The 124,632-nt window shown below is 43.5% G+C and overlaps 8 protein-coding genes across 14 annotated transcripts in view; all 8 read right to left on the reverse strand.

Annotated features, from left to right (window-relative positions):
* LOC116999281 (hexokinase HKDC1-like) overlaps nt 1-16,119 on the reverse strand; it is a 20,619-nt gene extending 4,500 nt beyond the window's left edge. The window contains exons 1-16 of one of the 3 annotated variants that reach the window (XM_033065783.2): nt 15,975-16,119; nt 15,564-15,763; nt 12,119-12,281; nt 8,724-8,872; nt 8,526-8,645; nt 7,647-7,742; nt 6,506-6,605; nt 5,723-5,906; nt 5,282-5,437; nt 4,355-4,588; nt 3,048-3,352; nt 2,637-2,785; nt 2,428-2,547; nt 819-914; nt 628-727; nt 1-60 (exon numbers count right to left, since the gene is read on the reverse strand). The exon at nt 1-60 is cut by the window's left edge and continues 124 nt beyond it. In XM_033065783.2, coding sequence (XP_032921674.1) covers nt 1-60; nt 628-727; nt 819-914; nt 2,428-2,547; nt 2,637-2,785; nt 3,048-3,352; nt 4,355-4,588; nt 5,282-5,437; nt 5,723-5,906; nt 6,506-6,605; nt 7,647-7,742; nt 8,526-8,645; nt 8,724-8,872; nt 12,119-12,281; nt 15,564-15,626 — 2,095 coding nt within the window. In that variant the 5' untranslated portion in view covers nt 15,627-15,763; nt 15,975-16,119. Of the gene's footprint in view, nt 61-627; nt 728-818; nt 915-1,296; nt 2,384-2,427; nt 2,548-2,636; nt 2,786-3,047; nt 3,353-4,354; nt 4,589-5,281; nt 5,438-5,722; nt 5,907-6,505; nt 6,606-7,646; nt 7,743-8,525; nt 8,646-8,723; nt 8,873-12,118; nt 12,282-15,563; nt 15,764-15,907 lie in introns of those variants that run through there. The other 2 variants (XM_033065784.2, XM_033065785.2) reach the window with 2 other exon arrangements.
* Nucleotides 16,120-20,606: 4,487 nt separating this feature from the next.
* SUPV3L1 (Suv3 like RNA helicase) lies at nt 20,607-38,565 on the reverse strand. 3 transcript variants are annotated; one of them, XM_033065786.2, is made up of 15 exons: nt 38,292-38,565; nt 33,793-33,870; nt 33,421-33,528; nt 31,519-31,633; nt 30,798-30,966; nt 29,273-29,384; nt 28,910-28,987; nt 27,794-27,885; nt 27,004-27,184; nt 26,482-26,575; nt 25,618-25,837; nt 25,160-25,240; nt 23,481-23,657; nt 21,766-21,914; nt 20,607-21,404 (listed from the first exon to the last, which is right to left on the reverse strand). In XM_033065786.2, exons 1-15 carry the CDS (start codon nt 38,563-38,565, stop codon nt 20,909-20,911), a joined length of 2,424 nt encoding a protein of 807 aa, XP_032921677.2. In that variant the 3' UTR covers nt 20,607-20,908. The 3 variants fall into 3 exon arrangements, with proteins under 3 accessions (XP_032921677.2, XP_032921678.1, XP_032921679.1); XM_033065787.1 differs by lacking the exon at nt 38,292-38,565 and having other exon boundaries at nt 33,470-33,528; nt 33,793-33,810; XM_033065788.1 differs by lacking the exons at nt 31,519-31,633; nt 33,421-33,528; nt 33,793-33,870; nt 38,292-38,565 and having other exon boundaries at nt 30,794-30,857.
* A 152-nt stretch (nt 38,566-38,717) lies between these two features.
* Nucleotides 38,718-50,928, reverse strand: VPS26A (VPS26, retromer complex component A). Its single transcript, XM_033066390.1, has 9 exons — nt 50,852-50,928; nt 47,641-47,790; nt 45,914-45,986; nt 43,687-43,843; nt 43,065-43,229; nt 42,522-42,628; nt 41,967-42,035; nt 41,279-41,421; nt 38,718-40,456 (listed from the first exon to the last, which is right to left on the reverse strand). The coding sequence occupies exons 1-9, from the start codon at nt 50,852-50,854 to the stop codon at nt 40,343-40,345; spliced, it is 981 nt and encodes a 326-aa protein (XP_032922281.1). The 5' UTR covers nt 50,855-50,928; the 3' UTR covers nt 38,718-40,342.
* Nucleotides 50,929-51,326: 398 nt separating this feature from the next.
* Nucleotides 51,327-54,015, reverse strand: SRGN (serglycin). Its single transcript, XM_033066381.1, has 3 exons — nt 53,684-54,015; nt 51,801-51,948; nt 51,327-51,653 (listed from the first exon to the last, which is right to left on the reverse strand). The coding sequence occupies exons 1-3, from the start codon at nt 53,772-53,774 to the stop codon at nt 51,440-51,442; spliced, it is 453 nt and encodes a 150-aa protein (XP_032922272.1). The 5' UTR covers nt 53,775-54,015; the 3' UTR covers nt 51,327-51,439.
* Nucleotides 54,016-63,923: 9,908 nt separating this feature from the next.
* On the reverse strand, nt 63,924-77,450 carry LOC116999312 (kinesin family binding protein). Of its 2 annotated transcripts, XM_033065868.2 has the most exons (8): nt 77,071-77,450; nt 74,260-74,358; nt 70,328-70,407; nt 70,034-70,217; nt 69,650-69,679; nt 68,859-68,943; nt 66,054-66,166; nt 63,924-65,346 (listed from the first exon to the last, which is right to left on the reverse strand). In XM_033065868.2, exons 1-8 carry the CDS (start codon nt 77,422-77,424, stop codon nt 64,468-64,470), a joined length of 1,824 nt encoding a protein of 607 aa, XP_032921759.1. In that variant the 5' UTR covers nt 77,425-77,450; the 3' UTR covers nt 63,924-64,467. The 2 variants fall into 2 exon arrangements, with proteins under 2 accessions (XP_032921759.1, XP_032921760.1); XM_033065869.2 differs by lacking the exon at nt 69,650-69,679.
* Nucleotides 77,451-77,741: 291 nt separating this feature from the next.
* On the reverse strand, nt 77,742-90,385 carry LOC116999774 (nucleolar RNA helicase 2-like). Its single transcript, XM_033066747.2, has 15 exons — nt 89,600-90,385; nt 89,193-89,465; nt 88,114-88,189; nt 86,095-86,273; nt 84,874-84,991; nt 84,025-84,210; nt 83,217-83,362; nt 82,815-82,964; nt 81,800-81,961; nt 81,113-81,232; nt 80,561-80,634; nt 79,688-79,847; nt 78,966-79,100; nt 78,538-78,582; nt 77,742-78,058 (listed from the first exon to the last, which is right to left on the reverse strand). The coding sequence occupies exons 1-15, from the start codon at nt 90,383-90,385 to the stop codon at nt 77,894-77,896; spliced, it is 2,775 nt and encodes a 924-aa protein (XP_032922638.1). The 3' UTR covers nt 77,742-77,893.
* Nucleotides 90,386-90,946: 561 nt separating this feature from the next.
* Nucleotides 90,947-102,560, reverse strand: LOC116999704 (nucleolar RNA helicase 2-like). Its single transcript, XM_033066645.1, has 15 exons — nt 102,411-102,560; nt 101,654-101,923; nt 100,897-100,972; nt 100,037-100,215; nt 98,553-98,670; nt 97,624-97,809; nt 96,981-97,126; nt 95,541-95,690; nt 94,895-95,056; nt 94,068-94,187; nt 93,255-93,328; nt 92,903-93,062; nt 92,465-92,599; nt 92,035-92,079; nt 90,947-91,521 (listed from the first exon to the last, which is right to left on the reverse strand). The coding sequence occupies exons 1-15, from the start codon at nt 102,513-102,515 to the stop codon at nt 91,318-91,320; spliced, it is 2,130 nt and encodes a 709-aa protein (XP_032922536.1). The 5' UTR covers nt 102,516-102,560; the 3' UTR covers nt 90,947-91,317.
* Nucleotides 102,561-103,269: 709 nt separating this feature from the next.
* On the reverse strand, nt 103,270-121,208 carry STOX1 (storkhead box 1). 2 transcript variants are annotated; one of them, XM_033065494.1, is made up of 4 exons: nt 120,689-121,208; nt 108,562-108,714; nt 104,846-107,087; nt 103,270-103,848 (listed from the first exon to the last, which is right to left on the reverse strand). In XM_033065494.1, exons 1-4 carry the CDS (start codon nt 120,702-120,704, stop codon nt 103,809-103,811), a joined length of 2,451 nt encoding a protein of 816 aa, XP_032921385.1. In that variant the 5' UTR covers nt 120,705-121,208; the 3' UTR covers nt 103,270-103,808. The 2 variants fall into 2 exon arrangements, with proteins under 2 accessions (XP_032921385.1, XP_032921386.1); XM_033065495.1 differs by lacking the exon at nt 120,689-121,208 and adding an exon at nt 109,595-109,923.
* Between the last annotated feature and the right edge of the window lie 3,424 nt (nt 121,209-124,632).

The following is a 124,632-nucleotide window of genomic DNA, read 5'->3' on the forward strand; positions in this document are numbered from 1 at the left end:
TCCCTTCCACTATTTCTATGTTTTTCATATCCTCCATGTAGCAGACATTGCTGCCTGTTCCTAGAAGGAAAGAAATGACAAGACTTCAGCTGGAAAAGTGAAGTAGCACCAGAAACTTACGGAAGATGATTGCAGTGCTCATCTTAAAGTTCTCTTTGCCGTATCTCCAATTTCAACGTCCCTTCTAACACAGGCCATTCTATGATTCTGTGTTTACATATATTTCTAGATCAGAATTTGGGGGAACCATCTAAAAAGCCCAAGAATAATTCATTCATATATTAAAAAATATTTGCTTGTTCCATGATCTATGACCTGGCTACACAGTAACTATGAATGCACTTGTCAAAACAAGAATTCATGCTCTCTCTGCTTGTATTCTTTTACCCTGCCCACACTTGTTAGGCACCATCAGAGATATGATCAAAAGTCCAACAGGTTCAGGACTTAGGTGCTACAGATATTGTTAAGTTTCCTGCTGAATACCACACAAATCTGCCAAGAACCCCAAGAAACTAACAACACCATATATCAAACTCAAATAAAAAGGTGCTGCTTTACAGATCCCAAAGCCCAGCTCTGCATAGGTGCTTCCTTCTCATAGTGGTCACTTGACCATCACTGTACCTGCAATAAGGCCAATCTCACAGTTTGGATCCTCATATCCACAAGTCATCATGGTCCCAACAGTGTCATTCACCACTGCTACAATGTCCAGGTCAAACTCCTAAAACACGAGCCACAGTCAGTAGTGGAATGCCTGAGGAAGAGGGAGGGTGCATTAAATACACCAAAATGAGCAGAAAAAAACAGCTCACATTTCTTCTTCTGATGGCCTCTCTCAGCATATCAACAACATCTTCCCCCTCACAGTCTGTTGCCTTGAATCCTTTTGTCCATCCCACAAGTGTTCCCTGAAACAGAAGAGAAAGGAAGTCCTAAGTGAAGACAAAGAGCAGACTGTACATTGCAAACATCAGCTTTTTCTTGCCTCCCACCCCAATGCTTTTTTCCTTTTTTTTTCCCCAAATAGCATGTTTCCCTGGACAGGTTACTGTGGGTGTCCAGGGCAGGCTGTGCATGTGTATCTCTGTTACTCAGCTGCTGATGGTAGTGGCTCCAAGGTGACTCAGCTATTTATTAAGGCACTGCACTCAGTGCCTTCTAAATTTCATTTGGAAAACTTCATCTTACCTCTTGTGCACACAGCCATTGTACTACCTGTGAGGAAAAGACTGCAAAAAATACTTTTGCCAGAAATCATTGAACACCCATGAAACATTAATGAACACCTACTGTTAATTTTTGGGTCTTTTACTGAAGGACATTTGTATGATCCCACAACTCCAGGAAACACTAATTTGCTTCTTTTCAGACAACAACCTGGCATGACAGGAGTTGATTTCCAGGTTACATGAAGTAATTAGCTTTATACTTCCTAAGTGGCTCTGGACTGTCTGCCCAAATAAGCAAAAAAAAAAAGAAAAAAAAAATAGAAGACGATTGGGAGAAAAAGCTGCTATTAAGAAACACCCTCAAGTTCTTGCAACAGTAAAAGACCAAACACACAGACCAATATATTAAACATATTATGGGACCCTGACACAGATGTGTCTCACTCACTTTGCCTCCAACACTGTGGAATTTACTTCCTAATAATTTGTCAAGACCTAAATGCTCTGCTGTGGGTTTAGAAGGTATATGAATTCATGTCTCCACAAAAGGCCAAGGCCTGTTGCTATACTCTCAACTGTGAGCTGAAAACTGAGACAGAGCAGATTAGCTGCCAGGCTTAGAAGCTATTGTAAACCCCACCAGGACACAAAAACATTCAATAAAATAGCAGACTCTCATTTCTCCAATATCCTACGTATTTGACTAGAAGTAAGCAGCACAACATCCCCTGCCCCTCTTGGAAATTCATAAAAATAATCTTTTCTTACATAAGATCTGAAAAGATAAAAGATATCTGCCAAAAAGCCAACTCTTCCAAGCTGAACAATTGAGTTCAGGTCTGCCCAGTGACACTCAACAGAAAGAAGCTAATGTAGTGCAGAAGTTGCACAGTCAGAGCTGTGCAGCACAGCTTGGAAAACAATCTGGGATTATAGCTGAGCAAGTAGAAGGAGCCATTTGTTGTCTCTCGCCACTGAAGAGTTAAGGCAGCATAAAGTATTCTTGGGTTATTAAAAATATGGGGGCTTAATCGTTATAGGACAAAAGCAAGTCATGCCCACCACTTAGCAGAAACAAGAAGTGAAAGTTGTGCTTCCCACAGGCAGATGGTTAACACGGGATGATAACTTTCTCATGAAACACAACCAATTTGCAAAGCAAAGCAATAAATTCTCCAAACCAACAAAATGATGTCATGTACCAAGCAGATGCAGAGCTGCCATCTGACCCATTCTGTGCTGCAGTTCTCACCTTGTCAATGCTGGCTTGCCTGCAAGGGAAGGAGAAGGTGAAGCCCAGAGGAAGGCAAGCACCTTTAATCCCCATATACTCCAGAAACTCGGCTATGCACTGGACAATATGGTCAAAGAGCTAGAAGGGAAGAAGAAGAATATAAACCTCACAAGTAATCCCATGCAATGGGCCTTGGCTGGATCATTTAAACAGTCATTTGAGATTACCTCTTCTCCTGTCCCTTGCATGATCTCCAAAGGAATGGCAAAAATTTTGTTATACATTTGCACTGATCTTTTTCTCCCGCTTTTGATTTTGACCAGCAGAACCCTGAAATTTGTGCCACCAAGGTCGAGGGCGAGGAACTTTCCTTTCTCTGAAGGAGAAGAAAGGTATTTCACTTGGTACTGCTAGTTTGCCAGTCAGAATGACATACCAATAGCACATTTGATAGGGATTTGACAGGGATAAATCAGCATGGGGCTGAAGATAACAGATAACATGGCAGGAAGCACCGGTTTGACAACATAAATCCCCCTGGCATGTGCAAGATTAATTAGCACATTCCTGCCTCCCCCCCAAAAAACAGAGAAGCAACTTTGCTGAACCGCCTGCAGGTGATCAGGAACCAACTTCACCTGTTCCATCCGGCGTCCCGCAGACGTACGTGGGCAGCATCTTCACGGTGGCCTTGCCTTGCGCCTCCCTCTTGAGCCCGTACTCCAGCTCAGCCCTCATTTTGTCCCTCACCTCTCTGAGGGTGTCTGGGGCCAGCAGGAAGGGGGCGAGGGCGGCGTCGAGGCGGCGGCGCTGGGCTGCCAGCCTGCGCGCCACGGCCGTGACCACGGCGGCCCCCCGGCCGCTGCCGCCCTCCGACAGCAGGAACCGCACGTCGCACGTGGGCACCAACCTCCTCACCACCTTGTGCAGCCGCTGGGCAAACCTGCCGGGGACACAGAGGCTTCTTTAGGCTCCCACTGGCCTTTCGTCATCTCTGCCTGTGATCAGAGCTCTGACCAGTTTGGGAAAGAGTTGCAGAAATGCTGGATCCCAGAAACTTCGAGCTTTCTGTGTTTTCCAGCACTGACCCCTTGAGGGCCTTGGAGAAGGCTTCCAAATATGAGTGATGAAGTTAAAATCACAGGTGTATAGCGAAATAGAAGTGTACTTTCACATGTTCAAGGGTTTTGAATTTGAGGTTTTTATAGTTATGGGACAAGATGGAGGATTTTGGGCATTGTCTCAGTGTTCATCTTCCTTCTTCTTCATGGGTTTCACGTAGTAGTTTGTGGTTAGTCAGTCAGTGTCACACTAAAGGTCATGGGAATCTAGTTATTGGATCAAAAGGATAAATAATATAGGTATTATTTCTCTATTGGACTGTTTGGCTTTAGGAGACCTTGTAGCAGCTGCATCTTTCACCATTTTTCCTCGCTTCTAGCAGGTGGCTAGAAGTGCTGCTGAACTTTCTGTACTTTCTGATAAGATTTAATGAACAACCAAGCCTGAACACAAGAAAATCCATTTCCATCATGTATTGGTTAATCCTGGCTCTGAGCGAAGGCAGAAGAGACTGAGACAAACCACTAATTTTGTGGTGCAAAACTCCTGCACCGCTGTAACAGAGAAAGTTGTCAGTTTGGGAAAGCACTGGTTCAAAAACAGGGAAGGGGAAAGAAAGAAAAGAAAAAGCCCACAGTGAACTGCAGTGTCCTAGAGACCCAGGAATCACTTGAGAAATCAACTGCATTTCCTCCAACATCATTATTCCACAGGTTATGTTTTTCCCACTCAGAATTCTGAAACTCCCAGGACAGCTTTGCAGTAACTAAGCCAGTCAGACCTCACCCCAAAACTGAAGCAAAACCAGCAGTTCTCTGAACACACATGCAGATGGAAGCTCTTAGCAACAGCAACAATTATCAAATCCTCTTTAGTTACTCACTTGGGGTGGGTTTTGTAGAGTCCTCCATCAATCCCAACAGTGGTTCTCATCCTCAGCAGCTTTTTGTTCTCCCTGAGCCGGGTCAGGATGGCTGCCAAGGCGGCGGCACAGAGGTTGGCTGAGCGGAAGGAAACGATGGTGCAGACGTGCTGGACAGCAACACAGTCCTCCTCAGAAGGAAACAGGTTCAGCTCCATAAGGATCTCTTTTGTGTTGCTCAGACCTTCCTTGTACCTAACCCCAAAACAAAAGAATATACCACCAAATGCAAAAAAAAAAGAAATGAGAGGACACCATGACACAACCTATCAGACAGCATCATAGATGGTTCCCATAAGCCACTAATGTGTTTCCTACAGCATTCCCAAAAGTACCCAGGGGAGAGAGGCTGCTTCCTGGGATTCAACATTTGGTGAGTCCAATCAGCTAGTCAAAAAGAGAATGGGATAAAAGAGTCCAAAAGAAGAAGAGCATAAGAAAGGATATAGAGCTTCACTCAATACAATAAAGAAAATGATTCCTTGAGTGACAGTGAGGACCAGGATCCAAGTTTTCCATGCAGTCATCCATTAGCTGATCTGTAATCTGTATTACATCTCCAGCCCCAGTATTCCCACATCAGAGAGGGTGAGAACTGCAGCAATCATCCCACACACTCAGGCCTCCAGAGGGGTTATTTAAACAACCTCATCTGGGATGTTACCAGTACACTTCTTGCTACCGTGGGACTTTGCTAAAACTATCTTACAGCAATTCCTGCTTACAGAAAGGTCAACGTCTCTCCTAGGCAAAAGCAAAATCGAGCTGAACAGTTCAGGATTGTTCCCATCATCCACAGATTTTAACTACACTTTCATTATCACTGTTGTGCTAATGACAAACTAACTTTGAGAGTGGCTACCTTCAAAGAATGTTACAAGTTCTTACTTTTCCATTGCAGAAACGTGTTTCATTTCAATCTTGCCCTTAGTAAGCAGAGCTGTTGAAACTTCCCCATTGAAAAGCAGACCTTCCTTTGCCATTTTTAGGAGAATGAGTCTTACAAGTTCCCCCAAGTACAGGCTGCTGATCATCTTCTCAAACCTGGAAGGGAGCACAGGAAGGATTTCAGGTGTCCACCAGCTCCTCTCTTTAGCCCTCCACAGCATCATACCAGAGCAACCACCTGGATTTAACAGCACATGAGCAACCCTTGGTCTGGAGCAGGGGGGTGAGGAAGGTGCTCAACCTTTCCAGAAAGGAAAGATCTGCATTAGACAGAACCAGCATCAAGCCATCTCAGGTTCACTAAAGACAATTCCTGTTCCAAAGGGACTCTTGGCAAACACTGGAAAAGCACTCTGAGAATCCAGTCAGGGATTCACTTACAATTGTTTTCCAGGATTGAGAGATCCCAGATCCAGCTCCCGATCGAACTCTGTGCGGAGGTCATCCAAAGCACCATCATCTCCAAAGGCCCCCCACTCCGTGTTAATGCACATCCTGCCTTCATCCCCTTCCACCAGGCTGATGTGCCTCATCTCCTCCATGTAGCAGGCATTGGTGCCAGTCCCTGTGGGTATTGGATAAACTACTGTCTGTTCCACATCTCTAGAAATAAGTCAGTATATTGTCTTTGGAAGAAAATGCAAACACATAACCCTGTGGCAAAGGATGCTAATATAGGCCACCTGCACCTGTGAAATCACCATTTCACAGTGAGTAATAAAAACCTGAAATTATTCTAAGGCTTGACTTGTTTAAAAACATTTTTTTCTTTTTCAAATGTTCTTCTGAGTGCCTAATAAAAGGTATCATGGTGCATGAAATGGAGAAACTGTGGAAAGCATAGCTGGTACTAACTACCAGACATGAGGGGAATTCAGCTTTCTCTGGACAGACACAGTAATTTTCTATACAGTCAGCAGAAAAGTTTAGTATGCTGGTCACAACTGAGCCCAGACAAAATGGGGACTGTGGTATTTGATGGCAATGTGATCAGCATAAAAACAGCTGCTTTACAGAAGGCAGCCAGGCTTGAAAATCCAACCATTGTTTTTTCCATTTTCTTTCTGCTCTTTCCTTTATTGTGAAACTCCCTCCTACTTCAGATTTGTAGTAATTCAACAAATGAGAGGGGAAAAACCCTTCATGGTACACAGGAAAAATTACCAATAATGAGTCCAACTTCACAGCGCTGGTCATCGTATCCACAAGTCATCATGGTTCCCACCGTGTCATTGACCAGTGCCAAAACATCAACATCTATGTCCTAGTAGCATAAAGATGAGTGATTAGCAGGGAAAAAAGCTAAGAAAGTCTCCTGTGTGATAAAGCAGAGCATGCAGGCACTTTGAAGGCCTCATTCAGAAAAATTCCGTGTTTGAAAGACACTACTTCTTCTTGCATCACTCTTCCCACAACCCTGCAAGGTTACAAATATTTCTGAATTCTCAAGTGTCTCACCAGCCTCTTTGCTTGAAGGATTTGTTTTCCACCAGCCCCACCTCATTTGCCAGAAAAGTGGCATGATATTGGTGTGAATGTTTTGGTGCTGTGCTTACAGGCTGTGTGGAAGGATAACATCCTTCCTATCTACCACCTGAGCAGAGGCCACCAAATGGGGCAGAAAACACACAGAAATGCAGCTACAGCTGTGCAGCAATACCACACTCAAGTAGAAAGTTCTTCCATCAAGGCTGTGCAGTTTCCTCCTTACTGTGAAGTCATCAAGATATGGAAAGATGCCTTGTATTTCCTAGCTGGTGTTACCAATAGCACCAAACATGAACAGCAAGGCTTTCCAAAGTATTAAAACACAGTGTTATCCAAAGGCTAGATGCTAGTTCAAAGGCAGATTTCATCATGTCTTACTGCTGACCTTAAAAATTGCAATCAGTGGCTCCATACTGACTGCAGTGGACAGGCAACCCCTGGAAGAGCTAAGTGTGCCAATTGGAGATTTCAGTTCCCCCCTACCAACCTTCATCCCACAAGCCAGGCTGTGAAACACAGCGTGTGAAACACTGAGTGTTTTGTATCTCCCTGTTGTTGTGTAGCTTCACAAGAGATTCCCTTGGGGTGAGGCAGTGGGGCCATGCTGGTGAGCTGTCCCAGCCAGGCTGAGTTATCAGTGTGCAGATGATACTGGGGCAGCCTGAGTTACAGGTGTCAGAGACATTCAGACCTACCATGGGTACATGCTACTGACCATCCCTGCAGAATGTCTAACAACTCTCAGAAGAGCCCCCAGACCAAGAGCTGATTTCCCAGGAGGATGCTCGGGTTCAGCCCCTGCAGGTACAGAACTTGCCTGGTGCTTCTGGAGGGCCTTGCGCAGAGAGCTGACCACGTCTGTGTCCTGAACTCCCCGGACCCTGAAGTGCTTTGTCCACCCTAGAAGAACCCCCTGAAAAGTAACAGGGCAGTGACCCAAAAGTACACAAAGTTTAGCACACAAACCACAAAGCCAGTCGAGACTAAAGTGTGTGGGGAAGTCCACTATGTCTCTCCACACATTAAAACTGAGCAAAAATAAGTCAGAGCAGAACACCTTACCTTGGGGTGCCTGTCAGTACCAACACAACCAAAAAGGTACGGTCATAAAGTCCCAATTCTGTAAATGTCTCTCCCTGTGCTTCATTGAAAGCACATGTGGCTTTCTACGCTGACCACAATCTAATAGCATTAAGCAAAAAGCATTTGCAGAACTGGAACCCAAAGCACAGACTCCTAGAAAAAAGAGAGGCTAGAATGAGAGAACACAAAATAATTGCCACCAGCCCTTCGTTTCCCCAAGAGGTGTCTCAAGCAGCTCAGCTACAGGTATTTCCTATTCAGAATCAACTGTAAATAAAAGAAACTGAGAGTGATTAAAAAAATAAAGATGCTTCAAAACACAAAAGTCTATTTCTAACAGTGTTAATCCAGGGGCACGTGGTTCCTGTGGAATTGGGTACTGATAAAGCAATAGAGTAGCTTTAGCTTAGAGATCATGCTGTCTTGAGATGAGAAATGACTGGTTGAAGGGTAATCAAGTCTAGTTAAATGCTAAAAGTCACCCATGTCTCCTTCAGAGAGCTATGTAAACATGACTCCACATAAAATGCACAAGGTAAGACCCACATTCAACAGCTTCCCCAGATTCTGCAAGGAGCTCAGCTTGACAAGAGTATTTCTTTATGCATCTTACCTCTTCCAATTTGGTCTGTTTGCACGGAAAAGAAAACGTAAAGCCAAGAGGTAACTTCTTATGCTTCAGGTTTTTGGTCTCCATGAAGTCTGACAGGCAGTCAGCAATGTAATCAAAGAGCTGCCCAAAAAGAGAGGATGGTGGGCTGTGTCCTGCAAGCAGGAGCTCCAGCACAGCAGCAGCACAGCAGTGCCCTACCTCAGCTCCGCTCCCCTGCGTGACCTCCTTGGGTGTGGGGTAAAACTTGCTCTCCAGCTGGCTGCTCTGCCTCCCATCATCAAACACCTTCACCTGGTGGGCACGGAACTGGGAGCCACCCAGGTCCACGGCAAGGAAGTCCCCCTTCTCTGCAACACAAGCGGGCAACCATCACTGGGGATGGCCACAAGGTGTGGCTCTGGTGCCAGGCTGATGGCCACAGCCCAGGGCCCTCCCTAAGCCACAGCCTCTCCTGCCCCATCCTGGCATATCCTTATCCCATGGGCCTGGGAGCATCAGAAAGACTGAGAGCTGGAAACCCTAAGTGAGGCTATCAGGTCTCCCCTTTTAGCCTGCTATGGCATAGCTAATTCAATTTTTAGTCGGCAAGTTGGGTTTGTCTGCCCTGCTCTTTCCACAACAGCATATTTTTCAAGCTGCAGAAGGATGAGCTTTTCAGCAAGAAAGGCCCAAATAAATGCAAAGCCAACCAGAGCACACAGAGGCTGCAAAACTGTCACCTGAAATGTGGGACAAATAGAATGTGAGACCATTACCTGTATCCAGGAGAGGATGCAGGATTTGCAGGCATATGTTAAGACTCAACTCTAGTGCAGAAGTCAAATTCCAAGGGGGGCAAAGCTAACTGGCTGCCCAAAGTCAACCAACACAATGCTCTTCAAATGTCCTTTGGTGTTTCTGCAAAAGTACCATGTTGTTTCACAGGCTTGCTCAGATACATACAACTCCAGCAGCAAACCTCAGATGGAAGGACAGTTTGGCCTCACTGCCACAATAAAACAATTGTTTATCCCACACACAGGAAAATGCCCTTCCCAAAAGGAAAACACAGTGGTATGTGCCTAGCCTTGCATGATCTTTGTTCCACAGTCCAAACATCTGATTAAATTTTATTAAATCTGGTCCTGAAAGGGAAGGAAGCAGGAAATTCTACCTGTAATAAATACCATGGTCAGCTATCAAAGGTGAGGAGGCAGACTGGGTTACTCAGTAAACCGTGGCATTAGTCAGATCATTAATCCCTAAACAATGAAAAACTGAAGATGCTCTATATGAGTCATTTCAGGCAGCAACACTGAGGGCACCAAAAAAAACTAAAAAATTTCAAAGTTAATTGCTATTGCAAATGGGGAATAACCATCCAAGTTCAAGCTGTTTAAACCTGCTGGAAGTTTTAACCTGTACGGAAGCAAAACAACCAACAAGGATTTTTTCAAGAGAGCCCAAACAGAAAAATCAATGTGATACTCAGAGCAGGCAGTGTGTCAATAAGATATAGCCCAGCTCAATGTTGCAGCATGTCCTTGACACATTGGAAAGACCACGCAGCCCAGGAGAGCATTGTCCAAACTTGGCCACGAGGAACATCAACTCTTGAAGCACTGATGAGACTACATGCAATTTTCCAAGTCCCTTGGCCTCAGGGACTCCCTGCTGTTCCAGGACAGTATCAGAGACCCATGAGACCTAAGGACCAGTGACTGTCACTGGGATTGCAAGGGTTAAAGTAATTTCACGATTATAAGCTGCACCTGATTATAAGCCGCACATTACAATACAGAGTCTGAAAAAAGGTATCTGTTCTATCACCATCTGTTGAGGGTGCGGGCAGTGATCCTTATATCTCCTTGGGAGATATTCTGCTAATGGGTCATCCATTGAAACCATGCAGGGCATTGTTCTTTATCTTTTCACAACCCATCCTTCCTCCAGCAAGTCATTTTCTGCTAATGGCCATTGAGTCCCACTGTGTGACTGATAAAATTACTGCATCCCATTGGAAGTTGCTCCAGCCAGGGGGAAGAGCCCAACATTTCTTACCAAGATAAAAACAGAGGTTTTGGGACACTAAGGGAGCCCCTTTCTGCATTGGACTCCAGAGGAAAACCGGATTTCTCCACATCACCACTGGACCTCCAGAGGGAAACTGCACCTTCTGCAGGAGCACTGCTTCAACTGAACCACATCTGTCACTGCAAGAGGATGCAGCCACCATTTAATGGGACTGCTACCAACACCCTGCCTGATGGGGTGTCAGGTTGTACTCTGACTGTGTCAGGGTTTGGAGTTTGTTTCTTTGTAGTACTGTATTTCTATTTTAATTTCCCTAGTAAAGAACTGTTATTTCTAATTCCCATATCTTTGCCTGAAAGCCCCTTGATTTCAAAATTACAATAATTTGGAGGGAGGGGGTTTTCAAAGAGAAGCTCCTGCCTTTCTCAGCAGACACCTGTCCTCCTAAAACAGCAACTTTTCGTTCTTTGTCCATATATAAGCCGCACCTGATTATAAGCCGCACTTTGGGTTCGGACCAAAATTTTAGTCAAAATGGTGTGGTTTATAATCGTGAAATTACTGTACTTCTTTCTCTTTGAAGAAGCTAGCAGCAAAGGAATAGCACCCCCATCCGTCCAGTCAGCTTGTGTATGATTTCTCTCAGACATTTCAAGGGACTTGCCTTCAAATATCTTCTTTATGCCATTAAAGCTGTTATTGATCATTTAACTGCAGAGAAATTACCACCAGAAGGAATAAAGTCACATGGAAATAAGGTACAAAGCTAACATTTCAGTTTTCTGCACAGCTAGTTTACACAGAGTCCTGACCTAGGCCAGACAGAGTCCTGCACAAATTAACTTGGTTAACCCCGGGAAAAATGTAATTTTCTGTCAGGCTGCACTGCCAGGAGCCAGCTGAGGATTTATTTTGGATGTGCATATTTCTCCAAACAAGATGAGCTTTTAGTTCCTATCTCATGTCACATCCTCCCAGAGGACACTACTGCACTTTCTCCCTCTCTGTTCAAGCCTCAGCTGAAGAAGCAGAGCAGACAATTTCCTGGTAGACCCCCATGCAGAAGCAGATTTTCCCAAGGGCGAAGGCAAGGAAGGGCAGAAGGGATCACTTCTTGGGGAATTAGAAAAAGCAGTGCAGAGTTTGGGGGTCACAGCTCTAAGGATGCTGTCACTTGGCAATTTGAGGGGTTTCACTGCAGCATCCTGCCCTCCCTGTAGCTCTGAAAAGGGCAGACCACACCATGCTGCACTGCAAGCTCTGAGCTGTAGAGGCTGCCCTTGCCATGTCCAGCCACAGCTCCTACAGCAAGGCCTACACTCAGAACAGATGGGAGAGACTGTTCCTGAGCACTTATTAGGTCCTTTCCTCAAACAAGCAGCATTAGGTCAAAATCCACCCGGCGCAAGGAAAAAAAAAATGCTCTGCCAGCACTCCCCCAGGCTCAATATACACAGGTGCTTTCTCAATGAGACAGGCAGTAACCCAGAGCCACTGGCTGCCCTGTGTCTCTGCTGTGAGTACTGGCAGCAGCTCACTTTGCTAAAGCAGCAGTGCTGAGCTGGAGCAGGGGGACTCACCTGAGCCATCGGGCAGCGAGCGCACGAACGACGGCAGCATTTTCACTGTTGCCGTGGGGTTCGTGTCTCTGCCCAGGCCCTTCACCATCTCGGCCTGGAATCGAGCCATCACATCCAGCAGGACATCATCAGAGAGCCGCAGGTGGTACAGGTACCTGTCAACCTGCAGAGATGGGAGCTGTTATCAGAGGCAGCTGCTGATTGCTCCTTTAATTTCTGACCTCAGCACCTAAGTTATCCTGACTGTCAGTGCAAGCAAGCTCCAGGTCATCATCAGGACATTCACTCTTCCAAAACAACTTTGTTTTGAAAATGTTTAATGCAGCCTTGGTGAATTACTGCCCAAAAGTTGGCCATCTTTTCTGGATGGCTCGGAAACTTGACAATCTATGTAAGCCCTTGAGATTTGCTTGAGACCCTGACAAGCTGTTTTCACACCATCCTCTCCTGCTATAGATGTAATGAACTAGAGCTGCAAAGTGTCTCAATCTGGTGAGAATTTGACCTCTCTGAGGCAGGTCCAGAAAATGCCATCAGTACCCAAGCATGTCAGCCACAGCCTAAAACCATCTATTCAGCTACTGTTTTACTCCACAGGCAATTAACTTTGTTGGCATGTCAGGCTGGAACTCAAAGCCTTTTTCTCACTCCAGCTCTGCTCTCCATTCTCTTGTGATTCTAGGATTACATCTAAAACACACTTTTGGGTGCAATCAATACCCTTTGTTAAAGGTTCCTAACTCATAGAATACATCAAAATAGAAGCCAGTTGAATATAAAGAATTCAAAAGTATCTATGAAGCAGCTCATTCAGATAAACCGGCAGAGAAGCTAATCATTGTTTATGAACAGCTTCATCAGGGCAAAGTGAAAAGTTTTCTCTTTAAGGACCACATGCTGCTGGCACTGACACATACCTGCAGGGCTGTAAGTAGTGTGGTCTAAAAAATACATAGCTAGATACAACATAGGATTAACACATGAAAAAAACAGTTTTTTCTTTTTTTTGTAGTAGCTTTGCTACTACAGACACTCAGCTCTTGCACATGGGCTATGTTGCTAGGGTGCTTTATCTGTTCAGAGTATTTCATCATAGGGAGGTGTAGAGGGTTGGAAGGACATAAACCAAGTCCCACCAGAGCTATGGCAGGATTTAAAAGGTTGCATTGTTTAAACAGAAGGCAATGCAGGTTGTAGATAAATTGGTCTCTGCTGCAATTTGGACTGGCCACTTGTTTTAATGAGGCACAAACTCATTACCTATTCACAGTGCCATTTTAAACTGATGGTCAGAAATCACCCACCTGAAAGAGCCAGGATCCTGAAAGTCACTTCACCATTTACTTAACACAGAGGAGAAAGTATTAAACTCCAACATACAATTGTCCTAGAGCAGCAGCTGCCTTTGGATACAGCTGTGCCTTGAAAAGGCCATTATTCAGATTTGTCTTTGTAGCCCTTGTCTGTGCAAGCATTTGATTTCCTCCAAGGGTTTTGCGAGGCCCCACCGCTGTGTAGGATCCATCACCTTAGCCTATGCACCCATACTGATTTTTTTGAGAAAATACAGTGACTGGAGATATACAGTACTCATGCCCTCTGATGCAGGCCCAAACAGCCTTGTGACAAATCCCTGTAGGGGCAAAAAATCCTCAAGAGTAATAAAAATTGCCATGTCTGTTTGCAGAGAACATGCACACAGGCATTGCTTTCCCCGCCCTGTTTACCTACAACCATTGGAGCAGACAGTCCTCTCCAAGGAACTAGATAAGGCAGAGCCCAGGAGAGCCTGCTGGCTCTTCCAGCTTGATCTACAACCAGAGCAAGGCCCTGCTCTTATAACCATTTACTTGAAAACACAGGAATGGCCAGGCTGTGCTAAACCAAACTGGTTGCCCCCCTCCCATGGCACAGGAACAGTGCCTTGCCTCATTTATGGAAATAGCACTGTTTTCATGGCAGGCAGGCTCTTGGTTTTGCCACCAGAGAGTAGATAAGCCTGGGGAGGGAGAGGTGGGAAGACATTTCTTCCTTCTAATAAGGGAGAAATCAGTTCTGTTCTGTACAGCCTACCCTAGACTACTTAACATAGAAGTCTGAGGAGCATGTGGTTTCTTGCCTTCAGGAAGGGCTGGTTTGCACCTTGCAGAAAGACTATGATTTTTTTAAATGGGTTTGCCAGAATTCCTCTGCTCCCTCATCTCCACTGTCCTGACTCAACTACAAGCTGGATGTTTCTCTGCAAAGCCCACTGCACCCAAGGAATGCTCCACAAGGTCTCTTTCCTAGTAAAATCAAAGAAATAGTATTGTCTAGATAAGAGATCAGCTCCTCACAGAGGGGAGGGGCAGCAAGGCCTTTTTCTGATCACATTAAAACCTAGGGATAAAAGGGCTATCAATGACTGAGCCAGAGATGTCTGATTGTTGAGATACCAGTATCTCTCTTGGAATGCCTCTCTCCAAAACAGAATTAGTGGAAGAAGTCCTCCTTGGAACAAGCCACTCTACGTTTTGAGCACAGGCAGGAGAACCCAGAGTTGCTCACTTTGCTGATGAGCTCAGTGATGCAAGAGGATCTGTGTTCCAGGACCCTGGATCTCCCACCATGCAGACAGCCCCTTCCTCCCACCTTTCCAGACCCTGGATGGAAAACCAGAAGATGGAGCCTGGCAGCAATGGCCATCTGACAGCACTCAATGAAGACACCAGGAATACAGAGGGGCCTGCAGGGGACATGTCCAAAAACCAGAGGACCTCTGACCCATGAAGCTTACAGGTCTCACATGGTCTTACAATGGACATAAGCCCAAAAACCTATTTCAGCATGGCCATGAAAGTAGATCAGGAAAGAGCAACCATTAGGCAGCTCACTTTCAGTACTGGTAACTTCAGATCTGAGCCATCTCCAGATTTTCCAGCTGCAATTAAAAGTCACACCTATAAACATAAGAGCGATTAGCCAGTTTTGAATAACCACAGATGAGGCACAGGAACCCCAATACCAGCTGGAAATCCCTCCCAAACCTCAGCAGACCCAGACCAAAGACCACAGGAGTTTTCCCTATCCCTGCTACGTGACTGACTCCTGATTCCAACTCAGACTGAGAAATCCCATCATTCATGCTACACTTGCAAAGAGACTCAGCAAGAGTCATCCTTTCTGTCCTCTGGGCTCTACCACACCATGCCAGGTAAAGCTTAAGTACTTTCCCCTACTGAAGAGAATTTGCTCTGTTACTGGGAGAGCAATTATAACTGTGCAGGGAAAACCAGACCTACTCTCACACTTATCAGGTGGTTTAAGGCTAATTACCTCCTACCCCATTTGGCTGAATGGTCTTAGTGGATAATGCCATTATATGGTCTGCATTACGTACTGCAGACCCTTCTGTATCTGGGTAACACGGTTTTTAAAATAGCAATCAGCTAACTCTGCATCTTACCTTTTTTATTTGATCCTCTTTTAGCTTTGTGAAATGGAAAGCTAGCAAGTGGACAGCAAACATTTTCTTGAAGCAGATGGATGAATCAGTAGTGACAGAGCTGCTGTGAGTAACTCCAAAGCGACAGATCTTTATTCACGAAGCTGGAGCTAGAGAAACTTCAGCAGAAGCATTTTCCCCAGTGTGCAGTAGTGGAGTTCCTGGGAAATTGAGTCCAGAAATAAATCCATCCAGTGTGATCAGGTCAGTGATTAAACTTCTGCCTCTTTGTATCATACCCCCCCCACATCAACCCAAAGTCCCTCCCTCCCCAGCTACACACTTCATTGTGCCAGAGCAGGCACCTGGAGAGCTGCCAAGCTGAAGGGGAGAAAAATCGATTTTGTTACTGCCCCACTTGGGAATTGTTACCACTTCTCAATGCAGTTGCTACGCAGCCTTCATTCCAGGGGCTGACAGGCTCCCACCAGTGCTGCGTGCAGCGCAGGGCTGCCGGCAATCTGCGAAGTTAAAGGGTTTTGAGGAGCCTCCTTCCCTCTGCTCAGCGCTCCCACTTGTGAGACAAGCTGTTCTGCATGAATTAACTTCACTCCAGCTCTGCACAGCGCACCCTTATCTGCAGCTTTGTACCAATTAAGCTTCAGCTGTGGAAAAGAGCAGGCACACCGACCCCTGCCCCCAGCTGGAATGCCTCTTGCACAATTCCCAGCTGAGAGGTTTTGGACTGATTCTTCTCCCTTCACTCAAAGCTTCAGACCAGTGAAGATCTTGTAAAACCTGGGGAGAGGACAGGTTTATCTGGCAGGCAGCAGTGTGGGTATCAGGCTGCTCCACTGGAAGGATGCCTTCAACTGGCAGCACAAAGCAAGAGCAGCTTCCTTACACCATCAGATTTTGGCACAGCTTTTAACCATCACTCTCAAATTCATTCTGAATACACAAGTGTTTCCAGGATTTTGTCACTGTATCAAGTGATATGGACTATGGAAACATCATCAGCAGAAAACCAGGTGAAATGCTGACACAAAGGAGAGAGGGAAAAAAAAACAAAAACCAGGCATTCTCATGGGGAAATTAGAGGCTCACCCTCAAATTACACCTACACACAATGTGTTTCCCCCCAGTTACTGCTCAGCTGAACTGAGCACAGTTACTGCAAACAATTGTCACCCCAAATTTTGCAGAATAAAGGTAACAATTTGAAATTATTTTGATAGATTAGAAAAACAGCAAGGGGAGAAGAGAAAAGGGGGAGGGGAGTGCCAAGTAATGTGAGGAAACACAAAGAACTACTGAGGTAGGAAATTGTCTCGAGATCCAGAGAAGGGCAGAGGCAGCCAGCAGTAGAAAGGATGTCTGGCTACATCAATTCATAGCCTAGAGTGGGCCCAACAATCTCATGCTATTGTAAAAAGAAAAACTACAGCTGATCATAGTGGGCTGATCAGCAGTATAGTCCACAGGCACACAAACCAACACTCAGCTCCATACTCAGCACCAGTCTTTGAAAGAGGATTCTGCCCAGTCCTGTCAGCTATGGCACATCAAGAAGGCAGGGATCAGAAGGAGTTAGCTCTGCTGAACATCAGCAGTAGTCACAGGTCACATTTTTCAACTTCTGATCACGAGGAACGATTGAAAGAGCTGAGGGAGGGGAACTCCCTCTGCACAGACAAATCACACAGAACCTCTGCTAGGAAAAGTCTTTTTTTCTCCTCCTGCCTTGCACCAGGGATGAGCTCTGGACACTGTGAAATCCTGCCAGCTCTATTTATTTTCCATTATTCTAGAACAAGAGTAAAGCAGACAGAGTGGCTGAGCAGTCCATAAATAGGGCTTGTTCTAAAATTAGGCCTTTGATCTTTGAGAGAGAAAAGAAAGAAAAGAAATAAGAAAATAAGCCACACTAGCAGCCAGAAAGCACGGTTCACTTCTCCTCTATTCATCTTTTAATAACTGCTGGCTCGTTAAGTCAGACACTGACTCCCAAAGGGACTGTCTCTCTCCTCATTGTTTACCCATGCCATCCGAGTCACAACCCCTCTGGCCAGCAAAATTGAAAACATCACCTTTCAAGCTCCATCCCACTTTGATCCAGAGCTCATTGTGTCTGTAATACAGTAGATTTATTTTTCATTCTCTCTTTTCTTTCTTTCTCTGACAGACGCCGCTGGAAAAGGGTCTCAAAGATCTAAATGTTCCTAAACTTGGCAGCAGGCTCTGTGAAATACCTGACATGTCAGAATCACTGTGGAACTTGTTCACTCAGCCCTGGTGCATCCCAGCTTCCGGCTGCTGTGCAAGAAAAGACAAGACATGATCTCATTTCCACACAGACAGCAGTTCAGTGCACCAAGGGCCCAACACCCAAAAGTGTCACAGCCATTTTGTACATATCCTGGCCAGGACAGGGGAACCAATCCAGGCCCAGGTGAACAGATCAGCTCCAACTGCATGCAGCTTGGAAGCTTGTAGCGATGCTGTTTTTCCCTTTTGTTAGAGCTGCACCCAATATAAGTTATTCACAAACCTTCCTTCCCTGCTTTGCAAGGGCCAACAAGATTTTAAAACTGTAATGCCTCCCTCTCTACTTTCTTTTCCTCCAGTTCTGCCTCCAAAACCCATCTCACGGCACAATGGAGAATCCTGAAGAGTCTGATGTTCATCTGCCTCCCACAGCCTTGCAGTCAAAGGCCTGCAGAGAAAAGAAGCTCATAGCCACACTGGGGAAGCTCACAAAAAAGTCTCAAGTACCTCAGCTAAACGCGCCCTTGTTATCTCCAGGAAGAAGTACTGTATCAATCAGCATTTTATTGCAAGATAAACTCATCTATCTTTGGTGAGGTATCAAAGGCAATAGCAATGCTGGCTACTAAATGTGGCATCCAGGTTAACAAGGAGACAGTGGACAAGGCCACTAGCAAGTCATCAGGGGAAATCCTATGTTATAGTTCACGATTTCAAGACCAACCCCTAGAACACATTCCCCTTTCCCTGCAGTAGCAACAGTTTCATTCCCCATTATATCCCCATAAGTTCATCAAAGTTCAGGAAAGAAAGGGGTCCCCACATTCATTCTTCCTGCATATGCCACTCCTAGTGCAACATTAGGATATAAAGGCAGAACACCCGAGGGGACTGACTGATGAGAAAAATCAAAAGAGGTGGAAACAGCAGACAGAACAGAGCTTAAAAGACAGAAGGATTTTACCTAGCAGTGCTGTTACAATCAGCACTTTACATTTGAAGGACAGCAAATAAACAATTAATGAATAAGCTTCCAAACATTTCCAATTTCAATGTCTGAAACTCATCTGGAAATCTGAAACAGTTTTGCAAACCTGATTTCCAGATCACCTGCTCTTGTTGCTTAAAAATAAAGCTTCAGCACAGCCCCAGAAGGCAGATTAAAAATGGGTAGTTGGGATAAGTCTGCACCACATCAGTCCAGATTGTACCACATGGGACCAATTTGGCAGCCATTCTAATGGGAGTCAATGACAGCTACACCATTAGCTCAGAAGAAAAGAAAAGTTTCATAAAGTCAGCCTGGAAACGCCTGAATAAACTTCAGAGCTTCTAAAATAGTTACTATGGAGTCACTATGGAAACAAGCAGTGAGTTAAGCAAAGTGCTAATCTCAGCAAAATACAAAAAAGAATGCTTATAGTCATTTAGCTTCTTTATTGCAAGGCTTGGTGCTGAAACACAAGGCTGGCTTACACCCTAAAGTCCTAGACACTCTTTCCTTGCTCAAAAATATACACGGTTTATTGTATGATTAAAGAATAAATTCAACCTAACAGAAGCAAAGCACAGTATCATGTGGGTCTCCTGCAAGCCAACCTCACACACACTGGGCAGAGAAAACAAGAGTTGTCCGTGGTGGACAGCAGCCAAGGTGGTTTCAAACAGTGGTTTGCAGATCCACCCTGGATCTGGGGGAAGTGCAGTCCCAGGAGTAAGTGGGACAATGCACGTGGTCAAAACCTGCAGGATTTGGCAACTACCACTTCTCTTCCAGTGAGTGGCAAGAACAAGGAGCCAACTGATACCAGTCCATCACACAATCCCCATCACACAAGCTGCAAATGCCACACATTTGTAAGGGTTAATGCAAGCCTGCACTCTGTGCAAGTGGTGCTGCTGTTCAGCAGGACTCTGGGAAAGCAAAGCTGAACTACTCATCTGCAAAGCAGAAAATCCACAACACTCACACGGCCATTGCCACACACATAGCTTTTCTTAGGGGAGGAAAAAAAGATGCGGCTTTGCCTTTCTCTTCCCACCAGTACTGTACTGAAACCAGCAGATCATGGGGACTAGAAACATTCACCCACTGCTTGCTTTTTAGTAAACAATGAGGCAAGAATACATGAACTACACTGAAAACAGCTGCAAAAACATTTTTCAAACTGCTGCAGATTTCTTTCTGAACAGCAGCATAAAGGATCAATCTCTACCAAGAGAAAGAAAAGAGGATTCAGAACAAGCTTTCAGCCTGCAGAGAAACACAGCTGATCAGAAAGTCAGGTATTTGATAGTGAAACTCAACCTGAATTTTAAAGGTTTGCCTGTTAATATTAACACAAGCAGGACCTGTGCACTTGTACACAGCCAACCCCAGATATATGGCCAGTGTAGCATCATTCACCTCAGGCAGCCCAGCAACATGTACAAAGTGCTGAAACCCATTTCTGTAAATACACAGCAGTTTCAGCATCTGATTCTTTCCACTCTCCAGTATCCATAGTGGGAGCTCAAAACTGCTCACACAAAAACCAAATCACACAGCATCATAATTACCCCTCAGATTACATAACTGAAATTCACTCCAAAATTCTTGTGGTCAGAATTCCATCACTCCTGACATATTACCACAAATGCTTTTCACCTCCTTCCACATTTTCACAGGACACAATGGTTAGAGGCACATGACTCCTATCACCATTCTAAGCCTATTTTGTTCCAGGCTGTTCATTACTTGTTTGTGGTCTGTTAAACTCTGCCCTTTGGGAAGGGGTGGAATGAGCAGCTAATTCATTACTAGTGAAATATCTGACATTTATTGATGATAAGAGGATATCTTGCAAGAAGACACCAAGTTTGAATTTTCACAGAGCAGCAGATCATACACTCATTGCTGAACACCATGATTCAAAGAGCGCACGAACTTATGGCCTCTGAGCTTTAGGAGTCCATTTCTCTCAGTGCTTCACATTACTGGTCATGGGAGAAGGAAAAACATCAGGGAGCTGCAGCAGTGTAAACATGAAATGCCAAAGAGGTTATTAAAATAGTATTTTATTTTATGAATAAAAACTAAACAGAATTAGGACATGGTTCTACTTTCTCTTTTTCCTTGTTTCCTTTGAACTATGCTGATCATCTCTTTTTGAACCAAAGCCATATCTACCATTCCTGTGCTGATCCTGCCACTCACTCTCCAGCTGTCTCAGCATTTCCTGTGTCAGAAGTCCCTCCCGCAGCAATCTATTGGCAAGAGATCCACGTCCATAGCTTTTCACATCCTCCTGCCTGCTGCCAAGCCGAGAGGGTCTCGAGTTCTTCGCTCTTCTCAGTCCTGCAGCCTCCACTGCAACAGACAGTGCCTCTGTGGAGGCTGCACCGTGACGCTCTGAAACCACCCTGGCATCCTTCTGAGTCCTTGAGAGAGGAAAGTCTTCTGACACAGCTTCAGCTGTGCCAGGAGCAGCTGCAGACTGGGATGCTCGGATCAGCTTTGTGATGTTGCAGACACCAATTTGGATAATGTCATCCAGTTTTTTCTGAATGTCCCTTACAAGGACAGCGTCAGGGAACATATCCATGAAGCGGTAACTGAGCAGAGGCAAAAGAACACACAATTAAACCTCCTCACTGGGACAAAGATGGGATATATACTAAGTAAAAAGAACATTTATTACATGTTGCGTGGGGAGGTCGCCATATTTTAATTGGCACTTCAGCTGTTCCAGTCCAGGATCACCTTGTTTCTACCTTTCTCTTTCTGTCAATCACAAACTGCTCCCTGCAGAACTCACTCCCTCAACAGTGCATTTGTCAAGATCCTCTAAAAGGCCAAAGGAGCCCATCCTGCACCACGTACATATGGGTTTGAAAACACTGCACTTCTAGGACTGTAGGTCATAAATTGAAAAAATAAAAATAAAAAACCCGTTTTCAAGCACAAAGACAATACCTTAACCACAGATAGAGGTCAAAAACATCATGCACAGCTTCAAGGTGTACAAGTTCCTTGATGTTTTTTGGAACAGCTAAGGGCCACTTGGTGTGCCGGCAGAGCCAGTCGAACGTCAGGGGCTCATTTCTACTGAACTGTCGTGCAAACTGAAAAACAAGCAGATTCAGACAAGCCCTCAGTCAAGAAAGAAGAAATCTCCAAAGAGTTAAATTCCCCTGAGTCTGTATACATAGAATACTCCATAAAATACCTGCTTTGTTTTACACAACCCAAATGCCACACATTCTTTTACTTAATTACCCAACACAGGAGTCACCTCTCCTTTCCAGGGCCTCATTAACACAATTTGTCCATGGGCCATGCACAGAGTTCAGCAACAAAAGCACAGAGCTATCCAGAAAAGCATAACACTGAAGGCATTTGATTTCATCTAGCAAAGCAGATGGACTTCATGTCTTTTTTAATCCTCCTTCTCCTACTTGGTTAATTATCTTGTTTCAGGGTTGCCAGGGTTTAGAATATTAAATGTCTTCCCTGATTTAGGAAACACACTACCCACAAACCAGATTAATCTGCACTAGAAATCTGCTCTTCTGAAACCCAGACATCTCAGCTCTTCAACTAACAGAAAAACAAGTCAAGTAAGATTTAAATCTACAATTTTCAAGAGTACTGTGACTTGGAATGACTGCTTCCTATCTGGCTGATACTAAAGTGGATTTTCCTGGCCAAGGAATAGGGCTTAAATTCACACAAGCATTTACAACAGCCTACCTCCCTCTAACACCACATTATGCCCCTCTGCACCTTCACTACTTGGAATTCAAAAGCTCAGCACTTTCCTAACGAGGCACTTTTTTAAACTCTTTAATCAATCACTCATTTTTAAAAGATTATTAGCCATTTTTGAAAAGCAGGGCTCTAATATTTCTGACATGAGGGCACCACATCAGTTTCATTTTTATACTAATTCATTTTTATACTAATTAATTTTAAAAGTTCAATGCAATCTTTAAAAGGGGAACAATGGCAATAATGTCTAACAAAGCAACAGTCCCAAGTGACATTATTATTAAACCAGAAAAATCAGCTGACTATAAATTCCTCAAAATAATCACTCTGGGGGCACAGCAAAAAACAATTCATCCAGGCCTGAAAAGCAAAGTGACATAATTCTGAGAGCAACTTACAGTTCTGTGTTTTCTGAGGGTTAAATTCTATGTAACTGTATCATAGTATCAGCAATCACCCTGAATGCCACATTCTCTTATTTTGTTGACAAACTAACAGCTCAAAGGAGCAGTAACTTGGTTTTTAATAACTGCTTTTAGGAACACTGTAGTGCAAAGCTTAACAGTGCACAAGTGACTGAGGAACACAAAGCTCATCTCTCCTATTCAGAGCTGACCTACAAGGACAAGCAGTAGGATTTTCAGAGGCAAACAGCAGAGAGGCTGTCCAAACTTTAACTTACTTTATGAGAACCAGTTTTTAGAAGTTAAAAGCTTTGGTACATAAAAATAGTGAAGAATTCAGTACATGTCCAGCTATTTTATATCTCTTATACTACCTGTGAGCACTTTAAGAATGCTCTCAAATGATCTGATAGCAAAGCCCACAACAAATACAGCAGCTAGATACAGTCCCAGTGCACCAAAACCCTCTTGGTCCAACACAAAAAACACATTTTTTGAGGGAAAAAAATAGCTGACCTTCAACAAAGTGGTACACACAAAAGGCTCTTTTCTGTTCAAGGGTGCGGTGCAGAAGACGTATCGTGATCGCAGATTCAGTGGAATGTGCTGAATCATATCTGCTAGAAATTTAAAGTCATCAATATTGCAGACAAAGTACATCCCATCCACTTGTGAGAGGCTCACAAAAATATCCTGTGAAAATAAAACCAAAGTTAGAATGTTATTACAGGAGAGGGCTGTTAAACTTTGCCTTACCAAACCAAAAAACTATTTAGCATTCAAAAGACTAGTTTTACTGAAAGAACAATTAAAAACCATCAAATCTGACCACAGGAATAAAAAAGCAGGCAGAGTAATTTCCCCTGCTCTTTTAGCAGAATTTGCATTAAATTCTCCCACACTGGACCAGGGGAGAAGACATAACATGCTACACTTTATTTAAATGCTTTCAGTCTCCTAATTAACAAAGTTCTGGAAGGGTACACACTTTAGGTACAAAGAACAGCATCACAGGAACCAGTTGCCACTATGTTTAGAAATTTCTCCAGGTTCACCACTTAGCATGACCCAAAAAGCTAACTTTACAGCATACAATTCAATAATTGAGGCATTTTTAGTTCCATGTCACGATCAGATCTATTTTAGAAAGAAGGAAAACACAAGCTAAATACAGTATTCCAATAGAGGAGTTCAAAGAAAACATGAGACATACTCAAGGTTTGGAGAAATGGAAGATGCAGAGTATCCTGCAGGGGGAATTTCATGGGCCTCCAAAATTATTTCTCTAATGTAAATCTTTGAAAGGTTTTTTTTTAAAAAATCTTTAAAGAAACGCTGAGTTTCTTAATTAAATATGTGATTGAACATTTAAGAGATCAAAAACAACACAAGGTTTTTATCTTAATACTACTATGCTAGCTCAGAAACTGCTAATTTAAAAATTTTAAAGATGTGTTGCTACCCTACTAGGCTAAGTCCTCCAGGAGGTCTCCAGGTATAATCTTTCATTTCAAGGTTAGAAATACATATTTTGCTACATAACAGCAGATTAGCAGGAACAATAGTGCACATTTAAAACCATGAAAGCTGCCAAGGATTTCTCAATTTACTAAAAGCTGTGATAACATTTTTTCAATACAGAATTGGAATCTTAATTTCTGCTTTATAATGTTTAGGCACATCCAAAAGAACTAGTATCTATCTAAGGAGAAGATCAAACTGATCCCACAAAATCAGTTTCCTGAAAGTTACAAAGACACTTTTACCACAAAATCCACAGAAACGGGGGAAAAAAATCAGGTAGCTTTCAGATATGAGGAAATCTGACATGACCAGTTTCCCAGGAATTTTCAAATAATTTATCTATATTTAGATCTCTAATATCTTTAGCCTCCGACTGAAATGTCTACATTTAAAATTCAGAAAAGCTGGAATGAAAAAGTTGCTGCACAGTTTCAAACACTGTGTAAAAATGACTGACACATTTCAACAGCTTTCAAGTTTATTGCAGCACAGAAAAGTTGAACACCCTAAACCTATTTGCAGTCACTTGTGTGGCAGAGAGAAGAATTCAATCAATAAAAAATACACACGAGGCTGTCAGTCAGGTCTCCCAAGGGCAGGTTTGCACAAAGCAGTGACTATTAGTGATACCTCATTTTGAAAGCACAAGGTAATATTTTGATCATTCTTACAATTAAGTTGGATAGAGTGGCATCAGGAAGATGATAAGCAAACATTTCTATCTGCTCAGGAGTAGGGTGTAGGCCAGCTGCCTAAATGGAAAATAAAGAAAAAACTTTCCATTAATTCTCAGTATTGTTTTAAAGTTAAGGCACCAGAAACAACATATTGTAAGACAAAATGTAAGAAACCAGAGCACTCTGCAGACTCCAGTTTATTTAGCATACTTAGCTGGAACTTAAGAACTTTTGTGGTTGAGTTTTTAATTCTTAAAAGAACAAACTCAATATAAAAGCAACACTGCAAGTCTCCAACCGGAGAAAACATAAAATATATCCAAAGCCACTCTGGTATGACACAACCCATTTTTATTATTAAATTGCAAACAAAGGAAAAAATAATTTGGGCTCAGAATATGATAACTCAGCCCCAGAGCACCCCTGTACAAACTGGGCACTGAGGCTCTCACCTTGACAGGGGGCACAGCATCGCTCAGGATTTCCTTCAGCTGCGCGAGGTCATCGCGATGCATTGTGGTGACTTCTCCCTGCTTGAAGGAGGAGCCGAAGCGTCCAGCCCTGCCTGCGATCTGCAGAGCCTGGGAGGTGGTGATGGAGTCTATTTCCTTCTCTCCCTTCTCATTGACAGTTGGCTTTACTATGGAGTTAAAAATTATCCTTCTTATACACCTGAAATTTTGAAACAAAACCAAAGACAAATCATTTTTTGCAAATTACTTCCAATGTGAAGAATTAAAGCTCTTGCTTTTTTATAAGGTTCTTCTCCTCTATAAATTAGGATATCACAGGTACTATTTATGAACACAGCACATTCTAAAGAGCAGCAGAAGGCTATTAGGTAGTTGAAGGAGAATGATCATCTCTGCACACATCAATCACATCCTAATCATCTCCCAATCCGTCCAGCACCACCTGCCTCAGCGGTTTGCAGTGATGTGAATGCACATCCTTCACCAATTAAATACATCTGAAACTGAGCTGAACTTGCTCTGCATTTCAGAAATGCAAGAGAGTTATAATTCTGACAACCTGGCACATGTCACTCCAGTTGATCCACTGAGCCCTGTCATCCACAGCCAACTATCACCTTAATTAGGCCAAGGAAGCCATTTAGTTCTTGAAATCAGTTTTAAAATTAGTTCTGCCTAAACAAATTGATCGCTACTTCAAAACTGAAACATGTACTGCGTTGTCTAGACACAGTAGATATTTAGATGAATTAATCAGACTAGGGAGATAAAAAGTAAGGAAATTCATGTGGCCATCACACTCGAAGGAAAATAAAAGTACCATGACCTGCTGCAAGTACTTACAAATTGAGTCCCATTCCAATTGCATCTGTAGCAACTAAAATTTTGCACGGATCATCAGGATCATTGAATTTCTTTGCCTGTTCAAGCTTTGTTCCTAAAACAGAATGACAGAACACTCCACATAGCAAACTTCATACAAAATAAAGACAATGCATCACTAAGTCCAATATCATTATAACAGGCTGAGGAAAAAAAGGAATAAATTGGTATTTGATTGGTATTTGGCCCCAGATGGGGGGAGGGGGCAGGAGGGATTTACATCATTCCCAGAGCTGTGGATAGACCTCATTTAATTACATCTATCTGAAGATCCAAATTAAGTATATAATAAAGGTCTAATCCTCAGATTAAAACACCAGTCAATGAAAGCTGATTACTTTCTCTAGCTATACAGGGAAGCAAAGCTAGGAAACTTGCACTGCTATGTTTTAAAATGAGGAAAGCAGTACAAGGAGGTTTTCTCCTAAGAAAAGCAGCAAGAAACAGAACATTCCCTTAACAATAAAAGCACGAGTGCTTTACCTGGTGGCAGACTGCCGTATATGACAGCACATTCTAATCCTCTGGCTTCAATCTGTCGGCTCACAGAGTAAATGTCATTCTTACTGAAGCAGACAATGCAGTCCCCAGGCCGAAGGTTATCCAAGGACTCCAAGGCATAATCCAGCACAGTCAGAGGAGTCAGTCTCTCGTAGTTTCGGACCTAGAATTAAAGTTGTCAAAGACAGTGTCTTTTTAAACTCAAATTCCATCATACCGAGACTAACTATCAACACATCCTGTTAAGTCAGCAAACTCGAGAGCACCGTGCCCTCCTGGAAGATCAGAACTGTAAAAAAAGTCCATAAACAGCTGTAGCAGCTGCAGCATCCCCTGAAAGGTACTCATCAAACCACTTCTTTTGGAAGGAAGCAAAGAAGGAAGCAAAGAAGGAAGCAAAGAAGGAAGCAAAGAAGGAAGCAAAGAAGGAAGCAAAGAAGGAAGCAAAGAAGGAAGCAAAGAAGGAAGCAAAGAAGGAAGCAAAGAAGGAAGCAAAGAAGGAAGCAAAGAAGGAAGCAAAGAAGGAAGCAAAGAAGGAAGCAAAGAAGGAAGCAAAGAAGGAAGCAAAGGAAGCAAAGAAGGAAGCAAAGAAGGAAGCAAAGAAGGAAAGAACTTCGCAACAGCTTTGCTTTACAGAAATTGAGACACATTTAACAAGACCTCCTGCACAACAACTTTGACCAGTGATACCCCCAAAAAGGACCCTACATTTTTTCCTGTTTTACAGCAAAGAGAAACTGATGTTCTGTCACAGCTTCCCAGAATTACTTACTTCAACTTCCTCCCCTGTAGTGTACATGAGCTCTGTCACCAAGTCAATAGCAGCAGGTTCTCCACAAACGTGGATTTCTTCTGCACAGAGGCCTGAACAAGGTCCAGTGAAATAAAAAACAAAATGTTACTTGTTTATATAAAACAGTAGCTTTAGCTGGCTCTTGAGGTATCCAAAACTTGCATTTTGGTTACTAAACACAATGAAGATTATATTTCACCTCCTTAAAGGACCCAAACCTGCACCTAAAGCCTCTCCCACAACACACTATTTCCCTAGAGCTGCTTTTGATCTCTTACCAGCAGGTGATATTGACAATTTATTAGTGTGATAATCAGAGCAGCCAATACCTCACTGCACCCTCTTGGCCTCTAGCCTCAGCCACTGAAAAAACAGAGCAAAGCTTTGAGTATGTTTTATTTACTACCCATGCTTTACTAACTCCCAAACCACAGCAGGACTGAGGAGTTTTTGTTTTCTGCATGAATTCACCTTTAATTCAGTCAGAACAGAAAAGGAAAAACAGGAAGTAAAGGAAGTGTGACAAATCTGCTGAACTTAAAAGCAACAAAAGGAAGGGTCAAGAGGGAATCAGATACCAAATTTCTGAAAAATGTTTCAAAAATTCCTCTAGAAAAAATCTAAAATTATCAAAATAAGCATTCTTCTATAAACATAATAGATTGATGCAGCTCTGTAATTAACACTATAAAATAATTAAAGTTACCATTATTTAGCAGAATTCTCTACAAAGGTAATCTACTGAAAACTGGTGTTGTTTTAATTGAATGGAAAAGTATACTTCTTGGAAATAGTCAATGTAAAAGGACAGTACAATGGAGTAAAGACTCCCTGTTATCCAAGGAAGGAAAAAAAAAAAGGCATCTGAACAAAATTTTGAAAACCTATTAGTTAAATAAAACACAACAGGCAGCTTCCTGTCATGCACACAAATCCTTTGAAGCAGAGTATCTCTCCAACTTGCTGTGAGAAGACATGAAGAAGAAATACTTTTATTTTGCACCACATATTATAACCACTAATGACTATATTGACTGCTAAGCTTGAATTTCATGTGCCATTAAGCTAATTCATTGCCAACACAAACAAGCTTACCTAGAAGAGCTCTTGTCCAAGCCCAGCCTCTGGCAGGATCTCTGATCATCTGAATTTCATCTATCACAGCAACTTCATCTTAAAACAAAAAAAGAAAAACATGATGCACCAAGGAAGAGCATCTAGAACAGCAGTACAAGACACAAAGGAACTGAAGGAACTCACAGGTTTCTTAAAAAAGACTGCTCAAACAAAGCTAACTTTCTATCACCAAAAAGCTATTCTGAGATGATCCAGGTTTCTTGAACTGCTCTACCATAGTTCATATAAGAGTGAAAAAGAAGAGCTCAGCTGCTTTTGAGTCCAAGCAATATCACACAGAAGGATATCACAGATAGGACAGGAACAAGGATGTGCACTTACAAGGTGTATTAGTGCTGCACATTTCAATGGTACAAGCAACATGAGGAGCCTGCCTGCCGTCTTCGTTGGCAAACACGCGCTCTTCTCCTGTCACCAGGTCACACGGCACATTCTAAAGGCATTCAGAAATCTCTGGTCAAGTTTCTTCAACATAAAGCAATCAATCCCCTTTCCAAAGAGGACAAAAACAGTTTCTTACAGTAGTTTCTAAGACAGTGTAATAGAAACTATCCAGGAAATAACTACTCAGCCTTGAGAGACATGTGCCTTGTATTTAAGTCCTATCAGAGTGGAGGTTTAATAAAGAGGGGCTATCTGTAATTAGATGCCTTCTCTTACTCCTGCAGGAGGTTACATCTTCCCTTAAGTATTTCAGAGCTGTCACATCTGCCACAAAAGAACTGTTAGAAGAGCACAAGGGACTCACAGAGCAAGGCCCAGTAGTGAAGGAGCCTTGCAAGCTCCAGGATGGTCCAGCTCCTTCGCCAATTGCCCTGCTGCCTTGTATTCACACAGCAAGAGCTCATGAGGATCAGCTGTGAGAGACAGCTGAGGCCACCACCCTGCCAGCCCTACACTCCTAGCTGCTGTTGGCTGCTCCATTCATAGCTGCAGAGCCCTGCTGGAAGCCTGTTAACACCCCAAGAGCCTAAACATGATCCAGCAACCAACAACTGGAAAGACATGGGAGAAAAGTTCCACTTTTCTCTAGCAACAAACACCACTGTATGGTACCCACAGCCACTCTGAATAAATGTGGTACATTACAGCCATCTCCTAGGAAAAGCCAATCTTTCTAATGTGTTGCTCAGACAGACTGATAATAGGAGTTACAGCTTCTACATCAAAAAAAGAGAAAGCACAACATCAGCACTGCACACACACACTGTGATGTGTTAACATGTGGTATGTGGTTGTAGTGCTTCAGAACTGGTCTGGTTCTCTGCAGCTGCAAACACACTGGGGAGGAGCCTCCAAAACTATGCCAGAAGTAATACAAAACACTAACCAGAACTTCCTCTAGGGACCTGATATACAACACTGATCTTCAATTCAACACATCTGCATCTGCACAATTTTTTGAGGATGGTGAAGTGAAATAAAATTATACATTGAAGCAGAAGGTTGAGGGGAGTTAAGCAAGAGTAATTTTTTGTGTACAAGCTACAATAAAGGTAATGTGTAAAAGAAGGCATGGTGCCTTTGCTGAAAAACCTAAGAGTAGAACCTGGCTAACCCAGGGAGCAACAAATTCCAGAAGACCAGAGGCAGGTTACAGGGATGACTGCAGAGCACATGCTCTGGGGACAGCACTGTTCCACTTGAAAAAAGTGATGTTCCATTCTGCTCCTGAAGCAGAAATGCACAACTCATTTCACATGAGCTCACACCACTGCAAAGCAAAGGCACCCGCTCAAGCACAGGGCTCCAGGACCCACCTGGGGCCACTACAGGGCTTTACAAACATGCATTCATGAGACTGTTCCAGTACTAAGGATGTTGGTAAGTAATATGACATACTGACAGCATCATTACTCTTTTGGAAGATCTCATGAGCCAGAAGTTTTAGTGGACCGCAGTATATTCCAGATTTGGCTGACAAAAATCTCTGGATAGCATGGTAAGTTTTGCCACTGTTTGTAGGACCAGCATGGAATATTATCTTTCTCTGAATAGCCCTGGCATCTGGATACCTAAAACAAAGACAAAAAAAAAAGCAGATCTGTTGAACATTTATCTGGATACTGATTCAGGAGAAACTGCAAATTAACTTAAGCATTTATTTATTAATAATTTTAATGAGTGTTGAAAGCAGAAATATCAAGTTCTTAGAAAGAGGATAAAGAGGTTACTCTATCTTCCACATTGATCTTCTAAGTCATAAAATGCTTTCAGAGATTCAGAGTGAAATTCACACATTGCATTCAAAATAATTCTCATTATTCCACAATTCTCTCCTTGAGCTTATCAATATTTTAATGTTTTGATGTGCTACCTCCCAAACATATTGTCAGAAAACATCTTCCTGAAGAAGCCCCACCAATTCAGTGACTTTCATAGCTGATATAATCTTTTCTTTTTAATTCATTGCGATGTATCTTGTTAAAAATCCAAGATTTCCTGACACCAATTATTGTAAAAACAGAGAAAAGAACTGAAAATGTAGCATAATTACACAGAAGTGCACAGACTATGAAATGCTATGACACTAAGGAAGGAAAGCAGTGCAGGTACTTCACACTGACCAGTTGGGCGGCAGCCTCAGGTCGCTGATCTTGCGCAGATCATCCATGCAGTCCAGCATCGGAAAGATCTGCTTTGCGTGCCTCAGGAAAAATGGAAACAGATCATCCACATGACCTAGAAGAACAAATCCTTTTCAGAAAGTCTGTGTGCTTGTCTGAGTGTCTACTTTCAGAAAAAACTTTGAAAAAAAAAATTTCTACTACTTCCACCCCATGCTTATGAAATCCTTTCAACTTCTGGCTCTCTGCAAAGTTCAATAATTATCTCAGTGGCAGAAAAGGAAACTAACACAAGTACATGGACTCATTCAGCAATGGAATACAAACACAATAATATGCAAAAATACATCTCATTTCAGTATATTCACTCTGCTCAGCCTACTCGCCTACAGAACTTCTAAGTAAAAATGAGAAACTGTGGAAAAGTTGGATGAGAAATAGCTTTTCTGTCCTAAGAAGATTTTAGCCCCTTCTTCCTAAATTCATATGTTGCCTTGGGAAAAAAAAAAAAAGGAGGGAAGGAGGAGGGAAGGAGGAGGGAAGGAGGAGGGAAGGAGGAGGGAAGCAGGAGGGAAGCAGGAGGGAAGCAGGAGGGAAGCAGGAGGGAAGCAGGAGGGAAGCAGGAGGGAAGCAGGAGGGAAGCAGGAGGGAAGCAGGAGGGAAGCAGGAGGGAAGCAGGAGGGAAGCAGGAGGGAAGCAGGAGGGAAGCAGGAGGGAAGCAGGAGGGAAGCAGGAATCTTTTTAAGTGCTTTTATGAATAGAGAAACACAGATTTTCAGCTTCTCTAAGCTACCAAGACTAAGGATGCTGGTTCCAAATTTTAAGTTTCCAATCTCTAGGAGAGAAAATAATAACACTAAAATCAACTCAGAAGAGAAATCCAAATTCATTCTTCTGAATGTTTGCAGAGTAGACATGTGGGCCTTAAAGGTCTTGTTTCAGGTCACACTCCTACTGTCCAGCTCTCACAGAATTTCAAAGAACTATCTTGATCTAAAAAACTGTTATTTTCAAACATACACACACAAAAAGCAGTGGTTTGGGGTTTGTTGGAGTGTTTTTATTTTTTTGGGAGGGATGTTCTATTTTGGAGGAGGTTAAATTGAGAATTATTATTCAAGGAATAAAAATTATTGTGGATTTTTTTAAAAATGTGAAATATTTAATTATCATCTTTGGACAAGCAAAAATCAAATTTAAAACTTTCAGTATTTATGTGTATGAGTTATAAGGCATAATGCTCATATATAAGCAAATAAGGAGTGGAAATGAGAAAATCCTGTGGAACATTTTATGCACAAAAAATACAATGAGACAATTTCCTAAGATGGCCAACATTTAAAATCCACACATATACATTTCAAGGCAAAACTGAGAGCCACTGCAACCTTTAAAATCCCATCATTAAAACACACAGTGTACAGCTTGAGCCCTGGAGAAAGCTGATTCTGCTGCTCCCAGCTGGCAGCACCTCCCAGTTAAGTGCTGTTAAATACAGCACAGGATGCACTAAGCAGGAAAACACACCTCTGTGAGTGCCACAGGGAATCACAGCACTGTCACAAAGCTGCCCCTAAAGCCACCAGCTGGGAGAAAGCTCTCCAAGTGCCCCCTAGTGACTACTGGATCTTAAAGAGAGGAATAAACAGCACAGCAGTGTTTCCATTTTAGCCCTCAACAGATGCTGTACAACAACAGGCTGATTCTCTTGCTAACACCTCCACATCTTTCATTTCCACTTCAGAAGATTAAAGAACTGAACATTCCCTAGGATAGGCACAAATGCTTCTGACAGGGAAGCAGGGATTTTTAATCTCTCTGTCCACATGTAGGTAGGGAAGTATACAGGGCAAAAACAAGTAAAAATGCACATTTTATTTTACAAGCATTCCAGATACTTGCCTGCACCACAGCATATATCATTGAGAATAATATGCAAATCAGCACTCACAGAACTGGACTCCATGATATACTTCCTAAAGCTTATGAACGCTTGGTGAAAGAGGCGAGCTGCAAAAAACAAAAAAGGAACAAAATGAATGCAGCTAGGATCAGAAAAGTCTATTTGTAAACACCCAATAAGACACTGAAGCAGTTAATTAAAAACTTATACCTTAATATAAGCTATTAAAAGTAAATATAAAGGCTATTTGAATTAAGTGGCAGAGACAATGTACACAAGCAGTGTTGTGATAAAAAGATCACATCTAATACCATATTTGAATTAAAACAGATTTCACATTAAAATATTATAAACTTAAAACATCTTCTTACCATCTAGTCCATTTTCTGCTCCTAGTCTTTGAATTTCTTTTCTTTTGTAGAACTTATTTAAGTTTTTTAGGACTTCACCTGTAGAAAAAGAACAACTTTTTTTTTCCAGTTTTCTCAAAATTAAATCACATTCTCTTAGCCCAAAGATCCTGGGAAGGATGAAAGGAACTTGACAGGAAACCATAAAGAAGGGAACACGCAGCTAACAAGTCATGGAACAAACTAATTAATGTTTTGGGGTGGGATTTCGTTTGCTTTTTATCAGCACCTATCAGGAGGTTTTAATATAAAAAGCAAATCTGCTTGAACTACTTGGTGACAGCGTTTAATCAACATCCTGAGGTATGTTCTTCCCTCCACCCTGCTTCCAAGTCAGAGTCTTCAGAAAGGTCAGGTAAACCAGACACAGTATTCTTTCTTTGCTCAGGTTAAACAAAAGGAAGAAAAAAACCAGAGTTTATTCACATGTATCACAAATTACTCACCTTTCTTTGAATAAAATCCCTTATAAACTTACTGATGAACTCTTTCCCTTCCCTAATAGGCAAGTTCAGTGTTGCATCAAAATTGTATTTACTCAAGTACACGCTGATTTTAGTTCATTAAATGTTAGTTAAATGACAGTGCAAAAAGATGTGTCCCCTTTCCATCTATTGCAGATCAGAAATTCACAAAAAATCTAGCAAATGTCATGAGTTTACATCATTAAAATGCAAGTCTGTGAGTTTGACAGCGTTATAAAATGCTAGGAGTGATAAATGTAGCTCACCCCTGGTGCCAGCACAAGTCACTGGACACAACCCTGTCAAGTCCTGCTCTCTGCAACTCACTCTGACTGTGTCTGACACAACATGGAAAGCTTCCCATTAGATCAACCCTAAATTATTGGTAGACTGCCTCTAAAAAGCTGTAACAGAGACAGTCCACAATATAAATCACCAGCTGATAAGAATATGGCAAATCTAAATGCACATCCCATACCCCGTGCACAGCTTACAGGAGTCTCTTCATGGATTAACTCATGTTCTGGAATGTTCCCAAAGGCAACAAGAAGCAAGGGCGCAGACAGGATTACACTTCCTAGGAAGGCATCCACACACATTTAAGGGCTCCAAAATCAAAGACAGACTGGAAAACTGTGCAGTATAAGCAAGCACAGGGCTGAATGCTCTTCAGAGCATTTCTAGCAATTACACATTCAGCCACACAGCTAAATTCACAACCCATTGGCCCTACTACAAGATTAAAAGGTCAGTGCCAAAACATGTTTCTATCCAAGGCAACATGACATTGGGACCATGCTGCCCCACCACAAGCAAGGTCATGATCCTTCCTAAGCACAAACAATAAGGTAAACTTAAACAAAACAAAGCCAGCATTGCAGCCCATGGAAGCTTATCCAACTGCACACACACACTCAGGACATCTGTGTCCTGCCTCAATCATCACCCTTTTTATCACTCACCCCTGTTTTGAGATTTCCCTTTGTTTCTCTCATTCTATAACTGTGTTTTAGCTCTTGCTCCTCAATTACTCTGACTTCTCAGCAGCATTTTTAAGGTTCTCTGCACAAAGCCCAACCGCAGTCAAGTTCAAAAACCATGCAGTTAGACTCCAATGCATCAGATCCATTTAGATGTTTCAATCCTGTTTGCAGGAAGACTTAGGAGTCATTTCCCTCTATCTCTGATGACAACCCACTGCAGTCAGGCTGTGTGCTACCACTGGGGCAGGTGGACTGCTTTATTTTAGAATTCCTCCCCAAATATTAGACTCCCATTGTCCAGTCCAAACAACCTTGTGCACCTAAAGCCCCCTGTTCAGGCATCTCCTGCTCCTGCCACGTGAACTGCTGCCAATACCTGATCCCTCCTGACTTGCACTTCCCACAAGTAGAGCACAGCCCCATGGTCTGACAACTGAAGCCACAGAGCTGACATTCTGTGACAACTGATACAGAAGATACACAACCCAAAACTGAAAGCATTCATCAGCACTCACAGGGGTACATGCCCTATCAAGTCGTGGAAAACAGTGAATTAATTCCAGGTCTGTCATGAAGTTTTTACAAAACTGGTTTTACAAAAGTAAGCTTCTAAAAAGACCTTTATTCTTCCTAACAGTGTTTGACTAGTGTGAAAATTATAATCATTCTTACTTGAGCAAGTAATGAGCTAACAAGATAATTCACACTGGAATTACTGCTCACTAACAAAATTCCTTCACAAGCTGTAACCAGAAAGTTCATAAATACACATCTTTCTTTATTGAATCTACTTCAGTGCTTGGCAGCAGAATCTCACAAAGTAACTTCATTCAAAATATGAAAAAATCAGATGCATAATATTGTGTGTGGTCAGAACCTAAAGGGGGAAGCAGAGGAAAACTACTTATTTAATTTTTTTAAAAAATAGCGACACGTTAACGAAGGTCTTGTCCAATCTTCTCTAACATTACTGGGTTTCAAAACACCAATACTTTTCAAATACATTGTTGTTTTTTTAAAACATTGTTGACAGCAACAAAGAAAGCACTAGAGGCCAACAAGCCAGATGAGCACCACACAGATCCCCTGGCTGCTGTTCCTTGCCAGTCTCACATGGAAGAACATCAGGCTGTCTGAAACAGTTAATTTTCACCTGTAAAAGCACACATAATTTTAGCCAATCTGTTCTCTCTCAACAACTTAGCAAAGACTAAACAAAATCTATACTTATTTTCGCAGAGCATTTTACTTGTAGTTTTGAACATATCCAACATAGCTGCTCCTCCAATAAATGAGGTAACAGGTAATGTACAAGAAGCCATCATTAATCTTTACTGGCACCTGAGGAATGCACTATTCATATAAAAGACAAGTCTGACAACACAAATTTTTGCATTATAGCTATTCAGGATTCTTCATCCTAGGATTTTTTTTAGCTTTCAAGGCCAGATATTCTTTTCTCCACAGTTCTGAACACCTAAAATCATTTGCCTATGCTCCTATAATATAGAGTTAAGATAAATAATATGTCATCAGAACACTTAATTAGGAGAATAAAAGAAAAATATTTCCCTTTGCACCCTTAATGCATTTGGATCAGCAAAGATCAAAAGAATTAAGAACTTGTCTCCTATTTACTATATCTTTAAAGATCATGGAGTCATAAGATGACAGAACTGTCTGGGTTGGAAGGGACCTTAAAGACCATCTTGCTCCAGTCCCCTACCAGGGGCAGGGACACCTTCCACTACCTCAGGCTGCTCCAAATCCCATCCAACCTGGCCTTGGACACTTCCAGGGATGAGGCAGCCCAGTTTCTATGGGCAACCTGTGGCATTGCCTCACCAACCTCACAGGGAAGAACTTTTCCCTAATACCCAATCTAAAGAACCCTCTGTCCATTTGAAGCCATTCCCCCTTGAACTATCACGTCACCCACTTTTCATCTAGGCACTTTTACACACAGACAATCTCTTCGGTCTGGATCACCAACATTTGAGGAAACTATGCCTTTTAAGTTCAGATACGATTCTGGAATGCACAGGATTGCCATTTGGCTACGGGACCCGCCCCAAGCCAAGCACGTTTACCCCGACCGCGCCAAAACAGAGAATAATGGAGGGAGCAGGCCAGCAGAGTTTCCTCCACACAGGGCACGCCTACTGGCCCTAGTGAATCACACAGTATTCTGAGCTAGAAGGCACCCACACGGATCATGCCCTGCACAGCACACCCCCACGAATCCCCCACCACATTCAGGTGCCATCTCACCCAACAGCCTTTATCCCACTTCACCTTCTCGAGCACAATTAGCTACACTGGTCAGACACTCTGCAGGGAAGGACTCCCTGCTCTTAAGGGGAAGGTCTTTGTGACCCCAAGAAAGGACGCGAGAGCAGCAGGGGCCCGTTCCCTCAGCCCTCAGGAGGGTCACAGAATCACATAATCAGTTAAGCTGGAAAATACCTCCATGATCATCGAGTCCAACCTGTGACCGAACACCACCCTGTGCACCAGAGCAGAGCACTGAGTGCCACAGCCCGTCTGTCCTTAAACACCTCGAGATGGTGACTACATTACCTCGCTGGGCAGCCCCTTCCAATGCTTAATCACTTCTCCTGTGAAGAAATTCCTCCCACTGCCCAACCTAAACCTCCCCTGGCACAGCTTGAGGCCGCTGCTCTCTATGAGCGGAGCCCGACCCCGTCTGGCTGCAGCCTCCTGTCAGGGAGCTGTAGAGAACGAGGTGTTCCTCGAGCCTCCACTCCTGCCGGCCGAGCCCCATCAGCTCCCCCAGCGGCTCCCCATCCGATTTTCTTCTCCAGCTCCGTTACCCTTCTCTGGCCTAGCCCGAGCTGCTCAACGTCCTTCCCCGAGCCGAGCGGTCCAGGGCACGACACAGCACTCGAGGTGCGGCCTCACCGCCCGCCTCCAGCGCTGGCGGGCAGAGGGCGGCCGAGGCCTCACGGTCGGTGCCCGAGGACCGTCCCCTCACGGTCCCGCCCGCACTCACCCTTGTCGAGGGGCCGCGTGAGCTCGGCGCCCACATCTTCTTCGGCCGCGCCGCCGAGGCCGGGCTTCAGCGGCACGGGCACGAAGAGCGAGGTGTCGGGGGCGCGGGAGGCGCCGCCGTTCCCGGAGGAGGCGGACGATGAGGACGACGCCGAGGAGGAGGCGGCGGTGGCGGGGCGCGCGCGGGAGGGAGCGGCAGCGCCGCCGCCATGCCGGAGCGCGAGCCCCGCGCGCGCCGGGAGCCGCCGCAGCAGCGGCCACGCGCAGCGACTCATCCGCGGACAAGGGCGGCGGCGCGCGGGCAAACGCGTCATCGCCCCGCGCCCGCCCCACCCCCCGCGCGTGCGCAGCACCCCTGCTCCGCCTGCCCCCCACCGCCCCAGAGCCCTCAGGGAGCGCAGCGCCCCTCACACACAGACAAGGCGGGTTTAGTGAGAATACAGCTGGTTTAATAATTCAAATAGCAGCTTAGGATGTTTCCCCCCGCGCTCGTTATACATGTTTGCACAATCTGAGGCTGGTTAAGTACAATCAAGTTTTTGTAAATCATCGTTCCCAGGTTTATGACATGCAAGTGACCATGAAAATATTTGGCTTTTTTTTAAACTTTATTCTTTTAAGTTTCTGAACAGGCACTTACATGAGGGAGTTGGATTTGCTCTCAGCCGAAGATATCCGCGTTAGGAGTATCCTAGCATAAAGTACACAGAGTCTTTGCTTTATCAAAGTGCCGCAGTAATAAAACAGTTCTTACAGAAATGTAATTTGATTATTTACTTACTCATAAAGTAAGGTTACCAATGACACTTGCACCGGAGTTGAGAAGCCCTGGTTGAGAGGCCAAGTGAACTCCAAGTGCAAGCTGCCCTCCTCACAGCAGGCTTCGATTTGTGCCCAAGCCACAGGCCTGAAAACAGACCCCTCGCTCTGTGGTGAACAGATGAACACTAACTCCTCTAAGCTACTTCTTCAAACACTAAATGCCTACGAGATGATGATAAAGACAAACAATCTGCTCTGCCAGACAAGCTTCTAAGTTTTAAGGCTTGCCTTAAAAGATACCTTTGCAGAAGACCCACAAAAAGCTTGTTTGCCCTCTGACGCACCCCAAAGAATGTCCTTGAGGGACATTTCACCTCTCCCCTCAGGACAGTTACAGACACTGACTGTGAAGACAGTGGAATCATGAAGCCAGGAGGAAACACAGTTTCACATATTTGCAAAATAACCAATGTTACCAGCGTTGACTTTGTCAATAAGATAACTATGTTCCAATACTTTACCCGCTCACCACCTGAAGGTGAACTTATAACTACCCTACAGTCGCTAATTACTGGGTAACGAGCCCCCAAAAGTTAGGAGCAGCTCATGTGAAAGGCTTAGAGAAGTTTGACAGAGAACTGGGGAAGAGAGGGCAAGAGATGCTTCCCAATATTCTTTGTTACTGACAGATGCAAAGCCTCTTAGAACCGCTGGTGAGGTGTCTGAAGGCTCCAATCATAGTGCATGTACGTGCAGCTTCAGTTATACCCTGTCTAACGTAGTAATTAGGAGATTTTAGGAGAAACGCACCATAAACCTTGATTTTTAGTGTGATTTAGTCAATTGTGTCTTAATGCAGTTTCAGAACAAAACACAGCAAATAAGCAACATTGGAAACGAACATGCAATAAACAACATGAGAGATGGGAAATGCTTTAGTCTACACTGTAGAGGTGAGCAGCAAAAAATCAAATATACCAGCCTACCATGCATGGAAATCACTACATTTAAGCTTTTGCATACCCAAGTGCATATAACATTATCAAATAAAAGTAAATGTGCAGTATAAAATAGTAGCTTAAGAAAGTTCCAGTGTTTGAGAAAGCACTTTATTTTAAATGTATATACATACTTGAATGTTTAACTGAAGAACGCTTTAGTAGTATGGTAAACGCAGCACTGCAAGATGAAGGAAGACAGTTGTAATGGGAATTCTGGCCTTCTTTCCTTACAGGCTGCTGCCATCTTTAACCTGCTGAAGCACTGCAAAGTTTTTCACCTTAGACCAGTTCACATTTCGGGTTGCTCAGCAGATGCTTGTGACTCTGGAGATTCAAATCGCTGGTGGAAGTTTGTCCGTTGTTTCCTCAGCTTCTCAGGAGCTTTTCTCCATAAAATTATTTCCTATTTGAGGAAGAAAACACTCTTGAAGCCAACAGTTACCATTAGAGCAACAGCATCAATTACCTGAAGTTCCTGATGAACTAAAAATTTCAGGAAAATAAAAAAGATAACCAAACACAACAGCCCACCAAAAAATGCATCCACACTACTTATCAGTGCAGTTCATACAAAAGTAACAGAAAAACACCACCATTAAGTTTACATATTTAAATATTGCTTGAATACTTGCACTCTTGAGCAGTCACCCCTTCCTTAATTATCCTACCCTCAATTTTAATAGAATTAAAGAGTTGAAGAAATTTTTCTTACTCCTTTTCTCAAAATCCAAAGCCTACCATAGCCACTGTATGCTCCAACCACCTCTTGTTTTCCATGTTTAATTATACTTTGTCTACTTTGTAGTAGGAAGATTCTGATCTAATCCACAGAGCTTCTTCCATGATCCTTTTGGCTACACATTTCCTCAGCATCACCTCATCTTATTTCACATTTTCAGTCAAACACCTTAGTCTTTATTAAGGCTTTGCAGTTTTGAACTTGGGCTAATGCAAGAGGGGAGATTTCTCTGCAGAAGCTTAAGGAAACAAACAAATGCACCAGTGGCTCATTTGACCCACCCAGTGTTTTGTCTGGGTACTCCCAATGCAAATTCTATGGTACAGAGCACCGTGTCCTTGCTGGAATAACATCCAGCACCCCCTGTGGCTCCTTTTCTGCAAGATAACATCAGCTACCAGCAGAAATGCTTGCACCACACATGAAGCACCTGCTGAATGTTCAAAGCAGCATGCAATTCTGCAACAGGACTACTATAGACCATACCTGCTGTTTGAAGTATCGTCTGTCCTCTTCATCCACAAGCACCAGATTTAAGAAGTACCTCACTGAAAATTTTTTGTTCACATCCCTCATTGTTGGAGTTGGGTCGTAGCCTGCTAAGAACAGTCTTATAGGAATCGATTCACCTGCAAAAAACCAAAAAGCTTCAATTAGTCCCTTACAACTGGAATAATTAATACAGTTTCAGAAGACATACAAAATAAAAGCAGTTTCCCAAGCGCTGTCTGTGCCTGCTCCTTGGTTAAAAAAAAAGTGCACAAGACAAAAAAACACCCACCAAAAAATCAGAAACATAACACCGAGCACAGAAGCAAGTATTAAATGAAAAGTGAGAAGCCTTTCTCAGTGCAAGCATGGGAGCCAGGAAAGGCAGAAGAATCAGTATTTTGAACTCTCTAGAGCTGGTCTACATCATGGAGTCAGGTTTGATGGAAGAATCAGTCATAGAATTCCCAATGGCAAATAAGGGTAAAAGTTCCTAGGATCCCAAGAAAATGCCCAAAGTCCATAAAAATGTCTTCTCCAAATAGAAAATGCATCAGCAATCTAAGGAGAAGTGTGGTTTCTCCAGTTAAAAAAAACTTGTGTAAGTCCTCTCTTCTGCCTCAGATCTTTTAAATAGGAATTTAACACTAAATGCTCACCCATTAAAACAATCACAGTTATTTACCTTTAACTGGTGCACCATCCATTATTTCATATTTTGCAATGGTTTCAGTCTCTGTTGTGGTACTGGGTCCTGGTGAAACAAGTTTTCACTGTGAGAATGTTTCTGCTTCAAAGCCGATTGATATTTCTGTCACATCGAGTTTTTAGGATGACAGAAAATGATACATTTCTAGAACAGGACTCATTCATGTTCATGTTTACCAAACCCCCTCAACCAGTTAGTCCCTGTAGAGGCAAGGGGATCTTCAGGATGCATTTTACACCTCTTCCTTTATTTATTATCCGTTAAGGCTGATTAGGCTACTGTGTATTTATGCCCCAGTTCCATTTACAACAGTTCACATTTGTGAAGAGTCACAACCCCAGAACAATTAAACAGACTGACAGTGTTGACTACAAAGTATTATTGCCAAAGCACAAAATGCAAATGGTAGCCAAACACCAGTGAGAAAGAAGCTGGTGGAGCACTGGCTTAGCCAGAGCTACAACTACTGACTTCACCCTCCAGGTCTGGCCAACACAAACTGCCATTTCATTTGGACTTTGTTCCTCTTACCAATTCCAGTAATCTCCTTTTTGATCAGCTGCAACTCCATGTGCTGAATTTTTATTCTCACTAAGAGGAAATAAATTTTTCCAACAATCACATCCTTTAAGTGATACCTTTAAAAGAACAAAATGGGGGGGTTTGTGAAAGAATAAACAAAATTACAAGTTTTACATCTTCTTGAACACGAGTCACATAAGCAGTTATGTTATCTGCCTGGAAACTACTTGGAACTTACTTCCCCACTGAACTAAACACCTCAGCCAGACCACAGCAACTACATCATCTGCATCACTCCATCAGTATCAGTAAAGGAAGTGCTATTAGCCATACTGAAAAGGTGTAAATGCAAAAATTTAATCTTAAATATTTGCTAGCAACCTTCCTGTTAGTACTGAAGACAGAACAACCAACTGTATCTTAAAAAGGCCTTTGTGTAATTAGTACTTTACATTTTGAGTCTCCAGAAGGTCAAGTTGGTCACCATATATTGCATACTGTACCCTTTTATACCAAGTTATTTACTTGAATGCATTTTGCTCTGACACTTACTTGGACTTATTGTATTCAAACTCTATATGGAGACAGTCTTCAATGCCTACTTCCATCTTGATGGAGTTGTTCACATCTGGGTACGTAGCGAGCTGGTGAACAATCAGATCATATTCCTTCACCAAGTCTGACAGCCGTCGCACGATTGTCACTTTTAGAAAATACCTAGCAAGAAAGCCACTGAATTAGCCAGAATTACTCAGCTTTAACAAGCATGAGCCCTCATGTTCTGAAGTACAGATATCCTTTGAAAGACCAGGGAACAATCTCATAAGACTAAGTAGAAAAGAGTAAGACACCAAAACACAAGACAAAACACTCACATGTGGGAACGTTTTCTTCAGTTATGGAGTTGGTTTTTTTTAAAGGAGACACATGGACTATCTTCACTAAGTTGAACTGAAGGAATTTTATTTATTACAAACAGCACTGAGCAATTCCAAATTAAGTAGAAAAGACCATATTATGTTACAATCTCCAACTTCAACCAAGGCACATTAGCTACTGGATTTCACATCTTCTATTTAATAACTAAAAGGAGGAGGAGGGGGCAGCATAATTGCTAAATTATTAATTTTCTGTAGGGGAGGAGAGGAGAAAGAAAGGTTTAACAGTTACAAACCTCAGTCTGACATTGGAACCAATGTAGGATTCATATGGCTTTTCAACCTGCATGAATTCAAAGTCATAGTTTCTGCTTTGGGTCAGTTCTCCAGGTAAGGCCAGCTCTTTCACTAAGTTTACAAATTCATGGGTATTGCTTTTGTCATTGAAGAGTTCTAAAGTTAGAAAGTTAAAGGAAAATAAGTTTCAGTGTTTATTTTTAGCAAACAAAATTCTCTCTAATTTGGCAAGAGCAGGTGGGAGAGTATAACAGAAGCAATTAACTTAAAATGCACATATTTCACGAAATGTTTTATTCAGGTTCTCAAATTACTTTTAGTTCTAGCATCCCTAAAGAACTAACTGGAATGAAGAGAACACATTGAGAGCTCCACTAGCATGGCATTGTTTTTTAATGACAGTTTAGCTAGCTTTAATAAGTACTTCTTGCTTTGCATGCTCTGTAATTAGCATTGCCTGGTTTTGGCTTCCAGCATTTATTGCTGCAGGAACAGAATGTAAGCAACATTAGGACTGCCTTATTTAGGACAGGCCAGTGATCTTAATCTGGTCTGCAGATTAACAACATCTAGCAAATAATTCATTATTACTACTAGTCTACAGTCAAATGGCTCATTATGACCCCTAGTCTAAGTCAGTCATTTGGAAACAAAGGCAGTTTCACAGCCACAGCATCTCCTGCCCCCAGAGCAGTGTCAGTTATTCATTCCTGGATCTGTGTCATGCAATTCTCACCACAAATTACCCTAAAAATCAAAACCTAAACACTTCAGCATCTAAAAGTAAGCTTCTTTACCATTCAAAACTAACATCAGCATTTGTAGTTGGTGTTACACAGACTGAAGTTTTTCAGAAAAGAAGAAGTGAACATAAAAGACCAACTCCACAGTTTATAACTGCCAATAGGGTAGAAACTGACACTAACTAGTAACTCCTATTTTCTAGTAAGATCACAAATTATCTAAAAATTTACTTAGTTTGCTGGGACAAGCCTTTATCTAATACATGTTTTATCTAATGCTGCATATCAAATATTTTTGTGCCAATCAATAAGAAAAGCTGAAGAGTTGGTTTAAAATACATCTTTGATATGGAGTTAGTCTGCAACTCCATATTAGTTAGTTAGTGCAGAGAGATCACACTGCTGGAATGCTTTCTGCATTTCCATACCAAAACTTGGAAGGATGCAAGAAAACACGGACAAGTACAAAAAGCAGTCATTTAAACCACTTCTGCATAATTCTGTAGACTTTTAAATGTCGCATAACAGAAAGTCCCAGAAATGCATGAATTTCAAGAAGCACTACATCAAATTAAATTTATCTACAGAATAAAATGCATAAATCAAGAGTAGATGAAAAACAATCTGTACAGCTATTAGAAGACAACAGACTAAATGAAGCTAACATGCCTGAGCTCTTTGTTCCCTCTGTCTATATGCCTCACTTCTATCACAGTGCTGTTTATTCTCAAAGTTTAATTTTACAGCCCTACTGATCAAAACCTCAAAGCATAAAGCAGCAAGTGCCTGTCTCAGTCACATCTGCTACACAATACTTCAGACACAGACTACTGGAGCCTACTGACTGATGAGAAATAGGGAACTTGTGAAATCCCATTTAAAGTCAATTGTAGGAGGCTGAAACTTGAGTAATTGCTTCCAAGGGAGACAAAAATGCAAAGAGCTTCCTGAAAGGCAAGGAATTTTAGCATCAGCCTAAAGGTGCAGAGAGATTACCTGGACTGGTAAGAAGTTGGATATAATAAAGATTCCTCATAGTTCTAAGCAGGCTTTGGTAGTTATAAGAAATTTACATTTCTAATAGGTTTCATAAAACCAACTGCCATAGAATTTTTTCAAGTATTTTGCTATACACTGCCTCTTAATTTCTTTTCTATGCCTCTTCTCTTTCAGAGAAGATGACAAGTTTAGTTTTTCTATACCTCTAGTGGTTATTAACAGAACTTTTAGGTAGTCTGAGACAGACTGAATACTCACCAACCTGGTTCTCCCTCACACATACATATCTTTCTCCCAAAGACTTTCTGAGTAGCACAAATTAGTACATCACTTGCTTTAAAGTAAGGAAACACAACTTTCCTCTGGCCCTTATCATCCACTGATCTGAACAGGTTGCATTGTTTGATCTGAACTGCTCATAATCACAAGTGCCAAGTTCCATAAATCACAAGCACCTAAAAGCCCCTTTATAACTTAAACTCACCAATTTGTCCTACAAATTCAATTCTAATTCCTTGGTGCTCTAGTCTCTTCCCATGTTTAAGGGAGACGTTCACCTACCAAGGTAAAAAAGAAAAACAACAACAAAACAAACACAAGTTAATTTTTTTCAACATTTTCACTCTAGCATGATCTCAGTAAAAAGGAAAATATATTAGTATATGCCTATGAAAAGCAAGATCTCTTCTTGACAGCCTTACCTGAGCTTGAAGGTAGCCAAATCAAACAGCTGACCATGAAATTAAGCATTTCCAAGGCACCATAAAAACATTCGAGAAAAATCTAATCACCCACGAGACTGAATTTTACAACTAAAATTGCAACTTTCAAGTCCCAAAATTAAGTATCCAAGCCAGAGCTCAGGCAGAGCCAGTCATGATGCTTCAAAGCATCTTCTGACAGTCACATCTGGAAGTTCAAAAACAAACTGCCATGAGACTGATTCCTTTCAAGCCAAGTGAGCTTCAGTCCCTTCGCTGGCAGACACCTAAACACTAGTGTTGGCTAAGTCAATGAAGAATAAAGATAATGAAACCTACTATGAAGACTTTCATTTGTGCCTCTGATTCTCAAAAACAGACAAGAAAGGATTCCACAAGGTTACTATCTATTGAAACATGTAAATATTAAGCATTCAGAATGTTTTGTTCTAAGGCAGCGATGACCAGAGAAATTCTGTACTTCAAAATCCAGCACACTGACAATTGTCTGAGCAGGAAGTAAACCACTGGAACAATCCATCTTTGTGGTGAAAAGAAGGACAGGGTGGAGGGAAGCTGTCCAAAAAAATTCTGGTCTCCCAGACCCCCTCATGCCACTGTGCTTGTGTTAACCAAAACTCATCAGGCACCTCTCAGGCGTCGCAGACACAAGCCAGCAGTGCTCCAGCCAGCGATCATAAGCTTCTCCCTCAGCTTCCTGGGTTTGAGGCTCATCCTGTGGCCCTTCACACCCCTGGAGGGATCTTTCTAGAGAAGCAGGATCTTTGTATGGAAAGGTATCACCAGAGCAGGAAGATATAGTGATACAGGTCAGTCAAGATCAAAGCAGGCATTCCAAAGTCAATCTCGGAACCCAACAACACTCAAGTCTTTTGAAGGAAAAGTGAATCATTACAGAAATACTCAGAGAGTGAGAACAGCTCCAGTAAAACAGAGTGATGGCAAGGAGTTCCTTGGTGCAATAGTGAATGAAGAGAAATCCCTCCAGCAATCTCAATTCCACTGTCTTTTTTTCCAGTAAGAAAAACTCTTGTTGACTCAGCAGTCAGCTGAACTTCATATGTTGCTCCTCTGTTGCAATCCAGAAACCACTTCAGGGCATGGAACGAAAGGCTTATCTTCAGGGTGATGCAAATTTTTAACTGCACCAGCCAAAAATTACTGTTACCTGCATTGGATTGTGGATTTTAGAGTCCACAGGGAAGGGGAAGGAATCAGTTTTCTCATCAGAAGCAACAGTGGGATTGCAGATCATTGCACAAAAAGCTTATTCATAAATATGAGGTGACTTTTCAAAAACCTTGAGTTCCATCAGCTGCCTGAATGACTGTGGTTAAAAAAGTCATACATAGCAAGCCAGTTTCCTCTTTGAATAAAAACACAAGCTGAAAATTCAGCTCTTATAGAAGTTTTTCATTTACCTTCAAATATGCAATTGTATGCCAGAATCAGAACAGTAATTAACAGTCACTTTTAAATAAAAATTTACCTTTCCTGAAACAGATTCTCCATCGTAGAAGAGAAAATGCTTTTCTACTTTACCATCTTCTGTTTTAATTTCTGCTGGTTTTCGTGTTTCAGCATCATTAAGTACAACATCAATCTCACAAACAGGAACGAAAAGGTTTCCTAGAAAACTCTGGAATAACAAGAATTGGAAAAATTACTACACAATGGACACTCCATTTTAAATGTGGTGTTTACTTGCAGCTGTACACTATACACTTGGGAGGAAAGCATTTGTGCTTCCAGGAAGTTACGAAGCCATTATGTACCAGAGACCCAAGAAATAGTGATGCCAAAGGACAGCTGCTCATCTAGCAAATAACTGAAATCAGATCAGTAACAAGCAGTGACAGCTCTTCCAAAATATCATGTTTTTAAAAAGCACACAGTGCAATTACCATTACTACTAATAAAAATGGAAAAAAAAAGCCACCCAAACACTAGAGCAAAGTAGAATGGAAAGAAACAATAACAGGGGATATGATGCAAAGCCCAAAGCATCCCTCTGGCTGGGGAAGGGGAATAGGGATTTCATTTGCTGCCTCTGCCTACACAGCACAGCTGTCTCAGCAGACAGCACCAGCAGCTTTGAGAGTCTGCAGTTCTTCACACAGCCCACCTCAGCTGCACAAGGCTGCCACCAGAGTGGGTGTCACAGGTTTACCTGTAACCCTGCTTCAGGCACAGTGTTTGTCTTCACCCTTCCTCAGCATTCTCTATGCTCGAACTTTTGACCAGCACCAAACACAAGAACCCAAGAGACCATCCTTTGATCTCACACAAACACTTCTTACAAGAAGCTGCAAAACAAGTTAGTGGCTCCATGGGAAACTCAACAAGATTAGTACAAAAGCCAACATTTTCCTCCAAAGATTTAGGCACTAATCTGCTTTGATGTACTAAAGCAGGCGACACTTCACTAATTCAGTGTGATTTTTGTGTTTTTTTGAGAAATTAAACCATGTTCTCCATGAGAAGATCTGCTTCAACCAGATGAATTTCATACACATGAAACAGTCTGTCCTGGTTTCGGCTGGAGTTAATGTCTAGATGTAAGTTCTTCTAGAGTTCATTTCTTCTCAGTAGCTGATACAGCGCTGTTGTTTGGACTCAGTCTGAGAATAACATTGATAACACACTGATGTTTTAGTTGTTGCTGAGCTGGGTTCATTCTAAGTCAAGGACTTGTTTTGTGCTTCGCGCTGTGCCAGCAAGGAGGCACACCAAAAAGCTGGGAGAGAGCATGGCCAGGACAGGTGACCCAAAGCAGCCAAAGGGATATTCCACACCTTGGAATGTCCTGCCCAGCGTATAAACTGGGAGAGTTACCCAGAAGGGGCTGACATCAGTCAGGAGCTGGTGAGCGACTAGATTGTGCATCCCTTATTTATGTTACTTTTCTATTATTGTTGTTGCTATTTATCATCATTATTACATTTTACTTTGCTTCAATTATTAAACTTATCTCAACCTGCAAGTTTTACTTTTGCTTCTCCTCCTCCCCATCCCACCAGGTTGGGGAGATAAGCGAGCAGCTGTGGGGTTAAACAACACAATCATTGCCGCTTCACCAATTTAACATTAAAAAAAAAGAGTAAGAACTCTTTCTAAGACATTCTGGGGTCCTGAAGTTTGAAATGAAGCATAAAAAACAAAGAGCCTAGGGGAAGATTTGATCTGAATGCTACTGCTTAGCAGTAGGAACACGAAGAGAGGACACTGGAGCTCTAGAAAAGTGATGTACACAAGAATAAACTGACTTTATATGTGCTCAGCAATCAGCCCCTCTTCAATCCACAAAGATGTACATGAGTCTAACTCAAATCCTGTTTCAGCTACTACACATTCTGAGGGGAAAGCAGCAGAAGATGACCAACAAGGCCATCAGATACAAATGTCTTCCAAGTCTCTGCAAGCACAGAGTTGTATGGACTGCTGAAAAAATATTTTTGCACATTAGAACCATTACTGATTCTTGGTTTCTGGGAAAGGGCAAAAGAAAAAGAAGAATGTTTCAAAAAAAAATCCAGAATTGTAGACTATTTTAAACACAAGATACTTCTGAGCATGGTCACATTTTTTTCCTTAAAACTGTACTTGTTTTCCAGATTAGTCTTATACTCCCCTCTAACTAAACAAGGAAACACATTACCTTTAAGCAAACTATACAGGATGCTGTCACAGTACCTTCTGAATTACAAGCTGACCACTTAAATGGTCAACTAGACCAAACACTGTTAACACATCACTTCTCAGGAGACTGCATGTAAATATTTCAACTGCACTCCTTCCAGATTAGTTGTGATCTCCTCCAGAGAGAACAAGAGCACGTGAAATAAAGAAGTCAACAGCTGGCATCTCCTCCAGCTGCTATCGAAGACACTGCTGCAGGGAAACTACGCAAAACAAGAAGTATTTTAGATAGCTATCACAGAGCTTATTATCGTGTTACAGTTTAAGAGAATGCAGACAGAGAACTGGGGTTTCCAGAAACTGGCCAAATGCCAGGCTACGCTCTTGGTTTTGTACTAAAGACAGACGCTGGAGATTCTGCTACATCAGGACCAAAATCAAGCTGTGATCAGCCCTGAAGCTGCACTGAAGGACTTGTGAAAATGCCAGCGGCTGGCAGAGGGTACAGAAACCCCAGCTGCACACGGAGCCCTGAGCAGCTCCTGCACGCGCAACAGAGTTAAGGAACCCGAACACCCCAGAACCACAAAGCCATCGATCCAGAGTGACTCTTTTCTTTTTTAACCTCTTCATCAGAGCACGCCGAGCACTCTGCCCAGCCCGCCCGGGCACAGGGCGGCCGCCGTTTCCTGGAGGGTGTGCTCCTCAGGGATCGCAGCCCCAGCTGCCAGCGCTGCCTCACGGCACTGCCGGAAGATCCAGCCATAACCCCCAGGCCGTGCGCGGGGCACACGGAACCCGAGTTGCACGACCAAACCCCGCCCTACCGAGGCATGCGGGCACTTTTAATCCGCAAATAAAATTAATAACTCCTAAATCCTTGGGTTTGGAAAAAGGAGGGAGAGAGGCGGCACCGCCCTGCCCAGGCCGCCGCCGCCTCAGGCGATGGCGGATCAGCGCTGCCCCCCCCGCCCCGCACTCACCGTGGTACGCGCCCCTCCGCGCCCCCCTGCACACCCCTCACAGCCACCACCACCCCGCCCCTCCCACCCCGCACTCACCATGGTACGCGCCCCCTCCGCGGCCCGACACCGGCCCCGCGCGCACCAGCACCAGCCGCCCCCGGCCGCGCGCCCCTGGTCATGTGACCTCACGGGGGGCCCAGGCCACGCCCACCCCGCGCCGGGACCACGCCCCCTCGCACGTGACCGGCCCCTCGTGCCCACCGCGGGATGGCGCCACCTGGCGGCCGGGAGGCGGCAGTGCTGTGGGGTCCCCTCAGGAAATAAGCGCAGTAATAAACCTGGGCTTTTGGCAGGACTTAGTGCTCTTTTTCGGTGTACGCTGGAAAAGTGCAGGTGGCTTCCAGCGCACAAAGGGTTGAAATTTGTCCCCTCAGAGCACGATGACTTTCCCACAGAGCTGGCTGCGCACCCAACACTGTTGCTCCCCCCATTGGGACGGCTGCTGCACGCACACACACATAAAAAGGCAGTTCAGACTGAGCAACAGCGCTTTTAGTGAGCGAAAGCAGGAAAGATCTTAAGGCAAAGTTTTTATTGATGCTGGCTTAGAACCGCTTCATGGCTGTCGGGTCAGGCTCTGGGGAAGAGGCGAGGGAGCGGCACATGAGGACGGCATCTCCAGCCCTAGAGCAGCAGATCCTCCTCCGACAGCTTTTCCTTCAGCTCGGTGCCTCGCAGGCTCTCCAGGAAGACAGGCAGCTTCGCCTCGGAGAAGCTGTCATTGTCACCAAGCCCCGAGCCAGAGGCTGGCTCTGCTTCCACTACGGCATTGGAGCCAGAGCCGGGATCCTCATCCGAGAGAGGGAATATGTCACCCAGCTCCTGGTATCTCTTCATCCTGAAATGTGGAGCGGCAATTTTCTCTCTTAGACCAGCACATCAAAGCCTCACGTTACCGTGGGCGAGCCACGCTGTGACAGGACTGTCAAGGCAGGAATAACACAATTTGGGGTGCTGGCATTAATGGCAAGCCAAACGAACTTACAGGGACGGGTCTGCCATGGGAGGAAGGATCCTGTTGGCCCCACCGGTGGGCATGTAAAACCAGGGCCCCTTCTCCTCGATGCAGTTGGCGGACCAGGCGTCGGGCCGGCACCTCACCCTCTTGTACCTCGCCCTCTGCATCGGAGCACCTGGGGGAATCAGCCACACATTGTCCACCAGAACATTATTCACCGGGTCCTGGGGACTTCATGAGCACCTAATAAGGCTTAAAGGAGCGGATCAAAGCAATTCGTCTGGCCCTGATTGCTCAACCTCCGGAAAAGTAAAGTTACCCTGAGGACTTTTTTTAAAATGGCTGCTGACATCCTAAGTGACGTTTTGGTGATTAGAGACATCAAGCACGACTCACACACAGCACCAGGAAGTCCATGGAAAATCCCAGGGAATCCCCTCACACACAGCACCAGGAAGTCCATGGAAAACCACTGCAGTCATAGCAAGGCTCATCCCCAGCTCACAGTATGGCACCTTGAGGGTGGAGCTATGTGAAAATAATGTGAAAACCTCTGGGGACGAGGCACCCAGAGAGATCAGGCTCGTGTGCTCTCCTTCCTCTGCTGGCTCCAGCTCTGCCCCTTCAAGTTCAATGAGCTGGGTGTTGGTGGGGAGGTGAGAAACTCGAGGTGTGCCACAAGAGCAGGTGTGGGGTTTATGGAGGCTCTGGGAGCACTTGCCAGAGGAGAGGACAGTTCAGGTGTCTCCTAGACACAACAAGGTTTTGTAAACTCAGATTTTCAGTTCTGGTGCTCCCCAGGTGCCTGATTGAGCCTGTCACTGAAAACGTGGGTCTTCAAAAAATACCAAAACAACATAAAAAGGATCACATAATAAAGGTAAGAGCACTGACATTTCATCCTTCCTCTTGGTCTCACATAATTAATTCGTTCTGAAACCTCCTGGTGCATTCTCAACCTGTTGGCATTTTATCTATTTTTTTCCTCAGTTTCTTGGGAATATCTTCCTGTAATTACACTTCTCTATTGCCCTATATATTTCCATAATGTACTAGATGACTTTCAGCTACCTCCTACACTCTTCTGTAAAAGACAAAAGATCTCACGGGTGTAATTTCCTGCTGCTTCTACAGTATATTCCTTTTTCATACTTATTTTCTTCTCCTCGCCTATTATTAAGAAGGTTTTTAATAATAACAGTGGCAACAAAATAAACAGCTGCAGCTGAAAAATTTGCAAATAGGCAACACAGAACAAGCAGGCCATCATCCCTCAAAGATCAGCCTCAGAGTGGTAATGCATAATGAGAGCCTGTCACTATCACAGCTTTGGTTTGTGGACAAATTACACTCTACGGGCTTGAAGAGCAGTTTTTCTCTCACAAGAAACAAATCCACAGGGCACAGCATCATGAATCAACATTTCCCTTTTGTCATTTTAGCGGCACGTGTTGCAATATTTTACAGAATAAACCGTTTAGTTTCCTCATACTTACAACTAGTTTCCTTTCCTGCTGCCCCCAGAAAGTAGACCGTAGGAGTTGTGACATGAGAACTGTTACATACAATATCTGTAACTCTATAACTGAGTAACAGCAGTAACCAGACCACTATGAACGCGACATTTAGAAAAATGCATATTGAGATATGTAGACTGAAAACATTCACACATGCAACAACATATTTTATGAAAAATTAAAATTATCAATAATTAAAATGTTCCAATTGCAAAAAACACATTTTCTTGCCATTCCCTCTCCAGAAAAGGAAATGTTATCACAACAGACTTTCTGAGTAGAGCTCCTTACCCCCAAAAGAAAGCCAGTTTGTAAAATTCGGAGGCTGCTTGCTTGGCCTCCACTGCCTAGCCCAGAAAGAGGATTACTGAGAGAACAACCACCCTGATTTACCTTGTGCTGTGTATCCCACAAAGAGGATTAAACAAATAGCCAGGAAAATCCTCCCATTGCATCTGATAAGGAGCTGCATTTTGGCTGGCATCCCTCTGCTCGCAGCCGGCCTTCACCACAGCTTCACTCTTCAGAAATAAGACGGGGCGAGGAGATCGACTTTTAGAAAAAGTTTCCAAAACCTCAAACCCAACCCATAACCTGCGTCACCACTTCCTGATTGACGGGAGTGAGACATGAACAGAAAAGCCCAGCACTGTGGCTTTCCTGCCTTCATCAATCCAAATTAAAAGTTTCTCTGCCTTCATCTCCCGTTTTGCCTGAGGAGGAAAGCAAAGCCAGGACCCACGAGCTGGACTGAAGGTGGTGCTGCAGGCAGCTTGTGGTCAAGGCAGGCATCCCACCCAGCCTCTGCCCAGTGCTGAGAGGCCTCCAGGGTGAACAAGCAGTGCTTAATGTTCCCTGACTGTCAGTCAACTGCATTTTTGCATTGGCACTGGCACTACTTTTCCCTGCCTCAAGCCCACATCAGCCCACCATGGGTTAGAAGCCAGCTACTCACAGTCACTACATGTTTCACTGACTAGGGAATAATCTTTTTCCACAGAAGTAATTATCTCTGGAATCTCATGCCAGGCTTGAGTGGTTTTTTGATTTGGTTTTGGGTTTTTTTTTTTTTGAAAGCAGAATCATAGATATTCGCAGTAGAAGTGAAAAAAAATTTACTGAGTTAGATAATATATCCTGGTAGAACATATCAAGTCCTTTCTGGAAGGGCATAGGCAATTTGCTTGGCCAGATCATCGTTGTGCAGTGCAAATGCCCCAGGGAATGTGGCTAAGGGTTTGGATCACATGTGGCCCCACAAGGAATACATCCGAAAAGCCATGAAAGCTCTTATATAGACAGATAAATAGAAGCTGCCTTTCAGCTGGCTCATACCTTTGGCTGTGATTAAACCAGGCTTGAGTTCACTTAGGAAGAAATGACAAACAACAAGGTTATCAAAGCAGTGGAGGAGGTTTTTCTCAGTTGTATGAAGTGCTGCTGGATTTACTGAGGTACTGACGTGCTGCAGCACCTTGGTCTGGTCCTGGGGGCTGATAGAGTGCAAGTTGTCTGTGGTAAATCTATTTTTATGTGGTGGAAAGTCCATAGAGGCCCCCAGTGGGGATCTGGACTGAGCAGTGACTTTCCCCACGGCATGGTGTTTCACCAAAACCCCATGAAGCAGCAGAAGAGACTCCAGCAGCTCCCTCCCCTCTCCAGGCTGGGATTTAGCACTGAGGGATTGAGTTTCCTGTTCAAGCTTTATGAGCCTCTGCAGATGGGGTTTTTTCTCTGGCGTGGGAAAAATAGGAGACTCAAACAAAGCAGGTGTGAAGTGGTTATTCTTTACCACCCTCATTTCCACTTTGTATTTTTAGCATCAACGCTTTTTTCTTTTCTTTTGTTTGAGGCAGTGCTCAGCATCAATAGGAACCTGGGCAAACGTGTGAGGGAGATGATCAGCCTGCACTTGCTGAAGGCTATGGAAACTGTCCCTGCAACAGCACCTCTCACTTTCCACCGATCACAGGTACACTCTGACCCGTTCCACACCCCTCCACTGTGCACAAACAACCCCTGTGGGAGAAAACAAAACTCCAGTGGCTATTTTTGCCCTTCCCATCAGCCCATTTTCCACCATGGCACTGGAAATGGGATGCAGCAGAGCAATGCCCACGGTCATGGGCAGCTGGGGATTCTGCAGGAACCAACAGACCTACTGTGGGTAGGGGAGCTGCAAATTCCTTCTATCTGGCAAAGGATCTCACAGAGCTGAGTATCTGTCTTGTACCATCAGTGATGAGAGAACTTGTAGCACTGGCAGTTTTACCACACAGCTTTGTTATTTTTTTTCTGTGTCTGCAGCACACCCCAGGAAATGAGATCTTTTACAATTGGTAATGTGGGAAGTCCAAGCAAATATTGCACCCCTATCTCAGGAACATCTGTGTAACAGGGCCCTGAAGGCTGCAGGGAGGGTCAGCCTGTGCCCATCTCCTGCCCTGCTGCGCTCTGCCAGTGCCCACACCCCTCTGCGCTTGGCAAGTAAAGAGTTTTCCACCTTCCTACAAACGTGGAAGTGATTGGAGGCCTGCACATGAAAGAGTCAGGGGTGTGCAGGTGTTAAAAATAAAGCATGCCCTTTATGGAGTGTCATGGGATGCCCAAGGAACTGTGTGAAGACCACTCAAGACATACAGTGAAAATAATCAGCTCTAATTTTAAAAAAATCTCGTATTGGGCTAGAGGCCACAAACTGCTGAAAGTTACAAACCTTTTTTTAAACAGAGGACAGCACATGAGCTGAACTGTATTGGAATACTAACCTTGAAATGTGCCGTGGCATGACTATCAGAGTTTAAGAGAAACAGGATTTTAAGTTAAATATTTTAAATCCGCAGAGGAGAGCGCAGACATCGTACCAAGGTCAGCTACCTCAAATTTGCCTTCCATAAACTGTGAGGAAAATTCACAGGATAATGTTCTTCCTGCATAGATCCTGTGTATGTAAACTGAAAGATTAAATATTCCAACAGAACAGGCCTACAAAAAGAGGCAAATAAATGAGGAGCAGGTATTTGAGAACAATTTGCTCCTGTAGCCTTGCTTACAACTCCTACACTGAAGTGCTGCCATTATTTTCAAATCACGTGCAAAGGAGATTTCTTAACCTGTAAAGCTCTTGCTTTGCATTTTTGTAAGGCATTAATTTTGGGAGCAGGTGGAGGGAGAAGGCTGCCTTGACACTATGCACCCAGACCCTTGAGCAGACACCCAGAACCTTCCATTATGTGCCTGAAAAATCTGGGAGTAGTCTTTAACTGCAATAAACACTTCAAAATCTGAAGTGTTGAACTGCTCCTAGTTGTAAACTTTCAGGACTGTTGTATCTCCCAGCTGCCCTCAGGAGTAATCACTGATTTAGTAACATCAGAAGATGGGGACCACACTGCAGGAGTGCCTGGCACGAGGACAGAATGTAGGGCTAAAGAAAAACCCAGCAGTAACCCAGAGGGGCATCACAGGCGTGTTTCAGCCAACTCTTTGGACATCAGCCCCTTCTCTGCTCCAGCCAGGTAAATGCTGATGGGAGCAGATTGGTCAGAGGAGTGGTCTGGCACAGCAGTGTCAGGTCACTCCCTCTGCTGCTTTTCCTCAGCAGGCAGCACAGGTTTATTTTGCAGTCTGTATTCCTGACAGGCAGCCAGATGGACAGAGGGACTCCCATGGGTGCAGGGGCACCCACAGTCCCTGTGCTTATCAGTGAGGCTCACAGGCAAGGCACTATCTGTCCAGGCAGGGTCCTGATAAAGAAACTTCCCATTGACAGCTGCTCAGAAATCAGATAAACCCTAACTGCCATGGGGGTTGCTCTGCTCTCAGGATCAGTTTTTCCCCTGCCTTAGGTGATGGGAGCTCAGCCCTGGCTTCCATGGGAATCCAAGCTGACCCCTGCAGCCCTCAAACACTCATCCCCATGGAGCAGCAAAGCCAGCAGCCAGCTGGAGGGGTCCTGAAGCGCTGGGCCCTGCCTGTGATGCTCAGCTCTTTATTTGCTCTGCTGAGAAGGTAAAGTACATATTTTGAACAGGTCACTGCTCTGGGGAGCAGCCCATACAGAAAAAGCTACATCTGTTACAAGCAGAGCTAGAAACAAGAGTGAAGAGAGAATGGTGGCAACAGGAAAAAAATAGGGGACAAACAGAGCACAGGGGAGAGTGAATGGCAGCTGGGTTCAACACAAGGAACATTTGTTTTGCCCATCCTGCCCTTTGGGAAGGCAGAGCAATTTTCTTCCCTGACACTCACTGCTGAAATGGGATGAGATTTATGAGACCTGGACATCCAACGGGCCCTGAGCGCATTGGTCCATCTCAGGGAGTACCTGTGAGCTGCCCTGTTAAATGCCCAAAATCACCTTTAATGCCCTTCAGAGGTGAGCTCCCCTCCAGGTAGGCAGTCTAGCTAAATTTAAGGATGCCTTTTGCCACCAGCTCATCTTCAACCAACCAGCCTTTGGGAACTGAAAGCAAAAATCCCTCCCGCTTCAAAACAGCAAAGAGCTGGCAACCCAGAGAGAGAGGTTTGGGCCCAGCTGGGGAGATTTCTAAATACAGCCCTGAGTAAGAATAAATTCTTAACTCTGGGTCACATCTGAGCTCAGCACTTGGCCCGTGTGCACCCCTGCACCCAGGGCATCACAGCCCAGGCATCACATGGCATCTCAGCCTCTCGTGCCACCACCTCTCCCTTCTGAGGGCAGTATCAGGGCCTGGTCCATGCAGATAAGATTTGGATCTTGTAAGGAAGCACCTGACATTTATCATAGAAATCAGGCACTCAATGACATCTAGATCTCACAGAAGAACAACCCCTCCTTTCTTCCCATGGTGAAGGGGAACAAGTGCAGGGGGAGATCTTTGCTGGAAAGCCACAGCTGCGTCAAGATCGGGCACAACTGCTGACAGACAGGAAGCTGCCAACGACCTTTCCCCATCAGCAGTCTCCCCTCTCTCCCAGAAACCTTAACCAAGCAACAGGCCTGTCCTTCAGGTGGAAAAAGCAGCTTTCCTTGCTGCTGGGAGTGCTGCTTCCACATGCTGAAGCAGAGTTTTTGGAGCAGGAGGTTTTGGCTGGAAATTTCAGGACTAGGGTTTAAAAGCTTGTGAAGACATTACACAGCAGCCAGTCTCTGGTTACTGATTAGGGAGGCAATTTTAGCATCTGACTGTCTTTTAAAACTCCATCCAGAGCAGCACCAGCCCTGCAGTGCAAGCAGGACCTGCACCAGGATCTGGAGCAGGGGGTAATGCAGGATTTGTTGGGAAAATGCTCCTAAACCCAGAAGGAATTAACAAGGGAGAGAAGGACGGTGGGACAAAGATGTTTTCAAAGCAAAGCCTGGTGCCATGTTCCTCCAGTGCTTCTCAGGGAACCAATTTTCATTGTGAGCCAGTTGGTATTGCTGCATATGTTAGTGGCTCAAGCTCAGCTACCCAGGAGTTAGACACAGCTATTTTCCCATCAGATGGTTTCTCCAGCACAGGACAACCTCCCACAACTGAGCTACTCACAGCAGCTTTTAGATGCTTTTTGTCAGCCCTGGGCTTTTACCCATAGATCCACCCCAAGCAGCTCACCTTGCCTCCACTCCCTGGACAAGTACAAATTTACTTCTATGTACAAGCACTATTGGTGACATGGACAAACTTCACCCCATGTGTGGGGAGAAAGGACATCAGTAAATTTGGGAAGATGAAGAGGAACAGGAAGCAGTGATTCTCCTGTGGAAGTCTCCCCATGAATCAGGCCTGCTTCTCCCATCCTGTGTGTAAAGTGGAGCAGAGCTGGTGTTTGGGCTCCAGTTAACCAGCCTGGAGTTCTAGTTTTGTGATCTTCATTGAATTGTTTGGGAAAGAGGTGAATTAAAAGAAAACAGGATTTTCTTTTTTTTTTTTTTTCTATCAACTAAAGGAGCTGGGCATTTCTTAGCTAGTTCTAAGCACATTTGATTTAGTAGAAGCATCCTTTTGTTTCAAAATGTGACAGAAAAGTGAGGAAAAGCAGGAAAATCAGACCTGCCACAGGAGCTTCTCCCCAGCAGGACTGGCACTCCCCAGGCCTCCAAGCTCTTTTTGAAGGATCTGCTCCATGCTGTATGTGTGGATGCTGCTGCAGCATGAAGCAACAGACTCCAAACCGCTGTTCCTTAGGTTCAGAAACTGCAGTGCTGACAAAGCTACTCTGCCCCCTTTCAAGATGAGCACATCCCTTTTGAAAACATAATTTACATTAACTAGGAAAAAAGACTTTTTGTCTTTTCTTACTTCAAGGACTCAGGGGTCAGTCAGCAGGGAAAGCTGAAGCCTGGGGCAAGATTCACCTCATCCAACATTTCCAGCAAAGGGCACAGCTGGGAGGCCAGGCTGGCCAGGGAGGTGAGAGTCTCGAGACCCTTGCACTTGCAATATCTTGTGCCTTTGCAGAGAGAAGCAAAATATGGATTTTCTATGAACCATATGTAACTTGGCAGCTCAGTACCATAAGAAAACATAAGGCAAAGTACATGGAAGCATTAAAAAAATATTTGACACCTATTTGCTAGAAGTTCCAGAACTGGACAGGCAAGGTGGACAGCAGTGTCTGATACTTATCAGGTGTCATGCACAAGCCATTAGCAAGTATTTGATTTCAAAATAAAGTTTGCTAGCAGGGGATTATGTTGGTTTTTTGTCCCCTCCTTGTCTGCAGACCATGTGCTGGAAATCAGATATGCAGTATCTCAATTTCTGTCTCCTTGTCTGCACTAGAAATCACTCCTAGGGCATCACTGCCTCTATTGTTTTAAAAGTCCTGGCATTCTGGTGGGAAGAGGCTCTGGGCCCACCTGACTGCATTCTCTCATGGTCTGCTGTGAAACTTCTCTGGTGTTAGCTGAAGCCACTGATGATCCAGAGAGTGGTTTGAAACCCTGCCTGGGAACTTCTTGCTATTGCTTCATTCCAAGATACTTAAGTATGCAGAAAATCATTTTATTCATTCCCGTTTTTGTTTACCCCATGCATTTCACCCACTGATCTCAGAGTAACTCTCTGACATAAGCACTTTGTACTCGTCTTACAGAATTCAGACTAACACCAGCGCATGCATCGCATGCCTATCCCAGTCTTTCACTGATCACTCATCCATTTCCTCTTTGCTTCTGCAGAAAATTGCATTAAAAAACTCAGAGAAATCCTTGTATCCTGGTCCAATGCCAACTAGTAAACCTCTTTCACAGCAACAACGAGCATGTAAAAAAGACTGCTGTATTTGATGCACAGCAGATGCCAAAAATTCAAGCACTAGCTGTTTAAAACATTGCTGCAAACACCCAAATTATTAAAACCTTTGATGTTAAGGCACCACTTTATCAGTCACTTCTCCCTAAACAAAGAGTCAGTGTCACAGACATTTTCTGTTCTGAATGGAAGCAACACGTTTTCCAAAGGTGCTGTTTCATATCCCAACTGACTGCCTGCCTCTTCAGCTGCAAAGGCACAGCCAAACAAAGGTTTTGGAAAAAAGGCAGCCAGGCAAACGGTCCTCATCAGGAAACTGCTGGTTTTGCACCTACCTGCGACAAGAAAGAGTTAGAAACAACCAAACTGCAAAATGAAAAAGCTCTAGGAGACACTTTGGACAGAGTTCCTGGGAACTACATAAAAGCACTTTTCAAACTAAAAATTAATCATTTGTAGCAAGCTCTAAAATAGCCATAGATGTTGCAATACAAGAGGAAAGACAGTTGACAAATGCTTCTCACCACAACTTTACACACTTGACTTTATCGTAACAGTTCTCTAATTTCAGGACTACAGAAGGGTTTGCTGCCAGACTAGCTACGTCCTCCTTTGCAGGACTACATCCAGGCATCTTAGAATGAAAAGTTCCACAGAAAACATCCAGGTAACACCAACTATCTCAGTCTTTTTATAGAAACACACAAGTAAAGGTCATCTGTGCTCTCCCAGTGCTGAGCAAGAAGGGAACCCCAAACAAAAGTGAGATGGGTAAAGCCACGTGTTAACAAGATCACTGGTGTTTCTCATTGTCTGCTGACAAGGCTAATCAGGCTCCCACAGCATTCCTGGATGTGGAAGCACAGCAGTAATCACACCCAGCACGAGCACTGCACCATTACACTGACACATTTCCATGTGCACACATTTTGGAGTACCAAAACTCCCCACCTAGGAGCTTTCAGGAGCACAGATGAAGCGAAACAGCCCCGAGAGCTTTTGCCACACCCCTTGCAACACAGGGGACCTGCTTTCCTGCTGCTGAGGGGAAGTGAGGGCTTGTTTCTGCTCGTGCCCCGGTACTCCAGATGGCTTAAGAGTAATAGAGGTCACAGCATCACCACCTGCTGCTCTCCTCCAGTCCAGGCCCCTCGAGAAACAAAAAGCAAAGAGCCTGCTCTGACAGCCTTGTAGGGAAAGTTTCTTTCTCTCACAAAATACTGAAGCACAGCACAACCATGCCCATCACTCCATTTCATAATACCCACCATATCTCCAGCCAGCATAAGAAATAAGCACTTCAGTTAAACCAAAACTGGTTTTAATCAAACCAAATCACTTCTCCTGAGCGTTGCACACTGTTTGAAGAAGTACACTGAGGTTATAGCTCTGATCTCATTCTTGACAGGAATTCTGTACAAAATTAGACTTCTTGTAAATCTCTCTGCTTTATGCTGGCTAAGAAGAAAGAGCTAGTAGAAAAACCAAAAGGAAGTTTCAGTTGTGAGACTTTTTTGCTGTACTGAAAGGAACAGAAATGCAGGTTAAACAGAGTTCACAGGAACTTAATCTTCAATTAATCTTTGAGATAAATGGCTGACCTCACACATACTTTACAGTTAAAACTCAACATTCCTGAAGGGAGCTTTGCTGCCTAATCCAGCAAGCTCCCCCCGCCCCCTTTTTTTTTAAACTAAATACACAATCTTACATAAGTTCATTCTCTCAAATCATTGAACAAACAAGAATTATTCAAAGGGTTTCCTTAAAAAGACATACCTTAAAAGAAGCACAGCATAGTACTTTCTGCTGAGCATCTGGCATGATGCAGTCTCCAGTAATAAAATATAATTAGCTGGCAGAAGCCTTGAACATTTAGTCTAGGAGATGAACTGGCATAATTGGTTTCTCTAACTCCATATGCATTTATATGAATATATTTTTTAAAAGGCTGGAAAGCCAAAGTGTTCTGGTTATCTTCAGAGGAGAGAGCTCTCCAAGCCACAGTGCCAATCACACTAATTTACTGAAAAAATTCTGATCCTTCTTATATCAGGCCTTCTTAACTATGGACCTACTCCTACCTGTCTGCTGAGCTCTCTCTGTGGTTTCTGTGGATTCAGGGTGTTTCTCTGCACACCTGATGATGCTTAAAATGGATACATAAAATTATTAAAAGGGATACATCACCCTGCACTTCAATGAGATTTGCAGTTAGCAGCAGGTAACTTTTCACACTTAATTCAGACCAGTATTTGAAGGGGAAAAAATTTTGTGCTAAGTGGATAGCCCACAAACTATCCTCCAAATTACAAGAAAACTAATGATGAGGCAGGCAATCCATGCCCTACAAAATTTGCTCAAAGGCAAAAGTATAGAAGGAAAAAACACCAAAGAACTACTCCAAACACGTATTGCTGCCTTCTACTTGAATATGAAACTAAAAGCTGGTAAAAAACAAAGTTCACCTTTCAGTTCTGGTGAAAGTGCACACTAGCTTCAACTGAAATCAGACAAAAACAATGTGCAGTACAGCCTACTGAGAAATGCTTCACTAAGAAACTAGGGCTGTCTTACTTTCAGGCCACAGGAAAATCTGAATCAAAGATCTGATTGCAGAAAGGAAACTCCTGGAGGCTGACTAGACAATTATTTAGTAAAACAACACACACAAGCACGTGCACTCACTCTCTCCCTGATGCTACAGGCACACAAAGAGCTGGTCTAGTTTTGAGTTTTGCTGCTGCTCATTTCTAGCATGCATTTGTTGGCCTATTTGTTTGTGGTTAGCAGCCTAGCTCACAGAATCCTCTGCAGAAGAGATTTTTACCACACATTTCAGATGTACGTGCTTTCCCCTCACACCGTTTAAGCAAACATGACGTTTCCTCCCCCTCAATTTCCAGAAGAATCCAGTTGTTTTGACTAGTCTCCTTCAATGCCCTCTAGCGTTGTGAACACCCTCCCACCCTGTCACCACGTCAGTGATAAGACTGGCAGTGCACTGCTGCTCAAAGTCACATTGTCCCTTCACTTGCCCCATGGCCATCATCTCTTACCATGCAACTGGACCATGTGCTCTGCCTGTATTTCATCTCAACTCCAGAGAGGTCTCAATTGCAGCTTCTCTTCCATGGCATCAAGCAGTATGAGGCAAATGTCTGGAGCGCTAGAGCGCGGGACCTGTAACCTGGGAATACTCTGCAGTCTATATAAAGACCAAGCTATCTCCTCCCACCACAAAAAGTTTGCTGCTTTCTTGCTCTGGTTTCTGGCACTACAACTGCTCAGGTGTTTTCACTAAAGACACTCATATGGAAACACTTTCACAACTATTTATTTTGACCAAAATTAAAACGTGTATTGCATCTTAGTAAAACACAGGAAACAGAATTCCAAGGACTCTGAAGAAACATTTAGCCAAGCTAGTCCATTTATTGAGCCTCTATCAACTGGGTTTTGATTAACAAGGGAAAAGAACAACAAGCAACATACAAAATAAATACTGAAAACAAGTTCCCTTCACATTGATAAAGTTTTCTGGGGAGAAACATTAGAAGAGATAAAATGCATTCTAGTTGGAAGAACGTGCCTCAGGTTTATTACAAAAATTTTCTCAGAGAAGATTCTCTTAAAATAAACTATTTTCATACAGCACTACACTGAAAAACTGAATCATACACCAAAGAAAAAGCTGTGAGGGAGAAAAGGTTTGTATTTACATATAGGACACACAGTACAAAGCATTAGCTGGACTTATACTTTACATTTAGCGTTTATACCATTAGTGTGGGTGAGCTATGGACCAGGAGAGCTCGGAGTTTTTCACAAGGTTACACTAGTGCAGGCTCTAGGTGGATGTCCCTGCAGACACCTTACTATCAATCAGTATAGAAGCTGTGCCACAGCACTGGCTTGGACAGGTAACTGTTCTCATAGAGCCTCCTGAAGTATTTATGCAAGTGAAGACATCTTTGCTCTTAGCCTCTCCATGCTTGCTGGAAGAAGATTTACCATCTCCTTACTGAGTTCTAGTTCAGTTTCAATGGCAGGGACAGCATCTGGATACTTCTCACAATAGTCTACCAGAAATGTGTAATATTCCAATGATGTCTGCATATTTTCCAGTTGCTTTTTGCTATCTGAAGTAATAAGCTTACCATAGAGTCGTGCAATATGAAATTTAGCCACCATTGCAGGGCGAAGAACATCTTCCTCGAGTTTTTCAGGAAACACCTTGTCAGGGTTCCTCAAAGAATCCAAGAAGAGTTCGTAATATTTGATTGCGAACTGAGCCAGAGAATTAATTTTTTTAACCGTGTGCGAGTCTAGCTTCTCTAACCTGTTCCCAATAGCTACCTTTAAATCCATCATCTCATAATAGGTGTCAGCTAGCTCACACTGAAGCTGCCTACGGATCAGCAGGTAGTACTGGGGGTTCAGGTCTGTATAGATTGGCTCCAGCATGTCTATCCTACGCTTGTGCATTTTGCAGCGCCTCTCATAGTCTTCTTCAAAAAAAGCAAGCACCTTAAACAAAGCACTGTGATCCTGAACAATTTCAATATGGTCAGTAACATAACCATCAACCTGAAAGAACTCTTTTGCTTCCTGAACATAGTTCTGACCAACCAGGAAGATTTCTCTGGCTTCTTGAAAATCTAAAGGATATACGCTGCTCACTTTCTCCTCCATGGCTAAGACAGAGTCACATATATCACTTGTCCCAAAAAGAACAGCTTTTTTCCTGCCCTTCTCTTTTTCATCCTCTTCCTTTTTCCTTTGGGCTTTAAGTTCCAATTGCCTGTCTGGATCCAGCTCTCCTATGTTATCCTGAAATGAGAAAGCATGCCAATTAAAAACAAATCTGGCTTACAAAGAGAGACTTCCTTCGAAGTATAAATTAGTGAGCAACAAGACAAAAGAGAAATCATTGATATACGAAGACCTATATAAGACAAAAGAATCATGTAAATTACATTATCAATTCTGAAAAGACATAAAATTAAGTCTCCCTACCCTGCGTGACAAAATAGCCAAAGGAATAAATGTTAAGCCCAAAGGCTCTGCTTCACAAAGCATTTCAGCAAATGCTGGTTTAGACATCTGAAGAAATATTTAACTGAATTAAGTGAACTGAATCAAATCTGAATTAATCAAATGCTTGAATGAATGAGAACATCAGCACAGAGAACTGTTGCATATTAAGACAATGTTCTTACCAGCAGTTAAATAAGAAAGAATCTGTCAAATGAAGCTGCAAGAAAATGCAGCAGAGAGGAGGAAAATTTGTGCAGTTGCTGTAAAAGCAATGCACTGATCACTCTACAGAGCTGATCCCCTATCTGCACTTACTCTTAAGTGCAGCATTTAAGTCAAAGCATACCATGAAACACTTGCTACACTGCAAGCACTTGTTTTGTTCACTGGGAAATTGCTTATTCCTTGTTGTCAACTGCAAATTGATTCCTCTTGAAAACACCAAAGCAGACTTAGTTTGCTGTTACACAGTGACAGGCACAGAACAGATTTTCTGTTACCTCAAGCAATTTCCGAGCACTTTGCAGAAGATTCAGGCAATACTTGATCCAACACCTTGCAATTTCAGCTTTCCTCTCGGGAAGGTCCTGTTGGTCTGGCTCTGTTTCATCTCCTGAATGGACATAAACATATAAAAATGTTAACAGAAGTCCAGCACTCCAGCAAGACCCTCAAATGTTACATGCAGAGAATATACTTGTATTTAATTTTCCTCATGGCTGACAGAAACACATTATCCATGTTAGTTTACGTAATAATTCTGTAAACTCATTTCTGGTAGAAACCCATATAGACTAACATGGATTTGCCATGTATGAATTCAGAAAATAAACAGATCATAATGTGTCTTTAAAAAGACCTTTCATCTTCAAGGTGTTTTACCGGAAAAGGTTTCCAGGTCTCTTTGTAGTAAGAGAAAGAAATCAGGATAATAAATTTTCAGAGATTCGGCTGTCTGCCCACTACAGTAATTTCACGACTATAAGGTGCACCCTTTTGACTAAAATTTTCCCCTGAACCCGGAAGTGCGCCTTATAGTCCGGTGCGCCTTATCTTATGTAAAAAGTTGCAAAATTCGCAAACCCGGAAGTGCGAGCCGCAATGGGGGGGCGGTGCCGCGGGAGCGCTGAGTTGCGAAGGGGGTGGGAGCAGGCGGCCACAGCCGGCAGGAGCCGCAGGGGGAGGGAGGGAGCTGCCCCTGGCCCCGGCTGTGACACGGGAGGGCACCTGGGGTTGCGTTTAAAGGCTGCACCACTCTGTGAAAAATGTCTGCAAACTGCCAGTGCTTCGTTACTTTGTTACACGCGGCTCAGCTCCTCGCTGCAAAAAAAAAAAAAAGGGCGAGCCTCTGCCAGTAATTCATTACTTTGTTGCATGCAGCTCAGCTCCTCGCTGCAAAAAAAAAAGTGCGAGACGTGAGTCCAGCCACGAGCGGGGAGCAGGAACGGCCAGCGCCCAGCCCCCAGCGGCTGCACAGGCTGAGAGAGACTGCCCAGCCCCCGGCCAGCGGCAGCCACACAGGGACAGAGGGGGTGGGCAGCGCTGCGCCGCCCCGAGCCGCGGATGTTCCCGAGCCGCCCTGAACTGCAGCAACCCTGAGGTGTGAGCTGTGGCCGCCCTGAACAGTGGTAGCCGCGAGCTCTGCCTCGCCAGCCGGGGGCGGGCGGGAGTGCCGGGCCCCGCCCACAGGGAGGGCACTTGGGGCTGCGTTTAAAGGTTACACCAATCTGTTAAAATGTTTCCAATTTGAGCACATGCCAGTAAACTCCATGATCCTGGGCAAAAGAAAAAAAGTGCGCCTTATAGTCTGGTGCGCCTTATATGATCTACAAAGTTGCGAAATTTGCCAACTCCCGGGGGGGTGCGCCTTATGGTCATGAAATTACTGTAATTGTTTCTGAGGAGGCCATGGGCATTTGTATTGCAATGGGCTCCAGACTTGCTACCAAAAAAGGGAACAAAACAGGGGAAACTGCCTTCAGTTAAGCTACCTGGTACAAACATAAAATGTATTAGCCCTACAACTTCTGTATTTTTCTCCCCAAAGTCTCCCCACTACCATGAATAGCAGCATTGCTGATGTCTCAGCATAACATTTTCATAAACCAAATAGATTTCAACAAAAACTCATTTCCCAGTCTCTATGCAGAAGGCAGTGAGTTGGCTGAACAATGAGAGGACATTCCTAAAGGACAGCAGCACTTCTGTTCACCAAATAAAAAGCCAGCTTCAGACTCAGACCCACTGCACTCATTAGCTTTCATTAGAGCAAATAATTTTCTTATTAAAGAATTAAGAATTGTTGCTAATCTAAGAAAAGGCACATTTATTGATTATGTCTGTATTAGTTTATATTCCAAATAACATGATAAAATGAATGTGCTTGAGAATGGCCAATGCTGTCTATGTACTGGTTTTTCTCTAAGTTAGAACCTTCAGCAAGTCCACAGCCCAGCTCTCTGTACCATGAAAAGGAAGGGAAGGTAGAAGATAAGCATTACTCACCAAAACAAACAGGATTATCACTACTCGTATGTAAAGAAGTGAACTTAATTGACTCATGTGCTCCCTCTGCACAAATTAAAGCTCTACCAACTGGAAGCTTCCACTTGCCCAAGACACACATAAAAGGGTGTGCTGTAGATAAGCAAAACACTAAGCCTGAAACAGAGCACTGACACTCATGGAACCACAGTCCTTAAAACTAGGGTTAGCTCTCTAAAAGTTCCTTCTATTGGTACTCACACTGGACTGCCAAGCTGTTCCTTTGCATCAATGCCCAAACAACAAGGAGGGCAGCTACAACTCCAAAAACAGTGACCGATGAGGCTGCAGCATCCAGCAACAAAGACAATACAAGTACTTTCTGGATTTGGGGTTTTAAAAGCTGCAGTTTTGCTTCCTCTTTTAAAGCTATTCCCAGGAAGCATCTGATTTGGCTCACTGAATGACTGCCCTCTGAACACCAAGGCAAACTGCATTTTTAGCACTTGTACAAAGCCAAATGGATGAACAGAGACATTGCCACTGTTGAAGTGTATATTTTTTTAAATTTCACTTTTATTCTGGTATGCTTTCTGGAACACCAGAAACAAGCACTTGACTTTTTCTTACAGAGTCTACACATAGCCAATCTTGAGCTGTAACAGCAGTTGCTTTTCAGAAACATTCAAATTTATTGAAAAATATTTTAGAAAATTAAGACCAGGTTAAGTTTTGCACATCTTAAACTTCAGTTTTAAACATCAACACACAATGATGCTTAATTGACAATAATTTTATTCGAAACTTTTTTATAAACTTACCATCTTCAGCAGAGGGCACCTGTCCAGCTTGGCTGAAGATGACACTAGCTGCTGCTAGACAGTGTCGAGCCTCCATAAAGCATTCCTGAGAGAAGCAGAAACAGAGCAGCATTTAGCACTGGTGTGAGCAGCTCAAGCACTGCTGTCACTTGGCCAAACCCCTCACCTCAGAGAGTGAGCAGACATGACCACAAGGGAAATGACAGAACTGACAGGCTCTAGAGCATATTCCCCAGGCACTGGAGGAAAACACAATTTTTCCACACCTATTATTGAATACAATATTTTCTAACTGGTTTTTTTCTGTACTACAGCCACAACACCAAGCCTTGTCTTTAATATTGGCTATGCACACTGAACATTCTGACTGCTCTGCTGCTCTGAGGTGAAGGAAGTGATGCCTTGTGGCAAACACTGTCATGGGGTGTTGGTGGGAACAAGCCAGACAAATAAGTCAACACCCTGAGTCAGTGCACTGTTAAATAATTAGTGCTATCAATGCATTGAAAAGATATGGAAATTAGGAGTTACTATTGAAATTAGCATTAATTGGTTTAAGTAGGGCAAGAATCTTTCTAAGCATCAGAAAAGAGCACGTAAATAGCCTGGAATGTAGGAATTCCTAAATAAAGCTGAAGCACTTGCTAACAGTAGATTGTCTAGAATCAGCACGTGGCAAACAGCTACCAACTCACATATTCACTTTAATGTTCGACATTAAATGTTCAACAACTCTTGAGCCCATGCTAAGGTACAAAGGACAATAATTTATAGTAAACAATAAGCCATACCTTGGCCCTCAGATGCTTTTTGTTTTCAAACTTTAGTGTAAGAGAACAATAGAAGAAAGAATTTTAAATTAAAATATTATAACCCCAAAGTTTACTTAGGAACATGACATCACATCATTTCTAATATTTCATTAACCATAGAGCTTTTCTCAAATTACACCCCTGCTTATCTTCCCCACTGCTATCACAACCACAGGAAAGCCATCATGTCCTCTTCAGAAAAAAACTGACAGATGCTTTTTGTCAGAAGACAACTTGTGGTTTTATAGGTGCACATTTTCAATTCATCTTGGAGCCCTGTCTCAAAGAGCTGTTCAAACAACTGCTTTAGTTGGCAGTTACATTAAAGGTATAAGTACAGCAGAAAAGCACTGGGTATGTTACCTTGGAGAGATAGTACTGTGACAAAGTGGCAGCATTGCGTGCCCATTCCACTGGGTAGTAGCCACAGTACTCGAGCTGTCGTTTCAGAGTAGTGTGGCAATACTGAGCAGCCTTCTCAATCATGTCCAGGTGCTGGTACACTTGTGCCAGGTAATATAGAGTATGTGTGTAGGCTTTTTCAAATCTGGAAAAAAAACAACAGTCCCTTTAGATTTTTTTTTTCCCTCCCTAAACACACCCTCATCTTTTTTTTTTAAAGTAATGATAATGTAAGTATGCTGCTCAACAACCCACCTTTTGGATCTTTCTTGGTCTGTGAGTTTTTCTTCTTCTGCCATGAAATGTTCACTGGGATCCAGGGGAGGATTTCCATCCTGCAAGGGTACATGATACATTCAGCAAACGACATTTCTTCCTCTATGGCACAGTGCTCCCTCTCCTGGCTGCACATCGTTTACCATTTGCCAATCCCAAATTCAACAAAGCTTCGTGTATCCCACCTCAGTGCCACTTCCCTGGAGCAATTCAACAATCAAGCGATTTAGAGGACAAAAGTCAATTCCACACGGAATGACAAGATTCACAGCTTGCAGGAGACTTCTGATTATGTACTTTAAAGCAATGCATGCTGCCTGCACCACAGACACTCAGCCTGGATTCTACAGGACTCTACTGGGCATCTTTATTTTGTACAATAACACACTGGGGTTTGAGGCATCAATTTAATACCAAGCACGCCTTCAAGTGTGAAATATTCGTTTGCCCAGCTGCACACATCAGCAGCAAGAAAACATCCTGCAGGAAGTACTGCAGACAACATGAAGTGCAGAGTGCTCAGCAGAGCTGCTGTGAAGGGACTCCCAGTATCCATGAGCTGGCAAGATCATTTACTCAGACAGACAAATGAGACAATACACAAAGTCTTTGGAGGATGAAGCTGCTAAACCTTCCTATCAGGCATAACCTACATTCAAGTTATTAAACATGGTAGTTCCCATCATTGGAAGCACATTTTTGTTCTTTAAACCACAAGTTGTGTCAGAATCCTTACACAGACAACTGTACACTTTTTGGCATTGCTGTATCCAAATCTGCCTTAAGACAATTATCAATATAAAACCAGACAGCTCTCAGACAACCCTGACAGATTAACATTGCTTATGGCACAGCTTTATTAGCCTGTGCTTATCCCATTTCCTTTGCAATTGTGAGTCACTTCAGGTGCCAATTCTAAAACACTTCAAATGAAACCATCTTCCAAAGAGAGCTTTTCTCCCATTACACAGTGCATCCTGGAGGGTATGCAGCTTGTCTAGCCCTTTCGTAACCCCACTTCTTTTTTAGCCCAAGAGAAAGTAAGGTAACAAATAAAAATCAGTTTCAATAAATATTTTTCATAAGTTAATACAGACTTCGGCAGGAACAGGAATAAGGGCAGAGAATACACTCACTTTACAGGGAAGAATATATGCTATGTTTGTAGTGCTTTTCATTAAAAATCCCTGAATGGACTTGTTTACTTGCTTTTAATAGAAGTGTTTTACCCATCTTAAAAAAATGAATAAATGCACCTGAAACAGCTAATGACAAATAAACTAAAGCATGTTTACCCTTTCAGAGGCATGTAAATTTTTGTATATGATCTTTTAATCTGTAGGTTTTTGTTTACACCTCATTAGTTTTTAAGAGGTGTATTTATACAACTCTTCCTCTTGTTTCCTTTAGATATAAAGGTTCTAACAAGATTTGGAGTACAGTAATTTCACGAATACAAGCCGCAGCAATTTGACAAAAATTTTGGTGGAAACCCGGAAGTACGGCTAATAGTCGGGGGCGGCTAATATGTGAATAATTTTCTGAGATTTACAACCCCAGACGTGCCAGCCAGGGCGCCGAACCAAGCACCTGCCAGTAAAAGCCGGCATTTTGCGATTGTTACAAATTGTTACTCTGTTGCCCTGGCTCCCTGCAGGCAGCACAGGGGGCGGGGAGAGAGGCGGGAGAGCTCTCTTCTTCCCTCCTCTGCCGCAGCCGGGGGGAGAGACGGGGGGACCCCATGCTGCCATTGCCGCGGCCCGGGGAGCCGGCGGGGGCCCCCATGCCGCCATTGCCGCGGCTTGGGGGGGGGGGGGGGGCCCGCGCCGCCATTGCCGCGGCTCGGGGAGGAGGGGGGGAGGGCTCTGCCCCCGCCCTCCGCTGCCGCGGCGTGAGCGGGGCACGCTCTCTGTGCCCGGCCGGCGCCGCGGCGTGAGCGGGGCCGGGGCGAGCGAACCCAGAGGCGGCGGCCAGCCCTGAGCGGCACCACCGAGCTGGACCACCTGGCCCCGTCAGCAGCTCCTAGCGGGCCGAGCCTGCACAGCCTTAGTTGAGCCAGTAAACCCCCCGCCATGCCGTGGTTCTGTTAGTATTTGGCAACTTTGTTGCACGTGGGTCCTCGCTGCGAACGACAGAGCGGCTTATATTCAGGTGCGGCTTATTTATGGACAAAGAACTAAATATTTGCCAACACCCAGAGATGCGGCTTATACTCAGTGCGGCTTGTATTCATGAATTTACTGTATATTCTGGCAAGACTAGAGCTATTCCTGCAAAGGAAAGAACTGAAATGACACAGTAAGCAAAACTCTTGCCTCCTTCCTGTATCTACAGATCAAGCCTTATGCCTTTGCTTATCCTCAGAAAGCACTCTCCAACTCTCCTTTCTAGGTGGATTTCATTAGCCCAAGCTCCTTGCCTTGGTTTTGCTTTAGAGGGGAAAACCACCCTACCCAATTTCTAAGTTAATTAGGCCCAGTCAACTAAATCCACCAGCACAGGAAAATGTCTCCATCACCAGCAGTTTACCAAAGACTCCCTGACAGCCTAAAAATGGGGAATGTTAAGAAAACTATTATTTACATATTTATAATTGTGAAAGACAAAAGTTAACATCATTGTATAAATCTGTAATTTCTTCGAAAAGAAAGACTTAAAGCATAGTTATGTTTGACTACATAATGCCTTGAACTGTAAGTGGCAAATAATGTTGAGGGAAAAAGTGTGGCAAGCAATCATCACATACATATAACCCTAGTCAGGCAGCAAAGCCCCAGAAGAAATCTTCAGTAGCCACTACTAACAAAAATTTAAAGTTTCAGAAAAGTCTACAGTGCAAAAGTGAAGTACCTGGCAGCACTTTAATCCACTATACCATAGCACCGGTTTAATTTCATAATCACTGGAGCAAGTGCCAGAAGCTTTTGGAAGTCACGTGATAGCTGGGGTTGGGTATAAATATCAAAGTTGAACATCAGGAATTAATTAGAGAGTCTGTAGAGAGATGCAGTATCTGTGGTTAGCCCAACTGATCCAGAGGGCAGGAAATAAGGTGAGCAGCTTTTCAGCACAAGTGGGGCTTTCTTCTGGATTCATTACCTCTCCTATCACTGCAGGCCAGCATGGCTGCAAACGTGGAAAGAGGGCAGTAACCAACCAGTAAAGACCAGACCATTCTAAATATCTCCACAAGTATCATGGGTCCTCTAAACCAATTTCATGGCAAAATCTGAACTAAATCTATAATTTAATGAAACTAAGGTCTGTCCAACCTATTCAGCTGTCCTGAGACACAGCTACTGCTTCTTGAAGGCCACAAATGTTTTTAACTAACTGTCCCCGAGGCAAGTCAGTGTAGGAACAGCTTTTGCAAAGAGTTTAAAAATAGCACAAGGGAGTCTTTGTAGGATACACAGCAGAATCCACAGCTCAAAAGGTTGTTTAATATGCATGAGAGGGTTAGCTGCCTGTGAGATTGTCTCTTGGATATGGAACTGAACTACTTGCCCCTGCAAAACACTGCACAGCCAGAGCAAACCATGTAAATATTAATTTTGTTTCCTTTTCCCACTGAAAGCAATGGACATTTTAATTGCATTTCCAAGATAAGATTTAATAATAGTCCTCATTAAAGCCCAAATTCTACCAGGCTTCAACTTTGGATTATTACAGGCCTTTCAAAAGGGACTGTTATTTTTGAGTAAAATTATTTTCTGTTTTGAAATTAGCAAGTAATGCTCTAATTTGCCTTGTCTTATCCTGCAGTACAACTCCTATCACTTGCCAAAAATATCACAGCAGCCAGTGTAAAGTACAGGAACTCAAAATTCCATTGCATGTTTACTTCAAAGACTACTTAACCTGCAAAGTGGCATGGGAAAATAAGACCTACCATGATATTAACACAGTACCTCTTTCATGTATTGATTATACAAGGCTTCTGCAGATTCCAAGTAAGTTTGTGCAGTTTCAATTCTATCCCTTTGAGACCACAGGATCCCCAGGTTGTTCTAAAGGTAAAAGAAAAAGAAGAAATAGTCACATTCCATTTACATCACTTTTTTTTTTTCCAAACAATTGATCAGTCTTCATCCTTACATATGTGTGTGTTCTAATACAATGGATTTCAAAAAGCAGAAATCGTCCCCACACATTTCACTGTGAGTTGCTCAAAAGGGAGGGGGTTTTCACACAGCAAATTTCACATAAAAAATGCACCTCACAGTCCTCCTCTGTTTACTCTGCTAGATAATGACTAGTGCGTTCAAATAATCAGCTTTTTCCACAGAGTATGTTCTGCATCCAATTCATGCAGCTTTTACATCACCTATAAATATCATAAAAAGAGACAAGAAATCAGAAATTTGTTAACATGACTCCATAGGAAAAAATTAACAGGAAAAAAATATGCTAGGAATGAATGCTTGTATATTTTTGACAATGGGAAGAGATGAAAAGCACCTCTGAGATCCAAAAGTTATAGATTACTGCCTTCAAATTTAACTTAAAGCAACATACATAGCAACTTACTGCACCTGTGAACCCAACTTGGACAAAAAGTGCTTCTAATTTTATTAATAAGATGAAGGTGCTCATAACAATCTATGTCTGATGTGCTCACTTAAACCCTAGACAATATTATTACAAAACTCAAGAGCGTTAAAAATACACCAAAAACCTTCAAAATAATCAGAATGTGTAGCTGCACATCAGCCCTGTGTCCCTTTCGACTCCATTCTACTATTTTTATAAGAAAGCACATCACATGTTGTTTATGAACTGAAACACTTCACCGAAGGCCAAGCAGTGGAACACACCAGATTCCATTAGACAGAGACTGGGAAACACAATCTTATGCAAAAACCTCAGAAATCAGAAGTGGGGCTAAAGAAAGAGGCCCAGCAGGAAAAAGGAATGCTTCTTCCTACAAAATAATAGTCAGTGCCGTGGCAACACACTCCAGACATCCCAGCAGGTGGAGAAGTACTACCACTGACGACAATCTTTGCTTTTAAATCAGAAATGGTTTAAATTAAGGACTCAAGCCTGTGCCAGCCCTTGGGACCGAGGGCTGAAATTTCATTTCCCATCACTGTGCTCAGCTCCACACCTTAGGACAGTGCCAGGTAACAGCAGACCCATCCCTGTGGGACCACAGACTACACATGCATAACAAACCTCATCCTGCTGCTTCCTGAAGGCCCAAAACAGCGAAGTCCACACAGACTTTGGGCTAATGAACAGAAGAGCTGCTTTCCAGCACACCAATTCAGAATCTCTGAGCCACAAGAGCCACACCTCCCCAGGAACTTGTGGGAAGATGTTATCTTATTTCAGCTGGAGCAATCTCCTTACCTTACAAAGGGTAACAGATTTGTAGCAGTGTATCCAAACCCCCACGCTGAAGGACAAGGAGCAGATGTAACCTCACTGTTCCAGACAACTCAGCTAATTCAACCAGTGTAAGACAAGTCATCCTTTCACTTGCACCTTTCCATGTCAGCCCACAATTCCTTGACAGTTTGATGAGGAAGCGCTATGGAGCCTCCTCTAATTAGGGCAACCATTTTTGACAGAGATATCTAAATAACTGCTCTATTTCATGTACAGTCTGGAGTCAGATACCTAACTGTACACCAGCTACCATGACAGAGTGATCAAGTAAAGGCCCTTCTGTCAATCTGCACGTAGCAAGCACTGATTTTGGTAACAGTATTCCCTTCTTCAGAATAAAGGGAAAATATTATTACTTCAAGCACCAACAAAACTGTATTTACCCATTTGGGACAAAATGCAATAGCTTAAAATGTAACAGGCAATGCTGAAAAACAAACAATTTATCGTTTCAGATAATGCATCAATAAAAGCATCTCCCAACATCACTTTGAACTAGGGAATCACAAATAAATTCTGGACGTAGTGAGGTCTTTTTCTAATTTATTCTTGCACAGCTCTTACAAGTTTTGTCTCAATCTATCCAGAAGAGTGTTGCCTGGAAAGGCTGACCTGGAACAGAGACTAGACAGAGCAAAAGGAATAAAATAGGAATTGAAAGGATACACTTCGGCCAGTGCAAGAGCTTGGCCAGGGCTGCACCCAAATCAAATCCAAGCTGGATCCCGGTCACGACTCTATACACTTCTGTAAGTTTTGGTTCATCTCCATATTGGGGTCAATCATCCAACCACAGCCCCAGGCTATGAAGTCTCAGCCCCCTGGCTCGCTCCCTTTCCCTCCCTCACCATTGTTTCTGCTTTTTGGTACGGGATGTCCTTGATTGTCTAGTTAGAAAGGGATTGTTTTGTCTAACTATCCTGAGAAGAGAACTTACTAACACCTAAGATGAAGTTTCAGAGTTACACACTAAGTAGCAGAGATTCTGAAAAATACAAAAGCTAAAACCCAAGGCATCAAGAGCAGGCTGCTCTGCCAACACCCAGATTCAACGAGAACACATTTCAGACGCCCTGCATGCCCAGAGGCATCAGCAAGAGGCTCGAAACAGAAAAGCCCCCTCCAACAGCCACCGCCTGTGAATGATTCCTCCCGGCAAGACCGGAACGCCAGGGCTGCTGTGTTTATTACGGCTAAAGGAGCAGCACCGTTCAGGACGGGAGAGCGCCCTGGATCTCTTGGGAGCCCACTGCAGAGAGCACCCGGCACAGCCCGCACACCAGGCCCCGCTCCGCCCCACGGACACCCCTGCGGCCTCCCCAGCCCACCTGGGCCTGGATGTAGAGGGACACGCAGTCCGGGGAGAGGCGGTGCGGCTCCAGGAGCTGTGTGCAGCGCTGCAGGTGCTCCTCTCCGGCCGACAGCTCCTCGGTGTCGGTGTGGTTGACGCCCAGCTCGTACTCCAGCACGGCCCGCCGCACGGCCAGCACCGCCTCGCCGCCCTCCTCGGCGGCGCTCAGCAGTTGCTTCACCTCCTGCAGCAGCGCCCGGGCGCTGTACTTGGAGCGGTACGGCTCCGTCTCGGGGTCCTTGAGGGACTCCACGGCCGAGAGCGTGCGGGCGGCGCGGAACTTCTCGCACACCGCGGGCCACCCTCCGCCCGCCGCCGCCGCCATCGCCATCTTCCCGGGCGCCCGCCCCGCCCCGCGCCGCCCGACGCGCGCCCGGCCCCGCCCCCGCCCCCGCCCCCCAGGCCGCGCCCCACAGGAGGCCGCAGAGCTGTGCTCGGGGGATTGACGGCCAGTTTTTCCGAAAAACTTTTATTCTCGAACCCGATTTTTTAACGCTGCTCAAGAGGCAAGGTGGGGTCGCTGTCCGTGTCTGGATGAGTTTTGTTCCCTCGCAGTTATGAGTTTCCAGGCACAGCCACAGGGTCAGAGATGTCCTTATGGGCAGCAGCTACTTTGTTGGGCAGAAAAAAAACCTCCCAAAACACCTAGTAATTTCAACAAACATGATTTTTCGCCATCCTCAAAGACAGGCTGCTTTATCAAGGAATAAAGACAAAGAGGAGTGTGTAACAAGCTTTTACTGTCTCATAAAATTCAGCTCAGTCCAATTATCTGTAGCAGAGGTTAACCAAGTGCTCTGTTAAAGTCCTCGATTTCCATTCTTGAACCAGCTGTTTCTCTTGATGTTTCCTTGCCTGTTTTTGAACCTGGAGAACCCTTGTCCTGCCTCCTGGGGAAATTCCTCCAGCTCGGGCAACTCACTGGCCACCGACAGCTGCCAGCGCCGCGTGTCCCTCCACCGCTCCTGAAACAAAACCAAGTGCACCACACTTTACGTGATGGCTCCACATCCACCACAGAAAGGCACCTGCAGCATCAGAAGCAGCACTGAACGAAAAGGCGTTCCCAGACAAACCCCACCCCTGCCAAAACAGAGCATTAGATCCCCCTTGGGAGACACAGTCCTGTGGCAAAGGATAAACACAAGGGACAAGAGGGAACGAAGTCAACAGAAAACTGGTGAACTCTCAAATATACTGGAGAGGCCAAAAAGCATTGAATTTTGTTTAATGAAATCAGATAATATAATGGGAACAGAAATGAGAAGAGCTATGCAGGATACTTTCTAATGATTATGCTGTGTTCTTTCTAATCACTCTGTTGCCTATGCAAAATCCTTATTAAACCACAAACCTCCCAAACCATCCCATACTCAAGCTTTAAGGCAGTTGCCAATTTTCAAATCACCAGGTTTTAAAGCCAGCTCTGGCTATGCAAACATACCTGTATATTACTCAGTTCATCAACAGGGATATCAAAGCACACGCCCTAACAAAACAAAAAAAACAAACAAAAAGGCACAGATTTACAATGAAAGAATAAATAACCAATATTTATTATTACCAATAACCAATCCCACTACATATATATTTGTGATGCTTTTTCTGCATTATCATTTAGGAGTAATGTCTCTATTAAGTCTTTTAAAGCACTCAACTAATATCAATCTATTTTTTTCAATAGTGTTGGCATAAACAGCATACTCATGATAGGCTGCCATTTCCTGAGAAATGAGATTGAGTAGGGACAGTGCAGTACCAACATTCTGTACCAGAACTTCAGAACTCCAGCCTCAATCCCTGCACAAACTGGCTAGAGTGAACACACACAAAGCCCCAAATCCTTTCATTCCCAAGGCTGGGCCACCTTACCATCTTCCCCTTGAGGAAACGCATTGCAGATGCTTTGTTATCGATTTCCTCCCCAAGCTGTTCCTTCAGCCCCCGCCAGGCATAGCCCATGGTATGCATCTCTATTGAACACTTCAACACCATGGTCACAAAGCCCTGCAGGAAACAGAGACAAATGTCTAACAAGGCTAAACTTGGTCACACCTACTGGAAGAAAACATTTTAAAAAACCCCAAACTCATACAAGAACCACAGTTCAATCACATGGTATGTCCAAAACTGTGTTACCATACAATGACCTGGCCCACATTCCTCCCAAAATGCATTAAAAAAAGGAAATGCTGTACTTTTCTTCAGTCAAGATCTCTTTGAGATCAGGCAATCACATGCTATAGGTGCAATATGACAAATGTAGAAGATTCCTGATAAGGGGGAAACTACAATAGCATGAAACAATCGAATTGCTTGTAAAATGCCATTAGATGTCTCTTACAGCATCAAAGTCTGGCATCACTTCAGTCTCTGGGGAAATTCTTTCCATTTTCATCACAAGAAAATCTACCGATTTCAAGTTTCTCCTAGGAAGAGCCAATTTCAGCTAAAGGAACAAGCAACACAGCAGGAGCCTGGGGGTAACAGCTATTTAGAAACCCAGCTGAAAAAGTCTGGGAAGGAGATGCCACACAGGGCCTGGACACAAGCAATTCATGCATCCATCCTACCAGGCGTTAATCATTACTTACAGCTGTTGAGTTGAGCAGGGAGCGCTGCTGGATGTGAGCTGCCCCAGAAATGTGCGCCAGGGCTGCAGCCAGGGCAGCCACTGCCCCCTTCTCATCTATCAGCTCTTCAGCTGATTTCCTGAAGTAGTCTACTGCAGAGGGAGGAACGGCCTCCAGCAACCTACACAGTTACAAGATAGGTTTAAAGAGATAAGAAAAGGCCATTGTGAAGTGCAGCCATGTTTAAGACATACCCTAAATTGGTTATTTCTGAAAAAGGCAGGGGGGGAAAAAAACAGGAGACTAAGAACAAGCTACTTCTGTAATGCTACTTCTGGTACAACAGCTCCCCCATCATTTTTCAGTACACAGTGAACCCAACACCATGCCCGTCATCTGCTTTATACTGGTCAAATCCTCACTACTTATAATAATCTGCTCCAAGGCAATTTCCACCACAGGGGCAGCACACGGAATAAAAGCCCACAACCTTCAGAAATAATACAAAAAACCACAAGCCAGGGCTAGAACACCCTCACTGCTGCAGAGGAACTCCTCATTACACCAAGTACTGCTTTTTGCACGCTGTTTCCAACCACATCATGTGAGCAAACAAAATCAGTTTCCTCTCATGACAGTAATTTCCTCTTCTGTCACTTACTTCTGATTCTATAAACAAAGGTTAATTTTTTTTCCAAAATGTAGAGAACATTATGTTCTAGGAAATGGTCTATGCTCAGCACACAGAGATTTACTGATACCATCTTATGTTGTCTATACACAAAGCAGCTGACTTCTACAACACAGGCAGAGCCATGCTCACATACAAGCTGGATCCCTTAAAACTTTGCATTAAACTCTAAGCCTTTTTTAAGAACAGGCAAATAAACTTACTTTTTGGCATCACTACTTGAAGCTTTAATTACATCTGTAGCAGAGGGAACGCCTACACGCTTAAAGGTAATACCCTGAAATCAAGAAAACAAATTAAAGGTATTTTCAGCAGTCTACAATTCAATCTTGTCTAAATCACATTACTGAGATCTCTACTTACTGTTTGCAAGATCAACATACTCTTTACTAAGTCATTTCCAAAGCTAAAATAAAGCTTTTAAGTTCCCAGCTTTGTTAACCTGGAGCTACTTTACTCCAACATACATGCAGGCTGTGATGCAAGGCATGGTCTGCCTCGTGCATTCCTGTCCCAGCCTGCCTGCTGACATCCACAGAGGACTGCCAGCATGGGAAAACTCAGGCAATGCAAAAACAGGCTGATACAGAAGCATTTACAAACACCAAATATCAGCACTTCAGGCTTACTAGTGCAGCCTCTACTGGAGAGTCCTGTTCTGGACTCAGCAAGCCATGACTACCAAGCCTAAGAGTGGCAGGGCCCTTTTAGGAGCTGATTCATTTCCTGAAGCAGAGGTCTGAGGTACAACTCACCGCTTTGTGCTCGACTTGTTTCAGAAGATCTTCTTCTCTTCTCTGAAACAAACAAATGCAGATGCCGGTGCGGCCAGCTCGACCTGTGCGTCCAGAACGATGGATGTAGGAATCAACATCCTTCATAAATTCAGATCAACACAAGAAAACCTTATGTTATTTACACTGCTGACATTTCCCATTAAACACAAGCTAAATTCAAATTCAGAAGCCTAAGGACTGACACATTATGTGTTTATACCCAACTTATAACTACACATAAACCACTCAGGTTTATATGCGCTCCCCCACCCAAAGTATGCTGCTCAGCTTTAACCAACACTGCTGAGACATTTCCATTTTTTTAAATTAAAAGCTCCCCTGGAATTTTGAAATATGGAAAAGGCAGCAGAAATATTTTAGAATATTTATGAAACTCAGCAACATTCAGAAAGAATTCAGCAAAGCTGCACAATGTCAAAACCTATCTTATGAGTTTCCAGAGTAAACAAAACCCAAGACTTCAATCAAAGCTCAAACTGTAAAAGTATAACTACAAAATTTTAGGCCTAGCATTTACAAAAAAATTCACGTAATTTGTGAACTGGAACAGACCATACATCTGATGAAATAGAGAAATAACCCATCATTCTGCACCCCCCCCCCAAAAAGAAGTTAATACAATTTTAGTTTTCTCTAATGACTTACTTTTGGTGGTGAGCACTGTATTACAAGATCAACCTCAGGAATATCCAAACCACGGGCAGCTACATTTGTTGCAATCAACACTTCAAACACACCGTTTCTGAAGCCTTTTAATGTAATCTCTCTCTGTTTCTGTGGAATGTCACCATGCAAGGACTGGGCATCCTGTCAGTGCAACAAGACATTAACATGACATTTAATGGGAGTCTAGGCTGCAGCATCTAAAGATTAACTGCAAACCCTAAAACACTGTGCAGAGCAATAGAAAATAATTACATAGCTGATACCAAAGGAATATAAAGCCTCCAACTTTGTTTGATCCTTCTCTGGGATTTACTGTGAAAGCAGCATGGCCAAGAAGCAGAAATTATTGCTGCAAGTTTTTAATGTGATGGTATGTGAGATTTCTCTAATACTAGGCAAACCATGTATTGCCATCACTGCTTGCTCTCCATAAATCAGCATTTAGTATCAAACAGGATTTTCTCTGAAAAATATGCAGCACTTTTCCTCACATTCAGCAAAAGGCCAGTAATTCAAGTAAGCACAGAAGACCTGCTCAACAGACTACCTGCATTTCAAACAAACTCTTGGCAAACCCCCTATGGGCAACAAGACATTTCTTTCTCCCATATTAGTTGGATTTTCCTGAATGACTGTTCAAAGACCAAATGCCATTACAAGATGGGAATATAAACAGCACACTAATATAAGATAGGGCATGTCCACTAGACTAGCTTCTGCTTCTTCCAATTATTATTATTATTATGGCCATTCAGAATAGGCTGTATATTTCCTATTGATCTGTGTCCTTTACTACTTTAAAGATAAAGGAATAAATTCATAATCTCTGTCGAGAGGATATTTTACCTTCAAAGTTCAATTTTTAGAAACAGCTTTCACAAGTCTTAAAACCACCCAGAGAACTAATTTTCTCCACACACTTGCAACCTCCTATTTATTCAGGGCATTCAAGCCCTGGCTGTCCCAGCCACTGCTCTCTGCTCAGCCTCAGTACCTGTTTGAGAGAAGCATTCATAGCCAACTCATTTGCTTCCCTTTTGGTCTCACAAAAGACAATGGTCCGCCCACGGCTGCCACTGTAGACCTGGATGATGTCCCCAAGAACTCCTGCCCTCTGAGATGAGCGACACTGTATAGCCAAGTGCTGTTTGGGACAGAAGAAACAAGAAACTTATGGTAAATCTAAGCCACACACAGAACAGACAAAACAAACAAACAAAAAAGCAGTTTAAGTTTTTTAAGCTGACAAATGACAGCTCCCCAAATGAGAGCTTTGCCTACAAAATCTGTGCGTCAACTATGTGAAAAGTCATTCCATACACCCATTTAAAAAAGTCAGTGCATAACCCATTTTATCAAGGCCACTTCTGCACTGCTCTGCAGCAGAATAACTCACTTCCACAGTTGTGGCTGTCCTTTGAGTCTTCTTTCCAATCAGGTCAATCTGTTCATACTCATCTCTCATGTATTTTTTTGCTACGTCATAAACCCATCGTGGACAAGTTGCAGAAAACAGCAGCGTCTGCGGGTTGTTCTCGGAGCCTGGAAGGAAAGGCCATCGACTTCAGACAACTCAACAGACCATGACACTTGAGAAGTGATAAAAAAGCGAGAGCTGCTCTCACACTGACAGCTTTCTATGTGCCCAAAGTCTGTACAAGATGTGAAGAAACGTTGCCAGCAATCAGCTTCCCGTGGCTTTCAAAGCCATAGTGAAAAGTCGGGCTCTTAGTAGTTGAGATTTCTATTTCCAGTAATTCAAGCCTTTTCAAAAATTCTGGCATTAATGAAATGTGGCAAGGAGTTCCACACATTAAAATAACCTCCTTCTGGGCTGTACCTGGTACCTGACAGCTTTGCTAAACCCCCACTACATCCCTAGTTGTCAGCTTTGAGTGCTGACAAGTGTACAGACAGACCACAACCCTAACCCTCTGCTCAAGTCACCTCTCAGGATGAGGAACACTAGGGATTAGGGAGTTGGGTTTGCTGTTTTCCTTTTTTTTTTTACTCCACTCCTTCCTGAGATGCCACTTCAGCCATTCAGCCTTCTGTCACCTCTCTTTGAACATTTTCCAATCCTACCATGACCTTTTCTAGCGTCACACAAAGAATTTAAGTTAGAGGTGCACCAGGAGTTCTTAAAGCAGCACAACTGTGTTCTCTGCATCGTCCTATATTCCTCTCCTAATGTCAGAGTTCACCTTTCTTGTAGGAGGATCCCAAGATTTCTTCCACTTGTTCAGCAAAGCCCATGTCTAACATATGATCCACTTCATCCAACACAACATGCTTCACTTTGGAAAGCTCCAGCTTGCTATTCTGAATGTGGTCTTTGATCCGGCCAGGAGTTCCCACTAGAATATCGATGCCACTTTTAAGATGATCAACTGGAAGACAGAAACAAGGACAGTGTCAGACTGCTAAGAAGAGCATGGCAAAAAGTTAGCAGTACACAGCAACACTTCTCATTTTAGAGGCAAAAAGCTGCTGCCCTTTAACCTAGAATAAAGCACAACACCCAAAGGTAACAGACACAGAAGTTAACTGCAGCCCTGGCTGCTCTGTCAGGAGTACCAGCCAAACCTCACTAAATTTACAGAGAAATACACCAATTTCCAAGCAAAAATCAGCTGACATTAGAAACCTTCAGAGCTTCACTACATGGGAACACTTCAGTTTTCCAGCTAAACTTTGCCAGTTCTCTCTGGAGACACACAGAGCCACAGGTACACACACCATTCTCACACAACTAGTTCTCCCCCTTTCCATGGACTGTCACCTAGTCCTGGTCTATGTCCACACCAAAAAAACCATAAAGAAGAAATTAACAGGACTAGACACTTCACAGAACTACAGCCATTCCTTTCCATAAAGATTTGCTGGAATTAAAATAATTCAACCCAGGCTGTGTGCTTCCTTTGAAAGCCACACCATTTGAGTTCCTGACTGAACTCAAAGTCTGAGGGGGCAAAAAGCCCATTTTTATTTATGGAGTGCATTATGGAGAAAGTCAGCTCCAATCCATTAGTAATTCCTTAGCAGTTACTTACGCTGTTCTTTATATGGACTTCCTCCATAAAAACAAGCAATCGACAGTTTCTTGGTGAAATTCTTGAAGTCTTTGGCTACCTGAATGGCCAATTCCCTGGTTGGAACAAGAACCAGCACCTGAAGGGAGAGAAGAACAGACAAAAATGCAGCTGTGCTTGGGAGAAGGTGTAGGAGAAAAGAGTTTACTCCATGTCAAACAGCTTGCCCTCCCATCTTTATTCTACATTCATTGCAGAGGTGCCCACAACTTCCCACCATCCCAGCAATATTAACATTCCCTGCCTCCTGGAGGGAGAGGGAACAAGGGAAATGCTACAAGATAACTGAGACTAGAACAACAGTGATTTTCTTTCTTGTTAAAGCCAGATAAAAGACACTTCAGCAGCGTAACAGAGGGCAACAAAAGTGCAGCTCAGTATTAAAGAGTAGGAACAGTCACTAAATCTGGTGTAGTAAGATTTTAAAAGATACACAGCATGATGCACTCCAGCCACACACCCTTCCTTTTCTTCACCAAGCTGCCTTTTTCCATAATCTACCCTTCCCCCCAACATTTTATTAAAGAACAAACCAATAAAACAAAGAGCTGAATTCATCTCTTAAAATCTTTCAGACAGTAAGATTTTCAAATTTACATTGCCTTTACAGTTAATAAAACAAAAGGATAAAGCAGGTAACAAATCTGCAGACTATATATAGCTCTGCAGTTTAATGATAAATATATGCACTGCAGTGCACAGGAACAGGTATCTGGTTACCAATTCCATCTCTGGTAACACACCACTTGTATCTCTTGAGTATCCAGACATGAGAGGGAGAAAAAAACCAAGTCTTCTGTTATCACCAATTTACAGCAAAAAACAAGCTCAGAGAACAGAGCCAAGTCCAGGTGACTCAAACATCACCTCAGAAAGAGGCAGAGGAACTCCAAAGCTGCACCCTACGTGCCCAAGTGCCTGAGACTTCCCAAACACTGCTGCAGTTCCCTGACTGTTTGCCCAACACAGTCACAGAGGACCCCAAACACAAAACGTGTCATTACTGTGATGCTGCAAAACCCTGTCACGCTCTATCTCCTGATCTGAGCAAAGTATTCAGCATTACAAAAACCTGTAAAGGACAAAGAAGTCCCCAATGAAAAACCCCAAAGCAACAGTAAAATCACTTTCAAAGCCTGCCATGCTCCAAGGTCTTGGTGTAAGCCCTTAAGTGTAAGTTACTTTTGGTGCACGGCCTCTTCTCCCATCCTGTGAGACACTCTGGAGTTTTTCTATCAGCGGAAGAGCAAAGGAAAGGGTTTTCCCAGTTCCTGTTCGAGCTTGAGCAATTACGTCTTTGCCATCATATATGGGCTGGAAAGTCTTCACTTGCACGGGAAACAGATATTTTACACCTCGAGCTGTAAGATAATTGAAAGAGGTTTCACTGAAAGGTGAAATAACAGTTAAAAGCTCTCAGTGAAAGGCACACCACCTCAAATCCTGTACACAACAGAAACTCCAACTTAGAAGAAAACCATGTATCTTTGTGGTTTATTCCTTCCCACAGGGTGAGTGTTGAGTATCCACAATGAAATACAGTCTTCTTTGAGATGTACAGTTTAAGACAACAGGAGAGGAAGGAAAAAACTCAACGTGTTTTTTCTGATACAGCTCAAGATTTCGTGGTAGCTGGGTTTTCAAGGCAAGAAAGGGATGCAGTTTGTTTGAAAACATTCTAAAACTTCAAAGAGATTTTGTACAGTGGAAATTAAACAACCCATCCAAAAGAAACTTTAGAGCAAGGAAAACACAAAGCAACAAGGAGAAATTTTTCTGACAAACAAGAATTGCACATCTACCCAACACAGGGGATAAGAACCCTACAGCAATTACTTCCTCAACAAAAGTAATCACAAAAAGATATGAAAATGCCCCAAACTATGAGAATAACACCAGACAATCTGTTCACACAAGGCAGTCTTCATACACAAAATTTCATGAGGTTTGTCTAAGAAGCAATATTGTAGACAGCAGACATAGAACACAAGTAAACATATACTAAAGAATTACAGTAATTTCACAGCTATAAGGCGCACCCTTTTGACTAAAATTTTCCCTCGAACCCGGAAGTGCGCCTTATAGTCCGGTGCGCCTTATCTGATGTACAAAGCGGCGAAATTTGCCAAACCGGAAGTGTGAGCTGAGAGCCGTGGGGGGAGCCGGAAGTGCCACAGCAGCCGGCTGGGGATGGGCCCGGAGGCCCACGGCACCGCCCCTGCCAGGTGGAGGCAGGCCACGGGGCCCGAGGCACCGCCCCTCTCCGGTCCAGGCAGTCCCGGGAGCCCATGGTTGCCGGGTGAATGCGGGCTAGGGACCCCGCGGCACCCCCGCTCCTGGGTCCAGGCAGTCCCGGGGGCCCATGGCTGCCGGATGAAGGCGGGCTAGGGGGTCGGCAGCATCCCCGTTCCAGGGTCCAGGCAGTCCCGGGGAGCCATGGCTGCCGGGTGAATGCGGGCTAGGGGGGCCGCGGCACCCCCCTTCCCGGGTGGAAGCAGTCCCGGGAGCCCATGGCTGCCGGGTGAATGTGGACTAGGGGGGCCACGGCACCCCCCTTCCCTGGTGGAAGCAGTCCCGGGAGCCCATGGCTACCAGATGAAGGTGGGCTAGGGGGACGGCGGCACCCCCGCTCCTGGGTCCAGGCAGTCCTGGGGGCCCATGGCTGCCGGGTCCAGGGGGGCCCGGTGGCTCGCGGCACCGCCCCTGCCGGGTGGAGGCAGGCCCGGGGGCCAATGGCTGCCGGGTTGAGGCGGGGCCTCGGCCAGCAACTGCACGGGGTGAGCTGGGGGCGGAGCCTCGCTGCAAAAAAAAAGCGCGCCTCATAGTCCGGTGCGCCTTATATGATCTACAAAGTTGCGAATTTTGCCGAATCCTGGGGGGTGCGCCTTATAGTCCGGTGTGCCTTATGGTCGTGAAATTACTGTATATATAAAAAACGATGCTGACAAGAAACATGTTTCTAGAATGCATATCTAGGAATAACTACTCCATGAAGAATAATCTCATCTTAAGGCATCTGAAACTGAACAAACCAGAAAACTTTTGTCTACTAACAGCAGATTCTCTAAATTCAGTGACTGGTTATGTCATTCTTTCCATACAAATGTACAATTTAGGACTATTTACCCTTGGCTTGTGCAGGTAACAGAGCCCAATTCTGGCTAAACATTTACAGAAATGTCTTTTGCCACATGAACTAACCTGTGAGAAGTTTGATAGTGTTTTCTGAGAGAGGAAAATTAGAGAAGGCGCCTTCTTTTTCTTCTTCTGTAAGCTCCTAATAGGATAAAAAAAACCAAAGAAGACTATAGTCCTCCAAGATGAGCATAGCACATACCCTACACAGTCACCCAATAAAAGCTGTGCATTTGCTTTACCACCACAATTTAACCAGATACCTCCTTCCTATTCAAAGAAAAAGAAAGCCCTTTTGATGTAGGCACTTGTACATACATGTCTGGCAAGTCATGAAATGGAAAACATTTGTTAAAAATCTTAAGAGTCCACTGAAACCATGAGAAAACTAGTTTTCACAACATAACATATCTGGCATCACAATTCACTGTGCAAAGCAGGATTTTCCCTCTATGTGGTACACCATGCAATGAGCTTTGAACTTTACACGAGGAAATACTTAAAACACAAAATTTGGCTTTTACTTCAGAAATCCAATAGGTCACATTGTTAAACCTGATGTACAAAAGGCACTCTCTTGATTCATGTTCCCACCTTAGACACAAAAATGCTCATACATGGCGCCCTTGCACGTTTGTGTGAGAAGTGGGAATTAATGAGCATAACAGAACACTTTGCCAATACTTCTTAAAGGTGCTGCCAGCAGAGAAAGCACGATCACAGCACAAAGCACAGCACAGTTCTGAGACAGTGTCTGCTTGTGCAGCAGGAGGAACCTTTGCGGGACAAAAGCTGTGACACGAAGAGCAGCACACGTGGAAACTGCTCCCCTAGCAGGACACGCTGCACCAAAGGCTTGGAATTTACCCGGAGGGGGAAAGCACGTGGAGAGCAGCTCCCACGTGCTGGTGCCGGCGGAAGGAGCGGGATGAGGGGTGGGATGAGAGGCGGGATGCCCGGCATTCCCCACGCCCAGGACCAAGCACATCATCCGAGGCAGACAGCGGCAAAACGTGCTTAGGACAAATGCCTCATGCTCCTACGCTGTCTCGCAGCTCAAGTCTCCACAGTGCTGTTAAGCCCACTAATTACTAGCAGAACGTTAATTATCCAAGATAAAGGCTTCGCTGGCAGAGCATCCCTACCTCGTCCTCGCTGTCCTGCTCTCCGCTCTGGGCAGCCGGGGATGTCACGCTGCCGCTCACAGCGGAGGATGATTTCACCACGTGCTGCGACTCGTCGCTCTCTCCCACCAAACCATTGCTCTTCTCCTTGACTTTTTTCGTCTTCTTGGGCACAGGGGGCTCCAAGTCGCCATCCCCCAGCCCGCCCTCCTCGGGCTGCGCCTGCTCGGCCTCGGCCTTAGCGCGCCGCTTCCCCTTCACCTGCCGCTTCACCTTCTTCTCCGGCGTCTCCTCCTGCAGCGGGAAAGCCGGGGTCACACGGAGCGAGGAAAGCCGCGCTCGCACCGAGGGACCCCCTCGCTCCCCAGTTCAAGCCCCCCAAACCCGTACAAAATGGCCGCACCCGCGGCCGCACGTGGCGCTCCCACCTTGACCTTCCTCCGGCGGCCGCGACGCAGCGACTCCGCGGCGGCCGGCGCCTGGGGCTCGGCGGGGCTGTGCTCGGGCTCGGCGGCGGGCATGGCTGCCGGCTGCTCCCTGGGCAAGTGCTCGGCTACCGCGCTGCTGCCAGTGCCGGGGTCGGTCTCGGCGCGGTGACCCCCGGAGGCGCGCCCCGCCCCGGCGCGCAGGAAGTGAGGCGGGCGGGCCGGCCCGCGGGGCAGCGCCGCCGCCAGCAGCACCAGCGGGCCCGCCCCGGCTCCGCACAGCCCGGACAGCCACCGCCCGCCGATGCTCGCCGGGACCGCCGCCCGAGCCGCCGGGAGCCCGAGCCGCGCCGCCCGACCCCACACGGCCCCCATGCAGCCGCCCCGCCCGGCGCGGCCCGGCCCGGCCCGCCCCTTCCGCCGCGCCGCCCGCGGCCCCTTCCGCCAGCCCCGCCGCCGCCATGAGCGCCTCACGGGGCTCGCCTCACGGCCCGCTAGCAGGGCTCTTGCCACGGAGCCCCCCTCGCTGCCCGCAAAGCCGGGCTCGTTCCCCGGCGTGCCACAGGCCAACAGTGACACGCTCGAGGGAGACCTTACTGAGCTCAGAGCTCCACAATGCCTGCTCGAAGGCTGCTCGGCGGCGTTCCACAAGCGTGGCACCACCGCCTGTCGGGGCTGCGTTTGTGGAGCTCGGGCTTCTGCCGGCGTCAGGGATGCAAGGAAATTCAGGGCTAGGAATGTCTCTAGGCTAGGGATTTTCAGGACTAGGAACGTGCCCAGCATTCTCATCGCGCTTTTCCATGCAAGTTAAATAATCTCAGCTAACTTCTCCACGTGCTCGGGAGAAGGGCCTTGACCCCCGAGGTAAGCATCTTTCACAGTTGTAATACTGAAACATAGTTTCACCCATCGGATACATGGACCTTGAGTTTTTTGACACAGACATACATCAACATACTGATTTACTTCATCCTGAAAGCCTGTCAGCTCCAGGATGTCCTTGAGTAAGGGCTGCTGCTACGTGTTCCTCACCAGGCTTGAAAATAGACCAGGATCTTACACTGAAGAACATCCTTACCTGTGACAATCAAGGGGTTATGGGTCTCCCTCACAGTTCTTGCTTCCCCTCTTGCTTTGGAAATTGCCTTTCCTACCCCCATTTTATAAGAAATCACAATTTAAAAAAGAAACTGAAAACTAGTAAGTTTTAGGGAAAGATGAGCTTCATTACAAATCCACAAAATAAAAACCAATCGGCTTTATTTTTCTCCTGCTGCCACGCTCCCAAATCTGGCACCTTCCCACATCTCCACCTGCAAAACACTGCTTCAAATACACGACAACAAAATATGAAGTTGTAAAATAATATTTAATTTCATCAGAAAATGTACAGGTTTGAGCAGCAATTCAGACCTATGTATTATACAGTGAACCAGGCTACACTTTTGAACACAACAGACATAATATGGAAAGATTCAAAGAGCAATATGAGAAACAAAAGAAACAATTCTTTTTTTCTTGCAGATTTTTTGAGGTTTTTTTCTCCTTTGCACTCTTTTTTAAAATTAACAGAACCTTGTTTATGAGCAAAGTAGTACTGACAAAAAAAAATATCTTAATGAAGTATTTTCCCCAATGGTACAAACACACAGAAACAGCCTAGTGTAATGTAATATAAAATACTTCAGTCCCATTTTTTTCTCACTTCTGGATTGTTGAAGTTAATGTTCAAATGCTCTGCTGAAACTTCTTTTCTGGCCTCTGCCCCTAAATCTGTTTCTGCCAGAGCCACCACGCCGCCCGTTCCTGGAGCTTGAGAAGCTTCGGCCATTTCCTCCACCGCTCCCTCCTCGTATGGATTCTACCAACTCTGGCAATTCAGTCGCCACACACAAACGCCAGTGTTTTGAATCTTCCCACCTTGCCTGTTGGAGTAAGTCAGACATAGCAAGTTAAAATCTAGGAATACAAACACAGTGTATGCAATAATTATTCAATTTGCTCAACTGAAAAGGTAAAATATGGGATTCAAGCTTCTAAATGAAGGGATCAATAATTTTGGTATGGTAATGCTAATGGCTACCAAGCAAAAGATTGAATTCACTTTTGTGAAGAGAATTCTGGGTGAAATTCACTTTGCTGTGGATAGAATTCTGGGTGAAAACAGGAGGTGGGGAATAGAGAAAAGGGGAATAGAGCTTGCTGCCTACAGAGATGAATCTGGCACCACTTTTCTCAGTGCAAAAGTTTCAAGTTACAGACTTTTGGTCACAGGGGAATGCCTCAATAAAGAAACACTGTGAGCTTGTTCTGTTCTTCAGTTCCTTCCAAGCCATCCCTTTTGCCATTAAGAAAGGCAGGGTAAAGGTTTTGAGTCCAACCCAGTCCAGCCAGTTTAATCTTCAGCCTGCTGTACCCAGAATTTGCAATGAACATACCTCTATTTCTTTTTGGTCTGCCACAGGAACATCAAAGCACACACCCTAAAAAAAAAAAAGAGTAAATTTGAATGCATACAAGGGTAAGCGTTTTAAATGACTGCAACTAAAAACAATAGAGCCCACAAATCTACACCTGAGAGGCAGACACTATCAGAACTGACATTTCCTAAGAAATGCTTTTCTGCTTTGTCATTAATGCAGAGTTAAGATGCTTAATACCTTGTACCTGTTCTGCTATCCCCATAGCCATGCATTCTCCTACCTCCTGAGCATGTCAGCAGAGCCCTAAGCACTAAAAAAACAGATTGAGGCCCATCATCAACAGTGCCTGGAATAGAGAAAAAGACCAAATAGCTCCCCTGACAATTGCTAAGAAAAGGCTGCCTTCAGAAAAGCCTGGTGTCAAAGAAACAAAACAAAAACTTACCATTTTTCCCTTGAGGAAGCACATTCCTTTCACCTTCCTCTCAATATCATCACCCAGCACTTCCCGCAGTCTTCGAGAGGCATAGCTCATGGTGTTTATTTCTTCAGAGCAGCGCAGTATCATTGTAACAAACCCCTAAAAAGAAATGAGGCATGTTCCACTGGGGCAGAGGAATAAGCTTCAGCACATACATCAGACAGGAGAAACCTGCCAATTTACAGCTTATTAATTAAATACTTGAGTAGATCACTCTTACATCAAGTATCTTTACAGCTACTATTTTGTTGTTTTTAACAAAATCTGTAGTTCCTAGTGGCTTTAAGTACAGTTCTCAGACAAAATGGTTAGGAGACAAATGATTCTCTATTCAGCCAACAGAGAGGTGTGCTGTTTCTTTCCAGTTTCAAGGCAAGCACTAAGCCACACCCCCTCCCTTACCGCATCCGAGTTCAGCAGTGAGCGCTGTTCAATGGAAGTAGCCCCCGAAATATGGGCCAGAGCTGCAGCCAGAGCATTAACTGGTCCCTTTTCTTTTATTAACAACTGAGCAGATTCTTTGAAATACTCAATAGCAGTCTGAGGAACAGAATCCAGGCACCTAAGTAGTTAAAGCAAAAAAAAAAAAATTAACTTATACACCAGTATGCTCTGGAATAGAAAAAAAAAAAACAGGAGACCAAGATTTCAACAGTGCTCAGAAAGTTCAAAGAGACAGTAAAGAATAATTCAAACAGCTCTTCTGAACTAGGAAAGCAGGAAGATGCAACAGGGGTTGAGTCCCCAAACACACCTCATGGCATCTTTGCTGGAAGCCTTTATAATGTCTGTTGCAGTAGGAACACCAACACGCTTGAATGTAATGCCCTGAAATTTAAAAGGCAAAAGACAAATAAAAATTGCAGACCCTAAGTAATTCAGTTCTAAAGAAGCAGTATTGAACTGCAACACAACAAGCATTTAAGTCTGTAGTTTTTTTCTTATTTTCACCTTTTAATTTCCAATTTTTCCCAGTGAAAATTGTAAGGTTAAGCTTACAGAAAAATAGGGAACACTTAGAAGGTTCATATGTATCAGATCAGTTTAAATGATTCAGTGACCTTAGACTGAAAATAGTAAACATTTTAGTACATTTCTGGGGAAAATATTTCTAAAAATTCTAAATCACTACTCTTAGTCTGATAGATTTGGATTTAAGTAGAAATTGCAGAGCCTTAGTCTAAATGTAACACTGTGTTCTGTGCCAGGAATAAACCATCTCATCACAATCACATACTTAATTGTAAAGGAAACTACCATACTGAACATTGCCCAAAGTGCAAAAATGCAAGTAACAGCTCTCAGGAAAGCTGCACCTATGCACACCACAGATCAGGTGATAACCAGGGTGAACCCTACACTGAAAAACTGAGTTTTTTCTCATTTCCACAAGGACAACCTCACTGGCATTTGCTGGGAAAGTGTGGGCATTAGAATGTGCAGTGCTCCCCCTGCTCCACAGTAACTGCACCCACCCTCCTCAGGGCACCCAAACCTCCTCTGGGTGCTTTATAAACTGCATTCTGTAATTGAACAGTCTTGCAATTAGAAGAAAACTGTACTTTACCGCCTTTTGTTCCACGTGTCTTAACTGGTACTCTTCCTTTCGCTGATAAAAGCAGATACAGATCCCAGTGCGCCCAGCTCGACCTGTGCGCCCAGAACGATGGATATAGGACTCCACATCCTTCAGAAACAGTTCAACAGAGCCTTATGAGTTACCTAACTCACTGTAATTTCATCAATTCATTGTATCACAGAACTTGTAGAAGCCATTGCAGTTAAGCCTGAACAATGCACAGTAACTGCATCGTAGAATTGAATTAGAAAACATTGTGTCACTAATATCGACCAAATATGCTCTTCCATAACCATCTAAAAATCATGGCTTGAAAACCAGAGCCATGAGCATGAATCAGTTTTTCCCCATGCATCACCACACATTTGGAGCGTGTGTATATTCACAACAATCCCATTCACCCTCCTGCACATCCACTTGAGCGTGGTTACTGCAGTATCAATGTCTCATTCACTGAAATATTACATTGTTTCTTTTAAACCATCTTAATTTCATCCACAGCCAATGCTCTATGGCCAATACCTCACATTCACCCCATTCCCTTGCAATCACCACACCCAGCTTCCAAGGGAAAGCTTTCAACATCCTCGTAAGAAGACATTTTGAGGAAATCATCTTTGAACGTATGAGGGACTGACACACTCCCATAAAATCCTGTAAGAAACTACTTCTTCATATCTGGATGCTTCTCTCCCCTAAGCACAATGCTGATGAAGAACTCTGTGGTGAATACCATCAGCTGATAGCTACTACAAGCACACCACTTGAGAACAAGACTACAGATTATTACAGACATCCAACATAACATCTCCTACCTTTGGTGGTGAGCTTTGCACAACCAGGTCAACTTCTGGGATATCCAAACCACGGGCAGCTACGTTGGTTGCAACCAGAACTTTAAATGAACCATTTCTAAAACCCTTCAGTGTGATCTCTCTTTGCTTCTGAGGAATGTCACCATGCAATGACTGGCAATCCTGGGAAACAGCTTTATTTTAGAACCATCTCAAAATCCAAAACAGTGCTTCATTTTGTGGTCAGTTTTGGGTACAACATCTTGGTATTTGATAGGTACTGTGTGGCAAAGTACAGAAGAAGAACTGAATTACCTGAGCTTATATTTTAGCTGTCTTACAATGTGTACTCAGTAATTCTTATTCATTTACCTCAGAGGCCTTTAATAATGGCAGGAAAACAGAACTGTCACATGTGTCTCAGGTCTATGTCTAATTACTGTGAGATACAAAAACTCTGCCCTAATTTGGCATCCACACCACCTATGCGATGCTTGGCTGTTTCAAAATAGTAATCTACAATTTTTGTTTCATGTCCATGAGAAAGAGTAAAATCCTATCTTGACCACACACAAAACCCTGCCCTATGCACTTTGAAACTCCCTCTTTAAAACTCACTCAGCATAGGTGTGACAGGTTTTGTTACTGAATACACATGATAAAATACCTGTTTGATTGAAGCATTCAGAGCCAGTTCATTTGCCTCCTTTTTGGTCTCACAAAAGACAATGGTCCTCCCATGGCTGCCACTGTAGACCTGAATGACATCTCCAATAACTGCAGCTCTCTGAGACCAGTGACACTCTATTGCCAAATGCTATGGAAAAAAAATCCTGGGATTAGCTTATATAAAGTTAAGATTCTTTTAAAATACATTTGGAACTGTTTAATATAGAAATAGTGAAGAACTGTACATTTCCCTGATGGGGAACATAAAAAATCTGTAAGGCTCTTATGTCCACCATAATTAATCTAATGTTCAACAAAATAATTACAGTAAGAGAAAATCAGGCCTCCAGTATATATATTACATTGCTTGCTATGGTATTGCTGCACAGCAAATAAAGGCCCACTGAGGTACTATACAAAGTTTGATAAAACTTCTTGTATACAGAATACCTGAAGTCAACTGTGATGTCCATGGAGATTTAAAAGCAGCAGGCTGATGTTAACGCGTGCCTTTTGCTTACAACTTGGATAAATTCAGGTACTGTTTTTCCCTGAAACCCACAAAACTGACGAGGGTCTTGGCTTGCAAAGCAGGATGTAACTAAAAATATGTATTCTATCACCATCTGTTGAAACCAGGTGGGGCAGTGTGATTCTTATCTCCAGAGGGGGATATCTTCTGCTAATGGAGCATCTGTTAAAACCAGGTGGGGCAGTGTTCTTTATCTTTTTCACAACCCATCCTTCCTCCAGGAAGATATCTTCTGTTAATGGCCATTGAGTCCCACTGTATGACTGATAAAATTACATCATCCCACTGGGAGATGGGGAGGAGCTAAGCATTCCCTATCTAGATAAAATCTGAGATTGGGAACATCAGAGCAGCCTTTTTCTACTGCATCACCACTGGACCTTTGGAGGAAAACTGCACCTTCTCCAGAAGCACTGCTTCAACTAAACCACATCTGTCACTCCAGGAGGATGCAGCCACCATTTAATGGGACTGCTACCTATACCTGTATTCTGACTCTGTCAGTGTTTTGTGTTTGGGGTTTTTTGTATTTTTTATTTTAATTTATTTCCTGCTAAAAAGAAAAAAAAAATATTCCTATTCCCATATCTTTCCTGAGAGCTTTTTAATTTCAAAAGTATAATAATTTGGAAGGAGGGGGTTTACATGGTCCATTTCAAGAGAGGCTTCTGCCTTTCTTAACAAACATGTGTCTTTCAAACCAAAACAACAAGAAAATCCTCTCTCTACCAGTGATGGGAGATGACAGATCCTAAATCCCAAAACCAGCTTGACTAGCTGTAACATGCTTTATGTTTAGAAAAAAAATTCTCAAAACAACTTCCAACATCACTGTGATAATGCACCTTAGGTAGAGCATAAAAGCAAAGGGAAAAAGCCTAAAACATTTCACATGAGATTACTCACTTCTACCGTTGTAGCAGCCTTCTGAGTTCTTTTCCCAATAAGGTCAATCTGTTCGTATCTAGATTTCATGTATTTCTTAGCCACATCATACACCCAGTGTGGGCAAGTTGCAGAAAACAGCAGTGTCTGGGGATTGTCTTCAGAATCTTTAAAAAAAAAATACAGAACAAGGCTTCACAAACTTCATATATTTTACCTAACAGATGTACACAGGTTGATTATTCATTAAAAATTAGGTTAAATATCAGTACCTAACATAAAGAAGCCAATTGAGCTTTTTTTTAATTTATGAAGTACCAACACCTGGAGTAAAAAATATTCTAGAAAGCCTAATAATTTCAAGATTATTAAAAAATTACTATGGCCAAAAAATCCAGTCTGTTTTCAAGCAGTGAAAAAGGTAAAAAGCTAATTCCTTTTAATTTGAAGAAGTCTAAGCACAGTTTAAAGACAGGTACCAAAGACAGTTATATACAGACCCCCAGATACTGAACTTTAAGCTTTGCAAAAGTTCTGTGAATGATTCCCACATATTCAGAATATTTAATATTCAGTCAATTCTAAACAGTCACCTTATACTTGAATTTTAGCAAACTAAATTATTACTAATATTTCCTACTATTTGTTTAAATATTGAGATTACCCTTCTTGTATGCAACTCGTAAAATGTCTTCCACTTGCTCAGCAAATCCCATGTCCAGCATCTGGTCAACTTCATCAAGTACCACGTGTTTCACCTTGGTAAGGTCCAGCTTGCCATTCTGCAGGTGGTCTTTGATTCGACCAGGTGTGCCAACCAAAATGTCAATGCCACTTCTCATGAGATCAACTGGTAAACAGGGAAGACAAGAGTCAGCAGTCAACTAAGAAATACTCACTCTTTTGTTATGGTAATAAAAAAACTGCTCTTTCTGACCAAAAAAAACCCCAAAAAAACCCAACAACAAAAACAGCTTACCTCCCTCCCCTTTCCATGTAACAAGGAAAAGCTTCTTTAATATTCTTTAGAAATAGTCAGTTCTTCCCAAATTATCTACTTTCAGTGGAAATGTAAAAAATTTATTTAACTATCTAAATTACTGAAATCAACTCCTTCCTCAGGTTGTACAGTGGGAAAACAATCAGGCCCCATGTCTCAAGATGTATCACAATGAAAAAGCTCATTCTCATTCTTTGTTTACAATCACCAAGAAAGTAAATTATGCTGTCACAACTATTTCTTCTTCACTTTACAAATCCTCTATATATCCCTTATCACATGAAAAAATAGATACCCAGTCACAGCTGTAAAACTAAACGTTTTTAAAAGAAAATGGGTTTTCAAGAACCCAAATCCAGATACTGTGTGTATACTGTTTCACTTTAAGGTACATGAGTAGATGAGTAACACCAAGAACTTAACTCAGAGCCACAGCTGTTAATCTCCATAAGAAGATACATTTTGAACTGCTGATATTCCCATAAATAATCTCCAGCTCTTGAACTGTAAGTATGTGTTTGGAAAGACCAACTGCATTTCTTAAATATGGCAGTCAATCAATATTTCAGTTATCAGTCCTAAGAGTCACTCACCTTGTCCATTATAGGGAGTTCCTCCATAAAAACAACCCACTGTCAGCTTTCTCGTGATGTCCTTGAAATCTTTCGCAACCTGATTTGCCAGCTCTCTCGTTGGACAAAGAACTAGAACCTACACAGAAAAAAGACAAAACAGAAGTTTTCTCAGCATGGTGTCTGCCAAGAAACCACTAGACTTCTGATCATTAATTTAGATCTGACCCTTTCTAAAACAAAAAAAAAAAATCTGTTTTAACTAATCATCTAAGCAAAAGTTGGAGAAACACACTGCTCAAGTCTTTTGCTACATCAGAATTTCCTATGACATGCACTCATTTAGGACAGGATAACTTCTTTTTAAACAGGCTAGGAGACTTAAATGTTATTTAACTTTAGCTCCTGAAAAGACCAGCTAGAAGACTTCTTCTACATGTGCATATGCTGTTTGAACACAAGACTGAAGAATATGGGTAACAAAAGGCTTTTGCACCTGCTCGGTATTGCTTCACAGCCCTGTGAGAAGGTGCAAGGAAGAGCTATCAGCTGTCTCTCAGCTTCCCTGTGGTTCAGGAAAACATGTTCAGCCTGCAGAGCTGCTGTGCTAATCCATATATCTGCAGAGGCAACCAAGGAACCATCTTCTCCCCCAACATGCAGCCCTCTTTGCAGGCAGGTTAACAGTTTGGAATCCTGGAATCCTTTATAAGGTTATGGCTCCCTTGAAGAAAGCTCTTCCTTCTCCAAAAGACTCTGCCAAATCTAGAGACAGAGTTCCCAGTCAGCCAAGCAGTGTGATGGGCAGATGCATACAACACTGCTAGTACTAGTTTTGGAAGGCATTTCAGGTAACCTGTGAGATAGCTGACAAGATAAAACAAACTGACAAAAATTATTAATGAGGACATGCTCACCTTTGGCCTATCTAAATTTATTTTGGAGGCACTGTAAGAATTCAGTAAAAAACCACACATGGTACTCCTTAGCAGAATGAATCTGCATTCTCTGGAGCAGAAGCTTCAACATTTGGCGGTGTTCCTAGTGAAAACTATGTATATTTTTAGAACCTCCCACTGTTTACATGTTTTAGAAAGAAACATGTTTGAGTAGACAGCTTTTATCAAGTTGTCAAATTACAATTAGCAACTAATCTGTTAGGATTTAGGATAAAAACAAGCATCCAGTAGCCACTGGCCCTGAACTGGTAAGCGTGATGGAGACAAATTAAATAGGAACACGCTGACCACCTGTAGTTTTGGTCTCCCTGTGGCAGAAAAAGGAACTGACAAGTGGATAGAGCTGTTGGGCTCTTCATCCTTCATCAGAGGCTGGGAGGCAACACAGGATGCAGGCAAAGCCCAGTAAACACAGCTTTCAAATCACCTTTAATGTGGTTTAGCTTACCCCTGCACAGACTTGAAGAGCTTCTCCAGCAGCTGAAAAACCTGAATCACTTAGATGTAAGACAAAGCAAAATCACCATTCTAGCCAGGTACAGTTACCTTTGGTGGACGGCCTCTCCTTCTTTCCTGTGAATCTCCCTGAAGCTTTTCAATTAAGGGAATAGCAAAAGAGAATGTTTTCCCTGTTCCAGTTCGTGCTTGAGCAATGACATCCTTGCCAGAATACACCGGGTTGAAGGTCTTCACTTGCACAGGGAACAGGTACGTCACTCCTCGAGCTGTGACAATTTCAAGACATTCCCTTAATATGGTCATTTTACAAGTGTTCTTTTATACTCTTCAGTGGAAATTATTCCAAGGAGAACTCCCATCAACTCTAAAGTCAGGACTCTATCATCACCTGCACTGATTAATTTGATCAGATGAGTTATTTGCAAAGAGTGCCCTGGGACTGTCCATTTTCTTCTCCCATTTCACACCATCAAACACAGTGCTGGGACATGGGAAGTTATTAGCCTTTATTTATGCAATACTCCTCAGTTCTCTGTGAAAATCTCTTCCTTTCAAATAATACATATCTCAAAACCCCTTCTGTTCTTCTTTTAATTTGTACTAATTCATGTATAAATGAACGTCAAAAGATACCAAATATAATTAGTTTTCCTTTATTCCCACCAAAATAACCTTTAATTGAAAAATTTTCACATATCGTTCTTTTTTCCCTTGGCTTGTGTCATTTAGAATTTTACTGCAAAGGCTGAACTGAACAACACTGTAAACAGCAAAGTTTGTGTTCAGAGGTTTATTTAGAGCAGGCAGTCAATGTCTTCTGCACAGCATCCATGCTTGTATGGGCACAAGCAGAGCACATCTCAAAACTTACTGATCCAGGGTGGTGAGCATAAAAACACGACAGAGACCACTGACATTCTACGGTCACACCTTGCCAAGAAACTTACCTTGAAGAAGCTGGACAGTTTCTTTGGAAATAGAAAAATTGGAGAAAGCACCCTCTTTCTGTTCTCCAGTCAACTCCTGTTAGGTAAACAGTAACTCAATTCAGATTCCATGTGATTATCATATGACTGTCAGTAAATTCAAGGTAATTCAAGTAAATTCAGCATAGACACTGGTGTCATACTCTTCAGTGACAGTGTCACAGCTGCAGCTAAAGAGCCTTCTTTGTTTTACCATCATATCTCAAACTTGGACAAAATTAGCAAAAGTGATCTGTAGGTTAAGGCTATTTCATATCTAACGGCACAGTTAATGCAAAACCCTCAAATCAAAGCTGAAAACTCTTAATTAGAATCACAGAATATCATGAGGTGGAAAGGTCACACAAGGATCACCAAGTTCAACTCCTGGCTCTGCACAGGACAACCCCAAAAATCACAAACACCTCATGATGCTGAATCATATTAAAGTTCCATCTCAGCAATTCGTCTGTTCTGCAACAGCCACCACAGCATCAGACTGCTGAAGTGAGGAAACTGTGGTGCACTGATCCAGCACTCCAGGATTTTCATAACTCAAAATTTTTGTAAATTCTTGGCAGACTGAACAATTCACTATTTTTAAATCTTAGAAATTTACAGCGCTTTAAACTGATTAGGAAGGGTGGGAAAGGGAATGCAACCCCTTCTAAATGTGGCCGTGTTAGAACGCAGGAATTAAGGACACATCACTACAATTAAAAGCAGTCATTAGCTTTACCTGGTCCTGCTCGCTCTCACTCTCGCTCTCACTTGACGTTTCACTGGAACTACTGTGTCGACTTCTGCGGGAGGATTTGCTGCTAAAGGAGGACAATCTCGACTTCTCCAGGCTTTCCTCTTTCGTGTGACCGTTCTGTTTACTGACACTCTTTGATTTCTTGGGTTTCGGGGCATAACGCTCCTCATCCGATTCCTCGCTTTCATCTGTATGAGTCTTGCCCCTCTGAAACTTGTCCCGGCGTTTAGATTTCTTCTCTTTTTTCTCCTTCTGGCAAGGCACAGAGCAAATGAAAACACACGCTCGTGGATCCAAGCGACACGGAACAGAGAAGAGGGCGCAGAATAGTTAAAGCTTGAGATGCACGTTCTAGTTACTGACGGGGGCGGTGGCTGACACAAGGCAACAGATCCCTGCCGGCCGCCGCCGCTCAGGAGACACGTTACCGACCACGAGACAAGCGGGCCTTCCTTTCCGGGGCTTTCCCCCGCTCCGGGCGCCGGGCACAGCACTTCCCGGGCTCCCGGCCGGCTCCGGCCGGCCCGGCGCGTCCGGCGGGGCCGCCCCGACACGCGGCGAGGCCGCGGCCCGGCCCGCCCGCGCACGTGGCCGCCAGGCCCGGGGCCGCCCCGCGGCCGTGCCGCGCTCACCTCGCCCGGCCCGCGCCACCGGCGCTGCGGGTGGCCGCGATACCAGGCCAGACTCGCCACCAGCGTGCGGGCGCGGCCAGGCCGTACCCGGAGCCCTTCCCCGGTACCTTGTGCCGCCGGCGGCCGCTCTCCGGGCCCGCCTCGGTGTCCATCGAGCAGTCGGAGCCCGACTCGGCCCCGCTGCTGCTGCTGCACCGGGTGGCCTCAGGCATCTCCGCTCGCCGCCGCTCCGCCACGCCGCGCTCCGCACCAGCCGCGCGCCCGCCGCGCGTCACTCTCCGAGCGGCCCAGGCGCCCGGCAGCCAATGGACGGCGGATGCGGCAGCGCGGGGGCGGGGCCGCGTCGTCCAACAGCCAATCGCCTGCGGCCGGCGCCGTGGGACCACAACTCCCGGCGTGCCCCGGGGGACAACGTGAGGACTGCAAGTCCCGGCGCACCCCGCGCGCGCCACACGCTGTGAGGGGGCGGCCGCCATGACAGGGCCGCCATGAGGGCCCGGCCCGCTGCGCTTCCCAGGGCGCCTTCCTCCCACCAAATCTCCTGTAGCCTTACAAGCTGATGACTTCAGCCTCCATAATTACCGCGGAGAAGTGTTCAGTAGTGAAAAGTCTAAAGTAGGAAAGGACAGTGTAGGAAAAGACAGCAAATTACTAAGATTTAAAAAGCACAAGCTTGTGGTGATAGCAGCATGAACCCAGCACAATCTGCTTGTAGCTAAGGGATAAAGCAAGAGGAAGAAGTCAAAATTAGCCTTAGGATGTAAAATCTGTGAAGCAGTCCTGACAGCTGCCAGGATGTTGACTCCTTATGGAATTGGAAGGTCAGCATCAGAGCAGGGCCTGTCCCACAGCAATGGCACCGGCCTTACCTGTTGTCTTCTGCCACCAGCAAATTTTCATTTTCAAAGAATAAACCCTGCTTGACAGATACAAACACACCAAGCAGACTGAGGGTAGCTGAGAGTGCTGCAGGACACAGTCAGAGAACTTGGGATTGAAGGAACTTTTGTAGCATCCAGGTGGGTGTCTAGTTCATTTGCTTTGATTTCTAGCAGGGAAGGTGAAGCATGCACCAATTTCTGTGGCACAAGTAGGAAACACTTTCCAGAGTTACAGTGTACAACAGCCTTGTCCAACTACAGTTCCTGTTAGAGCAACACAAACCTTTTCCAGGTCAGTGGTGTGGTCTGAATAAAGAATTCCAGTTCTCACTTTTATTATCACAGCAACACACAAAAAATTAATTAAAGATGGTGGCAATCAAAATACACATGATCTCTCCAAACACTACTGTGTCAAATGTTTTAACTAACAGCTTTGATTTAGAGACTGCCTCACTGATTTGACCAGCTGCATTTACAGTATGGTTACCTTGGTACAAGGGGAAAGTTTACCAATCTCATTAAAAATTAATCAAATAATCATGACCAGAGTTAGATGAAGCAAGGAATTTTGTTGCAATTGTCCTTTCACTTATCCTCCTTTTTGCATTGTTATTTATACTTTTAGAATTTGGCAGGAAGCTTCATCTTCTTTTCAGTCCACCTAAAATGATATAATTATTAGAAGTCAGACTTCATATTCCAAAAATGAACTGAGTAGGCTTAGCTTTCAGTGCCGCAGGTGGCATCAGTACAGTCAAGATACCCTCTGAAATGCATTTTGCTAAAGATTTCAAGTGTTCATGTCCAGATAATACACAGGAAATGTGTTTGGAAGAGTTCACAGCCAAGAGCTGCTTAAGGGAAAGATTAACAATCAGCAGGATTCCCTTAGACACTGCAGTTTGTGATTTGTTCCTTCATATACTGGCTTCTCAAGGTGACAGTACCAATCTCATGAGGATTCCAATGGTTTAATTACCATTAAATACCACTCCTTTAAGATATTAAGAATATGTGTTGCTGTAAAAAAATGGATGTGATTTTTAACATAGGTTCATGCCAATTTAGTTAAGTTTTGGAGGTCTCCATGTACAACTGTGTAAAAGATGGTTTCATACACATTTATTTTCCATTAAGGGATTTTCAGGTGTAATTACAGGCAAAATGAACACTGTGAAAGCTCAGGTGATGTACACATTCTGTCCGTTGTGGGCAAGTCAAGTGGTATTTTCTACTTTCAATTTCTACTGGATCTCTATTCTTCATGTACAGCTGGAGAATCTATGACAGTATCTGATGTCACGTGGGGAGATCTGTGTGAGCTGAGCCTGCCTGCAAACAGGAGCTTATCAAACACCATATTTCTTAACATTTCTGTCCTTGGCCATCTCTACCTGCAGGACATGAAAACAGCTCCTGCTGTTTTCCTGCCTCAAGAAAACAAATGCAAAATACAAACAGCAGCAATTTAGGGAGAATGCTCATGTAAAAAGAATTAACAGAACTATACAGTTTGAGTATTTCTGGATCATAAAGCTGAAGTTTAAAAAAAAAATTGTTGTTGGGGAAGGGTTTGTGATTTATTGCAACATTTCTGCCTAAATCTGATGGTCGATTTGAAGGTAAAGCATCTAACCTAGTGTCACGTGTTTTCTTACCTTGGGGAGTCAATTCCACTGTCTCCTGTAATGCTGCGGTTTTCTGTCCCTTCTGAGTGTTTCTGTTCTGGGATCATAGGACAGGTATTCTTTAAAAGCCACTCTTTATTTCTAGGTGGGTTTCTCACTTCTTTGATCCATGAGCCCACAGCACAGCGTGCTGTTCCTTCGCCCACCTCACGGGCGGAGTTCTGCAAAGCGCCGGCATCAGAGTCAGCCTCGGCAGCGCGGCAGGAATCTGCCACAGCTGAGCCCTTCCCACTTTCAATGAGGACACTTTGTTCATCCTTCCAGTGACCTTTCAGAAGAACCTGGCTGCACAGCCAACTTTGTTCTGTGCAGTCTGGTTTTGGATGCTCCTCTGAGCCATCAAGGCTGGCACTTCCCTTGTATCTGTGCTCTCCAGAGTCGTGTTTATTTACAGTCGTGTCGTGCCGGGCAGGACAAGCACTGACCTCACAGGCTTTTAGGGACACGGCTGTACTCCAGTCCCGTGTGTCTGAAAAGGCACGGCCAGGGGACAGCTGTTCAGAACTCTCATCCAGGTGTGACAAGTTGCAGGTGTCACCATCATTTTGGTACAGAAGATCGAAGTTATCGGTAAACCCTTCACTTTCCAGCTCCGTTGATCCAGGATGGCTGGCACGGGCATGGTTAAATATAAGTTCACTCTTTTTATCAGTCTTTGGTCTGTATTTCACACCATTCTTTTGGGCCAGATTAACATTGTAATTTGAAAGATGGACATTTTGAAATTGCCTGGCTGTTCGATCTAACAGCTCACATACAGTGTCACCTTTGCATCTGCAATGCTCATCTTTCAGATGGAATGGAAATTTCACATCTTCTTTGCACACACCTTTATCTTCAATGTAGGAGCAAGGAGACTTTTTTTTAACTGTTCTTTTATAGACATTTTCTTCAGAAATATTACTCTCCTGGTAGTATTTACTTCTGTTATCTATTTGTAGAGTACTGCTTTGTGGATAAGTACCATTTTCCCTCAAACTGCCTTTCTTTAATTGAAGGCCAGACCTATTAGCACAGCTAGCTTTGCTAGCCTCACTTTCTGCATCCAGCCATTCAGTTTGACAGCCAAAGGGTCCTGAGGAGACCAAGGACCTTTGGAAAGCCCTTCCTCGCTTTGGAGTCCGGCACTTCATGTGGCTGTTAACCACACCTTGGTGCCCTCTTGCAGGAAAGCTGCGAGGTCTCCACGGCAGACCCTGGAAAGGATTCTTAATCTGCTTCTTATAGATCCTGTGGGATTCCACTGCTGCAGCAGGTGGCTCTTGGGTTTTGATGGGCAGTGAGAAGTTCTCTTGTGGTTTCATGTTTTGGGATGTTAGCTTCTGTATGTGAGATTTCCTGCTGCTCCTGCTAATCTGCTTTTCTTTCTTTGATTTGGTTTTCCTGGTGTGTTTTGCTGTTTTACTTGGTGCCTTTTGAACACAATCCTTTGAAAGATGGTTTTGCCTGACTGTTGGCACTTCAGCTGAGGTACTGTTACTGATGTGTTTTTTCTCTTTACTGGTACATTTTTTCTGCTCCTCAAACTTCTGCATTAATATTGTGTGTTTAATCAAATTATCAACTGTAAGAGCAGGGTTAATACGCTTGATGATTTCATGTTCAATATCACGTGGAATATTGTCTAAGTTATCTTCATCCCTGACTGGCCACTCCTGGGGAGGAAACTGGGCTGAAAATGTGCAGTACTCCTTCTTGTGTTTTTCTTTTTTAGAACCGCTTCTCCAGAAAAGGCCAAGCATTTTGCTTTTCAGTTTTGCTTTCACAGATGTCAGGGATTTGATGGTGTCCCAGGAGCAGTTCTCAGCAGATGTGGAGATGCCTTGAGTTCGAATTGAAAGCTTCAATTCACTGCAGCCTCTCTCTCCCTCCCCATTACATTCATGGTTCATTACCTGCCCGTGTGTTTGTTCACAGAACATATTTCGGTCAGGAAAACAATGGCAGGACCTGTAACAGGATACTGTAGGAATGTTTTCTTTCACTAGGTCTGCACAAGGTTTAATGTTTACCAGGTAAGTGATGGAAGGTGATGAACAGCAACAAGTGTCCTCCAACAGGAGCCTTCTGCTGTCTTCTATGGCACCATTTGTGATAAAGTATGTGTTGGGAGTCACAATGAAATATCCTTCTCCTGTGTGATAGATTTTTCTTTCCTTAATTAGAGTGCCAAGGATATTATATAATATGTTGTGGGAGGGCACTGCAATGCCTGCAACAAAGACAAAGAGACACTTCAAATCAGAAATAAGTTTTCAAATAAAATGGATGCTGGCCAAAAGATATCACTCATACAACAGCCCTGAAGTCAACTCAAAATGAAGTAACCAAAGCATTTAGGTAAAGGCCAGCTGTTGTTGTCACTATGAGGGAGCAAAGATGTTGTCTTTGTGTCTGTCAGGATATGATGTTAATGAGAGAGACTTTCTGCCAGGTACAAACCAAACAAAGTCTTGTTCAAAGCATTTCCCTTCTGGCATGTTATCTAATGGGGGCTTTCATCGCTCTCTGAAGTTTCTGGTGTAGTTCTGTAATTTATTACCTCACTGAGACTGGTCTCAGCTACTGTTTTCCATCAGGTGTTACAGCTGACCTCCTGCCCACAAAATTAAAAACTTACAGCAAGGTGAAAGCACAGCAAGAAATACCTTCAAGACCCTACAAACTTTGGGAATGCTACTTCTGGCTGACCTGCAGATTCTACTTTGTGGTTATCTCAGTGCCATTATTGACTGCAGCACATTCCTGGCGTGGTTCTGTGCCAGTTTTTGGGGTTGAATTAATATTTTTCCCACTGGTCAAAATGCCTACCAGATCACCCTACAACATTCACAGAGCTGTAAGGTTAAGAGAACTCAAAAGCAGCAGCTCAGTATCAAACAAAGCAGCCTCCTAAGAGGGTCAGAATGAGTCTCTACAAAATCTTAAACACAGTAACACTTTGATATTGCAGATCTAAGGGAAATGGGATATTTTTCAGATATACAGAAAACATTTAAGGGAAGTGGGTTGACACCCCATCAGAATCACAGAATATTCTGAGTTGGAAGGGACCACAAGGATGATCAAGTCCAATTCTTAACTGAACAGCCCATATGGGAATCAAACACACAACGCTGGGATTATTTGCACCATGCTCCAACCAATTAGGCTAGAAATGAAGAACTGAAGGTGACTTAGGTAAGTAATTTGCTTTCAGGAAGGCAAGGGCTAGAATATGACCAACAAACCTGAGTTTGAGGCTGGTTATATTTTTGGATAGCAAACACCAGATGTAGACACCTAGCCAGTACCTTTGCAGTCAAAGCCAGCTGTGTTCCTGTCTCTTAAAGGAGGACTTAGAGTCTTTGTGATCTAACAGTCTGTTTTATGCTGTTCCCTATCTAGCACCTAAATACCACTTCTTTGCTTTCCCACCCTCTAGAAAGGACACACTGTCAACACTCAGTTCCCTCTTATTCTCAAAGATTTATTAGAATCTGTGGAGAGGATTTCATCCAAGTCAATGTAGTGACACTCACAGATTAATGAGAAATAAGCACATTTTCATGAATTCTACCAGTTGCCTGTTAACTTGTACTCCTTCCACCTTGCCAGCTTTGCTTGTAAACATTCCCTGATCCCTTGTCCAGTATCAGAAGCTCAAGCTTGATGATACAGCCACTTCTTAAAGGAGAACGTGTTACCTGGATAGTTTTTCACCAAGTGCTCTGTTAAAGTTTCCTGAGTGACCGTGACATGATGTGCATTCATGTCTGATATGGTCTGACATATTCCTTCTGCCAAAGGAACGGAGCGTGACTGCGAGGAAGGATTCATGACAGCAGGGCTCACATCACCTGAAAGAAAAATTATCTGAATGGAATAGTGTTTCATTTTTTCTATTAGCTGTGAAAGATTTCCACTGAAAATTTCTCGTATTCTCAGCTAATTTTTTTTGGCAAATTACTCAGCAAATATTTCTGAGGGCAGGGAAGTGGTGCTAGCACTTGTCAAGAGCCTTTGTAATGAAGAAAACAGAAGGTGCCTTAAGCACATTAGTTTGTTTGGTATAGAATTCCAGCCAAAGCCATCATTTAGATTAATAAACAGGGAAAGAGAATTATTTCTGATGACTGCTGATTTTTTAGAAGACTGCTTACTTGTTAAACCATGCAGAACCTGTATTTCTCCAAGTAGCTAATGGGAAAAAGGTCAACATCCAATGATCTAAGTACAAAATGTCTTCACCAATTCAGAACACAAGAAAAAAAATACAAGTAATAAGTTTTGTCCCTTGTCTAGCATATAAAATTGAATAGAAATGGTAAAATGCCACTTTTAGACTCAGTTCTAGAACTAGATTATATAGTATACTGGGCAGAGAGCAAAAACTCTTATTACAACTGCATGCACTTATTAGGCTACCTCACTATCTGTCCTGGTAAGAGACAAAAAAATTCTTATTCTGCATGACAAAAGTTTGGAGAGGCCAAGAGCAAGGCCCATCTTCCCCAGTAACTCTGCAACCCCAACCCAGAGGGCTGAAAAGGGTCTTAGTCCTTCACCTCAACTCCCCCAGCCGTAAAACACAGATAAACTCTGATCTCTCCCCTTCCCAAGGTGGCATAGCCAGTAAGGACAAGCCCAGCAAGTACTTCTGATGTAGCTGTGAATGATGCACCTGAAATATTTTTTTCCCTGAAGTTGTTGATGACAAGGCACAAAGCAAGGACTCACCTGAGGTCTGTGCACACAAGGAGTTGTCTCATACACGTTCTCAGACAAAACAAAAACCAAAACCAAACAAAAAACCCTTTCCTTTTTTTTAGTTGGAGGAATGGTCTGTTCCCAGGTGATGTTGTGTGCGCCTCTGTTCCGTGCTGCACAGAAAGCCCCTGGCTGTGCCCAGCTGCCAGGGCAGGCAGCAGGGACTCCTGGTTCCTTCACAAGGCATAACCCAGTGTTAAACACTAACAGGAATTTTCAGTAAAAAGTGACATTTTAGATTAAGCTACGTTCACGTTTAACTAAACCACAGTTGTCTATTGGATGACACTGTAACCCAATATTTATCCTCTAGGCAGAGAGCTACAACACAAACACTTCTCTGAGTAAATGTAATACACAACATTGCTTTGAAGAGCTTGAGTTGCTCTTGACCTTTGTTTTACAACTGCTGCTATATTCAACAAAAAGAACTCTGAAAAGAAAATCCTGGCATACAGTTTCCTCAGTGGTGTTGCTAGGAAACTCCTTGCAGGTGCAGAAACCATTGCAAGCTTTCTTTTTCTGTGGGAAAGGCCGTCAGCATTCAGTAATGACTCTAGTGAATAGTTTGCTGTCTGAAATTTCTGCTGTGGGCACACCGTGGTGCTGCTGATTTCACCATTTGCTCCTGCAGAGCATCAGGCTGCTAAGGAGTAAAATACCAAGTGTAATTAAAATTTGTTCATTATCTTTATAGTTATTATCCTGCTGTTGTTGTCTGTATCTGTTCTGCAACATCAAATCCAGTGTCTCCATTCAGGGAAGGCTGTTTCACAATAATATTTAAAGCATTAAGCAAAAGCTAGCTTGATCCTGAAGGAATTTTTAAAAATCTAAAATAATGTTTGAACACAAGTCTAAAACGTTGCAGAGTCAATATGCACACATCCTAACAACATAAATATCATTCTCTCCTGACTTTGAAATAAAATCTGAAATTGTGAAAGCAAGAATTAGATAATTGGTAACATTGATAAGCAAAGTCTCAGGCAGCACCCTACAAGTGTCTATCAAGTTCTTATTAAACACTTCGTAGATTTACTTTGTACAGCTGAATAACTCTTGGTGCACTTCAAATAGTCTCCCAAGTTTGTTGGAAATACTTAAAAGCTGCATCCCTTAGATTTGCACATGGAGAAGACTTACCAGTTTGTGCAAACTCTTATGAGCCTGATGCAAAATCACCACACCACCATGCTCATTAAAGCTCTTTAATATCTGTCCTCTTACAGCTCAACTTCCCCTGCAGAATGCCCTGTCCACTTCCCTACTCAACATAACTCTGATGATAATCACCTTCCTGCTGTCTTCATAGTCCTAGGAGGGCCTTGCTTCCACCTTTGTGCACCTGCCAGCAGTCAAGGAACTGAGCTTCTCCCTTGCTAGCTTAAATAGAGCCTCCTTCCCTTCCACACTCTGCAGGTTTTGCAGAACCACATCAGCTGAAGCTGATCTGGGCAGCTGGCCAGGGCTCAGGCATTCTTACCCTTCAGTTTGCTTTACAGGTCTGCTCAAACTCTGCTCATTACCTGGACACCTAAAACCCAAGAATACCCTTTTTGGAGCACTTACTGATGGCAGTGTGGGAAGTCATCTGTAATATGAGCATTGGGTAACAAAACTCAGCGCAGAGAAAAGCCTCTGGGTATTCTTGACTAGCACAAAGTGATTTTTGTTCCGTCTCTGTAATGTGAGCATTATCATTTTTCACTGAGTTGTTTAACAGTTGCTGAGTTTTTGCATCTTTGGGCTCTTCTGCAAAATTACATACAAGACAAGTTTATCTGGGTGAAACCCAGGCTAATCCTGGGGAAGAGAACAGAGAGACATTTATTACAACAGCACTCCATTTACTTCTTAAAAGTTCAGGTAAACTGTTTACAGAACAATAAAGGGCTAGGAGTAAAATCCATTCCAGGAAAAATGGATTTTTTCTCTGTTGGGCAGAGAAAACACAGTATGTGAGAACAGAAGATTGATGTTTCAGTTTTGCAGTTGGGAGACTCTAGCATGGAATGGATTATACAGAAGATGCCACAGATCCTGTGCCTCTCTGCACAAGAACCTTGGCTTGTTTGATGTAATTCACTTTTTGCAGAATTGTATCAGGAAGATCATAAGCAGGAGCAGTACTGCTACCAACTGCAAGGCTTTTCTATAGACTAGAAGGCGTCGTGACCACATTTTATAGCAAAAAATTTATAAAGAACTTTAAGGAATAAAATGCTAATAGGAATATAATAGAAAGTTGGGAACTCTTTTGGAACACTAAAGATTTTACAATATATCTTCTTATTAAAGAATAAAAATTCTATGTAAATTACAAGGGCAGTTAAGATTAACATTTTCAATTCTAAGTATATAACAGAGAAACTCTATTTTGGCACAAGTACTCTGTATTAGGCTGTACTAGGTCCTGTTTTCAGAAACATCCTTTTACTGAAGCAAAGACTAAATAGTTCAGTTAAATGAAACTGCCAAATCTTGTAATGTGTCTATTACTGAAACAAAGAAAAGCTCTCAGGAACAGCAAACAATACCTGTTGTTTGATTATTTTGTACAACTCTCAGAGAAAAAATTAAGTGTCAGTTTAAGGTCACCCACACTTCTTCAGCTGACATCAAAGAAGCTACAAACACATGAAAATGTCAGATTTCTGTATCTACTGATTCCTGCCAGGACAGCCACTCCCAAGTCAGGACATTTAGGCAGAGTGCCCTCCATTTGGTCACAAGTTCTGGTTTTCACAGTCTTCAACTTTCTATGATTATCTAATATTTACCAAGTTCTTATTAACTTTTTATTCCCTAAAACTTTCAAAGGACGATGCTACACAACTTGCTAAGAAGTAAACAAACCCAGCAAAAACCAACCACTTTTTCTGCCTTCCCAACAACACATAAAAGCCTATTCCCAAATGCAAGTGTTAAGAACTTTTGGAATTACAGCCTCAAAGTGAGGTTCCTACTCAAGAGCCAACATGAAATCCTTACTCTAATCTTAGTGCTAATGGAGCCCACAGCCATAATTTCTTTCACCAGCAATTAAAAACCCCCACAGGCAGATATGGTGAAAATAAAGCAAGATTCAGGAAGAATAGGAAAAGCTCTCTCCCAGCCTCTGCCCAAGTCCCTGGATGTGGGCAAGGGACAAGTCACACAGCAGACACCAACACATTCAGTGTGTTACAGTTTTCCTTAAACTGAGCACAGTGGGTAAGGTTTTGCCATTGAAATGTGTATCTGTGACCTTCAAAGAGTTGAACCCCTTCAGCTCTTAGCAAGGCCACTAACCTGTCCATTTGGATGCTCTAAGAGCATCTCAGAGCAGCTTTAAGCTCCAGAGGTACTGCCTGAACACACTGGCAAGAACACAGCTCCAAATGTGCTGTTCAAGAGAGCACAGCCCAAGGTGTCCAGGGAACTGTGCTTCACCCACAGCTGGCACAACAGCCAACAAGCAAAACTGCATAAGCACATCCACCTTTGGGGCATTCACTGCAGAACTGGCAGAAAAATTCAACTATGAGCACTGCAGATAATTATTTTTCATATAATGTAGTGTGCTGGTGGCTTGTAAGTCAATTCACATATGTATTGAACACACAGAGCACAGCTGATAGCAAGGAAGGTCATCTTTAACCATTTCACCATTTAGTGTCAGGCTTAGTGGTTGATAAAAGACAGATGGATTCAAAACGTTCATTGCAAGGAGATAAAAAATAACACACAATTCAGCAGGCCCAAGTAAGTTGCAAAACAACCACCATGGAGCCAAACAGCAGAAGAGGAATAAACAAGCCACTGACAATGACTGACTCCTTTAACTGTCCTGAGGTGCTGCCATCCCCTGCTACAGGAATTTGACACAAGCACAGCTTTTCCGCTTGGCCTCATCCAAAAAATCCTCTTTGCAACCCTGGCATTTCCCTGCTGAAACTTCTCTGCCTTTTCCTCGCTTCCAGCTGTGACCTCTCTTCTGCAATAAATCTCAGAAATTCAAATAGCTCTTTAATATCCAAACCTTTGTTCTGAGCAGCAAGCAGTAAATGGGGGTTGGCTAGGTATTTACCTCTAGAGTGAAAGATTGACAATAAAAGCACTGGGATGAAGCCGTGCATTCCTGTGCCTGTACAGCTAAAGGTCAGCTCCAACTGCTGCAGTGTTCCTGCTGCCTCCTTTGCCTGAAGTGTGCTGTCACCTAACAGGCAGACATGAAAAGTACACAATGTAATGCTTGGAAGTAAGCTATACCTATGGTCATGTTTTCCCTCCCCAGAATGAACAGAAATTCACTTTGCACATTCCCAGGCTTCAGCTCATATACACCTCAGCCCAGGGAAGTCACATTCTAGACTTTCAGAGGAGCAGCACCCATGGAGTTGTTCAAAAGAGCATAGCTCCCTGCAGAAGTTTTCCAGGAAATCATGGATCAGGGGAGCAGCCCTCATGAGAGCTCACTCCCAGGCAGCACCTGCCCCAATCACACCCCATGCAGCACAGGCTGTCAGAGAGCTTGTGCAGTGCTTCCCTTGGACCCAGGCTCCTCTCTTGGAGTGAGGCAGGAACCACCATCACAGAACACAGTGAAACCAAGCAGGCCTCACATCTTGTTTAAGGACAAATCCCACTGCATGGAGGTATTTCATTCAGCTGAGAACAAAAATTTAATGGTATAGGGGCAACTTCACACCTGCCTGGGATGCTGATGGATGTGCACAGCCACTTTTCCTTCCACTCTCCCTAAATGGATATCCAACTTTAAGGATGTCCCCATTGCTAGAAAATAACTTTCTGCACCCTTTCATTAGGCTGGAATTTATGGTCCACAGGGAAAACCAAAACAAATCAGTTTAGAAATGAAAAGCAGCATCATTACTACCACAAGAGGTCTCAGAGGAGTTGTTTGGATACTGCACATTAAACAGCACCAGTCTGAACTCGAGGCTTTTACTCTGCAGTTCCCAAACCTGTCTCCATGGCTTTAGTGATATCAAACATCCTTTCCATGTTTCAGTTAATCCAAATTTCAGCCAAAAGGATGTCTCACAAGACCAAGAGTGCAACTGAGCAACTCCACTGCATTACAGAAGACTCAGTAAATGTTTTTTCAAAAGCCAGAACCTTTATGGTGAAGATGCTGGGTTGTTGAATCCCACAGACCAAGGTGAAGCCTCCAAAGGAAATTACAGAGATGTGCATGTGTCTGTGGGATGTTGAAAATATAGAACAATTTCAGGGGGAAAAATAAATTATACAGTCTATGAAGCACCTAAGGAATGGGGACAAATTCAGCAGAGAGACACAAGATGGACAGTTCTGGAACACCAGCCCTGGGAGGCACAGCCAAAGGAAGGAATCTTACAGAACCTGGAGAAGAAATAGCTTTAGAGGGACCTGGCAGCAGCCCCCTGAGAAGATGGAGCCAGGCTCTGCACAGCAGAGTGTGGTGGGACAATGAAGCACAACAGGCACCCTCTGCAACAGCAGAGGCTCAGATTTGCTGTACAGAAAACCCTTTCACCCTTAGGACAGCACAGCTGTGGAGCAGTGTGCCCAAAGAGCTCGTGCAGTTCCCAGGCTGTGGCTGAGCAAAGCCCTGCTGGAGTAGGAGGTAGGATAGGAATGAAGAGGTGCAGCAGGCGTCTAGTTCAGCTGAAGCTGGTACCTGTACCTCCCACAGCCACCCTCACCCCCCACCTCGACCACCCTGCTTTCTGTAACCCAATGCAAGGGCACCTTTGACCTCCCCCAGCTGTGAAGTTTGCTGGGGTAACACCAGGTTAAAGAAACAAGGTTACACCTTCCTCACATTGGTAATGAGGCCATGCCAAACAGCGTCCATATGAGAAAACTCTTGGTTTTCCCTTCAACTCTCCAATAAATAGCTCCTGTATTCATAACTGAACTCCAGTACAGGGCTGGTGTTCTCCAGAGCAATGGAGTGGATGTGTGATAAAACAAGATGGCAGTATAGAAAAAGCTAAAAGTAGCCTTGAAATGAAGTCTCTGATTCTGCTGAGCAGAAGCTCTACAAATTAACACGATTTATTTAATTAATTTCATGATATTAACACTAACTATTGTCTTTTCTGAGACAGGAAAAATAGGCCTGTTCAAATAAGTCTCATTCTAAAAGAGCATTCAGGCAGTTAAGATCTCTCTTTTATGATTCAAGTTGCAAGAATTCAGAAGACTGAAGATACAGCTCAGTCAATTTTCCTGAAATTTTTTTTCACCCAAAAGACAGAAGCAATAGCTTTTGCTGCTGAAAGACTTTAGCACTGAGAAATACACGATGCATACCAAGTTTTTTTTCAACTAATCTGTTTAGAGATTATTTAAAAAGAAATCAGAGCAAATTAGGTTGAATGGAGCTTATTATAAAAAATTATACACTTCTGTTCATTGGTACTTGCTAAACAGTGTGATTAGAAACTACTGCTGGGGTAGTGTGAAAAAAACTGCGTGCACAATTGCTTTTACAGATTACACCTTTAAAGTAATTCAATCTAAGCATATCTGGTAAATGCATCAGCATTCTGAGGAACATCACAGGCCCTTGTACCTTGCTGCTGTGAATTCAATCAGTAGTTTGAGTATAGCATTTAAGGTTAGTGCAATACATATCTTACTGAGAAAGGGCTTTTATAATACAGGATTAACACCTTAGTAAGGATTTTTTATGGAAATGCATTAAACGTGCAGGGGTATCATCTGAAGTCAGTGGTAAGGGCTAAATGCCAGCTAAAATTAGGTAATAAACATTATGAAATAATATAAGTTTTATATAATCATTACACAGATAGAATTAGATCAAAAGCAAGTAATAGCAAGGTAGACAAAAAGCTCCTTCAAAGAGCACAAGTGTTTTCTTCCCTTTTTCCTCCTTAAAATATATCAACAGAACCACCACTGGAACAACTGTGATAACAGGTAAAACCCAATTACAACAGAATATGCAAGTTAGTAAGTTCTGAATCAAGTACCTTACTGAAAATAACTTTAAAAGTAGTGTTTGACAATAAAACAGAAATTCAAACTGTTCTTTATGTTGGCAGCCTATCCATAGCAGTGCAAAATAAAGCACCATTTTAAAGCACCCACACTTTTCAGGCCTGATAAAAATACAAAGACATAGAATTCTAAATAATCCTAACCAGTTCAATGCAAAGCATGACCACATGCTGCGACTTACATTTTACAGAAGCCAGCACCATTGAACTACAAAATTATTCTCCTTTGACTTGCAAACCTCCATCCCTGTTTGTGGGGCAGGATGAAAGACACTGAAAGAAAGGGACTGCAAAAGAAAGGAATCCCGTGAGGCACATCCCCAGGCTCTTGCTGAGCTGCCATCCTCATTAAGGTTGTGTGTTCCTGGGTGTAACTGCAGTGCCTGACAAACAATATCCACTCCAGAGCCATGACCTTTTGTAGGCCAAACAGAAATCAGCTGCTCAGGAGGCCATAGTTTCATCTGTGGCTTCACTAAACATGCAGCAGAACCATGCTGACACTGAAATTCATTGCTGTGAACAAATTTAAATTATTCAAATGAAAACAAAACTGTCCTAAACGCTTGCCAGGTATCTTGGGGACAGAAATTTGTCTGTCATTTTAAGCAATGTTGAGAATTGTTGATAAGCAGGAACTGCTCAAATACCCAGCTGTTGCTGGAGCCCAGGTGTACCAGTGGTGTTTCAAAACCGTTCCTGAAAGCTGGTGCAAACATGCAGAGAGGCTGAGCATGAGCACCTCCACAGCCAGGCAGCCAGTGCTGAGCTCACTAAATAACTTCCACCTGGGAGTCATCACCAGGGAACAACTAATACTCCCCAAAGCTGTGCCAGCTCTTTGAAAGGTTATTACAGCCCACAAGTACAATGGAAGTTTTGCTCCTTACTCCCTAAGCTGTTGCTGAACATTTTCAGGAGATTCAATTCTATCCCTCTCTTGTCACAGGGATTCTGTTTTAGTATCAAAGCAGCTTCAGACACTATCTGCCCATTTGTTAGCTGGTTCTCTTCTCCTTATGTTCTGTGGGAGAGTCACACAAGGAAAAGTGAGGAGTTAGACCTATCATATTACTCTACAAATGCACAAACAAGAGCACAAAACAATTCCTTTCTGATCTCATTCCAGTTCATTCAACACCTCCAGCAAAAACGTATAAAACTTGACACTTGACAGAAAAGTGTACTGTCCTTTCAATGTCACTCTTCAATAGGGTATTTCCCAAGGGATATAAATTTCCAGCCTGCAGCAGAGCCCTCACTGGAAAAGTTGACTAGCACATTACCTGCCCACAGCAAAGTCACAGTCTGCATGCCCATCCCAGCTTCAGCCTAACTGGAAAGGACAGGACTTTTTTCTTTTTTAGCTCTCCTTGTGAATAATTTGTAACTCTGCGACAGAGATGATGAACCCACAGCAAATTCAGTCTCTAAAGGCTAAGCAAACATGTTTCATTTTGCTATTTTCTCTTCTACAGGAGTCACAAAGGAGTCGGGCCGTCCAGGCACACGGAAAATGCTGCTGTCACGAGAGAAGGCAGGCTGGGATGGCAGAAACGAGCAGGTGACGACCAAGGACAACAAACAAGCAGCTACTGAGATGCATTCTCCTGGACTGTCACTCTCTCCCGACTCTCAGGAGGTCAGTGCGCTCAAATCGAGTATTTGCAATTGTTTCTGATCTCAGCTGAGAGTGCCCATCTCTCCCAGCAGCATGCATCCCCCCGGGCTGTGCAGGAAAGGTGGGAGGGAGCAGTTTGCCCCTCGTTTGGTGAACAATTGACTGAACAACCCAGCTAAGCACGGGAGATGGTCCACAGAGATGTCGGCATTTCCACAGTTTGCTCAGTTATCAGGTCAAAAGCTTTTAAAATTAGCCCCTGCTTCACCCTCTGGGGGAAATTTTAATTGCCATGGTTTTCCCCTTCGTCTCCCAAGGAGACTATAAAAGCTCCCACCTAGTCCTGTGTGTACCATGCACCCATGAAATCCCCATCTGAAGGGATGAGACATTTTGAATTTTATCTGGGAAGAAACACAACATGGTAGTTTGTGTTAGTTACAAGATTTTGGGACTGAATTTTCCCTTTATTTAACTAAACTTTCCCTTGCTTCTCATCCATTGTCCAGCAAACAAGTGGCTGCTGATTTAAAAGGAAAAACCTCAAAATCTTTAGCTCATTATTCACATGAGTCTGAAAATTCATTCACAACACTTTTTGTGTACCACAAGCAAGGATAAATATACTGCAGGCTAAGTAATTCTTATCTCTTACACCTGGTACATCCAGGTATTTGTGAAATTTCACCAAGTGCTGCTGGAATTTGCAGATACTGCTATTGCTACACGTGCAGGAAATGTTTCTTAAGAACCACATTGCTTGGTTACCAACATCCCAGCCTTTAGTTAGGAAACATGAAAAACCCAAGTTGCTTGAATTGCTCATTATTGCCAATAGTTACATGAGAGCAGCTAGATTTAAAATGCAGTCAAATCTCTCTATGTAAAATACAGACAGCAAATCTGATACCAATAGCTTAATTTTAAAATATTGTAATTTCCTTTAAAAAAATCCCCAAACCCCAAGAAAACATTGTCCTTTGGATTCTAGTTGTGTAACTTGTTACTTGCTTTTCTAGAACAAAATATATATAATAGGAGAAAAGTAATACAGAGCAGAAAACAGCCATTATGATGACTTTTGGAAGAGAAGGCACAGGGTATATAATTTAAAATCAGAAAAATACCTAAATACAGACATTCAAATAATTTTTTTTCAGTTAAGCTTCCAGAAATTTAAGTAAAATCATGAAAATGTCACTTCAACATTAATTGTCTGAAAAAGTGAAATTCACAAAGACAAGTGAGAGACTTCTAACTTTTGAGAAACCCCTTTGGCTGTTACTGCAGCAAGAGGCAGGACAGTAGGGGAAATAACATAATTAATTTACCAAAGTAACTTACATTTGTATTCAACTAGCCATCCTATGCATCTGAAAAGAACTGACTGGGAAGCAAGGAAGTAAAAACCAATGGAGTCAAATTCTCTAAATCATCCCCAGGAGACCAGCAATAACATAGAAATTTTCATCAGTGATCTAAAACTAAACTATAGCATGAGATAACCATTCCCAATGTACCTATAGATGTTACTGCTTTTTAGGTGGAGACCAATAAATCACTCCTGCTCCTTATAACCCCTCTCCTGGATTGATTCAAGAGGTCAGTGGTTAATTTGTGATTACAGAAGATGAACTCCAGCTGGAGTTACCAGATGTTACCATTCTGTAAAGTTACCGGAGCACCCAAGGAATGACTGATTTCTCTTTGAAGAGAGAAATTTTCTAGTCAGAAAATGAGGCTGCAACAGGGAGTGGCTGTTCTACACAAATTATTGGGAAAGAAGGGTAAATACTAGAAACAGGAAAAAAAAGTGATTTAAGACATAATAACGAGGTTGAACTGGCCAAGGATAACACAGGCTAGACATCAGATATTGTCCTGTTAAATGTTTTGAAACATATAATTAAGAATTCCTCAGGTCTTCCAAAAGTTGGCAATTTCTTTTGCTTCGAGAAAAAGTGCAGTTTTAAATTCTTTCTTGAAGAGTTGTTAGGTAGCTTCAATAAAAAGCTTTTGTGATCTAATTATATCCAGTCCTGCTTGAAATGAGGTAAAAGGCACTTCTAGCTTAAGGTATAATTCATCCCTAGACAGAGAGAACTGCAGAGCTACAGTCAGGGAAAAGTGAAAATAAACATCTCGATTTGACAGCTATGAAAATCCCTACTAACCTTTGGAAATCCAACTGTAAAGAGATTTGTTTGCACCTCATCAAGTACCTAGCAGTTACTAGGAGCTGAACAGCTGAATGTCTCCACTGCAGCATCTTCTGGCCTTTGTTAGCAGCATTCCTGCTTGGATTGTTAACGCTTCCTGCCCTTTAGTGTTGGGAAAGTTAAAGCACAAAGCGCTTCACATCAAAATGTTGAAGCTGATATCTGAGCTGCCACAAAGCAAGGACTGCACTGCTGGGGTATCGCTTACCTGCATTAGGCTCCATTATTAGAACTTGGTACTCCTATAGTACATTCCACAGAGAGCAATCCTCGTTAACCGTGGCCAAACCACACAGAAAATTGCAAGAACTGCAGAGGTCCTGTGGTGCTGTCTCCCTCTGCTAAAGTCGGTCAGACAAGAGCAGCCTTGGACGAACCGACTCAAAGCCCCACGGGACCAAGAGTCAAAGAGACTCCAGGATTAATGACCCCTGCATACCGAAGTCTGCTCTCCCTGCAGCAACTGCAAACAGCAGAGGGATTTCCTGACCAAAACCTAAATGCCCCGAGTGAAAACTGAGGAGCTGTGAGGCAGCAGTCAGTACCAGGAGCAGAAATTTAATCTGACTCACAATTGTGCTGCTGGTGGGTGTATTCTGCAATCACATTTCAGAGGACTTTTCGTGGCAAACTTGCATTAAGAACACTCCATAATGCCCAGCTGTACTTTCTGTGTAGACCAAGCCCTTCATTGCAGCCTGGTCTCTTTAGACTGCAGAGGTCACTAGCACAATCAAATGCATATGTACTAATTGCGAGTAGCAAATGAAAATGATGGAGAAATATGGTATGATGTAGTTAAATAATATTTGGGGTACTTGAATGATGTATCTGAGCCTGATTCCTTCTTAGATATTTCATCATGTCCACTTTTATAAATTTTTAGAAAAGTTTTAAAAGATCCCTTTGTAGGGCTGCGCTTTTTTTTTTTTTTTCCCTCCGCGTGTGTGTGTGAACATTTCAGAGGATCTAAGGTCTAAGACTAAAAGCAGCTGCTGATTTCAGACGATCCCATGGGCATTGTGTACTCAGTGCCTTCCCCGGTGGCGGCCGTCACCCCACCCACGGTGCCTGTGCCCTCTGCCTTTACCTTCTCCAGCAGCAGCACGTTCTGTAGCCCTTTCTCAGAGGAATCTTTGTGCTGCCTCAATCCGTAACATCCAGCGCTTTTTCCAGTGCATGATGCTTGGCTTAAAAACTAATTCAGTCTTCCCGTGGTTATGAATTCACCTTCCAGTTCATTTGGCTCCCAGGCTCCAGACACGTTGTATCCAGCCACTTCTCCCAGGAAACATTACCTGCAACAAAAGGTACCGGCACACCTGCTTCTTACCACATTTTTCCTCAGCACCGTGTCCAGTCTGCCTTGCAGTGGACTCACCAGGTCACCACTGACTCGGCTGCAAACCAGGCTGTCAGCAAATCCAGTTTGCCCCAGTGTCCGACTGATGGGGAGGCCGTGCCTTTGGAAAAAGCTGTGCTGGTGATGCTCGCCTTGCTCGCCACTTTTCCGCCAGCCTGGCTACAGGATTTTTGCCTGCCAGGATGGCCAATCACAAAATGCCAGAGGCAGGAGTTAACCTGTCCTGAGAGAATGGTTTGGTACTTCAGATGAGCTGATGAGGCCCTGAGAGCAGTTCAGGCTACTCTGCTTGACTTAGCCCATAGCTCTGCAAAACACAGGACGTCACCATCGGGATCACACACAGCAACGCAGATAGGAAAGAGTCAAGATGAAAGCAAATAAATTCAGTGGCACCGGAGGGCTCCAGCACTGGCTCTGTGCCTCTGCCACTGTGGCCGAGCCTTGCCCCAGCTCTCCGCCCCGGAGCGGGGCACTCTCCCTCCAGAAAATCCCACTCTGGGCTTCAGGAACCTGCCTCTATTTTGCACTAAGATTTCACAGGGACAAAAGATTCCCTCCCCCTTCTCCCCCAGGATCAGGCTCTTGCCTTGTCTCAGATTACGCTTGCACGAAACGTGGGCTGGCAGAGCAGGCAAAGGAGGCACCAGTGCAGGCCTCGCTCTAGCCCTGCCCTGCACACTGCTTACAGTCACTTGCACAGGTTGTTCCTGTTCTACAAAGCTCTGCATCCTCTCATTCACTCTCCAAAACCCTTGATAGACAAGGTAAGGGCACAGCTTGCTCTAGAACCTGGTACTCACAGAGGGATCTGGTGTCCAATACAGTGTGCTATTTAGGAAATTCTTATAGGTTCTTAAATTCCATGTTGCATTAGAATAATTTTTTCAACTGCCTTCTTTGAAAATCAGACCTGAAGTGGATTAGTCTTCCTTTTCTTTAAAGGGTGAAGTAGATCACAACATTAATTCACTGCTCAGGTCATCTGCACAGCCACCTCTTATGAATCCTACATATTCTGAGCCACTACTACCCAAAAGTCACACTACACAAATTCTCCATGGATCACCAGTATGGAATACTGTATGGTCCTCACAAGGCCCCTTGTGTACTGTCCATCACTACACGCCCAAATCACAAGACTGGAAATGCTGACTGCACATTCCTTACAAGTGTATTACTGGATTCCATAGATGGTCTGAGAATTTACAGATGTGCTGCCATCCATACTAACCAGTCCCAGCACTAACACTTCTTTTACCTCTCCTTGTTATAATGAAAACATCACCCCCTCTTGAAAGAGGAAAAAAAATCAGGTTCAGTGTTGGTAAGCAGCTAATCTGTATTTTCATCTGTTCAGTCACACTATATATGGGTTTCTTATACCAGAGGGGTTACCTGACAAAGGCCACATTTTCTCTATTTAGGAAAACCCTGAAGTTGCTTTTGGAAACTCTTCCCCAAGATTTTACAACTTGTAACATGAATGTTCTAGTAGTTACACTTAGTGTTATGTATTTAATGAAGTATTTAACTCACCTATGTAGTAGATAAAACAAGGCACGAGGAGACAAGCTGAAAAGCAAAGTCTTTTATGGGAGATGCAGACCACCTATTGTGATCCAGACCAGGAGTCTTTCCAGATGCTTAAAAGAACTTCCAGAATTCTGTTTCTTATTGAATGTCAAAGCTGGAAGTGTAACAACACATCTACCCAGCATGTACCTGATACTTAGAGGGAAAATTACCTGCTCTGCTTTAACTTGTCCTCTGCACACATGCAGTGGACTGTTCTTCAGCAAAGCAGGTTGGGCTGTGGGACAAGTCCCAGCTGCTCATTTCTACAACACATGTGGCAGCAATTTCTGCTTTTTAAGATGCTGATCTGCTGGACACCATCCAGGCTGCTAAAAAGGGACCAAAAATGAAGGCTGCAATTTTCCAGCTATCTCTGCCCCTTGCATGATAAACCAGGAATGCAACTGCATGACTGTGTGTCAGGAAAACCAGAAAGATTTAAGCAATACAGGGAAAAAACCCCAACAGACACTCTAAACAAATCCTATATACCACCAAAAAAAGTTGCAACAAAATAATAAAGCAGATTAGTACTTGAAAAATATCTGCTGAAAAGCAGAGTGGGGAGATTTCAGACTGGGATTCCTTGTGGTTTTTCGTCCTTCCCACTCTTCCCCTCTACCCAGCTGTTTGTGATAAAATGTGAAGAGCAACTCAGTCAACAGGATCCTTGTGTCCCTCAGTAGGCTGAGGGGAAAACAACCTGGGAATCAATTTCCTATCAGAACACCTGGCATTGGGAATCTGTCACCTTTGCTGGAACCCAGCTCAGGAAATTTCTACAAAAAAAAATCAAACTGCAGCATGCAACAAACAAAGTTACTCAGCAGCATTATTCTGCTGTCTTTTAAAAGAGAGTAAAAGAGAGAGCTGAACTAATATTTGACTATATACAACTTGCAACATTATTAAATCCCACCTGCAAAGGAACTGGTTCTTACACCTGCTGTGGGGCACCTGATCCAAATCCTCAAACTAGATAGAATTCACTTGTTAATTTAAAAGCAACAGAATACAAGAAATCAAAAGCAGCATCACGTTCAGGTATTAGATACCTAGAAATTCACAAGTAACATTTCAAAACACAGTGACAACACTACTAAACACACAATGTCAGCTGAGATTTGGTGTGTTCCAAAGCTCTAGTTTATACTCTGTATTATGATGCTGTGGATTATATAGAGGATGAATAAATAAGGGGAATTGGTTTT

The sequence above is a fragment of the Catharus ustulatus genome, chromosome 8 (assembly GCF_009819885.2).
Source record: "Catharus ustulatus isolate bCatUst1 chromosome 8, bCatUst1.pri.v2, whole genome shotgun sequence".
Lineage (NCBI taxonomy): Eukaryota > Metazoa > Chordata > Aves > Passeriformes > Turdidae > Catharus > Catharus ustulatus.

Excerpts from the sequence above, each read along its gene's own strand:
- SUPV3L1 (XM_033065786.2), bottom strand. The coding sequence starts at position 38,565 with ATGAGTCGCTGCGCGTGGCCGCTGCTGCGGCGGCTCCCGGCGCGCGCG. Across the intron at positions 28,988-29,272 it reads GTGCAGCACTAATACACCTT|ATGAAGTTGCTGTGATAGAT; the intron begins GTAAGTGCACAT and ends TTTTGTTTTAAG. Across the intron at positions 26,576-27,003 it reads ATACGGCAGTCTGCCACCAG|GAACAAAGCTTGAACAGGCA; the intron begins GTAAAGCACTCG and ends ATTCTGTTTTAG.
- VPS26A (XM_033066390.1), bottom strand. Across the intron at positions 45,987-47,640 it reads GAGAATCTGTTTCAGGAAAG|GTGAACGTCTCCCTTAAACA; the intron begins GTAAATTTTTAT and ends TTACCTTGGTAG. Across the intron at positions 43,230-43,686 it reads GGTTCCAATGTCAGACTGAG|GTATTTTCTAAAAGTGACAA; the intron begins GTTTGTAACTGT and ends CTTTCTTGCTAG.
- SRGN (XM_033066381.1), bottom strand. The coding sequence starts at position 53,774 with ATGCCAGCCAAAATGCAGCTCCTTATCAGATGCAATGGGAGGATTTTC. Across the intron at positions 51,949-53,683 it reads TGTGGGATACACAGCACAAG|GTGCTCCGATGCAGAGGGCG; the intron begins GTAAATCAGGGT and ends TGATTCCCCCAG. Across the intron at positions 51,654-51,800 it reads CCCATGGCAGACCCGTCCCT|GATGAAGAGATACCAGGAGC; the intron begins GTAAGTTCGTTT and ends TCCACATTTCAG.
- LOC116999312 (XM_033065868.2), bottom strand. The coding sequence starts at position 77,424 with ATGGCGATGGCGGCGGCGGCGGGCGGAGGGTGGCCCGCGGTGTGCGAG. Across the intron at positions 70,408-74,259 it reads ATAATCAATACATGAAAGAG|GATGGAAATCCTCCCCTGGA; the intron begins GTACTGTGTTAA and ends GTACCCTTGCAG. Across the intron at positions 68,944-69,649 it reads AAAAGCATCTGAGGGCCAAG|GAATGCTTTATGGAGGCTCG; the intron begins GTATGGCTTATT and ends TGCTTCTCTCAG.
- LOC116999774 (XM_033066747.2), bottom strand. The coding sequence starts at position 90,385 with ATGAGAATGCTGGGCACGTTCCTAGTCCTGAAAATCCCTAGCCTAGAG. Across the intron at positions 86,274-88,113 it reads CACTATCAAACTTCTCACAG|CTCGAGGTGTAAAATATCTG; the intron begins GTTAGTTCATGT and ends ATTATCTTACAG. Across the intron at positions 81,233-81,799 it reads TACAGTGCTCACCACCAAAA|GATGTTGATTCCTACATCCA; the intron begins GTAAGTCATTAG and ends GAATTTATGAAG.
- LOC116999704 (XM_033066645.1), bottom strand. The coding sequence starts at position 102,515 with ATGCCTGAGGCCACCCGGTGCAGCAGCAGCAGCGGGGCCGAGTCGGGC. Across the intron at positions 95,057-95,540 it reads TGAATGCTTCAATCAAACAG|GATTGCCAGTCATTGCATGG; the intron begins GTATTTTATCAT and ends GCTGTTTCCCAG. Across the intron at positions 91,522-92,034 it reads CAGACCAAAAAGAAATAGAG|GCAAGGTGGGAAGATTCAAA; the intron begins GTATGTTCATTG and ends TTACTCCAACAG.
- STOX1 (XM_033065494.1), bottom strand. Across the intron at positions 107,088-108,561 it reads CTTGGTGAAAAACTATCCAG|GCATTGCAGTGCCCTCCCAC; the intron begins GTAACACGTTCT and ends TCTTTGTTGCAG. Across the intron at positions 103,849-104,845 it reads AGTGGAATTGACTCCCCAAG|GTGGACTGAAAAGAAGATGA; the intron begins GTAAGAAAACAC and ends ATATCATTTTAG.